This window comes from Musca autumnalis, unplaced genomic scaffold, assembly GCF_047663935.1.
Source record: "Musca autumnalis isolate F117 unplaced genomic scaffold, ASM4766393v1 scaffold_5, whole genome shotgun sequence".
NCBI lineage: Eukaryota > Metazoa > Arthropoda > Insecta > Diptera > Muscidae > Musca > Musca autumnalis.
Genome location: NW_027412088.1, coordinates 171,512,098 through 171,624,007, shown reverse-complemented (window position 1 = coordinate 171,624,007; position 111,910 = coordinate 171,512,098). Strand labels below are relative to the sequence as shown.

Sequence of the window (111,910 nt, the reverse complement as noted above, 5' to 3'; positions counted from 1 at the left end):
TTAAACATCAAATGAAATCCAATTGATTTTAGATGAGATTTGACGTATACACAAAGGAATTGACAGTTGAAATCGACTCGATTTCGTAAATGTACTATGAAACGCCTGTTAGACTATGAACATGTACTATAATTTAAACTGTCAATCCCATACAATATACGTCAAATAAAATCCAGTGGATTTAGAACTATGATTTATTTGACGTACATAATATGGAATTGACATTTGAAATCGAGTGGATTTATAAGTCTAAACGTACTATAAGGTAAGAGAAATACCCAGCTGATTGAACTGGGCTGTAACGTTAGTGTCAAATTCCGTACGATATTTTATATTTTTATACCCTCCACCATAGGATGGGGGTATATTAAGTTTGTCACTACGTTTGTAACTACTCGAAATAATCATATATTCTTGATCAGCGTGCAATTCTACATCGATATAGCCATGTCCGTCCGTCTATGGAAATCACTCTAGCATCAGAACGGATTGACGTAGGTTGATGAAATTTTGGGAAAATATGTTATATTTACGTAGGACTTTTGGTATTGAAAGCGGGCTATGTAGGTCCACGCTTTCGTATAGCCCCCATACAAAATGACGCGTGACGCGTCGTCGTTTTAAGGAATTTTTAAGATATTTGGCCCATTTTACCACCGAATTGGTTGTAATTTGGTACTTTGTGTCTCCAGAGGCCAAAAAATATTCCTACCAAAGTTGGGTTATATAGGTCCACGTTTTGGTATAGCCCCCATATAAGGCCCCATATAAAGTACGCGTCATTTTAATATATTTTGAATGTATTAGACCCATTTGACCACAGAATTGGTTGTAATTTGGTATTTTGTGTCTTCAGAGACCAGAAAACATTCCTACCAAAGTTGGGTTATATAGGTCCACGTTTTGGTATAGCCCCCACATAAGGCCCCTTAAAAAGTACGCGTCATTTTAATATATTTTGAAGGTATTAGACCCATTTGACCAAAGAATCGGTTGTAACTTTGTATTTTGTGTTTCCAGAGGCTAAAAAACATTTCTACCATAAAATGTTTATATAGGTCCACGTGTTGATATAGCCCCCATAATACAATATCTCCCAATTTTCGATATTTTGAAAGTTTTAGCCTCATTATCACACCGAGATGGCTGAAATTTGGTATTTAATCTTCTTTAGGTGTATAAAACTTTCCCCCAGAAATTTTGTAGGTATAGGTCCACGCCATCATATAGCCCCCATAGAACGGTACCTTCCGAATTTCGGTATTTTGAAGGTTGTGGCCACATTAATCTACCGCAATGGCTGAAATTTGTAGTGGAGGTTATAAAAAGTTCGGCCCGACCGAACTTAACGCTTTTCTTACTTTTTATTTCTATTTTCGATATATATTAGGGATATATATTTTTTGAGGAAAAATATTTCATTCAGAAAAAACTATTTCCCATAAAGACGTCTTCATATCAATGACGTGTAACCTCCTCCAAGTCTGAACAACGTGCCGCACACTAAAACGCCGCTTATGGAGGCGGGAAAACATTTGTTAATATGTGGGGTATTCTGTTAAATTTGAAAAAACTAAAGCCCTAAAAAAGATTGGCTTTTTCATTTCATAAGCAACAGATTCAAACACCTTCTCCTTTTTCAATGATTTTCCAGCAATCCCAAACATTTTTGCAATGATTCTACTTTCTGCGAGAAATTATCCATTTAGACGAATGATATGGAAACATGCAAAACGGAACGAATTATCATTCATATTTTTCAAAATATTCAAGCAAAAGTGAAAAAATATTAGTTTTTTACATATACCGATGACACTAACATTACAAACCAAAACAATTTTCTATGTGGTTGTCGTTGAGTTGTATTTGTTGTAGCATTTACTTTGCCTTGTTTGTTCTACCATGATATGAGGTAAACAAAATTTATTTGTCAGCACCCCAAAGGTAGAAACACAATGAAATACGCCGCTTTATTACGCTCATGCTGAAAACACATCCAACGTTTGAGTAAAGTTTTGTCTCAATTCTGGTAGAAGAATAAAGAAAAAATGTAAACTTGGCAACAATTTGTCTTTATTCATCTACCAGAAATGACACAAAACTTTACTCAAACGTTGGATGTGTTTTCAGCTTCAGTTTCATGTAAAAGACTAAAGGCAAAGTACTAGAAATGAATTAGGCACCATTTGAATTAGGTAGTACTTGGTCTTTAATCTTTTACATGAAACTGAGCGTGGAAAAAGCGGCGTATTTCATTCTGTTCACACCTCAAGTGCTGCGGAAAAGCGATTTGAAAATCTTGTTCCTATTTCTGATCTTAACACACATAGCTGGGGCTTGCGCGGACGATTTAAACCTGCTATTGAACCTTAAACACAACATCATGGGGTAGTTGGTGGTCGGAATCAGGACACCATCGACCATGTGTTCAGGGCGAGCGTTCTTTCTGCCGTCCATGTGGTGAACAGTGTGGCGGCGGATATGTTCCTCAGACTGAAGAAATGCATAAAACGGTATTTGATCTAACATGATTTATAAAACATGTGCCATTTAAGTTGTCAATTCCATAGAATAGCTGTCAAATAAATGACGTAAATTCTCAAAACACATGTTTTAAATGCAAGAGTAAAATGCGTTTAAGTCAGCTATGTAGGGATTTATCCATCTCGTATTTCATCGACTATAGGACCCGACACCAATATCGTACAGTCATCCCCATACAATACGATCTCTGTGCCGTTTGAAGGGCGTGGTATTACAGAAAGGTAAAGGTTAAACAGTTGCGGTAATATCACGCCGCCTTATTTCCTCTGTTTTACTCTAGGGATCTTGGACTTATTATTTCTGAATTCTACAAACGACTGGCGTCCAACACAAATACATAGTTGATTATCCAACGTTTCAACCACAGCTGGAGGAGAGAATACTTCTCTATATCCTCCAACAGTTTGGCATGATTGATATAGAAGGCCTACGATAAGTCAATAGCCACCATGACTGTTTGGTCGCACGGCCTGTTCTGGTTCAGTCCCCCGAGTGATATGTGTGGATATGGTTTGAAATACATGCTGATATTGGGCAACTGGGAAGCTGTTTCTCATCATGGGGTGGAATTATGCCGGCGACAAGAGGGAGATCAGCCTATACGATTCACCTCAGCTGGCATCCTTGCCTCCCAACTTTCCAGGTTTCTGTAACAATATGGGTAGCTAACGATAGATTGAGGACACTTGTTAAATACTCAACCGCGTTTTCATCCAGTTGCTTCAGCATTACCATTAAGATTCCCTATGGGCCCAATGATTTGGATGATTTTGCGTTACGGAATCTTCGAATCTGTCAAAGTCAAATACCCCGCTTACACTTAACCCAGTGGTTTTGGGTTTCAAATGTCAATTCCATAGCGCAAACGCCAAATAAATCCTCATGAGAGAAATCTCCCTTGCCCCTTCCGGGATGTTATGGGAACATATGTATGTATTCTTCATATTTCATTGCTTCAGGTAATCTATCCACTTTTTCCCCGTATATTCGCCTACTAGCATGTTGACTTCAAGAGTAAATTTCCCCAGCAAAATAAATTGGAAGTAGTGCAATGTAGACTAGTTCTTTCACGGCATGTTTTTATGCAGTTCAAACTGAGTCGTGAAAAAGGCACTCCATTCCTCACATTTTAACCGCATTTGGATGCAATCCAAAGAATCACATCCATTTGTCACATTTTAACATCCGGAGGCAGTTCAATGGAGTCGTATAAAAGGCACTCCAATTCAGATGAAGCAAAAGCACTTAAGCTTGGATTAAATGAAGAGCGGAGGAAACACACATGTTTGCGATTGAATTCAATAAAGAATTTTCATAATTTGTGTTAATTTAATAAAGTTATTAATATTTTTGTTTTACACAAATAATAAATGCATTTTATTTTTTATTCAAAACACGTGCTCTGGACTGCCTCCTATTCTACCCCCAATGCCAAAGGGTCAGTTAAAATGCAGTGCCAAAGGTTCAGTTAAAATGCAATGCCAAAGGGTCAGTTAAAATGCGGTGCAATGGAGTACCTCTTTCCGGAATCACTCCCTTGTAAAAATCATGAGTGAAAATGCACTTCCAAATCACTTGTACATATCATTTAACTGCCTCTTTGGAGGTAAACTTTTCGCTGGGTCCTAAAACATCCAACGTTTGAGTAAATATAATACGAGTGCAAAATAGTTCGAATTTTTTCTTTATTCTTTTATCAAAAATGACGCCCAACTTTACTCAAACGTTGGTTTCATATATTGAAGCTCTTCACGCTTATTTGCTAGTCGCGTTGCCTCTGCTGGGAAATTTGGTATGATTTTGGTTATGCGACAGGCATGTAGTAGCGAGCGGCTGCAGCTTTGATAATGCCCCGGAACATTCTCTCAGCGGATATTGGTAAATTCTCTGAACCTTTGTCAATCATAGTGGGTGGTCTGTTAACGTACACGATGATCGGAATGTTGTCTGAGGTATGGGAAGTAACGGGATGCTTAGACATGACATTTTTCAGACCTGGTGATAAAACAGAATCAACGTTTGAGTAAAGTTTTGCGTCGTTTTACACTGTTGGGCGTCGACGTTAAAATTTCAAATTCGTTTGAAATATATGCCGACAAACAGATGAACGTTGGACTTTGGTGTCGGCTTCGCCCTGTTGTTGTCTTTTTCATGGTATAAGTAAAGAGGTAGATCTAGTTGAAAACAAATTATAGAACCCTCGTTTTTCCTGAATTCCTAAAACGTCAAAATTACTAAACACAAAAGCAATATTTGGGTTTGTTTACAATACTTTTTTGAGCATTTTATAAAAAACGCGAAAAATTAATGAAGTGTCAAGGTGTCTCCACCTAATCGAGTTGTGAATATCATTAAATGTCTATTCCAATCCAAAACTGAAGAATTTCTTCCACAGAAATGTTCTAAAAACTATGTTAAAAATCATTGATTTTGATTGTTTTTAAAATTATTTGACATATTATTCAAACAGTACACACACATACACAGATTATATATATATTGTTTTGAAGTTTTAGGAACACTCGAAAGAAAAAATTTAATCTGACACAAAGCTTTAGCTAACCTTTCTTATTAAACCATGGTCTTTTTTATCAATGCAAAACTTTACTTAAACGTTCATTTATGATTTCAAATGTCAATTCCATGGTGTATACTTCAAGTAAATCCTCATAAAGAAGGTTAAACCGGCATAAATCTTTAATATAAACGGCATTTAAGGTTCAAAAAAGTTATGTACAAATTTGTTGTGTTGCCAAGTCACTTCAATAACCAATTTACCGGAAATTGGCATTTTCCTAAAGTTGCCTGGCAACAAATCAACACATGCGATCGCAAGTGGCCTGACGACAACACAATTTCATCAACAATCCGCCAGCTAAATACGAAAATAAGTACTTTATGTCCTGAATTAATGCATGTTATCTTTAGATTAATAAAACTAATTGATACCACATTAAATTTATCAACAATTTCGAACAATATAGGTCTCTTTTTTTTGCTTTATGGTTATAAGTTAATATTTTTCTGTGTGAAATATACTGTGCATTTACCATCATATCATGATGAAATAATAAGGTGGCGTAAAACGACCAGCTGATTGGTTTCAATCTGTCAATTTTTTTGTTATTGTGAATCATTTGTATGAAAACGTAAACAAACATTTTGACATATTGAAGAATTTTCGGCCAAAATAGAGTTGTTGTTGTGCTACTTACGTGACCTTATAAATAGATCTTGCATCATATTCACCACATTAATGATTATTGTGAGAACAGTAAAAAATGTACATCACTTATCAAAGATTTGCCAAATAGAAAGTAAATCCGGAACTTTAGTACTTTGTAGTGTATACTTTTAATGGAAATTGTAAACATCGACTATTCCTACATACACAGTCTTACATAAGTATACGTACGCCCCATAAATCTCGGGTTTTAGAAAAAGTAATGATATTTATGAAATTCCAAGTACACAGGTTTATTTCGTCTCACTAATCTATATATATAAAAGAGCTTAGTGAGTGACTGAGTGACTGAGTGACTGACATATCATCGCCCAGACGAAACCGCTGAAGCTAGAAAGCTGAAATTTTGACTGTGGGTTGCTGTCGGTGTGTAGGGGTGAGATAAGGCTGGGTTTTTTGAAATTCGACCTAGAAGGGTACGAAAAGTACTAAAAGGTACTAAATATGGTACCCTTTGTATTATGCAAACGGGAAGAGCTAGAATTCTGAAATTTGGAAGGAGGGTAACTGATGGAGATTTAGAAAGATGTACCAAAGGGTTTTTGGAAATTCGACTTATAAGTGTACGATAAGTTACTAAATTTGGTACCAATTGTATATTTTGAGCGGATATACCTACAATGTCCATATTTGGTATGGAAATCAAGGTTGGGAAGTGGTGTTGATATAAGGAAATTATTTTTGAAGTTCGTACTTATGTGTACGAGTAGTACTAAATGGTACTAAATTTGGTACAATTTGGATTTGGGTGAACGGATAGAGCTGAAAACCTGAAATTTGGAATTTTGATTACCGTTGAAGCGTACGATTGAGATATGGGTGTACTTTTGGAAATTCATACTTATGTGTACGAAAAGTACTAAATGGTACCAAATTTGGTACAATTTGGATTTAGATAGACATGGAAACCTGAAATTTGGAATTAAGATTACTGATGGAGTGAAGGATTGAGGTAGTTTTGGAAATTCTTACTTATGGGTACGAAAAGTAGTAAATGGTACTAAATTTGGTACAAATTGAATTTGGGTGCACGGATAGAGCTGGAATCCTGAAAATTGGAATTTAATTACTTTAGGAGTGTAGGATTGAGGTATTTTTGGAAATTCATACTTATGGGAACGGAAAGTACTAAATGTACTAAATTTGGTACAATTTATATTTGGGTGAACGGATAGAGTTGGAATCCTGAAATTTGGAAATAAGATTACTTATGGAGTGTAGGATTGAGGTAGTTTTGGAAATTCATACTTATGGGTACGAAACGTACTAAATTTGGTACAATTTGGATGTGAGTGAACGCATAGAGATGGAATACTGAAATTTGGAATTACAACTACTTTTAAAGTGTAGGATTGAGGTAATTCTGAAATTCGTACTTATAAGTACGGAAAATACTAAATTTGGTATAAATTGCATTTGTATGGAGAAATAACGCTGGAATCCGGAAATTATAATAAATAGTAAATAATAAATAATGAATAATAAATAATAAATAATAAATATTAAATAATAAATAATAAATAATAAATAATAAATAATAAATAATAAATAATAAATAATAAATAATAAATAATAAATAATAAACAATAAACAATAAACAATAAACAATAAATAATAAATAATAAATAATAAATAATAAATAATAAATAATAAATAATAAATAATAAATAATAAATAATAAATAATAAATAATAAATAATAAATAATAAATAATAAATAATAAATAATAAATAATAAATAATAAATAATAAATAATAAATAATAAATAATAAATAATAAATAATAAATAATAAATAATAAATAATAAATAATAAATAATAAATAATAAATAATAAATAATAAATAATAAATAATAAATAATAAATAATAAATAATAAATAATAAATAATAAATAATAAATAATAAATAATAAATAATAAATAATAAATAATAAATAATAAATAATAAATAATAAATAATAAATAATAAATAATAAATAATAAATAATAAATAATAAATAATAAATAATAAATAATAAATAATAAATAATAAATAATAAATAATAAATAATAAATAATAAATAATAAATAATAAATAATAAATAATAAATAATAAATAATAAATAATAAATAATAAATAATAAATAATAAATAATAAATAATAAATAATAAATAATAAATAATAAATAATAAATAATAAATAATAAATAATAAATAATAAATAATAAATAATAAATAATAAATAATAAATAATAAATAATAAATAATAAATAATAAATAATAAATAATAAATAATAAATAATAAATAATAAATAATAAATAATAAATAATAAATAATAAATAATAAATAATAAATAATAAATAATAAATAATAAATAATAAATAATAAATAATAAATAATAAATAATAAATAATAAATAATAAATAATAAATAATAAATAATAAATAATAAATAATAAATAATAAATAATAAATAATAAATAATAAATAATAAATAATAAATAATAAATAATAAATAATAAATAATAAATAATAAATAATAAATAATAAATAATAAATAATAAATAATAAATAATAAATAATAAATAATAAATAATAAATAATAAATAATAAATAATAAATAATAAATAATAAATAATAAATAATAAATAATAAATAATAAATAATAAATAATAAATAATAAATAATAAATAATAAATAATAAATAATAAATAATAAATAATAAATAATAAATAATAAATAATAAATAATAAATAATAAATAATAAATAATAAATAATAAATAATAAATAATAAATAATAAATAATAAATAATAAATAATAAATAATAAATAATAAATAATAAATAATAAATAATAAATAATAAATAATAAATAATAAATAATAAATAATAAATAATAAATAATAAATAATAAATAATAAATAATAAATAATAAATAATAAATAATAAATAATAAATAATAAATAATAAATAATAAATAATAAATAATAAATAATAAATAATAAATAATAAATAATAAATAATAAATAATAAATAATAAATAATAAATAATAAATAATAAATAATAAATAATAAATAATAAATAATAAATAATAAATAATAAATAATAAATAATAAATAATAAATAATAAATAATAAATAATAAATAATAAATAATAAATAATAAATAATAAATAATAAATAATAAATAATAAATAATAAATAATAAATAATAAATAATAAATAATAAATAATAAATAATAAATAATAAATAATAAATAATAAATAATAAATAATAAATAATAAATAATAAATAATAAATAATAAATAATAAATAATAAATAATAAATAATAAATAATAAATAATAAATAATAAATAATAAATAATAAATAATAAATAATAAATAATAAATAATAAATAATAAATAATAAATAATAAATAATAAATAATAAATAATAAATAATAAATAATAAATAATAAATAATAAATAATAAATAATAAATAATAAATAATAAATAATAAATAATAAATAATAAATAATAAATAATAAATAATAAATAATAAATAATAAATAATAAATAATAAATAATAAATAATAAATAATAAATAATAAATAATAAATAATAAATAATAAATAATAAATAATAAATAATAAATAATAAATAATAAATAATAAATAATAAATAATAAATAATAAATAATAAATAATAAATAATAAATAATAAATAATAAATAATAAATAATAAATAATAAATAATAAATAATAAATAATAAATAATAAATAATAAATAATAAATAATAAATAATAAATAATAAATAATAAATAATAAATAATAAATAATAAATAATAAATAATAAATAATAAATAATAAATAATAAATAATAAATAATAAATAATAAATAATAAATAATAAATAATAAATAATAAATAATAAATAATAAATAATAAATAATAAATAATAAATAATAAATAATAAATAATAAATAATAAATAATAAATAATAAATAATAAATAATAAATAATAAATAATAAATAATAAATAATAAATAATAAATAATAAATAATAAATAATAAATAATAAATAATAAATAATAAATAATAAATAATAAATAATAAATAATAAATAATAAATAATAAATAATAAATAATAAATAATAAATAATAAATAATAAATAATAAATAATAAATAATAAATAATAAATAATAAATAATAAATAATAAATAATAAATAATAAATAATAAATAATAAATAATAAATAATAAATAATAAATAATAAATAATAAATAATAAATAATAAATAATAAATAATAAATAATAAATAATAAATAATAAATAATAAATAATAAATAATAAATAATAAATAATAAATAATAAATAATAAATAATAAATAATAAATAATAAATAATAAATAATAAATAATAAATAATAAATAATAAATAATAAATAATAAATAATAAATAATAAATAATAAATAATAAATAATAAATAATAAATAATAAATAATAAATAATAAATAATAAATAATAAATAATAAATAATAAATAATAAATAATAAATAATAAATAATAAATAATAAATAATAAATAATAAATAATAAATAATAAATAATAAATAATAAATAATAAATAATAAATAATAAATAATAAATAATAAATAATAAATAATAAATAATAAATAATAAATAATAAATAATAAATAATAAATAATAAATAATAAATAATAAATAATAAATAATAAATAATAAATAATAAATAATAAATAATAAATAATAAATAATAAATAATAAATAATAAATAATAAATAATAAATAATAAATAATAAATAATAAATAATAAATAATAAATAATAAATAATAAATAATAAATAATAAATAATAAATAATAAATAATAAATAATAAATAATAAATAATAAATAATAAATAATAAATAATAAATAATAAATAATAAATAATAAATAATAAATAATAAATAATAAATAATAAATAATAAATAATAAATAATAAATAATAAATAATAAATAATAAATAATAAATAATAAATAATAAATAATAAATAATAAATAATAAATAATAAATAATAAATAATAAATAATAAATAATAAATAATAAATAATAAATAATAAATAATAAATAATAAATAATAAATAATAAATAATAAATAATAAATAATAAATAATAAATAATAAATAATAAATAATAAATAATAAATAATAAATAATAAATAATAAATAATAAATAATAAATAATAAATAATAAATAATAAATAATAAATAATAAATAATAAATAATAAATAATAAATAATAAATAATAAATAATAAATAATAAATAATAAATAATAAATAATAAATAATAAATAATAAATAATAAATAATAAATAATAAATAATAAATAATAAATAATAAATAATAAATAATAAATAATAAATAATAAATAATAAATAATAAATAATAAATAATAAATAATAAATAATAAATAATAAATAATAAATAATAAATAATAAATAATAAATAATAAATAATAAATAATAAATAATAAATAATAAATAATAAATAATAAATAATAAATAATAAATAATAAATAATAAATAATAAATAATAAATAATAAATAATAAATAATAAATAATAAATAATAAATAATAAATAATAAATAATAAATAATAAATAATAAATAATAAATAATAAATAATAAATAATAAATAATAAATAATAAATAATAAATAATAAATAATAAATAATAAATAATAAATAATAAATAATAAATAATAAATAATAAATAATAAATAATAAATAATAAATAATAAATAATAAATAATAAATAATAAATAATAAATAATAAATAATAAATAATAAATAATAAATAATAAATAATAAATAATAAATAATAAATAATAAATAATAAATAATAAATAATAAATAATAAATAATAAATAATAAATAATAAATAATAAATAATAAATAATAAATAATAAATAATAAATAATAAATAATAAATAATAAATAATAAATAATAAATAATAAATAATAAATAATAAATAATAAATAATAAATAATAAATAATAAATAATAAATAATAAATAATAAATAATAAATAATAAATAATAAATAATAAATAATAAATAATAAATAATAAATAATAAATAATAAATAATAAATAATAAATAATAAATAATAAATAATAAATAATAAATAATAAATAATAAATAATAAATAATAAATAATAAATAATAAATAATAAATAATAAATAATAAATAATAAATAATAAATAATAAATAATAAATAATAAATAATAAATAATAAATAATAAATAATAAATAATAAATAATAAATAATAAATAATAAATAATAAATAATAAATAATAAATAATAAATAATAAATAATAAATAATAAATAATAAATAATAAATAATAAATAATAAATAATAAATAATAAATAATAAATAATAAATAATAAATAATAAATAATAAATAATAAATAATAAATAATAAATAATAAATAATAAATAATAAATAATAAATAATAAATAATAAATAATAAATAATAAATAATAAATAATAAATAATAAATAATAAATAATAAATAATAAATAATAAATAATAAATAATAAATAATAAATAATAAATAATAAATAATAAATAATAAATAATAAATAATAAATAATAAATAATAAATAATAAATAATAAATAATAAATAATAAATAATAAATAATAAATAATAAATAATAAATAATAAATAATAAATAATAAATAATAAATAATAAATAATAAATAATAAATAATAAATAATAAATAATAAATAATAAATAATAAATAATAAATAATAAATAATAAATAATAAATAATAAATAATAAATAATAAATAATAAATAATAAATAATAAATAATAAATAATAAATAATAAATAATAAATAATAAATAATAAATAATAAATAATAAATAATAAATAATAAATAATAAATAATAAATAATAAATAATAAATAATAAATAATAAATAATAAATAATAAATAATAAATAATAAATAATAAATAATAAATAATAAATAATAAATAATAAATAATAAATAATAAATAATAAATAATAAATAATAAATAATAAATAATAAATAATAAATAATAAATAATAAATAATAAATAATAAATAATAAATAATAAATAATAAATAATAAATAATAAATAATAAATAATAAATAATAAATAATAAATAATAAATAATAAATAATAAATAATAAATAATAAATAATAAATAATAAATAATAAATAATAAATAATAAATAATAAATAATAAATAATAAATAATAAATAATAAATAATAAATAATAAATAATAAATAATAAATAATAAATAATAAATAATAAATAATAAATAATAAATAATAAATAATAAATAATAAATAATAAATAATAAATAATAAATAATAAATAATAAATAATAAATAATAAATAATAAATAATAAATAATAAATAATAAATAATAAATAATAAATAATAAATAATAAATAATAAATAATAAATAATAAATAATAAATAATAAATAATAAATAATAAATAATAAATAATAAATAATAAATAATAAATAATAAATAATAAATAATAAATAATAAATAATAAATAATAAATAATAAATAATAAATAATAAATAATAAATAATAAATAATAAATAATAAATAATAAATAATAAATAATAAATAATAAATAATAAATAATAAATAATAAATAATAAATAATAAATAATAAATAATAAATAATAAATAATAAATAATAAATAATAAATAATAAATAATAAATAATAAATAATAAATAATAAATAATAAATAATAAATAATAAATAATAAATAATAAATAATAAATAATAAATAATAAATAATAAATAATAAATAATAAATAATAAATAATAAATAATAAATAATAAATAATAAATAATAAATAATAAATAATAAATAATAAATAATAAATAATAAATAATAAATAATAAATAATAAATAATAAATAATAAATAATAAATAATAAATAATAAATAATAAATAATAAATAATAAATAATAAATAATAAATAATAAATAATAAATAATAAATAATAAATAATAAATAATAAATAATAAATAATAAATAATAAATAATAAATAATAAATAATAAATAATAAATAATAAATAATAAATAATAAATAATAAATAATAAATAATAAATAATAAATAATAAATAATAAATAATAAATAATAAATAATAAATAATAAATAATAAATAATAAATAATAAATAATAAATAATAAATAATAAATAATAAATAATAAATAATAAATAATAAATAATAAATAATAAATAATAAATAATAAATAATAAATAATAAATAATAAATAATAAATAATAAATAATAAATAATAAATAATAAATAATAAATAATAAATAATAAATAATAAATAATAAATAATAAATAATAAATAATAAATAATAAATAATAAATAATAAATAATAAATAATAAATAATAAATAATAAATAATAAATAATAAATAATAAATAATAAATAATAAATAATAAATAATAAATAATAAATAATAAATAATAAATAATAAATAATAAATAATAAATAATAAATAATAAATAATAAATAATAAATAATAAATAATAAATAATAAATAATAAATAATAAATAATAAATAATAAATAATAAATAATAAATAATAAATAATAAATAATAAATAATAAATAATAAATAATAAATAATAAATAATAAATAATAAATAATAAATAATAAATAATAAATAATAAATAATAAATAATAAATAATAAATAATAAATAATAAATAATAAATAATAAATAATAAATAATAAATAATAAATAATAAATAATAAATAATAAATAATAAATAATAAATAATAATACCAAATATGGTACCCTTTGTATTACGCGAACACGTAGAGCTAGAACACTGAAATTTGGAATGAAGGTCACTGATGGAGAGTTAGAAAGATGTACCGAAGCGTTTTTGGAAATTCGAACTACAAGGGTACGAAAGGTACTAAATGGCACTAAATTTAGTACAATTTGGATTTGTGTGAACGAATAGAGCTGGAATCCTGAAATTTGGAATGGGAGTCACTAATGGAGAGTAACAAAGAAAGGTTTTTGGAAATTCTACCAATTAGTACGAAAAGTACTAAATGGTACTAAATTTAGTACAATTTGCATTTGAGTGAACGGATAGAGCTGGAATCCTGAAATTTGGAATGAGGGTCACTGATGAAGAGTAACGATTAAAGGTTTTTGGAAATTCGAACTATAAGGGTACGAAAAGTACTAAGTGGTACTAAATTTAGTACAATTTGGACTTCGGTGAACTGATAGAGGTGGAATCCTGAAATTTAAAATGAGAGTCACTGATGAAGAGTAACGATGAAAGGTTTTTGGATATCCGAACTATAAGGATACGAAAAGTACTAAATGGTACTAAATTTAGTACAATTTGGAGTTGGGTGAACGGATAGAGTTGGAATCCTGAAATTTGGAATGGGAGTCACTGATGGAGAGTAACAAAGAAAGGTTTTAGAAAATTCTAACTATAAGCGCACAGAAAGTACCAAAAGTACCAAATGGTACTAAATTTAGTACAATTTCGATTTGGGTGAACGGATAGAGATGGAATCCTGAAATTTAAAATGAGAGTCACTGATGAAGAGTAACAATGAAAGGTTTTTGGAAATTCGAACTATAAGGGTACGAAAAGTACTAAATGGTACTAAATTTAGTACAATTTGGACTTCGGTGAACGGATAGAGATGGAATCCTGAAATTTAAAATGAGAGTCACTTATGAAGAGTAACGATGAAAGGTTTTTGGAAATTCTAACTATAAGGGTACGAAAAGTACTTAATGGTACTAAATTTAGTACAATTTGGATTTCGGTGAACAGATAGAGCCGGGATCCTAAAATTTGGAATGAGGATCACTGATGGAGAGTACCTAAGAAAGGTTTTAGAAAATTCGAACTATAAGCGCACAAAAAGTACCAAAAGTACCAAATGATACTAAATTTAGTACAATTTGGATTTGGGTGAACGGATGGAGATGGAATCCTGAAATTTGAAGTGAGAGTCACTGAATTAAAGGTTTTTGGAAATTCGAACTATAAGGGTACGAAAAGTACTAAATGGTACTAAATTTAGTACAATTTGGATTTGGGTGAACGGATTGAGCTGGAATCCTGAAATCTGGAATGAGGGTCACTGATGGAGAGTACAAAGAAAAGTTTATGGAAATTCGAACTGTAAGTGCACGAAAGTACTAAATTTAGAACAATTTGGATTTGGGTGAACGGATAGAGCTGGAATACTGAAATTTGGAATGAAGGTCACTGATGAAGTGTAACAATGAAAGGTTTTTGGAAAGTCGACCTATTAGTGTACGAAAAGTACTAAATGGTACTGAATTTAGTACAATTTGGATTTGGGTGAACGGACTGACCTGGAATCCTGAAATTTGGAATGAGGGTTACTGATGGAGATTAACAAAATTACTAAATGGTACTAAATTTAGTACAATTTGGATTCGGGTGAACGGATAGAGCTGGAATCCTGAAATTTGGAATGAGGGGTCACTGATGGAGAGTAAAAAAGAAAGGTTTTTGGAAATTCGAGCTATAAGTGTACGAATCGTACTAAATGGTGCTAAATTTAGTACAATTTGGATTTGGGTGAACGGATAGAGCAGGAATCTTGGAATTTGGAATAAGGGTCACTGATGGAGAGTAACAAAGAAAGGTTTTTGGAAATTCGAACTAAAAGTGTACGAAAAGTACTAAAAATAGTACAATTTGGATTTGAATTAACGAATAGAGCTGGAATTTGGAATGAGGGTCACTTATAAAGTGTAAGAAAGATGTACCAAAGGTCGAAAAGTCCTAAATGGTAGTGAGTTTAGTATGATTTGGATTTGGGTGAACGGATAGAACTGGAATCCTGAATTAAGATTACTGTTACTTGGAATTAAGATTACTGTTAGAATGTAGAATTGAGATATGGAGGTAACTTTGGAAAATTATACTAATGTGCACGAAGCAGTACTAAATGGCGCTAAATTCGATACAATTTGTATTTGTGTTAACAGATTACTGTTGGAGTGTAGGATTGCGGTTACTTTAGAAATTCGTACTTATGGAAAAGTGCTAAATGAAACTACAATGGCTATAATTTGGATTTAGGTGAACGGAAAGAACTGAGGTATGAAAGTAGTTTTTGGAAAGTCGTGTACGAAAAGTGGTAAATGGTACAAAATTTCGTACCTTTTGGTATTTGCTATATGGTACAGAATTTTGTACAATTTGTGACTTTGTAAAGGGGTAGAACTGGAATTTTCAAATTTGAAATTCGGTATTGGATTTGAAATTCGGTATTGGATTTGAAATTCGGTATTAGATTAGCAATTGTTGTTTAGTGTGGAGGTAGGGAGGAGGTTTTGAAAATTCGTACTTATTTATACAAAAAGTGCTAAATAGTACTATGATTGGTTTCAGGGGAACATATAAAGCTGGAAAAGTGAATAGAGGTTGGGATATATGTTAAATATAAGGAAGTAAGTTTTGAAACGTTTAATTATATGTACGAAAAGTTTGGTAACATGTTGGTACCCAAACCATTTTGGTATTGTGTAAACAGTTAAAGTGAGAAATACCTACTATAGGGGAACGAAAAGTACTAAATGGTACTAGATTTGGTGTTGGATGTAGGAACAAAGCTTGGATTATATAATTTGGACAAAAAATACGAAATGGAAAAATATTTGTTATCAAGATCACTCTGAAATTTGAGATAAAGTTCGGAATTTGAAAAACTGTACTGAATATTGTTCCATTGATTTTATGTTAACGCGAAGGCGTTTCTAAATAATGTAATGTATGTAGTCAAACGTGAAGTATCTTTTCAAAAAATATTTTTTGTTTTTTGTATGACAATTTGGAAACGTGGTCCAATGCGACAATTTTGTTGACTACAAGGTTTTCACCTGATAATAAGAAGGCCTAAATTGAAATGCACACACCCGCGCACTTTAAGTAAATTTTTTTTAAAGTAGTTTTTTTCTAACCTTTTATGTCACAAGTTCTGAATTTCGGTTGGAAAATGTGCATAAAATCTTCAAAATACTCCAAATCTTCAAAATATCTCTTCTAATAAAAGTGGATTGAAGTAGACATTTTTTAGGCTTTTATATCCTCTGAGTATTCAAGGTCCAAATGTAAAGAAAATTGGACAGTATAGATTTGTTCTATTTTTAAAACACACTATAAAGAGGTGTACCGTTATATGGGGGTATATTCCGAAAATTTTACGAACCTATTCTGGTTCTTGGCGAAACTGCTGAACCTACAACCGTGAATTGTGAATGTGCGCTATTGTTGTTGTGAAGGGGTGAGATAAAGTTTAGTGTTTGGAAATTCGTATTGGGAGGGAATGCTGTGTTAGTGAAGGAGTAAAACCAGAAGTCAAGTCTGAAATTTGCAATATGAGTCGCTGTTGGTGTATATCTGTGATATGAGGTCGTAGTTTTGGAAATCCGAAATAAAAAATATGGTAGCTGTGCGATACGGCAGATATGTTTTTTTTTTAATTAAAGGAATTAAATCAATTAAATGATGGTATTAAAAATGGGTTTTAGTACAACGTCAGTCAATCGTCAGTGTTCACCACTTCCATATTAAATATTGTTCATATATATTTTATGCCCTTTCCGCATACGAAGTAGCGGGCATTTGCTAGTAAACAATATTTAATACAACAAAAGTATATTCCATAATATAAATAACGATAAATTTTACAAAAACAAAAAAATGATACTTACAAAAGTATACATACGCCCCAAGAAAATATGAGTATAATCGTACAATTTATGGAATTAGCAGCAAAATTTATACATTTTATTGTTTTGGCGAATGTGTCTGGGTGTCCGAGATATATTTTAGAGAGAAAAAAAAAATAATTTTTGGGTGTTAAGTGCCGTTATTTAATGCCAAACTTCTTGTATAGCTCTTTAAACGGACCCTTGCTGATTTCTTTCCGTTTTCGGTATTTGAGTATACAAAAGCCACAATATTAGTGTCAGATTATAGATTTTGAGATCCTAGAAAGCTTTTTAGTTGACCTTGTGCATAACACACCTTCCTGGGTGTCGATAAATTCACATTTTTCCTAGGATATCTCAGGAAGTTAATAGTTTCCTCGGAATTCTTGGCTCAAATTACCTTGAATTGTGTTTTAATATGGTGTTATATAATCCTTGGACACCAATTGAATCAGAAATGTGAAATATTCTGTTAAAAACCTGCTCCCAAAGCATCAAAATATAATCACTACCAAAAAGCATGAAATTTACACTGTGAACAACGTATTTTTCGTATTGTAACCATTACCGTCAATATAGGGTCGGAAAGTATCGGATAATTGTACATTTCTGATTCAATTGGTGTCCAAGGATTATATAACGCCATATTAAAACACAATTTAAGGTCTTATGTATGTAATTTGCGCCAAGAATTCGGAGTAATCTATTAACTTCCTGAGATATCCCAGGAAAAATGTGAATTTATCGACACCCAGGAAGGTGTGTTATGCACAAGGTCAACTAAAAAGCTTTCTAGGATCTCAAAATCTATAATCTGACACTAATTTTGTGGCTTTTGTATACTCAAATACCTAAAACGGAAAGAAATCAGCAAGGGTCCGCTTTAACGAGCTATACAAGAAGTTTGGCATTAAATAACGGCACTTAACACCCAAAAATTATTTTTTTTTCTCTCTAAAATATATCTCGGACACCCAGACACATTCGCCAAAACAATAAAATGTATAAATTTTGCTGCTAATTCCATAAATTGTACGATTATACTCATATTTTCTTGGGGCGTATGTATACTTTTGTAAGTATCATTTTTTGTTTTTGTAAAATTTACCGTTATTTATATTATGGAATATACTTTTGTTGTACTAAATATTGTTTATTAGTGAGACGAAATAAACCTGTGTACTTGGAATTTCATAAATATCATTACTTTTTCTAAAACCCGAGATTTATGGGGCGTACGTATACTTATGTAAGACTGTGTAGACTACCGAGTAAGTAAATTATCTATTGAACGTAAATATTGTCTATTTTCTATCTATCGTGCTAATTCTCCACTTTAAATTTCTTTTAACATTAAACCACAGTAAGATAGGGTCATTTAGAAGATATTTGGTAGTGAAAAGAGAAAGATAATAAGGAGAATATAACAAAATCATAATAAAGGTGGTTATCATGATAGTAAAGGCCTGGGTACATAAGCTGCTTCGCCTGATTGACTCGCTTTCCTGTTTCATTTCTGACAATAAAAATAAAAGAATAAAGGAGGCCGAGGCAGCTTATGTACTCAGGGCTTATGATCTAGTGTAACTGACATTTAGGTATGCCAATTTTGGCCCATAGTGTGTTTATTTATCTTCGTATTGTGTCCCAAGAAAAAATCATTTGAATGAAATCTAAGATTTAACTAAAAACAATATATATCTATAAATGATATACATAATTACGTTTTAGTTAATCCCTTTTAAAGTTATTCAAAAGCCTTCTAGTTCATTCTGAAACATACTTTTCTTTCAAAGTTTTAGAATATAAGAAAAGATAATAGGATGGTAGCGAAGAAAAAAAAAACAATATGTTGTTAAGTGGACCCATTATAAAAGTTCTCCATATAAAAAAATAGCATTTTCTTAAAAAAAAAATAAAACATTTTAATATCTTCCTTACTCCCAGTGTATCATACAAAAAATAACCTGTTATATATTTAACGTTCAAAGAAATTCAAATATATATAGAAAAACAAACAGAATAAAACGAACACAATACACTAAACCCCTGTGAATCATCTCTACATACAAAAAACCCTACGGATAAGACAAAATCACAAAAAGACAATTAACGATGATCATATACTCAACAAAACACCACTTAAACATATACAAAATATTACATTTGTAATAAAACAAAAAATAATAACGAAAATAGTTAAGCACATTCTGTGAAACAACAACAACAAGAAAACGAAAGAAACCTTACCTGCATTTCATTGAATTCCTAAAAGAAAACAAAAAACCGAGGCACAACCTTAAAAATCTCTAAAAGAAACATAAACGAATTAACAAATAAACTCCCATTAGATGCAAACCAGCAACAACAATAACAATTCAATACATCTGTATTCTCTTCATTATTACATATTCACATTTAAATAAAAGAAGAAAAAAATAAACGACATCATTAATGAATGTAATCAACTTAAAATTTTGTTTTATTTTTGTGGATAGGATCCATGGAACATCTGTAACAAGGTAGTAGTACGTTTATACATGGTATAAGTAAAGAGGTAGATCTAGATGAAAACAAATTATAGAACCCTGGTTTTTCCCGAATTCCTAAAACGTCAAAATTTGGTCTGTTCCTTTACTTTTGAAAATGGTAAACCCGGCAAAAGTAGTAGAAGTTGTAAACTGCTCCCATATAAATGGTATGGTGTCCGAAGTAAAGGAACGCTTTTCTAGTAAAAAGTGGTACAACTTGAAGATTCTTGCACGTAAAGGAACAGAGCTATTACTAAACACAAAAGCAACAAGTGGGGTTTGTTTACAACACATTATTTTGAGCATTTTATAAAAAACGCAAAAAATTAATGAAGTGTCAAGGATTCTCCACATAATCGAGTTGTGGATATCATTAAATGTCTATTCCAATGCAAAACTGAAGAAAATTGTTTGACATATTATTTAAACAGTACACACAAGGCACATTTATATAAGGTAGAAGTGACAATCAGCTGTATTTTTACTTTTTTTCGTAAATTTTGGTTTTCAAAATATAATAGGGTCTACTCATGAAATTTATAGCTTCGAAATTTGCTACCATAAAATACTTCTTTTCATCGTAAACGTGTAATAACAATGACCTACGACTGTTCTGTATGCTTTATATTTACATTTTGATTCAAATTTGTTCTATTTTAGAGGATTTTCAGAATGTATTTATGTTTTTCCTGAGAAAATTTTTAGAAGGACCCATGACACAATTACACAGGTAGTGGCATGTTATGTCAAAATTTTCTTTATGTTGTTGGGGAAATTACAACAAAAAGAATTTTTTTATAAAGAAATTTGACATTGAATATTCAAACAGCTACCATTAATCAATATTTTCTTTGACATTAAATTTTTAATAACAACAATGTTATTTTTGTAAATTTGTTAATTGTTGTAACAAAAATTTGTTAGGCAGTTATTAATTAACACATTATAACAAAAATCATTAAAAAATGCACAATTTTTCTTTTAAATTGTTGTTTTTTAATTTTGTGTTTTTTATTACAGCAACTTTTTTGACAGCTCACAGTACATCAGCTGGGCTTATATAAATAATCCTACCCACACACATACACAGATTAGGTCTGTTCCATAACTTCACAAGTAAAAACTATTTGCAAGTTCTTGCAACTACTTCTCATGTCTAGTTTATTGAACAAGTTTGTTATCGAACAGCATTTTTTAAAAGTTTGTACACATTTGTATTTTTGTGTTACCGAACAGACCTATTGTGTATACTGTTTGAAGTTTTAGGACACTCGAAAGAAAAATTTAAACAGAAAGCTTTAAGCTGAAAGCACATCCAACGTTTAATTAAAGTTTTGTCATTTCTGGTAGAATTTAATAAACCCACTGTGTTTCAAATGTCATGTCCAATGGTTATATGTCAAATAAATCCTTACAAAGAAGATTAACCATGCAAAAAAAAATTCTAAAGGCATGGGTGCATAAGCAGCTTCACCAGCTTGCCTTGCTTTCCTGCTTCATTTCTGACATAATAAAAATAAAAGAATAAAGAAGGCCGAGCAAATTTCAAACTGGGTTGATCTTTTCTTTTTTATTCTTTTATCAGAAGCAAGCATGGGAGGCAGCTTATGTACCTAGGACTTAATGTATACGGCGTTTAGGTTAGAGGCGCGTTATTCGTCAAATATTGCATTTACACAACGGAATTGACATTTGAAATCCAGCTGGAACTCCTCGGCCAACTGAAAAGGCTTGTCCCGGATAAGCATAGTGGGGACATACTCCCGGAGGAATTGCTACATAATCTAAAGGGCTGAGTACATAAGCTGCCTTGCCTGCTTACTTCTGATAAAAGAATTAGTCCCAATTTACATTAGGCGAGTTTACTTGCGGCAATTGTCAGTTTGTGGGTGAGAGAGGGTATTGAGAGGCAAAGGGTTACCATATACCTCAACTCTCTCTCCATCAAACTGACAATTGCCGCAAGTAAACTCGCCTAATGTAAATTGGGACTAAAAAAGAAAAGGGCAACCCATACCCAGCATTTAAGGCCTGGGTACATAAGCTGCCTTGCCTGATTGCCTTGAACGGTATTGCCCTTTTCTTTTTTATTCTTTTATCATAAGCAAGCAAGGCAACCAGGCGAGGCAGCTTATGTACGTAGGCCTTAATACCCTAGACAGACGGCAGTGTTAAACTGGGTACACATAGTCAGTTTTGAATGACAGCTTTGTTGTTACTTGCTAGTGTGGCCGTTCATTTTTGTTATTCATCATGCAACCACAAAATATTTTGTGGTTGCTGGACGGTTGGACAGTTATCGATAATTGCAAAAAATCGTCATTCAAAACTGACAATTGTACTGTACTTTAATTTGCATTAACTGCTTTAATTCAAATTAATTCGTGCATTATTCACATTCTTAATGCACAAAATCAAAGGGAATTTCAACTGAATTTAGGTATTTCAATATGGCAATGCTGTAAAAGAGAGTCCATATTCATGTAGAAGAGAGAGCATATTCATGTTCTGAGATACAATTTACATTGCAAACAACAACAAACCAGTTGTTTTCCAGCAAACAGCTGTTTCGAAAATACAGAAACTGTCTGATGATGAGCTGCATACCACGGTGATTCTGGCCAAGTCTACTCAGGAAGATTGCTGTGGCTCTAACGAAGGGAGTATGGACCTTGATGCCCAACCGAAGGCAAGTCAGAATCCGACTGGTCCTGTGTCGGCACATGCCGACAAACCTTCTGATGAATCAGCTCGTCTCGAAAGAGAAACATAACAAAATTAAAACATATGATCATCATCGCCTTAACAGGTAAGCATAAAACAACTGAAGGTTCATTCATTTTTTAAGGAAAATTTGAATTTTTCGGTTGTAGATTGAAGGCACACGCGTACAGAAGGAGTTCATCGGTTGGACAAGCCAATTTGATAGGTATGGCACAAGAGTAATGTTTTATGAAAACGAACTGACAATGTTGCAAAATTTTACTGATCGCTACCAATATCATAATTTCATCCCGGCGAACGGTATATTCGTAATTATTGTAAATATAGCCTTTTTAACAAAATAGGGTATAGGAGAAGTATACCGCCCCTACCCAACTAAATATGTAGCCTATTCTCACAGGGGGGCATCGCTGTACATTCCCTGACAATTTCAGGAAAATTAGTTCAGTAGTTTTTGTAGAAAAGATAAAAATTGAAAATTTAAAAAAGTGGGCGTGGTCAAATCTTCTTTGCATAAAAACCTAAGTCGGGTTATAGCAAACATTTCAAAAAAATCCAAATCAAAAATCTAAATCGATCCAGCCGTTCTCAGCTGATGCCATTACCAACGAACGACATTTGATTATTTATATAGATTGTCAATATACAATTTCCAAAAACAAATAATAATGTTTGTGAAGGAACAAAGAAAAATTTGAAATTAAGGGGTCGATTATGGATGGCAACTCAACTGAAGTGGTCGTTGTGTGGAAGATTTAAGCGCTTTGCATGGTTGCCAATAGCCCAATGACTGGTTAACACTGCAACAAGTCTTGCCAGGTTCCGTCGATTTTGGCTGATTAGCAACATTGTGCGTTTGACGTTGTATTGAGGTCATGTAGGTTTTATTGGTAACTTTCTTAGGGTTGGTAATGTTACGGAATTAGATTTAACTAATCTCCGTGTAGACGTTGTTTTATTCCCCAGTACGATTTGTACCAAATAAAACAGGGTTCTTTTTAGATTACGTTTCTACAATGCTTTATTTACTTTATTACACTTATTTGGAACCGACTTTAATTACTTAGCACACAGCTAGTCTCTAGTTAGCACGCAGCTATTCTTTAACCGATCTGTTCAGTTCAACGCTTAAAACACAACTCACTCGTCATTGCCAGTTCCCCTGTATTTATATGCCAAAGTCTCCCTGTTAGAGAGTCCTCTAGAAAATGTCTGGCAACTCCTCGAATATGTACTACGAACACACAGACGCACATTCGCACTAAGCGAACAACCAGACTCACATACATGGGGGATGATCAATGACGTAATTACAACAACAAATAAATGCAAGAATAGAAGTAACAAACTAAACGATAATTACATGATTTTGGCAAAACAAACAAAAGAACATTAACAAAAGGTAATGTAACGACTAGAATGATGAAGAGAGTTCTACATGGTAGTTGTCGTTGCTTAAATAAAATAACTGCGTAATAAAACGTTACGTTACAATTCAAATTTTTAAATTAACGGAAATTAAACTAAATTAACTTAAACCTATCAGTTACATTCGTAACAGTAATTTGGTAACTTCGTTTTTGTTCTGGTAACTTTCTTAATAAACACTAAGAAAAAACATAAAACCACTGCATAAATGTGCACCAAATTGTTCAACAGCGTGATAATGTTATACCAAATGTAAGCTTTTTTTGCAGCCCGCCCCAAAAAATACCGGACTTTTTGCTCGCACCCTTTGAGTACTCCCAGTCGCAAGTACTTTTCACTCGGGAAGCTCTGTATCGAAGCTCTGTAGATTTTAGATATTACAAGCTGTATCTTCATTTCAACAGACAGCGATGTCGGTTATTTCGACTTACGAGAAAAACGCGTTTTAAGTTGGCGGTTGAAATTTGACTTTCCAACTTAAAAAGATTATTACATAAAAATAAAATAACTACTTGGATCATATTTTGCAAACAGCTAGCCAGATATCTGTGCAAGATCAAACATGATTTGAAGTGTTTTAGTGCTTCACAAGCTCAAAAACATTTTTGTTGAATTTTGCCAAACCCGTAGTAAACGAGTTGTAACTCGTTGAGTTTTAGAGATGTGAGCATGAAAGTAGAAGTCTTAGAAAAATATAAATTCCCAACTCAGAAAAGGCATTTTTTGAGTTATGCCACTCTTTGAGTAAATGAGCGATGTATACTTATAAGGTTTCGGATGAATATTTCGGTATGTTACAAACTATTGACAAATTTAATTACACTCTCCATATTATGGTGGTTAATTTGAGCTTTGTTCCTTTACTTTTTTAATGGTAAAAGTGGTAAAAGAGAAAAAAAGAGAAAAGTGTCAAAATTGCTCTCATGAACATTTTTACCAGAAAAGTAAGTCCCGGTCCACACTAGCGTGAATTTCATTAATAAATTTCATGAAATTAGGCGTTCTTAAATCGAGTTCCCCGCTACAGCAATTTTATGATTTTACTCTACTATGGAAGTCGATCTAGAGACGCATAATTTCATGCAATTTTTTCAATGAAATCACTGTAGTTTGGACCGAGACTAAAGGAACGGAAAAATTTTAGTTCTAGTAGCAAAGTCAAAAGGAAACATAAAAATCCTTTTTCTTCTTTTATTTCACAGTTTTTAATTTAGTTTTGTCAGCGTTCGACTTTTTCTTCTATTTTTCGTCCATTTTTTTTCCTTCATTGTGAAATAATCGTAAAACAAAAGTCGAAAAATCAGCCCTGCCATTTTTTACCTGCAGAAATTTGTCTGGTAGCCTGTGGTAGAAGAGAAAGGTATATGTGCTCTTCTCTCACTCTCTTAAAAATTGCTGCCAGTTTTACCACTTTTTGGGGTTAAGGAACGCTTTGCAGGTTAAAAATGGTAAACTCAGGTAAGTAAAGGAACACAGCTTTGGTATCGTTTTGGTAACATTTTCGGAAATTTTTGGTAGACATTTTTTTACTCGGTGGCAACCGTGGTTGCATTACGTTACGTTGGCTACTATTCGACTAACCAACTGCACACAGGCCCTTGATATAGTGTTGCCAGACAATGAACTGTTCACAAAGCATGTTTTTTGCTATATTTAAAGAAAATGCATTTAAATAAATACAATTTTTGACCAAAAAGATAGCATGATCCTGTGGTAGTAATCTATCCTCACATAAAATGACATATATGGTAATTTTTTTGTTGTAAATTTGAATATATGAGCTCTTCTAACGAGCCCCTGTGGCAACATCAACTTTCAGTATCATTTGTTTTGATTCAGGCATGTGTATGTGTTAGTTAGCGTATCTGTGAGATTAGGAATTTTTCATGTGAAGCGACGAAATAACAACAAATTTCTCCTAATAATGATGGTGTAAAAACATATCAAAATTTGTGTTGCGATAAGACGACAACTGGGAAACATAATCGCCAGCCAGCAATAATGCTGAATAAATTTGCGCTCATACGAAATGAGTGCCAACAAAATATGTATGTTGTATTGTTGTTGTCGACACTAGTGCTGACGGGAATCTCACTGTACAATGCCTTTTACAAATCGCATCGGCTACATGGCGAGGACAACTTTAATCGCATATCATTGGACTTAAATGATATTGGAGAGATACGTCTTACCGAGTCCATTGATCGTACAAGACCGCGTCGTGATAACTGTACAATATGGACATGTATGGATCCATATCGCTGTGGACATGATCACATAACTGTGTATGTGTACCCATTGCAGGAATATGTGGATGCAAATAGTGGTGTGGAGGCAGCACCATTGACACAAGAGTTTTATCAGATATTGGAGACGATTGTAAAGAGCCCATACTATACCACTAATCCCAATGAGGCTTGTCTCTTTGTGCCCAGCATAGATTTGATTAATCAAAATAACATTAATTTGGATTTGGTTAATCGGGCCTTGGCTTCGCTGAACTACTGGGATGATGGAAGAAATCATTTGCTGTTTAACATGTTGCCCGGAGTGTATCCCACCTTTAATACGGTGCTTGATGTTAATACCGACCATGCCATGATTGCTGGTGGTGGTTTTGATGCATGGTCTTATCGTCATGGTTTTGATATTTCCATACCGGTATGGAGTCCATTGCTGCGTAAACATCCCATGGTAACTTCATATAGTGGTGGTTCCGCAGATTATTTGTTGCTTGTGGCCCAATTGAATATATTACCCAAAATGATGTGGATATTACAGGGTTTGGCTGAGGAGAATCCCAAGGATATTTTGCTGCTGCAGCAATGTAATAGCAAGCCATCACGCAAGACAAGATGCCTAACTGGGGACAGTGGCCATGAAATTTCCTATCCCAGTGTTTTGTTAAAGGGAACATTTTGCCTTTTGGGGCCTAGTTTGCGTCTTGGCAATCCTGATCTCTTGGAAATATTGGCATTCAACTGTATACCCGTTATAGCTGTGGATAGTTATATATTACCATTTGAGGATGTTATTGACTGGTCACTGGCATCGGTGAGAATACGTGAAGCAGATATCCACTTGGTGGTAGACACCTTGAAAAGCATATCGGCAGAAAAAACGGAGGAAATGAAGCAGCAAGGCAGAAGATTGTATGAAAACTATTTCAATAGTGTGCGGACATTGACTTTAACTACCTTGGAATATATCCAGTGCCGCATGTTTCCTCATACCGAGCGTAATAAGAAACATTGGAACTTTGTGGATAGTTCAAATGGTGTGGCCTTGAATCCTTTGTTCTTGTCCAGGGTGGTTAGTCGTTCGGATGGTTTCACCGCTGTCATATTGACCTATGATCGTGTTGAAAGTTTGTTTTTGCTGATTGAAAAGTTATCGGTGGTGCCGTCGCTGCATGCCATATTGGTGGTGTGGAATAATCAACAAAAAGCTCCTCCTTTATGTAAGTAATAATTCAATGATTAAAAAGCGTTAAAGACCAAAACTCAGTCAGATCTTCGGTTTACGGAAACAAATAATAGAGAAGAGCGAAGGCGGAATTCCAAACATGCTCTGATATTCCATTATAATTTGACATTCGGAAAGCCCTTCGCTTTCTGGGTTTTGGCCTTTATTACGGGTAGCCTTTGTGGTCCCAATTCTCTTCAAAAAATGGGCACGAAGATTTTGAGAGTGCCTTGAACTAACCTCCTTCCAAAACACAAACGTTATTTTTTTCTTTCTTTACAGTATCAAGCTTCCCTGCCATATCACGACCCATTAAAGTAATACAAACAGCAAACAATCGCCTTTCAAATCGTTTCTATCCCTATAAGGATATAGAAACTGAGGCCATCCTGACCATTGATGATGATATTAACATGTTGACAGAGGACGAGGTGGAATTTGGGTAATTATAATACTTACACTTTCCCGTCTACACTGATGACAATTAATCTCCACGTATTTGTTTTTCTTTACAGCTACGAAGTGTGGCGTGAATTTCCCGATCGCATTGTTGGCTTTCCCAGTCGTTTACATGTTTGGGAAAACATGACCTCACATTGGCGTTATGAATCGGAATGGACAAATCAAATATCAATGGTCCTAACGGGAGCGGCATTCCATCACAAGTACTGGAGTCACATGTACACCTATCGTATGCCTGAAGTCATTAAAGACATCGTTGATGGCCGAATGAATTGCGAAGATATTGCAATGAATTTTTTGGTGGCAAATGTCACGAATAAACCTCCCATAAAAGTGACACCACGCAAGAAATTCAAATGTCCCGAATGTGCCAACAATGAAATGCTTTCGGCCGATTTAAATCATATGCGTGAACGTTCACGTTGTATCGATGAATTTACGCACATTTATGGTCGTATGCCATTGAGGACGGTAGAATTTAGGGCTGATCCCGTCTTGTTTAAAGATAATTTCCCTGAAAAGTTGAAACGTTTTAGTGACATGGGAACACTTTAAAGAGAAAAAGGGAGAGAGTAGAAATTCGAAATTCAAGAGATAGCCAAAGATGCGAATAATTTAGCAGCAGGAAAAGAAAATAGTTTTAAGCTTAATAAGTCAGTAGCATTTAGATGTTTTAGTTTTAAGTAGACGATAATCATGATTGCACAACATAATCGAATAAAATTCATTCCTTTGGACTTAATACTCAATAAAAATGTTACTTAGTTATCTTGGATTAACGTATGTTTACATTATACCCCGTTCGCACATAAACGAATTTAATAAACACACTGGGTTTCAAGTGTCAATTCCATACCGCAACCGTCAATAAAGCGTCAAAGAGGGTTAACCCGGCAAAATGCTTTAATGCATAGCATGTTTTCACTGGAACAGTACGGTTTACACTTTATTGTATTTAGCAAATCCAGTGGATTTAAGTAGTCAATTTCATACAATATACATATGTCAAATAAATCGAGATAATGCTCTTAATCGTAGTATAAATGTATAGTCTAAAAGGCGTTTTACAGATTTAGTTAATCCAGTGTGTTTCAATAGTCAAATTCGTTGCGGACCGTTGGTTTTTGGCCGGCCAAATAAATCTTTGGAAATCATGGGGATCTCAAGGCCTCCTATGTGGTCTTGTCATGAAAGACCTCAAGGTCTTTCTATGGAATACTTCAATGTCTTCTCATCGAAGATCGCAAAATTGTCTCATGAAAGACCTCAAGGCTTTTACATTGAAGACCTCAAGGTATTCTCATGGTAGACCTTAAAGTCTTCTTATTGAAGAACTTAGGAAGACATCGAAAAAATATCTTGGACATAAATAGAATACTCTACCAGCTGGCGGAAAAATCTGAAATTTTTACCACAGTTGATCTTTACATATCTCGGGAAGTCCATACTTCGGGAAGTATGGACTTCCCGAGATATGGGCCCTGAAGTTCCGAAAATTCCCTTGTTGAAGTAAGAAAAAAATTTAAATTAAAAAAAATGTTGTTTTCGTGCCCTAAATTGGCTCCTGTCCATAGGAGAAATACTTAAATTCCCTGCCGAAGGCCGGCTGCTTAGAAAAAACTTACAATTTAAAAACTAATTTCAGATTTTTTCCGTCAGCTGGTAGAGTATTCAATTTGTTCCATATCTTGGTGTCTTCCATGAAAAGACTTTGGAGACTCATGAGAAAATCTTAAGGACTTTAATGACCTTGAGATCTTCCATGAGAAGACCGTGATAACTTAGGGTCTTCCATGGCTCGGGGTCTTCAATTAAAAAGTTTCAATTCTATGGGAATAACGTGAGGTCCTCTATGTGAAAACCTTAAGGTCTTCTATGAGAAACCTTGAGATCTTCCTTGAGAAGAAGTTAGGTCTTTCTTGAGATGACCTCAAGGTTTTCCTTGAGAATGTCTGAGGTCTTTTTTAAGAAGGCCTTGAGGTCTTTTTTAAGAAAGCCTTGGGGTCTTTTATGAGAAGATCTTGAACACTTCTATGAGAACACCTTAAAGTCTTCTATGAGAAGACCTTGAGGTCTTCTTAAAAGCCATTGAAGCCTTCCACGAAGGAACTTGAGGTCAGCTTGGGATATCTCGAAGCATTGAATGAAAAGACCATGAAATCTTTTAAAGGAGATATTTAGGTCTTCTTGAAGACCTTCGTAAAAAATTCACATTTATACTTACCACCATTTTTTGTCAGCAACAAAAGACGATTTTCCAAATTTTGTTTCGCTGACCATTCATAAACATGTTTCTTGCATTGCGCATCACTATCGAATACGGTGCGATATTGACGTCCGCTATCAATGACATATAACAAATCATCAAAGCACATCAAAGCTTCAGCAATATCTGTACTCAGAATGATTTTAATTTGTATCGCACCACTTTCACGCATTGCATCCAAATGGGTCTTTTCCGTTTGATTGTGTAGCATATAGATGACAATTTGTTGAGGAAGGTTACCCAATAGTTTTTCTTTCAATATTGCATAGTTCAGTTGTATGAGATGTTGATAAGAGGGTAGAATGACAATAATTTTCCCACCAAAAACCTAGGCTCCTCTACCCACCCCTTATCCATATATCATTTTTCGTTGTCACCATATGTATTATATCCAAAATCAAATAATGATCAACATAATTTTCCTTGACTTGTGATGGCTTTTCAAAATAGGCAACCTTTATCTGTTCAACACATTCCAAATTACACATTGAGAATGCCACCTTCAAAGCATCCACATCGAGTTTATCCGCTACAAAGGGATCAGCGCCCAATTGTAATAAAATCCGAACATGTTCCACCTTACCCAACATTGAGGCAATGTTGAGAATTGTCCTACCCATTACACTATGACGATGATTTATGTCGGCACACTCCCCTTGTACCATATAGAGGAAAAATTCAAAACATTGATCATGGGCGGTGCGTTCATAGGTCTCCAAACATTTATCCAATTGTGTGAGATTAATTGGCATTTTATTTCCCACTAAGATTGGCAGCGCTCTAAATGCCTTCCTAATCATATTAGACGGCCCCGAATCCGGTAGCAATTTACGTATCTCTTCATAATAGACGACCTCATTTTTGGCCATTTCATGAGGTTGCATTTCAAGACTTATCTCCTCGCCCTCGCCAAAGTATTGGAGAAATTCATAATTACGACTATAGTTCGATAATAGGATGACCTTTAGGTAAGGATGATATTTAAGGGCCACTTTCAGTTCCCGCAATAATAAATCCGAAAAGGCTTCATGCAAATGGGCATCTACAACAACTAGATGCGAAATGTGACGAAAACTATCCATAATTGATTGACCCATAAGAACACGCAGTAAGAAACTCGATGTTGTATAGACAAGATTTGAAGAATCACTTATGCGACTTTGCAGCTGTACCTGATATGCAACTGTTTCACCCACTTTTTCGTGGACATGATCAGCCAACAATTTGCTATTATGTATTGCCACCAGTTGTTCCCTTTCCACACAGATTATTTTGCAATGCCTTTTTTCCTCGCTGCACTTCTCAATGATATACATTGGTATGGCCTTGGATTTGCCAAAAGTGGCACCACCATTCACCACCACAACACGGCTACGTGACAAGGCATTCAGAATTACTTCCTTGTAAGGTTGCATGGGACATTTCATTTGAAAACTCTTCTGACCCGTTTCATTACAACGGGCAATGGATTGCTTCAGGGGACCCAATGAAAAACGATGTGGTGGTACTGTAGGCGAGGTGGCTACATTGCCAGGACTAGTAAAATCACTAGACATTTCAAATTCTTGTTGGCTTCCACAAAAATCTGAACCACAATGGAACATATACATATCCTTCAGGGATTCCGTTGTCACCTTTAGTTGCATTATCTCTGCTGTGTTGTGTGAACATTTATCCTTAAACACAATAACTGATTCCTGGCCATTGTTGTCAATGTGCGGACGCATGCGTAAACGTAAATCTTTGACGATTTGTGAGAAAAATTGTGGATCAATGGAAAATAAATGACCCAAAAACTTCATACAGCATCTTTTCTCACGATTAAAGTTATTCAATTGTTCCGATATATAAAAATGCAAAATTTCACTTGTCACCGACATAATGGGGAATTGAGACGCAATATTTTCTTCAAAACAACAATATTTTAGCAAAATAAAAAAGGAATACACAATGAATGGAAGGCTACGAGAAAAATATACGACGAAATTCAAAGTTTGCAGAATGAGCCGTTATTTGAGCCTGCAAATGACGTAGATAATTTTGGGCGAAGAGTTGCCAGATTTAAGTGACTTAAAATGCAAGGATGAGTGAACACCCCAGCAAGAAATGCATGCAACTTTGTGAAAGACTGAATGAACGGAGGGAAAATGGAAAAATTGCTATTTTATAATAAATGATAGTTCCAGCTGTGGCATATAATTACATCGGGTAGTGAAACAACCTTCGAAAAAATAATAAAAAAAATAAAAAACTAAGTAAATAAATAAAACGTGAATCATTTAAATTGTCAATTCCGTGTGAATACGACTTATTTTTTCACATGTCGATGATCAGACTAGCAAGGTTTCTTGAAACCAATTTCGTTAAAGTTTCTTTTCAAGTTTCGTTATGGGTACTTTACACGACATGTTAGCTCTGTTCCAGAACTAAAAAGTTTTTACAATTTTTACACATTTTACCCGAAAACCCGTACCCGTACACAAAAAAGTTGTAAAATGTTCTCTTCTCATTAAACAAAAATGGCGCTGAATGACGCTCTCCTTTTTACTCGACAAATTTGAGCACGTAAAAAAAGTAACATGGATGCCGGCATCTGATGAAAGAGAATTAAACATTTTACAACTTTTTTGTGTACGAGAACGGGGTTTCGGGTAAAATGTGTAAAAGTCGTAAAAATTGTAAAAACTTTTTAGTTCCGGAACAGAGCTTAAGATTTTTTCGCGTCCTCTTTATTGAACTATTCGCGTTTGTTGTGTTTGTAATACCAATAAAAACAAAACAAACCTAAATAAAATAAAAAAACACAAAATAATTAAATTAAATTAATGTTAATAGTTACATGTTCACTATTTCATTAATGTTTTTATTAAATCTTTTTTAATGCCTGTTTTGTTGATAACATTTATGTCATGTTCACACGAGCGTTTGAAGTACGTTTTGTGGTTTATGGTTGGGCTATAAAAATTCTGTAAAAAATCCACGTTTTGTGGTTTATGGTTGGGCTATAAAAATTCTTTCAAAAGTCCACATTTTGTGGAGTATGTTAAAGTGGTGCCGACACGCCTTTCGGAAAATTTGACAAAACTTTCAGAAATCCGATTACCATTATGTGGGAGCTATAGCAAAACGTGCACTTATATGGCCTTCGAACCGCAATTTTTATTCATTTCAATAGATTTTACTTGAGAGATTTTTAATCCGATATTATCGATAGACAAAACTATCGATATTGCATTTTAAAACATAATCGATTCTGTCAAATTCATTGTTATGCTATGTTTACATTTACGAAATCTACTCGATTTCAACTGTCAATTCCATTGCTCAAACGTCAAATGAATCGATTTCAGATGAGTTTTCATTTGACGTATACACAATGGAATTGACGGATGAAATCGAGTGGATTTCGTAAATGTAAATATAGTCTTATAGTGAATTAATCGTATAAAAACCTAAACAAGAATAATGACAGGATGAAGTACAAAGACATAGAACTGTAAAGATTGGACATAGTGCGTAATGCAGTTCAATTTTACTATTAAACCTTAGATGGTGTTTGTGTATAACAGACAACTAACAGGACACGACGGCAACAAAAACAAGTATAACATAAATTCATGTCACCATATTGGAACATGACATTATGTTAGACCTCCAGCGCCATCTGCCGATGTAGAGTAGCAATGGAAAAGTCTCATCTTGTTATATTTTATGTCTTTGTTAAGTACTTTCAATCAAAATAGTCTTGTTTTTGTACTTTCCAGTTCACCTTTTTATTTCCCGGTCCACACTAAAGTAATTTCACTGAAATTTTGCGTTTTTTTTTTTTGGGAAAAACAGAATTTCAAGATACTAGTGTACACAATTTCATGTTTTCGTTATTTTTGCTTTGTAGCAACAGTCGTATCAAGATCTATTTAACAGGTCACGCATGGTACAATAATTCTTAGGTAGGCCACAGCTAACAGCTGATTACAATTTTTTTTGTTATGGCTTAATCTGTCAAAATCGTGTTGACATGCAGAGTTGATATTTATTATTGATCAAAAAATTCAACTCTGTTTTGTTTTCATTTCAACATTTCGTTCTTCTTCTTCTTTGTTTAGTCATCCGTTATCATTCATCAAAACAATTTTGACGTTTTACGCCATAGCGACAGGGTTGTACTTTTTTGGCGATTCTCATACCTGGCCTACCTATGAATTATTGTACCATGAGGTCACGTAAGTAGCACAACAACAACTCATTTTTGGCGGAAAATTCTTCAATATGTCAAAATATTTGTTTACGTTTTCATACAATTTATTCACAATAACAAAAAAATTGACAGATTGAAACCAATCAGCTGGGCGTTTTACGCCACCTTATTATTTCATCATGATTCGTATGAAACACACAGTTAGTTTTATTTTAGGTAATTATATGCCACAGCTGGAACTATCATTTATTTTAAAATAGCTATTTTTTTCATTTTCTCTCCGTCTTTCACAAAGTTGCATGCATTTCTTGCAGGGGTGTTTACTCATCCTTGCATTTTAAGTCACACAAATCTGGCAACTCTTCTCCCAAAATTACCTACGTCATTTGCAGGCTCAAATAACGGCTCATTCTGCAAACTTTGAATTTCGTCGTATATTTTTCTCGTAGCCTTCAATTCATTGTGTATTCCTTTTTTATTTTGCTAAAATATTATTTTGAAGAAAATATTGCGTCTCAATTCCCCATTATGTCGGTGACAAGTGAAATTTTGCATTTTTATATATCGGAACAATTGAACAGCTTTAATCGTGAGAAAAGATGTTGTATGAAGTTTTTGGGTCATTTATTTTCCATTGATCCACAATTTTTCTCACAAATCGTCAAAGATTTACGTTTACGCATGCGTCCACACATTGACAACAATGGCCAGGAATCAGTTATTGTGTTTAAGGATAAATGTTCACACAACACAGCAGAGATAATGCAACTAAAAGTGACAACGGAATCCCTGAAGGATATGTATATGTTCCATTGTGGTTCAGATTTTTGTGGAAGCCAACAAGAATTTGAAATGTCTAGTGATTTTACTAGTCCTGGTAATGTAACCACCTCGCCTACAGTACCGCCACATCGTTTTTCATTGGGTCCCCTGAAGCAATCCATTGCCCGTTGTAATGAAACAGGTCAGAAGAGTTTTCAAATGAAATGTCCCATGCAACCTTACAAGGAAGTAATTCTGAACGCCTTGTCACGTAGCCGTGTTGTGGTGGTGAATGGTGGTGCCACTTTTGGCAAGTCCAAGGCCATACCAATGTATATCATTGAGAAGTGCAGCGAGGAAAAAAGGCATTGCAAAATAATCTGTGTGGAAAGGGAACAACTGGTGGCAATACATAATAGCAAATTGTTGGCTGATCATGTCCACGAAAAAGTGGGTGAAACAGTGGCATATCAGGTACAGCTGCAAAGTCGCATAAGTGATTCTTCAAATCTTGTCTATACAACATCGAGTTTCTTACTGCGTGTTCTTATGGGTCAATCAATTATGGATAGTTTTCGTCACATTTCGCATCTAGTTGTTGTAGATGCCCATTTGCATGAAGCCTTTTCGGATTTATTATTGCGGGAACTGAAAGTGGCCCTTAAATATCATCCTTACCTAAAGGTCATCCTATTATCGAACTATAGTCGTAATTATGAATTTCTCCAATACTTTGGCGAGGGCGAGGAGATAAGTCTTGAAATGCAACCTCATGAAATGGCCAAAAATGAGGTCGTCTATTATGAAGAGATACGTAAATTGCTACCGGATTCGGGGCCGTCTAATATGATTAGGAAGGCATTTAGAGCGCTGCCAATCTTAGGTGGAAATAAAATGCCAATTAATCTCACACAATTGGATAAATGTTTGGAGACCTATGAACGCACTGCCCATGATCAATGTTTTGAATTTTTCCTCTATATGGTGCAAGGGGAGTGTGCCGACATAAATCATCGTCATAGTGTAACGGGTAGGACAATTCTCAACATTGCCTCAATGTTGGGTAAGATGGAACATGTTCGGATTTTATTACAATTGGGCGCCGATCCCTTTATAGCGGATAAACTCGATGTGGATGCTTTGAAGGTGGCAATCTCAATGAGTAATTTGGAATGTGTTGAACTGATAAAGGTGGCCTATTTTGAAAAGTCGTCACAAATCAAGGAAAATTATGTTGATCATTATTTGATTTTGGATATAATTCACATGGTGACAACGAAAAATGATATATGGATAAGGGGTGGGTGGAGAAGCCTAGGTTTTTGGTGGGAAAATGTGGTGATTTGTTTATTTTTTTTTCTTGCAGGCAACATTATTGTCATTCTACCCTCTTATCAACATCTCATACAACTGAACTATGCTATATTAAAGGAAAAACTATTGGGTAACCTTCCTCAACAAATTGTCATCTATATGCTACACAATCAAACGGAAAAGTCCCATTTGGATGCAATGCTTGAAAGTGATCCGAAACAAATTAAAATCATTTTGAGTACAGATATTGCTGAAGCTTTGATGTGCTTTGATGATTTGTTATATGTCATTGATAGCGGACGTCAATATCGCACCGTGTTCGATAGTGATGCTCAGTGCAAGAAACATGTCTATGAATGGTCAGCAAAACAAAATTTGGAAAATCGTCTTTTGTTGCTGACAAAAAATGGTGGTAAGTATAAATGTGAATTTTTTACGAAGGTCTGCCAGAAGACCTAAATGTCTCTTTTGAAAGATTTTATGGTCTTCTCATTCAAGGACTCGAGATATCCCAAGTTGACCTCAAGTTTTCTCGTAGAAGTCCTCAAGGTCTTTTAAGAAGACCTCAAAGTCTTCTTATAAAAAACTTTAAGGTGTTCTCATAGAAGAGTTTAAGGTCTTCTCAAAAAGATCCCAAGGCATTCTCAAAAAAAGACCCCAGACATTCTCAAGGAAAACCTTGAGGTCATCCCAAGAAAGACCTAACTGTCTTCTCAAGGAAGATGATCTCAAGGTTTCTCATAGAAGCCTTTAAGGTCTTCACATAGAGGACCTCACGTTCTTCCCACAGAATACCTCAAGGTTTTTCCATTGAAGACCACACGATCTTCTCATAGAAGACATCATGGTTTTTCATTGAAGACCCCGAGTTCTTCTCATGGACGACCCCAAGACCTCAAGGTCTCCCCATGGAAGATATAACGGTCTTCTCATGGAAGATTCAAGGTCATGAAAGTCCAGGGTATTTTCATGGAAAACCATAAGATCATTGTTCAAGGTCTTCCTAAGATCTTCAATGAAAAGACCTTAAAGTCTTCCATGAGAATACCATGAGTTCTTCAAAGAAAAGGCCTTGAAGTCTTTAATGAGACAATTTTGAGATCTTTCATGAGAATACCTTCAAGTCTTCCAAGAGATAACCTTGAAGTCTTCCATGATAAGACCTTGAATTCTTCCATGGAAAGACCTTTAAGTCTTCCATGAGAAGACCTTTGAAGTCTTCCATGGAAAGACCTTGTGGTCCTTAATGAGAAGACCTTAAGATAATCCATATACAAGACCTTGAGATCCCCAAGATTTCCCAATAGTTATTCAGAGAGAGGCATCCCCCCAAGATCAGAATACCGCAAAGTTTTCAAATAGAAGACCACAAGGTCTTCTTAGAGGAAACATAAAGATCTTCTTAAAAAACCTCAAGATGTTTTCATAGAAACCCTCAAAGTCTCAAGACCTCAAAGTCTTCTCGTAGAAAAAATCAAGGTCTTCTTATAGAATACCGGAAGGTCTTCACATTGCAGACCACAAGGTCTTCACATAGAAGACAAGGTCTTCTCATGGAAGACCATAATTTCTGCTTATAGAAGACCATAAGGCCTTCTCATAGAAGACCTCAAAGTTTTCTCATAGAAGACCTCAAAGTTTTCTCATAGAAGACCTCAGGGTTTTGTCATAGAAGACTTCAGGGTTTTCTCATAGAAGAACTCAGGATCTTTTCATATTTCATTTCAGGGTCTTCTCAGAGGAGACCTTTAGAAGACCTCAAGAAACTCTCTTCATATATATTTGTCCAATTTTCATTTCATGATTCTTTACAGGTGGTGTTTGCTTTCGTTTAATACCCGAAGAACTATATAACCAACTACCCGAAGTACAAACTCCGGATTTATTAACAAAACCCTTAGATCGTGTTTGTTTGGCAGTAAAGCTTTTATCCCAGCACACCATGGTATCGGAATATCTACAAGAGACCATTATACAACCGCCGTTTATCAAAGTCTATCAAGCCGTAGAACATCTCAAGAAAATCAGTGTTTTTACCGATCTGGAAGACATCACATGGCTTGGTTGTCGTCTTATTGATGTACCCGTAGAATGTCATTTGGGTAAATTATTGGTATTTGCCATACTTCTACAATGTCTGGATCCCATTTTAACCATAGTCAGTTTTATGACTACTCTGGATCCCTTCGAGATAACACATTATCTAGATGATTTATTGGAACCCTATAAGGATATTGTACGACAAAAGATCAAGGATGAACGTAAACGCTACTCTGAGGGATTGTTATCGGATCATTTGATGTTTTTACGTCTCTATCAAGAATGGCAAAATGAGCTGCGTGATGATTGTATGGATAGTATACCAAGTAAATATAATTTCACCATGAATGGCCTGCTCGAGCATGTGTGTAATGTTAGAACCCAACTTGTGGGTGCCTTGAGATCATCCCAGCTCATCCACAACAAAGGAAATTTGAGTATGCATTATATTAATCTGAAATCGAATTGTTGGCCCATTATAAAGGCAGCCTTGGTTGGTGGCCTCTATCCAAGTGTGTGTGTTTTGGATAATCAATTTAATCGCTTGAAATCTCCGCACAAAAATGAATTGGTTGTACACCCCGAGTCGGTGTTACGTGACTTGAATTTGGATTCAATGAAAAATATGAAATACAAATCACCATGGATTGTTTATGGCCAGACATCGAAAAGTTGGAATTGCAATAGCATTGGCAGCAATACCATTGTGGCTGGTATTAGTGTGGCTTTATTTGCAGGTAACTTTTAGATGGGTATTCCCATTATTGTGTGTTATATTGATATTTTTCTTTTGATTTTGGTTTCAGGTCCCACAAAACTCTCATCCTCCAGTAGCCAAATAATCACACCCTCAAATCCCTCGGAATCTTCTGAATGCCTGTTACATGTCGATGAATGGATTTCCTTTAAAATGTCATACAGTGAGGCCTCACTGTTGCTCAAGACACGTCAACACTTTTACAGCATGTATGTCAATTATCTACAACGTTGTGGTCAATTGGAAAAATTCAAACGTCCCAATATGCCATCTTCATCGTCATCATCATCTCAAAATTCCATGCTCTTTGATTGTATTGAAAAGATCCTTATCCAAGAAGATTTAGCCAATGGTTTTCTACAGCCGGATAGAATTGGTCTTCGACCAAAGGCAGTACCTAATAAGTTGATGATGACCCTTAGTGGTGGTATGTTAATGGCACCATGCCTTTATAGGTCTCAATTTCAATCGTCCGCGTCCACATCATCATCATCTTCGAATATGTTGTGTATTAATGGCCATGTCCCAACGCCGTCGCCTCTACGTATAAAACAATATTTTATCGTCTATCGAAAAGATTTTAATGATATTGGTGATATGCCAATGAATGCATCTTCACTACGCCACTGTGAATGGTTCCATACACTTAACACTCTCTTGGATGCCAAGACGGATTCTCACAAATTGACTTTTATAATATTCTACACTCGTCATCCTGACCTCTTAAGAAGTGTTTATATGTTGGAGTGGACTAATGGTTATATGGAGTTGTATCCCTGCTTCAAGTTTAACATTAGCTTGCATTGTATACTGTAAGTATTGCATTTGTGTTTTTTTATATTTGTTGTTGTATATAAAGTTGAGGTCTACTATATGAAGACCTTGAGGTCATCTACAGGATGAACTTGATGTCATCTATAGGGAGACCTTGAGGTCATCTACAGGATAAACTTGAGGTCGTCTACAGGAAGACCTTGAGATCATCCATAGGCGGTCTTCTATTGGAAGATCTTGAGATCATCTATAGGTGGAACTTTTGATCTTTTATAGGAAGACCACAAAGTCTTCGTACAGAATACCAGTAGGAAAACTTTGTGATATTCTGTAGAAACACCTTGGCCTTCTGTTGTATCCTTTATTATCTATATCGATATCCCTATCTGTTATACTTGTATTTACTGTCATCAATGTTTGTCATTATACACTCATTTATCAATGCCTTTTTTATTGTATACCGTATTCTTAGGCTTTACATAAATGCCGTTGTTCTATATTAACTTCCTTCTTGTTTCAACTGTCTTTCGAGTTACACGTATTTAATCCCTTTGTTAATTTGTAATGTTTTAGTAATAAAGTTTTTATGTTAGTAATTATCCAGTTCGCGTTTTATTAATTATTGACATGGGCAGACACAACAATTGGCGACGAGGATAAACAGTGCATCATAAATCAATTCAATTTACAAAAAGAAAAAAAAAATGGAGAACGATCAATTGCAAAAATTGCTGGAGGCCATAACCTCTATGACGGCCGCATTAGCACAACAGCAACCTACAACAAGTACAAGCGTCAATATAATTTCAAATTTTGAGCCATTCAATCCTAAAGTGGAAACGTTCCAGACATATAAAGAAAGACTGGAAATACATCTTCAGTTAAAAAACGTTTTTGGCGATAAAGAGCTATGTGCCAAGCTACTCTTACAATATATTGGCACGGAAAATTACTCTATAATTTCAACATTGGCCGCGCCAAAAACTGTATCTGAGCTTAAATACGAAGATATCATCGATCTGCTTGATCAACATTTTAGTCAAAAAAAGAATATTCTTGTAGAGCAACACAGGTTTTTATCTGAAGTGCAAAATGAAAACCAATCGATTGCCGAATTTGTGACAACATTACAAAAAAGAGCCGCTACGTGCGAGTTTGTGTGTGTGTGTAAGAAGTCAGTGTCTGATCTGTTTTCCAGAGCACAGTTCATTAGAGGTCTACGTGACAACAACATTCGTGAACAATTATTACAAAAGCCAGACGAATCATTTGGACAAATTGTGGAAAAGGCGAAAGTGCTTGAAGCGGCAAAAATAAACAACGATGAAATTGCAAATACTTCAACAGGTGATGTACATCATATTCGCCAAACGTCAACTGGTTATCAAAGGAATGGTAACCGATATCAAAATAATCGATTATCGATATCAAATAATTCTAAAGTCAATTATCGTGATCTGGGTATTGAAGGATTGTGTTTACGTTGTGGTAAGAGTAACCACATGTCAAAAGAATGCAACATAAACAAAAACAAATTGCGCTGTGTCATATGCAAAAAGGTAGGACATGTTAAAGATGTGTGTATAACGTCAAGAATAAAACAAAAACAACAAACATACCAAACATCTTACATAGAATCTTGCTCATCCGACGAAGAAGATGTAAACAAAATTATTGACATATACAGCAAAACAGTGGTAGCGTCTCCAGAAATTAAAAAATTTTATACAGTAGTGCAGATAAATGGACGCAAGCAATCCTTCGAGGTCGATTCTGGTGCCGGGTATACTCTAATTCCAGTCAACGAGTTTGAAAAATTACAATTAAAAACACCAATAGAAAAATCAACAATTGCTTTCCGTTCATATACTGGTGATATTTTTGTGCCAATTGGTGTGGTAAAAGTGCAAGTGTCATACAAAGGTAAACAATCAAATGAGGAAATGTATGTAGTACCAGAAAAGCACACACCATTATTGGGCAGAGTGTGGATAAGGCACTTAAAAATCGATTTAAACGAATTGGACCGAAATGGATGTGAGGTAAACAATTGCAGATCTATAAATACAAACCATTCTGTTTCGGAATTAATAAAAAAGTATGCAGACATATTCGAACAGAAAGTGGGGTGCATACCAAATCTGATTTGTTCTCTTAAATTACAGGAAGGTGCAAAACCAATTTTCATAAGGGAAAGACAAGTTCCTTTTGCTCTACGGGAGAAAGTTGAAAAAGAACTCGATTCTATGGAACGTGACGGTATAATTACAAAAGTTAATACAAGTAACTGGGGCTCCCCTCTCGTGGTAATTCCAAAGCCTGATGGTAATGTACGATTGTGTGTGGACTACAAGATCGCTGTTAACCCACAACTTGAACCGGCGCATTACCCTATCAAAAGGATTGATGAAATTTTTAATTCTTTAAAACATTCGAAATATTTTTGTAAACTGGATCTTTATAAAGCTTATCTTCATGTTGCAGTTGATGAAGAGAGCAAGGAGGTGCAAACCATATCAACCCACCGAGGTACATACAAAATGAATAGACTGTCGTTTGGCATCAAAACCGCCCCGAGCGAATTTAATCGAATTTTGGATCAACTATTACAAGGTCTTGAAGGTACAATTTCATATTTCGATGACATTATTGTGCATGCCTCAACTATAAGCGAATGTCAACAACGTCTTAACAAGTGCTTTGATAGACTTCAAAAATATCAACTTCACCTCAACAAATCAAAATGTGAGTACTTCAAAGAGCATATTCATTATTTGGGCTACAACATAAGCCACAATTCAATTTCAAAATGTCCAACAAAAACAGAAGCCGTTGTTAAACTTGAACGTCCCAAGAACGCGGACGATGTAAGAAGATTTCTTGGGATGATAACATATTATTCGCGATTTATACCAGACATGGCTACAAAAACGCATCCGCTGCGAAAATTGTTGCAAAAAGGAGAAACATTTAAATGGGATAAAAAGTGTGAAAAATCCTTTAAATTACTAAAAGATGAGATTGTAGCCGATCGTGTTTTAATACCATACGATGAAACAAAACCAGTTACATTAATATGTGATGCTAGTCCCACAGGGATAGCTGCAGTACTATCGCATACTATTGGCACTGAAGATCGACCGATTGCTTTTATTTCAAGAGCATTAACTGTTGCTGAGCAGAATTACAGCCAACTTGATAGAGAAGCACTTGCTATTGTTTTTGCGGTGGATAAATTTTTCATGTATTTACACGGTCGAGAATTCACTCTTATAACTGATAACAGACCAATTTCAAGAATTTTTCATCCGAAGTCGAAAACACCAGCTATGACTTCGGCACGTCTACTACGATATGCTTCATTCCTCCAAGGATTCAACTATAAAATAGAGCATAAAAAGGCTGATCAAATAGAGCATGTCGACTGCTTATCTAGAGCCCCCATTCAATACCCAATCGTCAAGAAGCACTACCTGGACAAAGAAACTGAATCAATTCAAAATCAAAAAATTAATGAAATTTCAACCTTTACAATTTCAGCATTATCTATCGCAGATGAAACAGAACGTGATAAGGAGCTGTGCCATATGAAGAAGTCTCTGATTAAAGGTGATATTTTAGATCCAGCATATTCACTACAAAAAGGTGTATTATTTCGAGACAACAGAGTTGTCATACCAGCTAGTCTACGTGACGAAATTTTACGAGAATTACATCGCACTCATATTGGAATTGTAAAAATGAAGCAATTGGCAAGGCGGTATTGTTTCTGGAAGGGGATTGATGAAGACATCGAACATATGGTAAAACAGTGCTCCAAATGTGCGATGGTTAAAAATAATCCAGCAAAGGTAGAACAGCATCATTGGGACGAACCATCTGAAAATTTCGAGCGAGTGCATATAGACTATGCCGGTCCATTTTTAAATCACAATTTTTTGGTCCTAGTAGATGCTAAATCCAAATGGCCTGAAATTCGAATTATCAAGGAAGCCCCAAATTCAGAAAACACCATAAGGTTATTAAATGATATTTTTGCCACACACGGATTTCCATCAATAATAGTGTCAGATAATGCTTCAATTTTCCAAAGTGCTACATTCAAGAAATATTGCAGCGAAAACGGAATTTTTCAAAAATTCATTGCTCCTGGGCACCCAGCAACCAATGGTTTGGCGGAACGATACGTTCGTATTCTAAAAACAAAATTAATTGCAATGGAAGACGAGCAAACTCCACTCCGGACAAAAGTTCAAGAAATTTTAATGCAATATCGTGCAACCCCTCTCTCATGCGGCCAGACTCCAGCAAAAAAGTATTTGGGACGCGACATAAGAATCAAATTAGATGCAATTCGGCCCATTGAACACAAGCAAACTCAAGAAGAACACAAACCAATAGTGCGTCAAATTAGCGTGGGAGAGAGGGTACAAATAAAGTGGTACACACAAAATAAGGAAAGATGGAAGTTCGGAGTTGTGCAGAAGAAATTAGGAAATTGTCATTATATCGTCAAATTGGATAATGGATATGTAATCAAACGCCACATCAATCAAATGTACAAAACTTTAGTGCCACAACAGATCATTCCTACTTCTAACACACACTATTCCAATGACAAACGCACACAAATGGAACAAATTTTAATACAGCGTCATCAAAATTCCACATCGACTCAAAACTCATCACATCTACAGCCACATATGCCCACATTGGCTCAAAGCAATTCCAGGTCGAATCATAACGAAACATTTACTGAAGATCAAGAACCATCTATGCCTACATTGGCTCAACCAACACAACTAGATCAAGAACAACAGTCAACAATACCTACACCGCTTAGAAGATCTGCCCGAAACAGAAGACCACCTCCACATTTAAGAGGCCACGTCCTTTATTAGCGTGGGAGATTGTTGTATCCTTTATTATCTATATCGATATCCCTATCTGTTATACTTGTATTTACTGTCATCAATGTTTGTCATTATACACTCATTTATCAATGCCTTTTTTATTGTATACCGTATTCTTAGGCTTTACATAAATGCCGTTGTTCTATATTAACTTCCTTCTTGTTTCAACTGTCTTTCGAGTTACACGTATTTAATCCCTTTGTTAATTTGTAATGTTTTAGTAATAAAGTTTTTATGTTAGTAATTATCCAGTTCGCGTTTTATTAATTATTGACATGGGCAGACACAACACCTTCTTCACATTCCTTATTAGCCGTTTTCCTAATAAAAAAATGCATTTGTCGCAAATATGTAATTTTTCATTTTGAGGTTATGATGAATTTCTTATTTTATTTCATTCACATTTGCCTTCCAGATAAATTGATAAAAAAAATCTTAATTTATCACAAAAATTTTATTTCTTTTTTTTTTGAGTTTATGACATTTCATTTATTAAATTATTATTATTATTATTATTTTTTTTTTTTGAGGTTATGTTAGATTTTTTAACAAATAGTTGCTCTGTTCCAGAACATGCAAGAAGCTACTACTTTTTACTACGATAACAATTTTTCCTTTATGTTATCGAAAATAATTGTAAAAATTAGTAGATTCTTGCAGTACTGGAACAGACCAATTGCCTGAAAATTTGTATTTACATACCGTGAATGAATTGAAAAGAAAATTTATCATTTCAATTACATTTACATTCCAAATAAATTGATTAACATTATAATTTATAAAAAATCGTTCTTTTGAGGTTATGACATTTCGTTAATTTATTTTTTAGGTTATGTTAAACTTTTTCAACAAAAAGTGCCTACAAATCGTATTAGATTCCATATGGATAAATGTCTCTAAAATTGGGCCATTCAAGTTTTCAGGTATTTGTATTACAATTTTCTGAAATATTAGCTGTGTTCCTTTACTTACCTGAGGTTGTCATTTTTACCATTACCATTTTACCTGCAAAGCGTTCCTTAACCCCAAAAAGTTGTAAAACTGGCAGCAATTTTTAAGAGAGTGCGAGAGGAGAGAGAGCACATATGCCTTTCTCTTCTACCACAGGCTACCCGACAAATTTCTGCAGGTAAAAAATGGTAGAACTGATTTTTCGACTTTTGTGTGACGATTATTTCACAATGAAGAAAAAAATGGACGAAAACACAAGAAAAAGTCAAACGCTGACAAAACTAAATTAAAAGCTGTGAAATAAAAGACGAAAATTGATTTTTATGTTTCGTTTTGACATTGCTACCAGATCTACCATTTTTTCCGTTCCCTTACTTTTCTGGTAAAAATGTTTATGAGAGAGCAAATTTGAGCAATTTTGAAACTTTTCTCTTTTACCATTAAAAAAGTAAAGGAACAAAGCTATTTTATTTTGGTGTTTTGTTGAAGTAAGTTGAAATTTCTTCGTTATGTCATCAATTTATAGCAATATACTTCCACTGTGTTATATTTTTATTCCCAATTAAGCATTTTCCCATTAAAAATAATGCATTTTTCGCGAAAGCGTAATTTTACATTTTGAGGTTATGTTGAATCAAAAGTGAAATTTCACAATTGCAATGAATTGAAAAGAAAATTTATCATTTCAATAACATTTACATTCAATTAAATTGATAAATAAGTTTAATTTATCACAAAAGTTTTACCGGAAGTCTTTTGAGCCTACGACACTTCGTTTACTTTTTGAGGTTATGTTAAATTTTTTTAACAAAAAATGCCTTAAAGTTTTATTACATTCCATATGCATGAATGACCTTAAAAGTGTGTCATTCATAGTAATTTTCTTCAAGTTTTTTAAGGATTTTTTTTATTAAAATTTTTTAACATTTTTGATTTTGAGATTGCGTTGAAATTTTTGCATAGATATTGTTACCCATGTCACGTTTTCACTCCTCTTTAGCCATTTTCCCATTTAAAATAATGCATTTGTCGCAAAAGTGTAATTTTACATTTTGAGGTTATGTTGACTTAAAAGTGAAAAAAAAAACAATTGCAATGAATTGAAAAGAAAATGTATCAATCATTTCAATCATTTTATATTCAAATCAATTGATAAATAATCTTAATTTGTCACAAAAGTTCTATTTCTGTCTTTTAAGTTTATGGGATTTCGTAAATCTATTTTTTTGAGGTTATGTTAAAACTTGTCAACAAAAAATTCCTAAAAATCTTGTTTACGTTCCGTATGGATAAGTGTCTTTAAAATTGTGCGACTCAAGTTTTCAATTATTTGTATTAAAATATTCTAAAATATTTTATTTTGAGGTTATGCTGAAGTAGAATTGTTTTTCCTTACATCATTTATTTACAGCAATATACTCCCACTATATCACATTTACATTCCCTTTTAGCCATGTTCCCATTAAAAATAATACATTCTTCGAAAATTTAATTTTCTATTTTGTGGTTATGTTGAATTAAAAGAAATTGAAAAGAATTTTTATCATTTTAATCACATTTATATTCCATATAAATTGATAAAAAAAAATCGTAATTTATCAAAAAAGTTAAATTTGGGACTTTTAAGGTTATGGTAGGTTAGGGGATGTGCAGCCACTAACTTGTGACTGCGTCACTCGAAGACCTTCCGGTCCATTGTGATCGTCCAGTAGAAAAAAGAACTGCAAGAAAAGAGGAGATGGAAAAAAGAGAGGCTAGGGGGAAGAAATAAAAAGTGGAAGTTGTTAGAAAAGTAAAGAACGAATAAATTACAAGAAAGTTTAAGAGGGTAAACTTCAGATTTTTGATGATGTTGTAGATCACAGCAGGTTCCACAGTTGAATAGAAAGTTAGACACGGTGGAAAACCTACTAACCTATGCCGTCTACGAGCCAGGGCTGGACAACGACACAGGATGTGCTCGATCGTCTCTAACTCCTCCTCATCCTCACAGAGTCTGCAGAGCTCCGAATTCCACTCGCGAGTGAAACTCCTCTCGAATTCGAGCAAGTTGAAGGTGGAAACTTGCTCCTCCCCAACACCAAACAAAAACTTATTCTACCCGAAAAAAAATTACCACCTCCCCCCAAATTTTCACTCGCGAGTTAATCGGATCTCTGGTAGTCAGTAACATCCTCATCCCATTTGATGATATGGGCCCTGATATAGCAGTGTCCAGTAATGACTTCCGTCGTTACTCTAACTTCAGCTTTACTCAGGTTCAACAGAGAGTTCGTTCTTTTGACTGACAGAGACGGCCATATGGATCTTGCCACAATGCACTTAGGTTCAATATGCCACAATTCACTGGCTCTTTCGTCAGAGAACGTTTTAATTTTTTGAAAGAAATGACAAATGTGTGGTTTGATAGTCAGCGATAGCTAGATCTGTAGACTGCGATCCTCGTCTAGCTAATTCGTCTGCTCTTTCATTACCCATATCATTACCCATATAGTCGCGGTGTCCTGGTACCCAGCATAGCCGGAAGCCGTTAGTTAGCGTTTCCAAGTCTGATCTACACTTAAGGATGACATCGGATTTGATGTCGCAGGATTTGATGGCTTTAAGAGCCGCTTGACTATCCACAAAGTCAGGGGTACAAAGATGTCTGCATCCAAACTTTTTATCAATTCCGCTGCCTTCCAAATCACGAAGATTTCAGCCTGGAAGACACTACAGTTGCTGTTTAGCCTGTAGGTGTACTCAAGAGATAGCCTTTCACAGTAGAGGCCAGCCCCGGTACCTTCCTCCATCTTGGAACCATCTGTATAAAAAGCCAGACCGTCCAGAGGGGGGTTACTGTGGTTCCAGTCGTCTCTACTAGGTATAACGACGTCTATATCGTCAAATCTCAGGACTGGTGATAGTCGCTCAGTTTTCCGCGTTGGTTCACATTTATGCCTGATTCGTTCAGGATACATCCATGCCCATAGGTACAACCGCGCCAGAGATCCTGTTCATGCAGCCGTAGGGCACTGCGAGTTGCCTGACACTTAATGCTGAGACTCAGTGGTTTTAAGTTCAGCATTGCGTTCATAGCAGCCTGTGGTGTGCTCCTGGTGGCTCCAGTTATGAGAATCGAGACTGCTCTTTGTAACCTGTCAAGCCTACCGGATGTCGATTTTTGGCGCAGTGAGTGCCACCAAACAAGAGAACCATAGGATAAGATGGGTCTAACCACGGTGTTATACAACCAGTGTATAATCGATGGGTTTAGACCCCAACTTTTCCCAATAGAATTCTTACAGGAATAAAGTGCAATCAATCCTCTCTTCGCCCTTTCCTCAGCATTCCTGTTTCATCGCAATTGACAGTCCAGGATTGTGCCAAGGTACTTTGCCTCGGGCGAGAGCTGAAGCTGCCTTCATCCAGTGTTGGTGGCACAAATACGCCGAGCTTACGCTTTCTCGTGAACATTACCAGTTCTGTCTTGGTTGGGTTTATTCCAAGGCCATTGGCTTTAGCCCAGCGCGACAGCGTCGATAATGCTCCTTGCATAAGCTCCGAAATGGTTGACAGAAACTTACCGGAAATCAGTAGTACAACGTCGTCCGCATAGGCAACAACTTTTATACCTTGATTGTCCAGGTCGGTCAAAATATTGTTTATAACAATTAGCCACAGTAACGGTGAGAGCACCCCTCCTTGGGGGGTGCCTCTATTTACTGTTTTTCTAATTTTTGTCTCCCCAATGCTGGAGTTTATAATTCTGCTTTCCAACATATTATTTATCCAGCAGGTTAGGGGTTCAGGTGTGTTAACTTTCTTAAGTGAGAGTTTTATGGACTCAAGTTCTACGTTGTTAAAGGCTCCTTCTATGTCCAGAAAGGCAGCCAAGGTAAAGTTTGAGTTTTCCATATTCCTCTCAATGAAGCCAACCACCTCATGCAAGGCAGACTCAACAGATTTGCCTTTAATATAGGCGTGTTGTGAGCTGCTTATAGAGGCGGTGTCTACATGGCTCCTTATCTCCAAATCGATCAGTCTTTCGAAAGTCTTAAGGAGAAAGGATGATAAACTAATGGGTCTGTAGTCCTTTGGTGCAGAGTGACTAGGTTTTCCCGCTTTGGGAATGTAAGTAACTTTTACCTCTCTCCACAGACCCGGTACATATGAGAGAGTCAAACACGCCCTATAGATCTCCTCCAGGATTTGATATAAACGTGGCGGTGCAAATTGAAGCATCGCCGGCGTTATAAAATCCGGTCCAGGTGACTTATATGGCTTGAAAGTGTTAAAAGCCCATTTAATCTTATTTCTGTTAAACACCTTATCAATGGTTATGATATTTCGTTATGTTAAATATTTGAACAAAAATAGCTAAAAAATCTTATTTATGTTACGTATAGACAAATGTCTTCCAAATTGTGCCATGCAATCAAGTATTTGTATTAAAATTTTCTATTTTGAGGTTATGTTGAAATTTCTGCATACATATTCATTTATGGCCTAATACTTCCACTACATAGTATTTAAATTCATTATTAGCCGTTTTCCCATTAAAAACAAGGCATTTGTCGATCAATTATAATGCTCCATTTTGAGGTTATGTTGAACTAACAGTGAAATTTCGCATTAAAAAAAGAATAGTATCCTTAAAATCACTTTCGTGACATTGATAAAGTACCTTAAAAATTCTTCATTTATCTCAAAAATTCAATTTCGATTTTTTAAGGTTATGTTGAAATATTTTTATACCCTCAGCATTTATGCTAACGAGGGTATATACACTTTCATACGGGCAAAATGTGCCTCATCGAAATAATGGTTTTAGACCCCAAGTATGTTTGGACGAAATGTGTTTCAGACAATTTGGAGTCGATTGAGCAATGTCCGTCTGTCTGTCTGGCTGGAGCGCACGATAACTCTCGAACGGATCAATCGATTCGGTTCAAATTTTGGGTATCGAAATATTTTGTCCAGATTCGATTTAAGTTCGAAGATGGGCCATATAGGTCCACTCCTTCAGGTACCTCCCCCACAAATGTTCAAAAATTGTCGCAAAACTTGTGCGCACGATAACTCTTGAAGGGAGTAACCGATTTGGTCCATACTTTGCCAATCGTGAAATGTCTACAGGACTTAGGCGAATTTCCAATATGGACTCAATCGGTCCACTCCTTCGGGTACCTCCCACACAAAATTTGGGATAAGTTCAGTTTAGGACATGTTCTTGAATCGCTTTGATTTTTCTTTCAGCAACTTGTATTCATTGCGCCCCATACGACAGTACAAGTTTCATCAGGGGCAAGTCCACACTTCCTGAAAAATAGCCTGAAAGTTGCAAAAAACCCCTATGACACCGTGTGAGGTGGTTGGAGCGCAAGATAACTCTCGAAAAGATCTGCCGATTCGGTTCAAAATTTGGCCTTCGTAATATTTTGTCCAAACTTAGTTTAAGTTCGAAGATAAACCATATCAGTCCACTCCTTCAGGTATCTCCCCCAAAGAATTCAAAAATGTTCGGAAAAATTGTGCGCATGATAACTCTTGATGGTAGTGACCGATTTGGTCCATACTTTACACATCCCAATATATCTACCAAATATATATCAGGTTCGAATATGGACTATATTTGTCAATTGCTTCGGGTACCTCCCACACAAAATTTTGGATAAGTTCATTTTAAGAACTGCTCTGGAATCACTTTGATTTTTGTTGAAGCAACTTTCATTCGCTGTCTCAATTACGACGGTAAAAGCTTTTTCAGGGGCAAGTGCATACTTCTTGATAAAACAGTCCGAACGGTGTAAAAACCCTCTATGGCACCCCCAAGTTCTATGTCGGTCCATTCCTTTAAAAATTTTTGAAGTTTAATCCTAATCAATATTTTTGTCGGTTCAAACGACCAAAATTTTGAAACCCCCTAAATACTCGTACATAAGTTTTTTGTGAAAAAAAGTGTTTCAATTTACACAGGCTGAGGGTATATCTCTGTCGGCAAAGCCGACTGATACTTTTTTACTTGTTATAATTATACGGGACTCTTTTCGTGCTGCAAGTAATCCTTTTTTTCTACTTCTCAATTTCTCTAACATAAATTGTTTATGCATTTGTCCAAAATTAAGTTTTCCATTTATAGGTTATGTTGAATTAAAAGCGACATTTCTCAATTGCAATGAATTAAAAACGAAATGTATCCTTAAAATCACATTTACGTTTCATGACATTGATAAAGTACCTTAAAAATTCGTCATTTATCGCAAAAATTCTATTTCGGTTTTTTAAGGTTATGTTGAAATATTTTTTTATTTTTATTTATTTCAAAGAATTTTCATGGATATTAGACGGTTTATTCATCATAATTACTAGGGGACACGTCTCACGAAATGTGGTATTTCTTTCTCTTTGGATTTTAATGAAAAAATATTAATTTTTATAGGTTATTCTTTAGTATAAATTTACCGGACACTTTTCGTCTTGCAAGGAAGTCCATATGGGCCTACCACAAGAAGCCATGTTTTCTCTTTAAATTTTCTCTAATATAATTTTTTCATTTAAAACCACCCTTTTCCCTTTCTATTTATTAATTCAGAAACAATGCCAACAATGCTGCCCTATCCGTTGCCGTTAGCCAAAGAAGAAACGTTTTTGCCTTGGATCAAAATACTGGTTTATTTATATTGAATATGTTTGCTTATCGTAACAATTGGCTACACCAAAGCACCAGCACCATCAACAGCAACAATTGAGGTAATAATTATGAATTAAGAATTTATTAAGTTTTTTTTTTATTTTAAGTTTATATTAATTATTTGTTTTATTTTTATTTAAATAATGTGCCTGTGGAAAAGAGTATTTATTTTATTTTAGTTTTAAGCTTAACACAACAACAGAAAAAAGAAAGAACGCATTTTGATATTGAATTTTTTCCATTAGTTTTTTTTAATGTATTTTTGTTTTTTTTCGCTTTTGTATTTTTTTGTTTATTATTATTTTTGGGCCATTAGTGCATACTTCAATAAATATGTTAAAAATTCTAATCATTATTTTATGAGAAATTGTTGGATAGTCATAGTGAGAAAGAAGGAAGAGGAGGGGGAAGATAATTCTATATTTTTATTGCTGCACTATATATAATTAGAGTGCAGCGCGCTAAATATTTAGTAATGGGGGGAAATACAATAATGGTAGGGAATTATAGAGGGAAACTTGGGTTAGAAAGTTATTGGAAATTACTTGACTACATACAAGACGACACACACGCAGACAATCGCTAGATTTAGGTTAGGGGAATCTTATAAACTAATTTTTTGTTTGTTTATATTATTTTATTTTGTTTTAGTTAGTGTTAGTATCTTCAATAATTTTTAAAGGATTTTGATGTTGTTGTAGTTGGTGTTCGTTTAGAAAACTTGATGTTGTCGACGACGATGACATTCCAAAGTCGGCGACATTAAAACTGGAGTTTCTCCTTGTTGTTATAAGAATATCATCAGCATTATGGACTAGATTTTGATTAACTACAATATTGTGAGCATCCTAGAAGTATATGAAATAACGGTTAAGGGGGCACGTTACAATTTATTATACACATCAAGGCAAATTTATATAAGGTAAATGAATGAATTACAAAACTAACAAATCTACAAAAACAACATTGTTGTTATAGAAAATTTAATGTCAAAGAAAATATTGAATAATGGGGTCGTTCTAAAAAATTTTCTCAGAAAAAACATAAATACATTTTGAAAACCCTCTAAAATAGACAAATTTGAATCAAAATGTATATAAAGCATTCAGAAATGTCGTAGGTCATTGTTATTACACGTTTACGATGGAAAGAACTATTTTATGGTAGCAAATTTCTAAGTTTCAATTTTCATTAGTAGGTCCTATTACATTTTGCAAATCAAATTTACAAAAAAAAGTAAAAATACAGCTGATTGTCACTTCTACCTTATATAAATGTGCCCTGATTCATATTTTTTTCTTATTTTGTGTGTTGTTGTACTCACAGTACTATTTGAGTAAAATGGTTCCATTGTGTGATTTTGCATTATTTGATAACCATCTTCATTTAATATTTCACCACCACCACCAACCAATGGTGATGATGATGAGTTGGTATTAATATTGCCGCTTGCCGTTGTTGTCATTTTATTACCGCTATTACTACTACTGCCACCACTGCACCCTACCAATGATGACTGTTGTTCCTAAGGAATATAGTCAATTGTTAAATTTGTGTTTGATTTAAAAAAAAAAAAGTTTTGAAACTTGTACTTACATTTTGTTCGAAATATTCTATAAACAGCGATTCGTAACGCTGTCTTATATTATCTACAACATCCAATAGATTTTTGGCATCCATGGCTAAAACATGGGCAGCCGATAACATGCCTCTGTAAGTGAAATAATAGTAAATATAATGTAATGGGGTTTTAAATAAAAAAAATTGTGAATATTTCGCAAAGTTATTATAAATAAGCTCTTATTTACATGGCATATGGATAAATGTCCTTAAAATTGTGTCACTGATAGTAAGGGGAACAATTTTTTTTTTGAGGTTATATTGAATTTTCTTCAATTTTAATAAATTCCTAAATTTTCTCATGCAGCAGTACATTTTTGCAGAAAATAAGAATTTCTCCTTTGAATGAACAAAATTAAAGTAATTTAAAGAAAAATGCCTTCGAACATATTTTTATAAATTACTATTATCTCATGCAACACTAATTATTTTGTCTTCAAATTTTATTAAGTTGTCTACAAATTTTAAAGTAATTTTTGGGGTTATGAAAAAATGTTTGAATAAAAAAGCCGTAAAAATCTGATTTATGTTGCATATTGACAAATAAATCTCCTTAAAATTGCGTCATTTATAGTAAGGTTATGTTGAGGTTATGTTGAATTTTTGTGGTTATGTTAATTTTTTCCCTAATAATGTCCCTAAAAGACATTATTTTGATCATATTTTTATAAATTACTAAATTATCTCATGCACCACTTATTTTTTATAGACAAATCGAATTTCTAATTTGAACAAAAAAAATTTAAAAAATGTAGGTTATATCAAAATATTTGAAGAAAAAATGCATTCAAAATCATATTTACATTGCATGTGGATAACATTTCTTAAAACTGTGTCATTAATAGGTATGGGAACAAAATATTTATTGAGGTTATGTTGATTATTTTTATACCCTCCACCATATGGAGGGTATAATTAAATTTGTCATTCCGTTTGTAACACATCGAAATATTCGTCGGAGACCCTATAAAGTATATATATTATTGATCAGCATAAATCTATGTCGATTTGACCATGTCCGTCTGTCTATCTGTCTGTTGAAATCAAGACACAGCTCGCAATTTTAAAGATAGAGAGTCAAAATTTGGTACAGAAGTTTTTATTACTTGCAGGATGTTTGGTATTGAAAATGGGATATATCGGTTCACGTTTTGATATAGCCCCCATAGAACGATACCTCCCGATTTTCGGTGTTTTTAAGGTTTTAGCTTCATTATCCTACCAAAATGGCTGAAATTTGCTACGTAGTATTCTTTAGGGGTATAAAACTATCCCCCAGAATTTTGTCGGTATCGGTCCACACCTTCATATAGCCCCCCATAGAACGATACCTCCCGATTTTCGGTGTTTTTAAGGTTTTAGCTTCATTATCCTACCAAAATGGCTGAAATTTGCTACGTAGTATTCTTTAGGGGTATAAAACTATCCCCCAGAATTTTGTCGGTATCGGTCCACACCTTCATATAGCCCCCATAGAACGGTACCTACCGATTTTCGGTATTTTGGTATTTTTTTAGCTTCATTATCACACCGAAATGACTGAAAGTTGGTACTTAGTCTACGTCGGTGGTATAAAACTTTCCCACAGAACTTTGTCGGTATCGGTCCACGCCTTCATATAGCCCCCATGGAAAAGTACCACCCGATTTTTCGTATTTTGAAGGTTGTGTCTTCAATATTCCACCAAAATGGCTGAAATTTGGTATTTAGTCTTCAATGTGATATAAAACTGTTCGCCAGAAATATGTCTGTACAAGTCCACGCTTTCATATTGCCCCATTTCTGACTAAAATTCGTCGGTATAGGTCCACGTTTCGATATAGCCCCCATAGAACGGTACCTCCGGATTTCCGTAATACTGAAGATTGTGACGTCAATATCCAACCGAAATGGCTGAAATTCGTTATTTCGTCTTCCAAGAGTTATAAAATATTCCAGAAGAGTATTATCAGTAGACATCGGATTTTGCATATTTGCATATTTTTTATTAATAAAGATACGAAAATTCTGATTGGACCAAAATTCGTTTTGAAGAAAACTGAATGCAATGACTGGCTCATATTTTTTATTTTTTTGCATATTTGCATATTTTGCATATGCACAAAATATGCAAAAAATATGCAAAATATGCAAAAGATATGCAAAATATGCAAAAAATATGCAAAATATTCAAGTATTTTTTTTGACAAAAATCATCAAATTAAATTTGGAAACATATCAAAAAGTGTTTTAAATTAAGTTTATTGCCGTTAAACGTCGATTTCTTAGCAGATTATCATGTTATTAATTATTATTCCGCCACAGCAATAAATCTGGACTAAAAGACTTAGAAAATTTCCTATAACCCAGCCTTCTTATTACAACATAAGTTGCTTTCTAATACAACTTTGTTCAAAAACTCAATCAGAAATGTCAAAATGTACGTATCCAAATATGTTGATAGTTTCTGCTCGGCCAAAATTGTCTGACAGAATAACAAATGAGCTAGAAATTAAGACTAAGAAAATATTGAATATTACATAAAATCTTTCATATTTTATTAAAAACATATAAAAAATATATACGGTGCCATCATGAATATTTCCTTCTGAATTTTCCACACGGAAAATAATTTTAAAAAGTGAAATTCTTTTAAAATCATTATTTGTTAAAAGTTGAAAACTACTAGATTCGCTTCATTTTGGCGTATTCTAGTCGAATCGACAAAAATATTCCCTTTTTGGGCATAAATACGGATGGCCTTAGCTGCTAATGCTATAATTGTTTTCCATATTTATTATATATTCAATATATGATAAATTCAATAAATAAATAAATAATAATAAATAAAATTGTGAAATTGGGGAAAGGAAACAAATTCTGCACGGAATTTTTATTCATGATTGCACTGATAACTATATTTTAATACCCTAAGGGCCATTATTACATGTGTTCTTTTACTATCTGATGGATTTGAAAACGCAAAATAGACCAATTTGGTGGCATTAAAAATATCATTTTTACATTGAAAGTTAATGCTAAGAAGCTCCTCCTTGAAATTCAATCATCACTTTTAACTTTAAGTTAAACGGAACGCTATAAATCTGTTCGGTAAATCCAAACTATAACAAAAGAATACTTGTAATAATGGGGGTATGGGTATTATGTCTTAGTTAATCAATTTGCAACATGCAAAATGAAACGAAATAGACCCACCGTTCCTTCTGATGATCTGCATAGATTCGCACTTATCCATCTCGCCATGTCTTTTTGAAAACAAAGCACAAGTCACATTTATAGACTAATTCGCATAAAAATTGGGGATATTTTGGGCCTAGGGCGATCCCTATTTTGGTAAGAATCGATTCAGATTTGGATATTGCTCCCATATATACAGTACATTCGCGATAATCCCTGCACCACAGGTTTCGGTGGTGTCCGAATTATCAAATTGTTCGGATTAACGAATTGTAAGGGAAATAAATTATTTTATATGATTAAATCACTCGTAAATTGTAATTGCTAAGGTTTACATCTGGAAGTAAGCAAACCTAGAGACAGATGTGGAATTTCATCGTTTTGTAAATTAATATTCCTTGAAATCTTTGCCTTTTAGGTGTATAGTGCATTTGGCTACTTTAATGACAATATTGCGGCGAATATTTATACCCTATACCACAATGTGGAAAAGGGTATAATAAGTTTGTTTTCCCAAAAATTCATGTAACGCCGCGAAATATTCGTCGTAGACCCCTCATGTGGTATACCAAACTTCATATCTCGACGAGATAAAGCGATTTAGCGATGTGTGTCCGTCCGTCCGTCCGTCTGTCCGTCCATTAAAAATTGTAATCAAGCTAGAGGCCGCAATTATGGACCGATTGTCACGAAATTTAGTATGGAGGTCGGGTTTGGACCAGAATAGAACTGATTAGTTTTTGGCGATGATCGTGAAATGTTAAAGGGATGAAATGGACCAAAAACAAAATTTTTGCTCGATTTTGTAGCCGCTCTGTAGGTCGCAATAATAGTCCGATCGGCGCGAAATTTTAAACGTAGTTTTGGTTTGAGATGAAGAAGTAGCGTGCAAGTCAACGGTATGATCGGATAATATTTAGCGGGTTAAATTGATCAAAACTTTTGTGTGAAAATTGGTAAAATTTCTAATGCACATCTTATAACAGCTAGCCCGGAAAGCTATTGCACAGGGATAGTGGTATAGGGTATCACATGGTCGGCCCCGTCCGACTATAGTCTGTTCTTACTTGTTTTCTTAATATATTTATGTATATCCTATACAACAAGACTAATGTGTCATGAAAGGTTTGTCCTTGTACTCGATAATTTTTACTAAATGTTGGTGAAACAATTTTTTCACCAACTTCTCCATTAAACAACTGTCAAAATTCGAAGCATTTGTAATAATTATTACAAATTATCGAGTATACGGACAGGTATAAATTAATTATTGTGTATACAAAAGGGTTATGACATTTCGACTGTGTTATCAAGATTGAACTATATTTTTTTTAGCATTCTAAATACTTTTCTAGCAGAAATATGTGAGTGGTTTTGCCATTTTAAAGACAATTCCAAGGTTTTTGACTTATTTTACGACTACCACTCTATTGTGTGGTTTTTCTAAGTGATGTTATTTTGCACTAATCATTGGGCGTTCTTCATTTTGCTTATTACCCATCGTGGATGGGTATAACAATAATGCATTACTTTTCACCGAGGAGTGAACATTTTCCAATTCTGCATTATGCGGTTGTATGCGTACAATCAGCCCTATTCTGAACATTCCCATGGAACTGTTTCCCATGGGAGCGAAATTTCCCATTCCCACGTTTTCCATATTCTAAACGACGTGGGAAGAGCAAACCATGGGAGCTGAAATTTCGAAATTCGAAATTAGTTACACCAAATTATTATAGCATACTTTTGGGAGCTGTAAATTTTGTTTTGTAATACAAAATGCCTATTTGCATTGAATTCGCGGTTTTTGAATTAGATTAGCAAAAGCACAACTCACTTAATTCAACAACCGTGCATTGATTTATGGATTTTTAAGTGAATGGAGTCAGCGATGTGGGTGCCACCGTGGTGCAATGGTATGCACGCCCGCCTTGCACGCAGAAGGTCGGGGGTTCGATTCCCCGGCCAGGCAACATCAAACATTTTTCAACGGTGGCAAAATACCCCTCAGTAATGTTGGCGGCATTTCCTGAGTATTTCAGCCTTGAAAAACTTCTCTACAAGTGGTGTCTTAAGACACGCCGTTCGGACTCGGCGGTAAACAGTAGGTCCCATATCATTGAGCTAATATGAATCGGGGTACATTCATTGATATGAGAGAAGTCTCCCTTGTCCCGTATGGGATGTTGTGGAACAATGTTTTTTTTGTTTTTTTTTTTGGAGTCAGCGATGTGTGATGTTGTTCTAATAAGCACATTTTCTTCAGAATGTGCGAATTTGTGTAAGCATTTTTTTAATTAGTAGGCAAAAATAATTTTTGTGTATAAAGTAATCGGAACTTTTAAGTTTGTAACGAATTTAAAAATTTAACGAGTATATCGCTAGTTTTACTTATTCCTAATGATCACTAGAAATCGTATTTTGCATATTTAAAAAAAAAAAATTCAAAAAGATAAATTCGGACATTTTTCTCAATTATTACATATTTTTGCGTGTTAACATATCGTCACCATAAATTTCCGAAGAGGTATCTAAAAAAAAATAAATAAATAAAACACGTTTTTGATTGAATCTAAAACTAACTAAAACACGTGCCCTTGAAACATTTCAAGCTTCTACGTTCAAAAATAACGATCCTATTCAAGAAAAGGCATTTCGGAAAATGGGATAGCATTGCAATAATTTGGCATATATGTATGTACGTTTGTGTGATCGTTGTCGTGTCGTTGAGGAGACTAACACGTTTTCAATAGAACGTTAGTCATCTGATTTAAAAAACCCGAAGGTTATATTACGAAAATGAATAAAAGTTGTAAAGATTGTATATATTATGGCTATTTTCCAATATATTTTAATAATTATTGCCAAAAATTCTTTTGAAATTGATTTGTTTTTACTTGCTTTGCTGCGTTAACAGAATCAGCAATGACTCTTTTTCTCGTATTTCAATACATATGGTCTGTTCCAGAACTGCAAAAATCTACTAATTTTTACTACTTTTTCTTGTTTTGTTCGATAACATAAAGGAAAATTTTTTATCGGTGTAAAACAGTTAGATTCTTGCAGGTTTTTGTATCATATAAGAATATGCAAAATCCGAAGTCTACTAATGACATATTTTACAGTACATTTTGTACGCTTTTATTAAGCAAACACATGGCGATTATAAATATTTGCAATAATTTTGTCGTGTAGATGTCTTAAAATATGAAGTTTCATAAAAATATGAAATTTCTAGAAATTTTTTTTCAAACTCCCACACTGTTTGCTGGGGAGATTTTTCCCACAAAAAGACACAAAATTCTCCCACAATTCAAGATAGAGAATGTATACTTTTTTCCCATGGGAACAAATTCCCAATTCGAACTTCATTCAGAATGAGGGGAGATGGGAAATGGGAAAAAAACTCCCACAACATTTTGTTCAGAATACGAAAATGTGGGAATGGGAAAAAATTCCCAATTCCCATGCGTTCAGAATAGGGCTGAATATAGATCGATATTATAAAATTATGTATTTTTAGTGCATTAAACTAAAACCCTGTCATCAATATTAAAGCGGCAGTGAGAACAAAAATCGTCAATTTATGTCTGTATATACTGAATAAAGGACTAAACACTATACAATATATTCAAATCCAATATGTGGATATTCAAAACGTATACTTCTAATAATAGTTATATTCCAGAACCTGGAATCGTAAATGGTGTTCTAGTACTTTTTCCCATTCTGCGCTAAAAAACGAACCCTTTTTCAAAAAACTAGAAAAAATGCGCTTTTATCTAAACAAAAATAGCGATGACTAACTCTAGCTCCTTTGTTCTTTGCTAGACAATTTTGGCCGATTAGAAACTATCACCATATTTGGACACGTTGATTTCACATTTCTGATTGAGTTTTTGAAATTTTTCCATTATCTATCTACATTTGTAAAGGAAGCAAATTATGTTGTAATAGGAATGCTGAGTTATTTGACATTTTCTCACCTTGTGAAAACTGATTTAAGTCTTGTTAGTCTAGATTTATTGCTGTGGCGGAATATCTGGAGGGTCTCAATAACATAATCTGCAAAAAACTATGTTAAACGGCAAAAAAACTTAATTTGGAATGCTTTTCTGATGATTTTCCAAATTTAGTTGACGATTTTTGTCAAAAAACACTTGCATATTTAGCATATTTTTTGCATATATTTTGCATATTTTTTGCATTTTTTTTGCATATTTTTGATATGACCCCAAATATCGAAAAATTGACCCTCAAAACGCCCAGATCCAAAATTTGAGTCCAATCGGATAAGAAATAAAAAACATGCTAAAATCCGATGTCTAATTATCAGTATAGGTCCACGTCTTCCTATATCCCCATAGAAGCTTACTTCTTGATTTTCGGTATTTTTTTAGTTTAAAGCTAGGGTCACATTAAGCAAATATTTGCTCTAGCGACCTGCAGTGTGCGCTTACTGAGAACAAATGAGCGTTAATAATGCATTGAAATTTATGCTCACTTGCTCTCAGTAAACGCACACTCCCTGTCGGTGGAGCAAATATTTGCCTAGTGTGACCCTAGCTTTAGTCACATTCTCTACCGAAATATAGGAAATTTGGTATTTTGTCTTCTTTGAGCCTAAACACTTTCCGTCAGAAATTTGTCGGTATAGATCGACGTTTTGAAATAGCCCCCATAGAATGGTGGCTCACATTGTTTTACCGAAATTGCTGAAATTTAGTATTAAGTCGAAAGTAAACTAATTATTCCATTTTACTTCAATACAACTTGTGGTGGAGGGTATAACAAGTTCGGCCCGGCCGAACTTAACGCCGTTCTTACTTGTTTCACTTTTCAAGTTAAAAAAAACCTTATTTCGAACATATTTTAATAAATTACTGAATTTGACTCATGCAAATACTTATAATTATGTATTATTTTATTTTTCTTATTATTATTATTATTATTATTATTATTTTTTGATAAAATCGAATTTCACATTTGAATGAAAAAAAAATTCTAACATTTTTAAATTAATTTTTTGAATACTTCAACAAAGAAATGCCGTAAAAATCTTATTTACGTTGCACATGGATAAATTTCCTTAAAATTGGGCCATTTATAACAAGGTGAAAATGTTTTCCATTGAATTTTTTATTAAAATAATAATTTTAAAAATTTTTTGAGGTTATGTTAAAATATTTGAAGAAAAAATGCCTTGAAAAATCTTATTCATGTTTCATATGGATAAATGTTCTTAAAATTCCTCGGTTTATGGCCAGAGGAATATTTTTTATTTTGAGGTTATGTAGACATTTTTTTAAATTTTTCAAAAAAATCTCATTTGAATCTATTGGATTATTAAAAATACTATTGACATTAGGAATTGGACAAATTTCATTAAAATTGCACCATTTATAAAGGAGAATATTTTTTCTTTTCTTTCTTTTTGAGGTTATGTTGATTTCTTTTATCAATTTTCAAGTTTTTGGTTTATATTAAATTTGAATCATTTATAGCAAGGGAAGTAATTTTTCATTTTGAGGGAACGAAGCTATAATTATTATTTTATTTTATTTAATTATTTATTTTTTTTATATACCCTCAGCCTTTAGGCTAAGGATACGATGAAAATGTGCCTCATCGAAATAATGGTTTTAGACCCCAAGTATGTTTGTACGATATCCGTTTCAGACAATTTTGAGTAGATCTAGCAATGTCCGTCCGTCTGTCTGTCTGGCAGGCTGGTGCGCACGATAACTCTCGAACGGATCAATCGATTCGGTTCAAATTTTGGTTATGGAAATATTTTGTCCAGATTCGATTTAAGTTCGAAGATGGGCCATATAGGTCCACTCCTTCAGGTACCTCCCCCACAAATGTTCAAAAATTGTCGCAAAACTTGTGCGCACGATAACTCTTGTTGGGAATAACCGATTTGGTCCATACTTTGCACATCGTGTAATTTCTACCAAACTTAGATGAGGTTCCAATATGGTCTCAATCGGTCCACCCCTTCATGTACCTCCCACACAAAATTTCGGAAAAGTTCAGTTTAGGACCTGGTCTCGAATCGGTTTGATTTTTGTTTACGCAAGTTGTATTCGCTGTCCTCTATACGACGCTGTAAGTTTCATTAGAGGCAAGTCCATACTTCCTGAGAAAATAGCCTGAAAGTTACAAAAAACCCTATGACACAGTGTGTAGTGGTTGGAGCGCAAGATAACTCTCGAACGGATCTGCCGATTCGGTCCAAAATTTGGCTTTCGTAATATTTTGTCCAAACGTAGTCCAAGTTCAAAGATAAATTCTATCGGTCCACTCCTTCCGGTACCTCCCCCACAAAAGTTCGAAAATGTTCGGAAAATTTGTGCGTACGATAACTCGAACGGATTTGTCCATTCGGTCCAAAATTTGGCCTTCGTAATATTTCATCAAAACATAGTTTAAATTCGAAGATGGGCTATATCGGTCCACTCCATCAGTTACCTCCCCCACAAAACTTCAAAAATGTTCGGAAAAATTTTGCGCACGATAACTCTTGAAGGGAGTGACCGATGTAATCTATACTTTGCACATCCTAATATATCTACCAGATATAATTCAGGTTCGAATATGGACTATATTTGTCTACTCCTTCTGGTACATCCCACACAAAATTTCGGATAAGTTCACTATAAGACCTGTTCTCGAATCACTTTGATTTTTGTTGAAACGATTTGCATTCGCTACCTCCATTACGACGGTAAAAGTTTTTTCAGGTGCAAGTCCACATGTCTTGGGAAAACAGCCCGAAAGGTGTAAAAAACCCCTATATCACCATACATATGTGACGGTCGGAGAACACGATAGCTCTCGAACTGTTTAACCGATTTGGTCCAACATTTGGTCTCCGTCATATTATATCCAAACTTAGTTTCATGGGGCAATACCGGTCCACAACTTTCGGTACTTCTCCCCAATATTTAAAAAAAATGCCACTAAAATGCTATGACGATATCACTGGAATGGGGCAACCAATTTGGTCCAAAGTTTGGATCTCCTTATAATTTTTTTAACATTTAGTTTAACTTCTAAAATGGCCCATATCAGTCCTCCCTAAGGGTACCTCACCCACAAAAGTTCAACATTTGTGTCTTAGTGCAGTTAATTCCTAATACAGATTTTTGTAGGCAAATTCAAATGTACAAAAAGGGCCACAAAATTGGATCTGTCCGTAGGTGAAAGTTTCACTTCACATGGCTGAGGGTATATATCTGTCGGTAAACACTAATTTTACGGCCATTAACACGATTTTCTCATTTGAGTTTATGTTTCCCTTTTGAGGTTATGTTTACTTAAGTTTTAGTGTTATGCATTTTCAAAACTTGTACTTACTTTTTGTATTCTACATCTAATGTAGTATCACTGTATTGTTGAGCCAACTTCATGGCTGCTATCAGTTCTTGCATGTCCTTAGGCAATACTTTGTGTGCCATATCCACTTCTCTGTTAGAAAAAAAAAAGAAATAGAAAAAAAGTTTATCAATATTATAATATATAGAAGACCATTTTTGCAGAGGACCATAAAGGTCTTGGATAATATAGAAAACTTTTATGTAGACATAAAATAGATTTGAAGATATTTTATGAAACGGAAATCTTGGGGTGCTCTATAAACTAACAGGCGGTTAAAATAACATGTGCACCTTTTCGAATCTGTCACTGATGCGCCGTTAAAAGTAACAACTTTTTCTATTTCTAACATTTTTTTCTTTTGAATAGAAGAGGTATACAAATATAATTCTTCCTATAGTATATCTCTATAAAGATTTATGTGCTTCTATAGAACAAAAATATCTCCTTTAAGCTATTCTAAACTGGAAACTTCTATAAAAATAACTCTGTATATAAAATAAAATCAACTGTAACTTACTTATAGGCTTCGCCTGGTATTATGGGTGATAAATGATCCACCGATTGCAATAGTTTACGTAATTCAAAACCTATATTCTTGACCAATTCCAAGAAATTATTACTCTTGTGTTCACCAACCGCTTGGGAGAGGGTTATAATTGCCTTTACCACATTTGTTGTGGCTATATAGACAGCATCTTTATTACGATTAAGGCTAGGCCTTCCACTATTACTTTTTTGCTGTTGCAGTTGATGCTGCTGTTCTGTTGCGGACAACAGCTGCCGATCATTCATTGCCATTGTACTTAAACGATGTGATAAGTTGTTGGCTTTGATTTGGGTATTCGATGTTGCTGGTGGATAACAATTGCTGCTTTCACTTAAACTGGAAGAACTATTGTTAATGTTGTTGTCATTTAACGACGATGAACACAATAACGAGGAGGGAGGATGCTGGTGGTGTAGATGATGATTTGGTGTTTCCACATCACGACTTAGGGATGTTTTGCGGGGTTTCTAGAGGGGAGGAGAATGGGTAAAATGTTATTTGATTCTTTGACAAAGAGGCCAAGTCTTAATCTTCACTTGTGGGGTATTTCTCAATTTCGCTATCTCACTCAACAAACCAAGAATTGCCTATTTTGGCTTCATCCATACTGAGTTACGTGAGATATTCTCCACAAGTGAATATTTGGAATTCCGTATTAACTCCAATGTCAGATAGTTAAGGGACATTTTCCGAGTTTTTTGGCTGAGAAAGCGGTGTATTTCTCTACCATCTTAGCCATAAAACTTAGAAATTCCTTATAAACTATTTCCTTAATCTGGCTCCAGAGTAGGGAAGTTAAATAAAACTACAACAACTTGTATATTATACTACCAAAATACAAAAACAAAAATATCAAAAATCTAAAAAAAAATCTTAAAAAATCAAAATTCTTAAAAAAGTAAAAAAAAAACAACAACAACTCAAGCATCAACACAACTCAAAAGTTATAACGAAAACAAAATCTCCATCTAAAGAAGTTGGTTTTGGGGTATACAACTATTTTCAAACCTCCGTCAATTGCAACATTGAATTGCTGTTTTTCATCTCAGATTCCATGGTTGTCGATGATGATGGCATCATGCCCAGACTAGAGTCTCTTTCCAAACTCAATGGTGGTTGGTGCAGTTGCTGCTGGTGCTGTTGTTGTTGTTGACACATTTGTTGGCCACCACCAACCATCATCATGGGTGCAGCTAATGCTTGTTGCATTTGTTGTTGATGCTGCTGCTGGGCAATAGTTGTATTACTCAAACTTTGGGCCATTTGGTGTTGCTGCTGCTGTTGATTCATTCTCTGTGGATCATAACCATAAATGAAACCATTACCTGGTGCCATGGGGGTATACAATTGTCCTGGCACCACCCCTGCTGTGCTATTGTTTGCTTGCTGGTGGTTGTTTGTTGCTTGTTGTCCACCAGGTGGTGGTGGCCTATTTGCTGGACAAACATCATAAATCTCTTCCTCAAATGCCTTATATTCGGGTGAGTTTTTCATGTGATTCTTAAAGGCTAAAAATGAAGAGTAGGCCTCTAAACTACCTGAACGTGAATATGATTTGGGAAAATCACCACGACTATTGTGAGCAGAACGTTCTAAACTAGCACTGCGGGGTACACATTTGCGTGGACCAACAGCAGCATTTAGGGGGCTTATTAAAGATTTATTCCGCTCCAAAGAACCGCCAATGGAACGAGTACAATTGTTATTTTGAAAATGTGGTGGCATGATGTTACGTTCCAAACTACCACAATGGGCAGCAGTGGGAATGCAATGACGATTAATTGGTGGATTACGGCCAAAATCATAAATCATTTGGGTACGCTCTTCTTGGCCCAAGGAGGCGGACTTGCCGCCAGTTATGGTCGAGTGGGGCATGTGAATCATGCCCTCGGGTACCATGACAAATTGTGGTACCATTTGGGAAAAACCGGGGGGCAAATGTCCACCTCCACCATCTGAGTGATGAGGATGAGTTATAAATTGTTGCCTTATGCCACCACCACAGCCAAGGGGATAGGGCATTTGCTGCATTTTAACTGTTTGTTGGCAATCCGCTGCTCCCATGAATTTTGTTTGTTGCTGCATTATGGGATTAGTTGTCGCCGACGCCGCTGTTGCAGTCTTTGTTTGTTGTGCTTGAATTGTTGCCTCATTATTTGTCTTTTGTTGCAAAATTTGCTGTTTATCCTGTTGTAGCCTATGCAAAACTGTGGCCTTCTCTTCCCTGGTTATTGTATTGTCTAATTTTAGAAATTCCGAAACCGGAAGTTTACTTGTCTTTAAAGCTATATCATTATTGGTGGTCTTGGTAGTATCTACTTCTACAGCTAATGTATTAAATACCGAGGCAGGTGTTGTATATGCTGCAGGATTAATGCCACGATTTTCATTTTCCTTCATAAGACGGGCCAAGATTTCGGGATTTTGTGCTATGATATAAGTCTGGGGGCTGCCAAGGGCACTGGAATTTTTATCCGCTGAATTTGAGGAAAATTTCGAGTTGTCTACAAGAAACAAACAAAATTTAAAATTTATTCAAAATCTTATAGAGGGAAAATATCTTACCTCCCACCAACTGTGGTGTCTTGGATGGTTTTGAGGGTGGCATATCCAAATCACTGTTGCTATTGACCATGGAAAAGAATCCCGAATTCTCTTTGTTCATGGAATCAAAACCAGCCGCCCTTTCCTCAATGAGAATTTCACTAGAAATATTAAAAAAAATGATATTGACGCCTTAAAAAGTTGTTGGGCATAAAACTTACTATAGTGTCTCCTTGATCCGCTTGAAATTTGGTCTTTTCGATGGTTCATAGGTCCAACATTGTGACAGCAAAGAATATAACCGTGGGGGACAGTTGTTGGGAAAAGGCAAACGTTCACCATTTTCCAATTTGGCAATAATGTCACTGTTTTTAATACCCTGGAATGGCTTTACGCCCAACATTAAGATCTCCCAGGCACATACACCTATGGAATGATATATAAATGGTTAGAAAAGAAAAAAGCTAATTTACATATTTGCCCCGTTCTTACCAAACATCCAAACATCACTGGCAATGGTAAATCTACGGAAATTTATAGATTCCGGTGCCATCCACTTTATTGGCAGCATACAAGTACTGGAATGATAATACGATTGCTCCGATACCCAGCGGGATAAACCGAAATCAGCCAACTAAAAACAAAATGTGAAGAAAAGAATAAAAAACTGTGAATTGATATAAACAATGCAGTATAATTTTTTCGATAGGACATCCATACTTCGTGGATAGTGCCACGAAAGTTAAAAAACGACAATTCAAGAACGATTTTTTATGATATTGGTGCACACGCCGTGACATCTGTGGGTAAAAATTAGATGTATCAACAAAGCCTAAACATTTGCTCTTAAATTCAGTATCAGACCTTTGGGAAAGTGTGTTCCGGCTTTAGTCACTTTTTTCATAAAATCTTTTTTCGGCTTAATTTGTTAATACATTTTTCGTTGTGTTATTTATAAAAGCCCTGTTTGAGCCGAACAATGAAAATATTGCTTTTCTTTTTCAACAAATTTGACAAGAATTTGCATTATGAGTAACGGATAACGGATCTGTATATGGGACATCTAGACAAGCAACTACTGGTAATTGTTTTTTGGGCAGTAATAAGCCAACAAGTTCAACAAAAAAACGCACCAAATTTGTCTGAATCTGTTACCGCACTTTGGAATTTAATAAAAAACAAACATTAGTAAAATATTTTAAAAACATTTCATTGACAAACTATCTCTCAAATCAAGAAATTTCATTCATTACAATTCTCTTGCGCTTTTTTTCATCTGGCAATGCCATTCATTTGTTGCCATACCACAAAACACACACCCTTGTGTCATTAAAATAATGTTTGCCGGCGTCATCAATTACGCGTAACTTTGATATCTGTCACAATTTGGCGTCATTTCACACAATTTTTTAGTTTGTTATCAATTTATTGCAAAATCCGGGCGTAAAATTGTGAAGCAAAAATGAAACTTGTGCGATTTTTAATGAAATTAAGCCATGAAACAACAACTATGGAGTTGAAAAATGGTACACAAATCCACGGAACTATAACGGGTGTGGATGTTGCCATGAATACACATTTGAAGTCTGTAAAGATGACCATTAAAGGCAGAGATCCAGTACAATTGGAAACCCTTAGCGTACGAGGCAATAACATTAGATATTTTATTTTGCCGGATAGCTTGCCGCTTGAGACGCTCCTAATAGACGACACCACCAAGACAAAGGCTAAGAAAAAGGAAAATAATCGCGCTGGAAATCGAGGCCGTGGTAGAGGAACACGTGGCCGAGGCGGCGGCCCCAGAGGCAGGGGCAGAGGAAGAGCTTCGGCTAGACGATAAACGTTTTCCAAAACCAATATAATTTAACAATAATTTAGTGTGCGAAATATTTATAATTTAAATATTTGAATAATACATTTAAATACATAGCTCTCAACAATTTTCGAAATGAAGTGTGAATTTTCATAAAAGTATAATAAAAATAAACAAAAAAAAGGTTAAAACAGACCTTTGTGAAAACCTCCAAATTACAGTAATTCAGTGACAAAACACATGGGAAGAAGAAGAATATAATAGAAGTTCTGATGCTAGATAATAACCCCAATCAACCCAATTGCGACAATTATGTTTTGTGTATAAATGATAATCCCCGAAATTGGACTTAAAATCCCAGGAGAGATGATTGAGGTGATGAGCTTTGCCGTACTAACCCTATTGGCACCAGAGTAATAGAAATGACATTGGAAAAGTGGGTGGACACTAGAGAAAAATGTACTTAAAGTGCCGTAACGTTGGAAACGAATCACGCAAACTGTGAGAAACAGTAAAGACATTATTGAACCCTGGGAAAGAAGGTGATCGCGGACGTTTTTGATCCCGTCCAGCCGAGCAGGTATAACCACAGTTTGCGATGGTTGGATGATAATACAGATGTTACCTGAGGTCAAAACCAGCCGTAATAAATCTCGAATTCTGGAAAAAGGGCCCCCTTAGAGAATGCAGAGAAAAGTATGATTCTTAAGACCATTTCCAAATAAAAGGGTGTTTCTTAAGATCATTTCCATAGGAAAGGGGTTAATCTGAAGACCATTTCCAGAGGAAAACGATCTTCTTACGACCATTTAAAGAGGAAAGAGTGCTTAATTTCCCGAGGAAAGAGTGCTTCATATGATCCTCTCCATAGGAAAGGGTGCTTTTTCAGACCATCTCCATAGAAAATATTGTTTCTTAAGATCCTTCCCAGAGTAAAGGGTGCTTCTTAAGATGCTTTTTACAGGAAAGGGTGCTTCTTAAGACCCTTTCTACAGGAAAGGGTGCTGCTTAAGACCCTTTCTACAGGAAAGGGTGCTGCTTAAGACCCTTTCTACAGGAAAGGGCGCTGCTTAAGACCCTTTCCAGGGGACAGAGTGCTTCCTAAGGCCCTTAACAGATGAAAGGATGCTTCCCAAGACCCTTCCCAGACGATAGAGTGCTTCATAAGGCCCATCTTAACGCCCTTTTCAATGGAAAGGGTGCTTCCTAAAACCATTTTTAGATAAAATGGTGCTTCCTAAAACCCTTTACAGAGAAAATGGTCCTTCCTAAGACCCTTTCCAGGGGAAAGCGTGAATTCTAAGAACGTTTCAGAGGAAGGGTTCTTCCTAAGACCATTTTCACAGGGAAGGATACTTCTTAAGACTCTTTCCCAAGGAAGGGTGCTTCTTAAGACTCTTTCCCAAGGAAAGGGTGCTTCTTAAGACTCTTTCCCAAGAAAAGGGTGCTTCTTAAGACCCTTTCCAGAGAAAATGTGGTTTCTTAAGAGCCTTTCCAGTGGAAAGAGTTCTTCTTAAGGCCCATTCCAGAGGAAAGGGTGGTTCTTAAGACCCATTCCAGAGGAAAGGGTGCTTGTTAAGGCCCACTCCAGAGGAAAGGGTGCTTCTTAAGAACCATTCCAGAGGAAAGGGTGCTTCTTAAGACCCATTCCAGAGGAAAGGATGCTTCTTAAGACCCATTCCAGAGGGAAGGGTGCTTCTTAAGATCCATTCCAAAAGATAGGGTTCTTCTTAAAACCCATTCCAGAGGAAAGGTTGCTTCTTAAGACCCATTCCAGAGGAAAGGTTGCTTCTTAAGACCCATTCCAGAGGAAAGTGTGCTTCTTAAGACCCATTCCAGAGGAAAGTGTGCTTCTTAAGACCCATTCCAGAGGAAATGGTGCTTCTTAAGACCTATTCCAGAGGAAAGGGTGCTCTTTAAGACCCATTCCAGAGGAAATGGTGCTCTTTAAGACCCATTCCAGAGGAAATGGTGCTCTTTAAGACCCATTCCAGAGGAAAGTGTGCTTCTTAAGACCCATTCCAGAGGAAAGGGCGCTTCTTAAGACCCATTCCAGAGGAAAGGGCGCTTTTTAAGACCCATTCCAGAGGAAATGGTGCTCTTTAAGACCCTTTGTAGGGAAAATGTGGCTTCTTAAGAGCCTTTCCAGAGGAAAGGGTTGCTTCTTAAGATACATTCCAAAGGATAGGGTTCTTCTTAAGACCCACTCCAGAGCGAAGGGTGCTTCTTAAGATCCATTCCAGAGCGAAGGGTGCTTCTTAAGACCCATTCCAGAGGAAAGGGTGCTTCTTAAGACCCATTCCAGAGGAAAGGCTGCTTCTTAAGACCCATTCCGGAGGAAAGGGTGCTTCTTAAGACCGATTCCAGAGGAAATGGTGCTCCTTAAGACCCATTCCAGAGGAAAGGTTGCTCTTTAAGAACCATTCCAGAGGAAAGGTTGCTCTTTAAGAAACATTCCAGAGTGCTATTTTAGACCCATTTCAGAGAAAAGGGTGCTTCTTTAAAACCCTTACAAGAGGAAAGTGTGCTTTTTAAAACCCTTTTCAGAGGAAAGGATGCTTCTGATGCTTTCCCGAGGAAAGGTGGACTCTTTCCAGAGAAAAAAAAGGTGACTTCTTAAGGGTCTTTCCGCAGAAAGTGGGCTAAAGCCCTTTTTAAGGGGAATGGTGGCTTCTTAAGCCCTTTCAACTTGTCGCAGATGGCTGTGGCTGGGCGATTTCAACACGTTGTCAAATATTACCTTGAGAATTTTATGGTAGTTCTATGTAGAAATTATTTTCCCATCAACCTGTGCATCTTCAGAGGCTTTTACATTTCCGCTATCCATTTGTATACAATGAGGTCGTAAAATAAGTGTGCATTTCATATCTCGAGAAGTACGAACTTCACCCAGGAGAGCTATATATCATTGTAATCAGCACTACCTGTGGTAAAAATTTTAACCCGATCGAAGAGGTGCCCCTAAGCAACATAATGGTGTTAAAGCGAGACATTTCCGAAAAGTCAAGACCCATATATTTAACTTTCTCCAAAATGTCTCCAAAAGTGATGTCATACCATTATCGAGACGACGATAAGAATAAGTTCCCATTTATTTTTAGTAGTATTTTTAATTTGAAGAGCAGCATTCTTTCTCCTTATTCAGGTGTACGTGGGGAAGCAGTCATTTGGTCCAGCGCTTATGTGATGCGATATTAAATTGTTTATATATAAATATGTATGGATCTCCCAATTCTTCCATACCATTCTTATCTACCCTTTTTTAGTAAGGATGCTATGTTTGTTTCATATTGCAACAACAAAAGCAAACATATTTAAACAGCATCCCTCCCATATCTGCTGATAGGAGGCAGTCGATAACAAACATATATGTAAATATTATAATCTAAGATTGTGTGTGCTCTTCTACATACCTTTATGCAAGTAGGTGAACTAACTAAGACATTACGTGCCGCAATATCTCGATGCACAAACTTCTTAGATTCCAAATAGCTAAGGGCAGTAGATAGCTGATAACAATACATCAGCAAAGTTTCACGTCTTAATCTACAACAAAAACAAACAAGAAGCAAAGAAAACAATTAGAAATGTCATTAAAAAACTTATTCACACAATGTTATCTTACTTCTCAGCATTTGATTTAAGATATGCTCGCAGTTCACCATATTCGGCTAATTCCATGACAATCCATACTGGAGATTCACTACATATACCAATTAAACGTATAATGTGGGGATGATCGAACTTTTGCATGACATCTAAAAAAAGAAATAAAGAAAAAAATGCAATTATTAAATAAGATTTTCTTGGGTAGGAGGAGGTGTATTTTAATTTGCATATATCACACTGTTGCTACTTACATGCTTCCTCAAGAAATCTTTCCATTTTCTCTGGGTCATCATTTGTTTTACATGTCTTAACTGCCACCTGGATAACAGCAGAATTACCATCATTTTTATCTCCTTTACCGGAACACTTGACTTTTGTGTGATAAGTGCCAATATAGACATCACCAAACTGACCCACACCAATGGTATTATTTAGGGTTATTTCCGAACGATCCAGTTCATAGTTTCTTACTACGAATATAAGATAAAAAAAATTAATTAAATTACTTTATTTTATTGCTTTTTTTCCACTCACCAGCTGGTGTAGAATAATCTCCTTCCTCATCGGCCAAACCCAGTTCAGCATAATCTTCACTTAATTTTGGTTTAGAATTTTCGCTAGAATTCGTGTCGTTTGTGTGATCACCACCACCGCCATTGTTTAGTGAATTTGTGGTGTCATTTTTTGCATTACCAATGGGATTCCATAGGGTACATACTTGATTATTGCTAATCAAAAGGCAATAACCCTCAATAAGATCTGCAATACTTGTAGCAGTCTAAAAACAAACAAAACAAATATTATAAATATTTGTTGTATGTATGTGCGCGGAGAGGGACTTACATTATAACCATTACATGTTATCACCAAATCTTCATCATTACTCGTGGTAGTTATCTTAACTTGTGTTTTCATTTCACGACATCGACATGGTTTACCCTGCTGACCGCCACCCATCATATTATCATCAATACTGGGTGTTAATGATTTCAATAAACTCTTTTCATTGTTGGAATGTGTATCTTCTTTGGGTAGAAATAAAGTGGTAATACGATTTATATCTTTAAATGTGGCCACTTGTGTCATATTGGCCTGGGGATGGGTTTGATATGAAATGCCTGAAAAAATACATAGAAGAAATTAAAAACAAAACATTTAAAAAATAATTATTCTGCTTTATAAAGCATCTCTTCCCTTTCTATAGGAAAGGGTATTTTATAAGGCGAAAATGTACTTTATAAGACACTTTCCAGAGGAAAGGGTGCTTTATAAGACCATTTCCAGAGGAAAGGGTGCTTCTTAAGACCATTAAGAGGAAAGTTTGCTTCTTAAGGCACTCTGCAGAGGAAAGGGTGCTTTATAAGACACTTTCCCGAGGAAAGGGTGCTTTATAAGACACTTTCCCGAGGAAAGGGTGCTTTATAAGACACTTTCCCGAGGAAATTGTGCTTTATGAAACCCTTTCCCGAGGAAAGGGTGCTTTATGATACCCTTTCCCGAGGAAAGGGTGCTTTATAAGACCCTTTCCCGAGGAAAGTGTTCTTTATAAGACCTTTTCCCGAGGAAAGGGTGCTTTATAAGACCCTTTTCCGAGGAAAGGGTGCTTTATAAGACCCTTTCCCGAGGAAAGAGTGCTTTATAAGACACTTTCCCTAGCAAAAGGTTCTTTATAAGACACTTTCCAGAGGAAGGGGTGCTTTAGAAGACCATTTCCAGAGGAAAGGGAGCTTCTTAAGACCATTTCCAGAAGAAAGTTTGCTTCTTAAGACTCTCTCCAGAGGAAAGGGTGCTTTATAAGACACTTTCCCGAGGAAAGGGTGCTTTATAAGTCCGTTTCCTGAGGAAAGAGTGCTTTATAAGTCCGTTTCCCGAGGAAAGAGTGCTTTATAAGATCCTTTCCCGAGGAAAGAGTGCTTTATAAGATCCTTTCCCGAGAAAATGGTGCTTTATGAAACCCTTTCCCGAGGAAAGGGTGCTTTATAAGACACTTTCCCTAGCAAAAGGTTCTTTATAATACCCTTTCCCGAGGAAAGGGTTCTTTATAAGAAACTTTCCCTAGCAAAAGGTTCATTATAATACCCTTTCCCGAGGAAAGGGTTCTTTATAAGACACTTTCCCTAGCAAAAGGTTCTTTATAATACCCTTTCCCGAGGAAAGGGTGCTTTATAAAACTCTTTCCCGAGGAAAGAGTGCTTTGCAGGACCTTTTCCCGAGGAAAGGATGCTTTATAACACCCTTCCCCAAGGAAAGGGTTCTTTATAAGACCCTTTCCCGAGGAAAAGTGTACTGTTGTTGACACTGACATGTTTGCTTCATGCTTACCTATTTTTGGGCCAACATAAAGATACCCCGATATGTTCCAAGACGAGCTTAGCGTTACGGAAAACTTTTCATATTCTGTTTCGTAGAAATTTTTCAAAATATCGAAATACCTAAAACGACGAAATAAAAAAGAAATTACATATTTTAATCAGAAAATATTTTGGAATATTTTCAGTCATATCCTACACTTACTTGCTTATGTATTCGATATCGGTTAAATGGTACAATTTTTTATATGTTGCGAGTATCACTTTTTTCAGATTCTTTGGCTTTGTTGAAGATATCACAGTTTTTGGTAGAAATTGATTAAATCCCACTTCTTTGTCTATATGTTCCACATGTTGGGTCTTTTTATCTGGTATCGGTGTGGTCATATTTCGAAAATAATGCAGCATACTGAGGCAACACAATTGTATTGCACTATCAAAGTCGATACTCGTCGAATTCGATTGAATAAAATCTTGTTTAACCTAGAGAAAAGAAAAATAAATATGAGTAAATGGATAAAAATCCTAAAGGCTAGTAAACGTATGGACGTTTGTTGACATACCTGATCAAAATAGAAATAACATGTGATTTTATCTTCATTGAATAGTTCCCGGAGACTGTATGGCAAATATCTTATACGCAACTCTGGCCTCCAAACGCTAAGCTTATCGTTAACATTTACAGTTGGCGGTATATGTTGAGACTTTTGTTGGGGACACTCCGTGTTGGGGCATGTTGAGTTCCAAATGTGTTCGAGTAATTTTTGTATTTTCGTTGTTTTATTCATCCACAGAGTTTCTTTGGTGACCATATTTTGCAAACGCAAAGCATAATAACGTGGATTGGGCTTCTTGGCATAGGGTACCATGGACACAGTTTTCTCAATGACATCTTGGACTGTGTCCTTCTGTTCATCGACACTGACCGCATGATGAAGATTATTGGGCCAGTAGACATTCAAATTAAAGACATTCAGTGATGTATGGTGATTACCTTCAATAAAAAGAAACAAAAATTAATTAAAATTTGTGGTAATATTTTGGACCCCAGTGCTACTTACTTTGGTTAGAATTTTGAGACATGCTTTATTTAGTATTCTATTCTCTTCTTTGTGTGTGTCTCAGATTAATATCTTCAAGATAGTTTGTAGCTTTTGAACGGATACATTAAATCATGGATACATTTGGGTAATTCAACTTTTACTTTTTAGTTGGTTTAGTTCCCACCGTTGATGCTGGAAAGAAGAATGGACCAATGAAATGTATTCAATAACAATTAGAACATGAAATACTTTGTTGTTTGTTTTGGGAAAGTTCAATAATTGCGTGAGCCAATTATTTCTCAGACAAAAACAAAACTCATGTGAAATCTATTTACGAATGAATATGCATATGTGGACATATGTGATGTGTGTTTGGTGTTTTTGTTTTCGGACATATGTATGGGAAAAATTAGAAACCACACGTTCATAATGACGACCTCACCATCATAATCATCATCAGCGCAACATCATCTAATCAGAATCAGACAGACAGCGGTAAAGTTTTGTATCTCACCCAAGTGTATAGTAGTAGTATGTATGTTCTTCATACACTAAATATGTATGTAAACAAAAAGCCATATTATTTATATATTTAGCACAATGTGGTTGTTTTGTAATTAAATACAATAAACAAATGGTTTATCATAGAAAAACTATAGTAATAAATAAAAGATTAATATTAAATATTATACCAAACACACAATCAAAAGAAAAAGTTGCGTTGGCCGCAATCATACCATTATGAAGAAAAAATGGGCTCGACAGCAGTTTCTATTAAAAAAAGGGAGAGACTTTCAGACAGGCAAACAGACGGACGAACGTACGAGAAACGGACAGATACACCATCAATTTGTTATCACTAGCACTTGGAGTATCATACCTCAATTCCAATATCCTTTCACATCCAGCTATATAGAGCCAGCCAGTGGTTTTTCGTAGTTCTTTGCTCTGCGCTTCTGCAATGGGTGTTCGTTCTTCTATTATGCGGTTCACAAATAAAATACAAATATTTTCTTCATTGCAGCGGAAGAGAGAGTAAAAACATTATAATAATTTTCTATAAATTTACTTATATTTCCACTTGTTATATTCGATTTAATGTTTAGCGTTTGCCAAGGCATGAACCTTTAGTTTTTCATCTTGGATTTTTTATTGTTTTTCCAAGTTTTAATTCGTTTTATATTTCGTAAAAAAATATTATTTTGCAATCAAAAACAACACCTCCGCAAAATAAATATATATCAATCAATTTACACCAGAGAGCAGAGAGAAAGAGAGAGCCACACTGAATTCCTACGGCCCACTACAATGGGGAATAACGGCGTTAGCATGTCATTCAATGCCATTATTTACAAAGAATAATATGATGAAAATGTTTTTAGAAGAAAAAATTAACATTTATGTACATTTCACGTTTAGTTATGTTGAACTTTATTTATAAAATTAAATTTTATTTGAAAACTTCTTGAACATAAAGAGCAGCGCCGCCCTCTATGAAATGCAGTTCAACGCAGTCAATAACATAAACAAGTGCAAAGAGAGAATGAGAGAGCTGAGCTCACACCTCTTTCGCAGTGATGCCAGCTGATTCAGTTTTGCACAATAACATCTACACTCAAGAAAGGCGTTCCTATATGATAAGGTTTTTTGCAAAACCATTAATAACTTATACCATGTTTGCATCAAATGAAAAACTCTCCTGGGTATCAGTTCTTGTTCTATGAATATGTGAAATGAAAAATATTATGAACAAATGTTAAATGAAAAAAGTATAAAGAAAATATTTTTCATTTCAAATTTTCATAGAACAAGAATGCAGCCCCTGGTCTGTTCCACAACTGCAAGAATCTACTAATTTTCCCTATATTTCAATATCATAAAGGAAAAATTGTTATAGAAGTAAAAATTAGTAAATTCTTGAAGGAACAGACATTAAATTTATAGAGGAAAAGATAGTCGATAGCAACCATTTCTATAGAAAACGTGGTCGATAACAACCTTTTCTTTAGAAAAGGTGGTAGGTAACAACCTTTTCTATAGAAAAGGTGGTCAATAACAACCTTTTCTATAGAAAAGGTGCTCGACAACATCCTTTTCTATAGAAAAGGTGGTCGATAACAACCTTTTTCTATGGAAAAGGTGGTCGATAACAACCTTTTTCTATGGAAAAGGTGGTCGATAACAACCTTTTTCTATGGAAAAGGTGGTCGACAACAACCTTTTCTATAGAAAAGGTGGTCGACAACAAACTTTTCTACAGAAAAGGTGGCTGACAACAAACTTTTGTCCAGAAATTGTGGACGACAACAACTTTTGCTATAGAAAAGGTGGTCGATAACAATTTTTGCTATTGAAAAGGCGGTCGACAACGACGAAAAGGTGGTCGATAACAACATTTTCTATAGAAAATGTGGTCGACAGCAACCTTTTCTATAGAAAAGGTGGTCGATAACACTTTCCATAAATAGGGTGGTTGATAACAACCATTTCTATAGAAAACGTGGTCGATAACAACCTTTTCTTTAGAAAAGGTGGTCGATAACAATCTTTTCGATAGAAAAGGTGGTCGATAACAACGTTTCGATAGAAAAGGTGGTCGACAACAACCTTTTCTATAGAAATTGTGGTCGATAACAACTTTTGCTATAGAAAAGGTGGTCGATAACAATTTTTGCTATTGAAAAGGTGGTCTATAACAACCTTTTCTTTTCAACCTTTTCGATTGGATTTCATTTGACGTTTAAGCAATGTAAAACCAGTTCTCACATGGTTTAATAAGAAAGGTTAGCTAAAGCTTTCTGTCAGTTTAATTTTTTTTCGAGTGTACCTAAAACTTCAATACAATACATGATGAAATAATAAGGTGGCGTAAAACGACTAGCTGATTGGTTTCAAACCGTCAAATTTTTTGTTATTGTGAATGAATTGTATGAAAACGTAAACAAACATTTTGACATATTGAAGAATTTTCAGCCAAAAAGAAGTTGTTGTTGTGCTACTTACGTGACCTGTTAAATAGATCTTGAATACAATATACTTAAACTGTGTATGTGTGTGTGCTGTTTGAATAATATGCCAAACAATTTTAAAAACAATCGAATTCAATGATTTTTAAAATTGTTTTTAGAACATTTTTAATGTAAGAAATTCGTCAGCTTTGCATTGAAATAATCATTTTATCATATCCACTATTCGATTATGTGGAGAAACTTTTACACTTCATTCATTTTCCGCGATTTTTAATAAAATGCTCAAAAAAGGTATTGCAAACAAACCCACTTGTTGCTTTTGTGTTTACTAATGGGTACTTTACACGATATGTTTTTTACATATGAGTTGTCACTTTGCATATACATTTTGTATGGGAGAAGTGACAACTCATATGCAAAAAACATATCGTGTAACAATCTATAGATTGTTTTCATTTAAATCTACCTCTTTACTTATGCCATGAGTTCTCAATTCTGTTTCTATGAAAATATGACATGATAACTTTTATAAAAAAAAACTGTCAAATGAAAAAAAATATGAAGAAAATATTCTTCATTCCAAATTTTCATAGAACCAGAATCCAGCCCCTGTAATGTCAAAAATGTTTTCCAAAAATAAAGCAATTCACACAATTTGTTTATAAAAATTTCATAAGGAAGGTATAAGTAAACAAAATTGGTCTGTTCCTTTACTGTTGAAAATAGTAAAACCGGTAAAAGTAGTAAAAGTTGTAAACTGCTCCCATATGAATTGCATTGTGTCTGAAGTAAAGGAACGCTTTTCGGGTAAAAAATGGTAAAACTTGAAGATTCTTGCACGTAAAGGAACAGACCTAATATTACAAAAACTCATCAAAAATTCGCAACTTTTCGTTTAAAGTTTTTTTTTTTGTAGTTTTGTGTTTTCAATTAATTAACTTTGATGCGGCTACCTGTATTAATGTGCCATGACACTAGAGCGGTTTCGTAAAGGGTTGTTTACACCATCTATCAATGTCGTATGAGATGCCAAATTTTCTACCTGCGAATATTGTACACATATGGTCTGTTCCTTTACTTCTGAAAATGGTAAAACCGGCAAGAGTAGTAAAAGTTGAAAACTGCTCCCATATGAATTGTATTGTGTCTGAAGTAAAGGAACGCTTTTCGAGTAAAAAGTTGTAAAACTTGAAGATTCTTGAACGTAAAGGAACAGGGCTATAGTGTAACCACTATGAAAATTTTCATCTATCAAAATGATTTGGCAACTCATATGTAAATTTTTCATTTAGGGAGCGCTCTATTTGATACGGCATTCTCGTATGTAAACATAAATTTATGAGCTGTTTTCTGACATTCTCAAACAAAAAATGAAAAACAAAATCGTTTAAAAAGAAAATGGAAAGGTATGTATATTTAAATATTCAGTAAAGTAAATAAATGGCGTTTATAATGTTATTTTCAGATCGATTGGTTGAAAGAAGCAGACTTTGAAATGATTGTTTGGTGGCAAAAACATGAATGCCTCTATAACTCCAAACACCAATTCAGTTTCCTTCAACCAAAATTAAAATTTGCGCAAAATTGCAACTCAACAATAAATGTAAATAATGACAAAAACAGCTGTTTTTATATTTTTAGGTTATGTCATACGAAAATAACACTTGCAGGTATGAACACACAAATTGAAAGTTGTATGGATGACGTCAATTTTGACAAACATAGAGAATGTCGAATGGGTGAAAGAAATGGCAGCTCATATGACATTGATAGATGGTGTAAACAACCCTTAACCATGCGTTTACACATGACAAGACAGTTGAGTTCACGTATTGATTGTCAAAAACCCAAAACTTCCTGTGTGACTTATGGCCCCGGCACATACAGTACGTTGTGCGTCGCGTTACAACAACCACATGAAAACTTCAAGAACAAACTTGGCATCACTTACATTTTTTTCATGTGGTTGTTGTTTCCAACGCGTGACGCAACGCACAACGTACCGTATGTGCCGGGGCCATTAGGGATCCCGACAACTGCAAAAACAGTTGTAATGCTTGGTTTACATTCGGCGTCGTTTCGTGATTTCGCGCGGAATCAAGCAAATTTTATCATGATTTCGCATACAAAAATAAAATCATCTAATTTCGTGATTTCAGCGAAATCAACATCGAAATCACAGTACACATGATATACAACCTTGCTTTTGCCTAAAAAAGTACCAAAAGTTGCAACACTTTTCACGTATCACAATAAACAAGGTAGATGTGCGAATTGCTGGAACAAAAAATGTTAATATCAAAATTTGTAAACAATGTGAAAAAATATTAAATTACATTGTTACAATGATATTTTTCATTGTGTTCCCGTACTTTTTTAATGGTAATGTTAGAAAATAGACCGAATTGTCAAAAATTGCTTCCCCATACAAATTTCGTAAAAAATACGGGAACGGAAAAATGATGGAAATTGCAAAAACTCCAGCAGAAATGTCAAAATCAACGTATCAGCTATAATATTAGATACCAATGAACATATGAACATGCTTGCTGCTAGTTTCTACTAGGCCAAAATTTTATGGCAGAAAACAGGAGAAGAGGGTGTTATTCGGCGCTACTTTTGTTTAAAGAGAAGTGCAAGTCTTGCTAGATTTCGGAGTAAGGGAACGCATTTTTAGCACTAAATGGAAAAACTCCTGCAAGTACTAATATTTTGCAGATTCTGAGCAAAACTTTTATCTATCAAAATTTATTATTATGATGTCTCAACCATAAAATCCCAGGAAAATGTTCGATGTCAAAGATGCTATTCAAGAATGGGTGCGAGTGAAATGGAATGTCATTTTTTCAGCATCTTCACTCATTCTTTTTACAAGAGCGTGACCCGCAAAAGATGCAATTCATTTTCAGATCCTAAGCATGTCATCTTTACTTACTCGACGGAATGGCGTCTTCAACAATTCTTTGGCATGGCATCTATACCAATCCTTTGGCATGACATCTTAACAAATTCCCAAGAATAGCATTTTCACTAAACTTTGGCATGCCATTTTCACCAACCCTTTGGCATGTAATTTTCACGTCTTGTTCGGAGAATGGAAAATGCTGTATTGAAAAATGATTTTTTTTATTTTATTAATTCAAAGGAATTAATGAAATATCTATAATTTATTTATCATCATAAAGTTTACATCCATAATGGCAGTTTGTTCTCGTTGTTGTAACAGTAGTTAATATGTTTGTATTCTCATTTTTCTGCTTAATCTGACTCTGGGTCTATCAGTCGTAAGAATGTGGCTATTTCGCTATTTATATGGTTTGTAACCACAAAGCTGCAAACGTAAGTTTCTTAGCAGGATTGGTAGGGCAATTGAAAAGGAGCAGTGTGTCGTGGGGGCCTGTGCTGTATGCTGGGCAGATGTTTTCCACGGTGTCATCAGTACTTGCCCTATAGGAATTTTGACGGCTGCACCATCCCGAGCGTATTGACCCAAAACTACTCTGGTTTGTCCTGACAAGCTGGTACTTCTCAGCTGCGATAGATGGTGGATGTTCTCCAAGGACCGCATTCACACGATAACCGTTTACTGCATCTGCGACTGCATTCGTGTGAACGCTACTTAAACCTGGTTGAAAGGCTTGTTGATCTAGAGGTTCTCTCTTGTAACGTTAGACTTCTCTTTCTAGATTATGAGCACGGCTTGCTCTGAGTGAGTCCTCTGCTAATATGGAGATGGCCTTCAGCGCAGTTGTTGTGCGGATCCTATGCTAATGATCGGCAACTGGAAAGTTATTTCTGATGCTGGAAGAACTATAGCCACAAGGGTCCTTGCTACGGGCTACAAAAGCGAAATCGGTTTGTAAGATTCACCTTTGCTGGCATCCTTTTCGGGTTTCAGTAGCTGGCCTATTTTCCAGACTTCGGAAACGATGTGTTTGGCAAGCGACTGGTTGTAAATTTAAGTGAGAAACTTGACTTCCGGCCGTCCCAGCTGTTGCAGTCTAAACACGCTGCACGCAACAGAGTTTACTTCATCCGCAACAGGTTTTTATTCATCTTCCAAAAGGATTTTACTCCAACTGCAGATTACTATTTCGTGAATTTTATTTTACAACGTTTAGGGACCTACAAATCGACTTGTTGAGCAGGGTTCTCTAGAGGAGGCAAGGAAACTTTTATAATTGATCTGTTCCATTACTTTTAAAAATTGTAGTTGTTGCAAAAATGGTAAAAGTGGTGAACTGCTCTCATATAAATTGTATGCTTTTAAAAGTAAGGAAACACTTTGCGGGTAAAAACTGGTAACCTCAGGCACGTAAAGGAACACGACTAATACCAAAGAGTGCAGTCCGACTCTACTTTTAGCTCAATGATTGGGACGGACTTCCTAGCATAATAAATCTTACATTGCTTTAAATGTACATATTTATATAAATAAAAGAATATATACATGTGTAAAATAAAAACACAAAATTCATCTCTATTGCATCGATGGAATGGGTTCAAATGCTAAGGAAAAGATCGGATCTATCACGACTTCCTTTGAATTGATTCAAATGCTGATGAAACGATCGGATCTTTCACGACTTCCTTCGAATGGGTTCAAATGCTGATGAAAAGATCGGATCTTTCACGACTTCATTTGAACCAATGCAAAAGATCCAGTGAAATCATGGCATCTCATGGAACCACTTCCATAAAATTTTGCTGGGATAATTTTTTATTTTTTCATTTGTTAGTACTATACACAATTAATACGATATATAGATAATTTTACGATAATTTTCCAAATAAAGTTGTAAAGTTCTATATTGTCGTATATATTTTAGACGATTAAATCAATTTACAATAAATTGTTTTGAAAATTCATGTTCGATCAGCTGCGCATATGCATCTACCTTTATCATTGTGATATGTTTGAAATCAACAAAAAATAAGTGTAAACACCGGGGTGTTTTTCAGGATTTCGTGAAATCCAGTGGATTTTGGAGCGCAAGTGTAAACTTGGCATAAAATTATGAATGAAAATCATCGATTTATTTTTGTTTTCCGTTCACATAAGCTCTGTTCCTTTACGTGCAAGAATCTTTATGTTTTACCACTTTTTACTCGAAAAGCGTTCCTTTACTTCAGACACCATACAATTCATATGAAAGCAGTTTACAACTTTTACTATTTTTGCCGGTTTTACCATTTTCAACTGTAAAGGAACAGACCGATATTATAGCTCTGTTTCAGAACTAAAAAGGTTTTACAATTTTTACCACTTTTACACATTTTGCGTTCCCGTACACAAAATTTATATGAAAATCGTTTACGACTTATACAACTTTTACTTTACTTACTTTAAAGTACGGGAACAGGCCATATGTTTTTGTTCATCTTCTTTTGATTTCCACAGATTTCAATTATTACCACACCTTATTTTACAAAAATGTCAAAAATTTGTTAACCAGACTGTCTGCGAAAAAATGATGAACAGCTGGGAGACAGCCGACAAATACAACTCTGATTTACTAACACATGTAAATCAGAGTTGTATTTGAAGACAATTTATCTGGTGCAAACGCCTCGTAAAAGAAATTGCGTTGTATTAGGCGTTCTTAATAATAGAAAAAATCGATGGCACTATCGATAATATCGTTTATTTCTCAAAAATTCAATATTGACAGATATGGCCTGTTCCAGAACTGCAAGAATCCACTAATTTTTAACTATTTTTTCCGATAACATAATGGGAAAAATGCTATCGTTGTAAAAAATAGTAGTTTCTTGCAGGTTCTGGAAGAGAGCAATAGCTTTGCGTATCGATATTATCGGATTAAAAACCCCTAATATAAAATTCAATGATAATATCGATAGCAATCGATTTTTATACCCTCAGCCTTTAGTCTAAAGAGGGTATTTACACTTTGATACGACCAAAAATGTGCCTCATCGAAATAATGGTTTTAGACCCCAAGTATGTTTGTACGATATCCGTTTCAGACAATTTTGAGTAGATCTAGCAATGTCCGTCCGTCTGTCTGTCTGGCAGGCTGGTGCGCACGATAACTCTCGAACGGATCAATCGATTTGGTTCAAATTTTGGGTATCGAAATATTTTGTCTAGATTCGATTTAAGTTCGAAGATGGGCCATATAGGTCCACTCCTTCAGATACCTCCCCCACAAATGTTCAAAAATTGTCGCAAAACTTGTGCGCACGATAACGCTTGTAGGGAATAACCGATTTGGTCCATACTTTGCACATCGTGTAATTTCTACCAATCCTAGATGAGGTTCCAATATGGAAAAGTTCAGTTTAGGACCTGGTCTCGCATCGCTTTGATTTTTGTTTAGGCAAGTTGTATTCGCTGTCCTCTATACGACGCTGTAAGTTTCATTAGGGGCAAGTCCATACTTCCTGAGAAAATAGCCTGAAAGTAACAAAAAACCCTATGACACCGTGTGTAGTGGTTGGAGCGCAAGATAACCCTCGAACGGATCTGCGATTCGGTCCAAAATTTGGCTTTCGTAATATTTTGTCCAAACTTAGTTCAAGTTCAAAGATGGATTATATCGGTCCACTCCTTCGGGTACCTCCCCCACAAAAGTTCGAAAATGTTCGGAAAATTTGTGCGTACGATAACTCTTGAAGAAAGTAACCGATTTGGTCCATACTTTGCTCATTATGAAATTTCTACCAGACTTAGATGAGGTTCCAATATGGACTCAATCGGTAAACTCCCTCGAGTACCTCCCACACAACATTTCGGAAAAGTTCAGTTTAGGACCTGCTCTCGAATCGCCTTGGTTTTTGTTGTAACATCTTGTATTCACTGTCCCCACTTAATGTTGGTTCAGTTGTCTTATGCTTGGTTTACATTTACGAAATCCACTCGATTTCAACTGTCAAATCCATAGGTTAAACGTCAAATGAAATCCAGATGAGATTTCATTTGACGTTTGAGCTATGGAATTGGCAGTTGAAATCGAGTGGATTTCGTAAATGTAAACTTAGCATTAAAATTCGACTTTTCCTTAACCGCAGAAAATCGATTATAATCCACTATTCGTTGATTTTCGAGTTTTCTTTTGAAATTAGGTTCGATAACCCAAAAGTTTGTACAAACTTTTACAAAACGCTGTTCGATAAAAAACTTTTCAGTTAAAAGGTCTGTACGATAACTTCGCAAGTGAAAAGTACTTGCAAGTACTCAGCAAGTTCTCAGTAACGTCTCTTTACCAATTTTACCTCTCTCGAAGCTAAAAATTTGCAGATTGTTATCGAACAGCAATTTGCAATAACTTGCAAGAAGTCAGGTGATTTGAAGAAGAATTTGGCGGAAAATATTAAATAAATAAAATAAAAAAGTAGTCACCACAAACTACAAAATAAGTTATTTTATTTATTGTTGGCGTTTTTTATTGTTGGTCTGCAGAATTTTACATCTTTGTGTTTATTTCAGCTTGAGTCCATATTTTGTTGTAATTCAATTGTTTGAATAACAACAAAATATTTTAAAGTGGATATGAAATTGATTAGTTGCGGGCAAGATCTATTTAACAACAACTCTATTTTGGCCGAAAATTCTTCAATATGTCAAAATGTTTGTTTACGTTTTCATACAATTTATTCACAATAACAAAATATTTGACAGATTGAAACCAATCAGCTGGCCGTTTTACGCCACCTTATAATTTCATCATGGTTGCGGGCTAAGGGTAGGGAATACTATAGTTTCAGTTGTCACCAAACAACTTCATCAGTTCCCTTTTTCGCCGACTCTGTATCGATAAACAGGTCAATAAAGCCATCTAGCAAATTAAATAAAATGAGAAATATGCTGTATGGGAACTGATGAAGTTGTTTGGTGACAACTGAAACTATAGTATTCCCTACCCTTCGCCCGCAACTAATCAATTTCATATCCACTTTAAAATATTTTGTTGTTATTCAAACAATTGAATTACAACAAAATATGGACTCAAGCTGAAATAAACACAAAGATGTTATTTTATTTACGTTATCGTTTTCCATAATTTATTTAATAATTTTTCCCTTTTTTATTTCTATTTATTGTAATAACCAAACGTTTGTTTTTTTGTTTTTGCCAAGAAGTCCGCCACAAAACATTCGAATTTAAATCAGCTGATCAAACTTGCAAGTTCTTACAAGAAAAATTTTCCTTGCAAAAAAAAACAAAACAAAATTCTCCCACTATTGTCTCCAAATTCGCTCTCTTTTGCTTTACAAGTTTGTTATCGAACAGCATTTTGTAAAAGTTTGTGCAAATTTGTACAAACTTTTGGGTTATCGTACAGACCTATAGACTTTAGACTGTGAGAAGTGGATTAATCGAAAGTCGACTTACCTATCCCTAGTGTGAACAGAGACTAATAGTATGTTTAGACTTATAAATCCACTCGATTTCAAATGTCAGTAATGTAAATCTACTTGATTTTATTTGACGTATATTGTATGGGATTGACAGGTCCCGGTCCCGGTGATTTCATTGAAAAAATTGCATGAAATAATGCGTCTCTAGATCGCCTTCCATAGTAGAGTAAAATCATAAAATTGCTGTAGTGGGGAATTCGATTTAAGAACGCCTAATTTCATGAAATTTTTTAATGAAATTCACGCTAGTGTGGACCGTGACCAGGTTATATCATATGGTCTGTTCCAGTACTGCACATTTCTACACATTTTTACTATATTTTTCGATAACATAAAGGAAAAATCGGTTATCGGAGTAAAAATGTGTAGAAATGTGTAGTACTGGAACAGACCAATAGTTTAAGTTCATAGTCTAATACTATGTTTACATTTACGAAATCCACTCGATTTCAACTGTCAATTCCATTACTCAAACGTCAAATGAAATCCAATCGATTTCAGATGAGTTTTCATTTGACGTATACACAAAGGAATTGACAGATGAAATCGAGTGGATTTCGTCAATGTAAACCAAGCATAACAGACGTTTAAGTACGCCTAAATTCACATACGAAACCACTCTAGTGTGACCATTTACATCATTAATGACGTGTTTAAATAAAACCCGCATAAAAACGCATCATTTATGTTGTCAATTTCTTCAAAACTCTGTCACATAAACAACGTATTTGCTCAAGTAGGGATGGGATTCAAATGCTTCAACGCAATTTTCATTTAGCATGTTTTACAAAACATGCATCGTTTAAGTTGTCAATTTCATACAAGATCTGTCAAATAAATGACGTAAACTCTCAAAACACCTGTTTTAAGTGCAAATGTAAAATGCATTTTAGATATGAATGCAAAAGAGGGATCAAAATATTAGCCCAAAATATTAAAAAAGTAAAAGATTTTCATAGCATTTGCATCTTACTTTACTTTTGTAAATGATTTTTAATTAAATATATAATTTGTTTTTTTTTTATATAAATTTAATTTGTTTTTAAAGAAAAATACTAAAGCATTTTGGTTTTTTGGTATATATAATTAATAAATATGTACGTTTCTTTTACAGAGATTGTTTTGTTAATATGCAAAGAGGATAAAAATTAGCTCGATTTTCTAAGAAGACATGCAAAATACTACAGGGGATTTATCATTTCATTTAAATAGCATTGTTTTAATACATTTTTACTTTTTTCTCATGGGGATTTAGGTTTTGAATTAAGTTTGAGAGTAATTAATTGAGAAAAAGAGATAATAATACCATTATGTACGTAGGTTGATAGTTAGTGGGGGGATGATGTTAAATAATGACAAAAGCGAATGAAATTGTTTTGTTTTTTTTTTCTTCGTTTTGGGGAACAAAATAAGAGGCTAGGCTTAGTTTTTGGTAGATAATCTTATAGCTATGCACCTTTCGTTTGGGGTTTTAGTTTTTTGTTTGCTTTTAATGAGTTTTGAATATAACCGTCTATTTCTCTCTTATATATTTTTTCATTTTTTAATACATACGTACTTGTGTTGTTGTTAATGTTTATGATTAGCATTAGCAATACATTTTACATGTAGTTGTAATAATAACTATTGGTAATTTGTTTATAACTTAATTAAATGTATATACTCTATAATATAATTTATTTATTTTTTTCTTGTTGTACTCAGGACTACAATTATAAACAACCATTGAGGTAATATTTGTTAAGCTCTACGTTCCACAAAATATTCTGTTTTTTTTTATATTTTAAATGTAAATAATAATACAAATTATGTTGTTTGTAATTATAAGAAATGTATGTATGAATGTATATATTTTATATATATGGTGTATAGGATAGTTAGATTTGTTATATACTTGATTTGAGTTAGAGATTAAAAGAGTTACTGGGTGGATGTTGTTGTTGAATACTGTTGATATTTTTGGTTTTTTGTTAATGTTTATACACACACATGAAAATGTCTCTCTATATAATGTGATCAAAATTCCACAAAGAATAAAAAATGTTCAAAACATGTTTTACACAACAATTCAATAACATTCATTACATTGTTTTTTCTTTAATATATAGTATATTTCTTTGACAAAGAAGATAAACATACACATCGAACACCAAATCTCCAGTTTCCTATTGTTGTTGTTAAGAAAATTTTTAAATAATAAAATTGTAAGAGAAATTGTATAATTTGAAAAATCGTATAAAATGGAAAAATGACCATATAAATATTGAAATACTGTTGTTGTGGCTGCTGCTGCTGAAAGCCGTGATAGCATTGACCAGTGAATAATAATCAAAAAAGTAAAAAGGAGACTCGCGTTCTCCTTGTATCTCCTTTGGCTCTGCGGGCCATACCGTAATGTCACCCAGTTATGTCGCTGCTATTGCTTGTACCCTTTGAATCCATGGCACCGGCAGCTGTAATTTTAAGCGAAAAATATATATTTTATTTGAAAACACTACTATATGTATGTTGTTATATCATACCTAAGTCATCACCATGCATTGAGGATGTAAGACCCCCAGTAATACTATTAAAGTCCAGATTGTACTAGAAAGGAAAAAAATATTTATTTAGTATTTCTTATGATTAATATTAAATTGGCAATGATACTATGTTGTCATCTAAACTGTCTGTAATAAAATACGTAATTTGTTCGATTTAAATTATTGGTCTGTTCCAGAACTGCAAGAATCTGCTAATATTTACTATTTTTTCCGATAACATATCGTAGTAGAAAATTGCTATGTTCCAGAACCTGCAAGAAGCTGCTATTTTTTACTACGATAACATTTTTTCCTTTATGTTATCGGAAAAATAGTAAAAATGATTAGATTCTTGCAGTACTGGAACAGACCAAATAGTAGCTTCTTGCAGGTTCTGGACAGACAATATATGAAATTGAACACTTTACTAGGCGTTTAAGGTCTGGGTACATAAGCTGCCTCGCCTGGTTGCCTTGCTTTCCTACTTCATTTCTGACATAATAAAAATAAAAGAATAAAGAAGGTGGAGCAAATTTCGGACTGGGTTGCCCTTTACTTTTTTTATTCTTTTATCAGAAGCAAGCAAGGTAAGCAGGCGAGGCAGCTTATGTACCCAGGCCTTTACACCAGACAATTTGTCTTCAAATACAACTCTGATTTACATACATTTGTCAGCTGTTTCCCAGCTGTCCATAATTTTTCACAGACAGTCGGATCAACAAATCTTTGACATTTTTTGTAAAAATAAGTGAAATAGTAATTGAAATGTGTTGAAAACAAAAGAACATGAACAAAAAAAATTTGTTAAAGGAAAACATAAAGAAATCGACGATTTTCATTCATAATTTTAGTTTTTGCAGTTTTCTGGACGTCTACTACTATGTTTACATTTACGAAATCCACTCGATTTCAACTGTCAATTCCATTGCTCAAACGTCAAATGAAATCGAATCGATTTCAGATGAGTTTTCATTTGACGTATACGCAAAGGAATTGACAATTGAAATCGAGTGGATTTCGTAAATGTAAACCAAGCATACGTCACACAGGCAATTTTTTGGGTTACAATCAATCGATACATGTAATCAAATGTCCTGTCATGGGTAAACGCAGGGTTAACAGGTTTCATCTGAAATCGATTCGATTTCATTTGACGTTTGAGCAATGGAATTGACAGTTGAAATCGAGTGGATTTCGTAAATGTAAACATATTAAAAATCTCGATTTGTATATCCCTATGTTATGCCATATTCACATTGTACAATTTTCAGTGATAAAGGCCAAATCAATGGATTTTTCTTGCATGCGTCGCTTCATTTCTGGCAAAAAAATTAAAGAGAAGTGAACATTTTTAAATTTTTGTAGCACGACATTCACACTGTACCTTTGTACTGCCTGCGCAACTTTTCCTATAGAAAAGTTTGCCAATAACAACCTTTTTTATACAAAAGTTGGTCGCTAACAACTTTTATATAGAAAAGTTTATCGATAACAACCTTTTTTATAGAAAAGTTGGTCGACAACAACCTTTTCTATAGAAAAGTTGCTCGATAACAAACCTTTTCTATAGAAAAGATTGGTCGATAACAACTTTTTCCATAGAAAAGTTGGTCGATTACAACTTTTTCTATAGAAAAGTTGGTCGATAACAACTTTTTCTATAGAAAAGTTGGTCGATAACAACTTTTTCTATAGAAAAGTTGGTCGATAACAACTTTTTCTATAGAAAAGTTGGTAGATAAAAAATTTTTCTGTACAAAAGTTGGCTGATAACAAACTTTTCTATAGAAAAGTTGGTCGATAACAATTTTTTTATACAAAAGTTGGCTGATAACAAACTTTTCTATAGAAAAGTTGGTCGATAGCCACTTTTTCTATAGAAAATTTAGTCGATAACAACTTGTTCTGTGGAAAAGTTAGTCGATAACAACTGTTTTCTATAGAAAAGTTAGTCGATAACAATCTTCTCTGCAGAAAAGGTGGTCGATAGCATTTTTTCTATAGAAAAACTTGTTCTGTGGAAAACATGGTCGATAACAATTTTTTTATGGAAAAGTTGGTCGATAACAACTTTTTTTGTAGAAAGGTTGGTCGATAGCAACATTTTCTATAGAACAATTGGTAGATAACAACTTTTCTCTAGAGAAAATGGTCGATAGCAACTTTTTCTATAGAAATGTTGGTCGATAACAACCTTTTCTATACAAAAGTTGGTCGCTAACAACTTTTCTATAGAAAAGTTGGTCGATAACAACATTTTTCTGTTAAAAATTTGGTCGAAAACAATCTTCTCTGTAGAAAACGTGGTCGATAACAACCTTTTTTATAGAAAAGTTGGTTGATAACAACCTTTTTATAAAAAAGTTGGTTGATAATAACCTTTTTATAGAAAAGTGGGTCGATAATAACCTTTTTTATAGAAAAGTTGGTCGATAACAACCTTTTTTTATAGAAAAGTTGGTCGATAACAACATTTTTCTGTAAAAAAGTTGGTCGAAAACAATCTTCTCTGTAGAAAACGTGGTCGATAGCAACTTGTTATGTGGAAAACAAGTTGGCTGATAACAAACTTTTCTATAGAAAAGTTGGTCGATAACAATTTTTTTATACAAAAGTTGGCTAATAACAAACTTTTCTATAGAAAAGTTGGTCGATAGCCACTTTTTCTATAGAAAAGTTAGTCGATAACAACTTGTTCTGTGGAAAAGTTAGTCGATAACAATCTTCTCTGCAGAAAAGGTGGTCGATAGCATTTTTTTCTATAGAAAAGTTGTTCGATAACAACTTGTTCTGTGGAAAACATGGTCGATAACAATTTTTTTATAGAAAAGTTGGTCGATAACAACTATTTCTGCAGAAAGGTTGGTCGATAGCAACATTTTCTATAGAACAAATGGTAGATAAGAACTTTTCTCTAGAGAAAATGGTCGATAACAACTTTTTCTATAAAAGTTGGTCGCTAACAACTTTTCTATAGAAAAGTTGGTCGATAACAATCTTTTTTTTAGAAAAGTTGGTCGATAACAACTTTTCTATAGAAACGTTTGGGCGATAACAACCTTTTTTATAGAAAAGTTGGTTGATAACAACCTTTTTATAAAAAAGTTTGGCGATAATAACCTTTTTATAGAAAAGTGGGTTGATAATAACCTTTTTTATAGAAAAGTTGGTCGATAACAACCTTTTTTTATAGAAAAGTTGGTCGATAACAACATTTTTCTGTAAAAAAGTTGGTCGATAACAATCTTCTCTGTAGAAAACGTGGTCGATAGCATTTTTTTCTATAGAAAAATTAGTAATTAAAAATTTGTTATAGAAAAGTTGGTCGATAACAACTTTTTCTATAGAACAAATGGTAGATAACAACTTTTTCTCTAGAGAAAATGGTCGATAACAACTTTTTTATAGAAATGTTGGTCGAAAACAAACTTTTCTATAGAAAAGTTGGTCGATAACAAGCTTTTTTATAGAAAAGTTGGTCGATAACAACTTTTTTCATAGAAAAGTTGGTCGCTAACAACTTTTCTAAAGAAAAGTTGGTCGATAACAACCTTTTTTATAGAAAAGTTGGTCGATAACAACCTTTTCTATAGAAAAGTTGGTAGATAAAAATTTTTTTCTATACAAAAGTTGGCTGATAACTTGTTCTGTGGAAAAGTTAGTCTATAACAACTGTTTTCTATAGAAAAGTTAGTCGATAACAACTTTTTCTGTGGAAAAGTTAGTCGATAACAACTGTTTTCTAAAGAAAAGTTAGTCGATAACAATCTTCTCTGTAGAAAAGGTGGTCGATAGCATTTTTTTCTATAGAAAAGTTGGTCGATAACAACTTGTTCTGTGGATAGCATGGTCGGTAACAATTTTTTATAGAAAAGTTGGTCGATAGCAACTTTTTCTATAGAACAAATGGTAGATAACAACTTTTTTTTAGATAAAATGGTCGATAAAATTTTTTTCTATAGAAATGTTGGTCGATAACAACTTTTTCTATAGAAATGTTGGTCGATAACAACTTTTTCTATAGAAAAGTTTGTGGATAATCACCTTTTCTATAGAAAAATTGGTCGATTACAATCTTCTCTATACAAAAGTTGGTCGCTAACAACTTTTCTATGGAAAAGTTGGTCGATAATAACCTTTTTTATAGAAAAGTTGGACGATATCAACCTTTTCTATAGAAAAGTTGGTCGATAACAAAATTGTCTATATAAATGTTGGTCGATAACAACCTTTTCTATAGAAACGGTGGTCGATAACAACCTTTTTATAGAAAAGTTGGTCGATAACAAAATTTTTCTATAGAAAAGGTAGAAACACAATCACCTTGTTTGCTTCAGTAAAAGAATAAATAAAAAAGCAACCTAATTCAAATTCTTCTGGGCCATTCTTTATTCTTTTACCCGAAATGAAGCCACTCAAGAAAAATCCATTGTGTTTCTACCCTTAAGGTGAGAACACAATGAGAAATTCATGCTTATCCAAGCCTGAATTTGTGTAGAAGAATAAAGAAATGCAAAATCGCATTTGAATTAGGTAGTACCTAACCTTTATTCCTCTAGCAAGCAACAAAGTACAATGTATTTTATCCTTTAGGGTTATGACTATTTGACTTTTTTTTCTCAAAAATGATTTCCTGTAGCGAGAGTGAATGTACTTTTGCCTAGTTATGCTAAAAAATAACGTTCATTCCATTTAATTATAAAAAAGGTCACACACAAACTTCTTAAAAATTTTTTTTGTGGAAAAATACTGTTACGGAATTAGATTTAACTAATTTCCGTGTAGACGTTGTTTTATTCCCCGATACGATTTGTACCAAATAAAACAGGGTTCGTTTTAGATTACGTTTCTACAATGCTTTATTTACTTTATTACACTTATTCGGAACTGACTGTTATAGCTAAATACACAGCTTTACTTTTACTTCTTTACTAGTCGATGTTTACACTTCGGTATAAAATTCACAACTGCTCACTGTTTGGCCGGAATCTCATATTTATACCCAAAATCTCCTTGGTCTAGAATTATCTAGAAATCTGGCAACATCTCGAATCTGTGCAACGAACACACAGACGCACATTCGCAATAAGCGAACAACCACATTCACATACATACATGGGTGAAATACGAGTGACGTAATTACAACAACAAATTTAAGAAATAAGGAAGTAACAAACTAACAATAATTACATGATTGTTGCAAAACAAAACAAACGCACATTAATAAAAGGTAAAGTAACATCCAGAATAATGAAGAGAGTTCTACATGGTAGTTGTTGTTGCTTAAATAAAGTAACTGCGTAATAAAACTTTACGTTACAATTCAAATTTTTAAATTAACGGAAATTAAACTAAACTAACTTAAACCTATCAGTTACATTCGTAACAATACTATGAGACGAAAAAAAACTTCTCAAAAAAATATCTCCTGTTGCACGAATGAATAACCTTTTGCCTATTTATAACTAAAATAACTATTATCCCATTTAAATATTGAAAATGGTCACGCACGAACCACTTTCAATTGATCTGATATCTGGAATAAATTTATATATGATATAAATTGATATATACGTAATAATATGACGATAAATTTGGTGAGAAACAAAAATTTATGCCATTATGGTTATGGTGTGGTTTTAAAGCTTATTTTGAGTTATATATGTGGTTAAAGTGACTCCAAAACTCCAGAAAAGCTCATTATAAAAACTTTAGAAGATTTTTGTGTGTGAGCTTTTTTGATCGAATCACTTTATAATTAAGATTTTATATAATCTTAGGTAAAAGCTCATCCAAATGTGATACAGGGATATAATTCCTTTTCGTCATGACCTACTAGGAACAATTTTTTAACAAAAAAGTATAACCACGCAGATTCTGAAACATACCTAGTGACAACCCTCTTTCTATTGAATGAATGGCCAAAGTACAATTGACATTTTTCTGAATGCGTCGTGTGATCATACCTTGTCTCCGTTTCGTTATGCCCTGTTCACATGAACATTCAGTTTGGTTATTTTGTTCTTATTTGTTCTCGTATGAAGTTAACCAAATATTTGTAACTTTTATTGTAATTTTGTATACATCACTCCACCAATTATCTATCTTCATCTTCTTCTACCCCCTTTTCGACGCGCATCATAAGTTCCTGTTAAAAGAGAACCAGGACATGTTGTAGTCAATAGAAAATCACATAAGTAACTACGAAGTTATTACTGTATGACAGCCAAATTGATGGACATATTTTGTGTACCGAAGAAAACCGAAGCTACAGCAACTCTTTAGGTTCAAGCCACATGAAGAAATTTAAGGTGAATTCACATATGAAGTGTACAAACCATTATTATGGAACTAATTAAAGTTTAAGTCGAAATATAAAAACTAGATTTACACTAGCATTTCTTATAATCTCGTAATCATCATTATTTTGATTTGGTCGAAGTAAAAATGTATGAAAATATATGTATGTCTAATTAATCAGGATAGTGTGATTATCTTAGTTATGAGCGTTGATGTAAACATACTCTAATACTTCATAAGAAGAATGTACAGTTTGTCTAGAAGTGTTTTTACAAAGCATTTTTTGAAGTTTTAAGGAATTTTTGGGTAGATTAATTTCACCCAAAAATCTTCTCCAAAAGTATGAAGCAAATGACATTGTCAAAATACAGATCGTGATAGTTTGTATAGCTGAAAATATCATTTATTTTTTTACTTACCTTTGTAGCACATTCTAGGCACTTTGTCACAACACTATTGATAACACACATGAGGTTTTTCGTTTCCCTGATAACGTGATCCACCTTAACATATGTTGCCGATGGGCCCACAGTATGATCCTTAACCGTGAATTGTAACGTTTGTACAAATGTGGGTACCCGATCGAGGACATTAAGTAAATCTTTTTTGTGTGGACTTGCGGGGACCTGTAACATAAAATTTGTTTAATTACAATAGAAACATCTAATTAAGTCGAAGGTCATAGTAGAGTGGTTTCGTGAAATAAATTTCGTTAAAGTAGGTATTCTTAGATCGACTTTCACACTATAGTATAATCATGAAATTGCTGTGTTAAAGAACTCGATCTAAGTACGCCCAAATTAACGCGATTTGTTTCACGAAACCACAATGCTGTGACTTTCTGTTAACTGACACTCTTACCTGATAGGAAAATTGTCTTAATATCTTATATAGACGATTGGCTTCTTCAGCAAAATATTCAGCTTGTGTGAAAAGATCTTGGGTGGTTTTCAACGAACCATTCCCTTTGGTAAATTGATACATAAGAAATGCCATGGCCGACAGGTTTTTGGCCCGCTTTATAATATCATTGTCACACAGCTCTTCATTCCAGCGAGGTTGTAAATCGCGTTTCACGGCATCTGCTTCCAGATCTAGTTCTTTACTGGGTTCGGGCAAATCTTTCGGGAAATTAACACTTTTTATGGGTTTTGTAACATCCGCTACAGATGCAGTGCTCTAGGTCGGGGGTGAAGGGAAAGATATATAAAATATAGCTTAAGAATGCAGTTTATCCAGAAAGTATTTTGACGAAAGCAATTATTAAGGCGAAGGTACGAGAAACCATGTTTAAAATGGCGGCTTAAATAAGTTTTATTTGACAATATTCAGTGGATTTGACAAATTGAATTACGGATTTTTATTTGGTTTGGTGTAAATGCTAATCAATGTCAATTCCTTTGAGTATACTTCAAATGAAAACTCGTCTGAAATCCATTAACATTTAAGCAATGGAATTGACAGTTGAAATCGAGTGGATTTCATAAATGTAAACGAACTATCAATCAAAGGTCACATTAGAGTATTTTCGTGAAACACATGTCATGAAATCAGACGTTCTTATAGTAGGTTTACATTTACGAAATCCACTCGATTTGAAATGTCAATTCCCATACGTATACGTCACGTTTATTTGACGTATACGTATGGGAATTGATATTTGAAATCGAGTAGATTTAGTAAATCTGAACGTACTTTTAGATCGAGTTCCCCACTACAGTAATTTTATCATATTATTCTAGTGTGAAACTCGATCTAAGAACGCATAATTTCACGACATTTGTTTCTTGAAACCACTCTAGTGTGACCATCGATTTAGGTAAACTTTCTAACTTTCAGCTAAAGCCACATTTACATCTAATAGGTTTATAAAATGCTTCTATTAAGAGGTCAATTCCATAGAAAAACTGTGAAATAAATGATGTATTTGGCTTAAAGACATTTTACACTTGCATTTAAAACAGGTGTTTTGGGAATTTACGTAAATTATATGACATATCTGTCTATGGAAGTGACAACTTAAATGACGCATGTTTTATAAAATACGTTAGATGTTGTTAGATGTAAAAGCCGCCTTTTAGACACAAGTGTTAATTCGAAAACTCTAAAGCCACATGTTGCACAGGAGCTGCTTCACCTCCGCTCTCTCCCAAAAGCTGTGAATGCTTGGTATGCAAGTTTCAACGTGTGGCTTTAGAGAAAGATGAGGCTTTTATAGTACATTTACATTCACGCAATCGCAATCAAATCCATTGTATATACGTCAAATAAAATTCACTGGATTTGTAATGAAGATTTATTTGACGTATACGCAATAAATTTGACATTTGTAAACGTACAATTATTCCTCATAATTTTGTCAAAACACTTTCTTGGTAAACTGTTTCACCATGGCCCAATAAACAAGGTCGCCCAGCAATTGCAGGGGCCAAATACATACGGTCCGTTGTGAGTCGCGTCATGCGTTAAAAACCACATGAAAAATGTGTAAGTGAACCCAAGTTTGTTCTTGAAGTTTTCATGTGGTTGTTGCAACGCGGCACTCAACGGACCATATGTGCAGAACCCTTAACTGTCAAAATTCACTACAGTTATTGAATCACATTGCAATAAGCAAACAAATAGGTACAAATAATTGACATTTAAATTTATTTGCTGAAGAACCTTGTTTAATGGACCATGTGTCAGATATTAATGTCTCATTGTGTCTGCACTTACACTTCCAAATGTCAGGTACTTTAAATCTTGTTCACTTATCACGGCCATCGATTCCAATATCTTTTTGGCCACAATATTCACTTCGGATACCAACCAAGTCCACATTTCCACAAAGGCGTCAAAATTCTCACTAGCCACATTGCTCAGAGGAAACTTGGTTAAGATTTTGGCAGCTAGAATAACTTGAGGTCCATATATTCGCAGATTTATTGAAACATGACTGGCCTGCTCTTTAAGAGCATCCGCCACGGCTATGTGCCTGAGCAGCTTACACACATCCAAGATGTGATCACAATGCTCATGGAACTCATTTACTTTTTGCGTAAATTGTGGTAGATTTTGTTGTGATATTATGGCATTAAGCGAATTCACCAATTCCGTGGACATTTTCAAAGCATGAAACATATCACGTGATTGTTCCGCAGCCGAGGTGACCAATTGCTCCGACAGAGTCTTTACGGCCGATAGCACGGTATCTATATACTCATCCTGATACGGATCTTTGGCATAGGGCTGGTCACCTTGCTTCACCACAATCCTTAGATATTTATTAAGTTCACGGGTACAGTGGTCACAGTAGATTAAAATATTTTCACGCATTTCATGACTGGTATAGGGTGAGTCGGTAAAATCATGGATATTTTCCAAAATTCTATCGAATGAGATCAGAAGTTTTTCAATGAGATCTTCACAAACACAGGATTGATTGATTGTCGTCTTGTATTTGGGACTACCCGATGTCGAGGAGGGAGCGGAGTACTCATCCAAGCCGTAACATTCGTTTAGCAACCGCTCTCCCTCGGGCAGTCCTGTGGCATCGTATAGCTTCGTTTTGGTTTTATTGTCATGTGATGCTGATGATACCCATCGTCGTTCCAATGCCTTTTTGCGATAGGAGGAGTTGTGATTGAATTTCGAGTTGAGATAGGGATCACTACCCCCAACACAACCCCCACCGCCTCCATGTTTGTTCGTTTTATAGCGGCAACACTGCATTAAATAGGTAAAGTGTTGTATGGTGGCATGTATAGTGGCACGATCATCGTTGTTGTAATAGGAATACTGTTGTTGTTTCGTAGAATGCCATTCGGATTCGATAATGGTGTCCTTGATAATGAAGTGGATGTGATCCATGCCACGGCGTATTTGACAGAAAACTGTATTGCGATTCTCGCGCGCAATGACACAATTATAATGGACCATACACACTTTAGAGGAGGTTATTAGAACCTTGACTGAATGCTCGAGGACCTGGCGAGCTGATAGTATTTCTGAACGTCTACGTTCTTCTTTGGCACAATTGGCATTGCTACCCGTTAGATAAGTCATTTCCACCATCTCCGTACCAAAGGCGGAAAATGCTTGGACAAACTTCGTGAAATTCATAACACATTCCAGATTCTGGGGACATTTGCTATCCTTGTATTTGAAGCTAAATAATTGCTTTACCACAATGATATCCACCAGTAAGAGGACACGTGTTATGGATGTTAATAGCGATCTTGAAGCCAAAACAATTGCAGTATGATCCACATAGGGTTTGGGTACACCAGCACTATCGTGTATTAAATCACCAGATATACAAAGTTGTTCAATTGATTTCCCTGTCAATAAGGAGAGTGAGAAGAAATTTATATGATCTCTTATTTCTATAGGATCATCATACTTACCCGTATCACGAGCATCTTTACAGCACTCAAACATATCACCCTTGATGTCTTGAAATCCCTCAGCAATTATTTCACCAATTGTAACCAGACGATCAACAGACATATTCACCGCCTGCCCAACACGCTTGTAAGCCATTAATTTCTGTTCACCACTCATTTCCAAATGTCTTGGAGCTGCTAACTGTGAATTTTTAAGGGAGACAATTTTTGAGGTTATGTATCAATTTATGTATCTCAATGAAGATGTACATAGTACTTACCGGCTCTAAATTATTTGCAGAAATCATAATGTTTTCCTTTTATGATTGTTGTCCGTTTTTGAGTTATTCTGTTGTTCTTCCTTTTAGAGCATGCTCTCCATGCTTTTACCTTAACTCGGGGGTTATACTACACTTGGCATGTAAACAAACCTTGTGCTGTGTAATGAAATTGTCTGAAATTTAAAGGGAAAATGTACTTTATGAAATGGAATTTGAATCTACTGGATTTATCCAGTACAATGTAAACGTAAAAACCACAATTTACACTGACATCTAATATCGCATTTGGTATGTTCCTTTACTTTTGAAAATGGTAAAACCGGCAAAAGTAGTAAAAGTTGTAAACTGGTCCCATATAAATTGTATGGTGTCTGAAGTAAAGGAACGTTTTTCGAGTAAAAAGTGGTAAAACTTGAAGATCCTTGAACGTAAAGGAACAGAGCTATTTACATCAAACGGTTTTTAATAAAACGCGTGCTCCAAATTTGACATGTGGAAATAATATGGCAGCGTAATGCTTGGTTTACATTACGAAATCCACTTGATTTCAACAAAACTAGGAAATGTCTATAAATTATTGGAATTTATAAAACTCTAATATGTTTTCACATTTGATTGAATATTTTGAAAAAACATGAATGAAAAATCGTTACATTTTCAATTTGAAAGTATCCATATCATTCCACTAAATGGATAATTTCCCGCAGAAAGTAGAATTCTTGCAAAATGTTTGGAGTCGCTAAAAATGCATTAAAAAAGTAGAAGTTGTTTCAAACTTTTGTTTTTGAAATCAAAGAAACACATGTTTATTATAGTAAGTTTACATTTACGAAATCCACTCGATTTCAATTGTCAATTCCATTGCTTAAACGTCAAATGAAATCCAATGGATTTCAGATGAGTTTTCATTTGACGTATACTCAAAGGAATTGACAGATGAAATCAAGTGGATTTCGTAAATGTAAACCAAGCATTAGGGCTTTAATATTTCAAATATTACAAAATAGCACTAATAGCCCATTTAGATATGACTTCATTAGCCGGATTTAGCACATTATCAGGTTTTATTTGCTAAATCCATCCAAAATCTACCAGATTTCCCATACAAAAATAAATCCTCGTATTGAGTGGATTTGTTTTAAATCTGGCATAAATCCTCGTATACAACTCTGTTTTTTGCAACATGTTGCTAGAAAATACAAAAAGTTGCAAGCTGGCACAAGAAACAAGGTAGATGCATCGGTGAATTGCTACACTAAAAATAATTTAAAATGTACAAATTTGTAAACAAGGCGGAAAAATTAAAATTGTTTTGACGTACAAAGTTTATTTTAATCACCCAAGACTAATATTTACGATATCTAAACGATAAAACAATTCGTTTATTTATTTTAGATGGGCAAACTGCGATAAAATAATTTTTTATTTGCTCTTTAGTTAGCATTAGTAGCATAATGTGCTAACATTTTCAGTATTAAACAATAGATTTGTGATTTGACGTATAACGCAGTCGGATTTTCAAAGAGGCTCTGACATTCCTTTATAATTTGACGTTTGGGGAAGCAAGCAAGGGACGATTGATTCTGTTCTGCCGGGTTAACCCACTTCATGAGGATTTATTTGACGTTTGCGCTATGGAATTGACATTTGAAACCCAAATCCACTGGGTTATTCCGGTTAGCCACCTTAATACCCCGGTTACACTTAACCGGATTAGCCAGTGCATTTTGGTTTCAAATGTCAATTCTATAGCGCAAACGCCAAATAAATCCTCATAAAGTGGGTTAACCCGTTGTATATTAACCCAGCAAAATAAATTGGAAGTAGTGCAATGTAGACTAGTTCTTTCACGGCATGTTTTTATGCAGTTCAAACGGAGTCGTGAAAAGGGCACTCCATTCTTCACATTTTGACCGCATTTGGATGCAATCCAAAGAATCACATTCATTTGTCACATTTTAACAACATCCGGAAGCAGTTCAACGGAGTCGTGAAAAAGGCACTCCAATTCCTCACAATTTAACAGCATCCGGATACAGTGCAAACGGAGTCGTGAAAAAGGCACTCCGTTCACTACATTTTATTAGCAGTTTTTAGAGATCCATTAATGTCCATAAATCAGTTTGTACATCTCTACAGGCAGCGGAATACATTTCCAAAAAGAGATAATCGTGTTAACATTTCCAAACATTTGTTAATACAAACTAAATAATATTTAATTTGTGAAAAATTTTCCGGTAACTCACGAGAAGAAAATTTCCCAATGGAGTGCTGTTGGAGTACTTGTCGAAATCTTAATTGGTGATGGGAAGACAATATCAAACCCATTTAGCAGATGAAGCAAAAGCACTTAAGCTTGGATTAAATGAAGAGCGGAGGAAACACACATGTTTGCGATTGAATTCAATAGAGAATATTCATAATTTGTGTTAATTTAATAAAGTTATTAATATTTTTGTTTTACACAAATAATAAATGCATTTTATTTTGTTATTCAAAACCCGTGCTCTGGACTGCCTCCTATTCTACCCCAAAGGGTCTGTTAAAATGCAATGCCAAAGGGTCAGTTAAAATGCAATGCCAAAGGTTCAGTTAAAATGCGGTGCAATGGAGTGCCTCTTTCCGGGGTCACTCCCTTGTAAAAATCATGAGTGAAAATGCATAATTTGATGCACTTCCAAATCACTTGTACATATCATTTAACTGCCTCTTTGGAGGCAAACTTTTCGCTGGGAAGTTGAATTTACACCAAAGGGTCTTGATAAAACACAACATTTAAGTTGTCGATCACTGTAAATATATGTCAAATAATGATGTCTCTTATTTTAGGCGTTAAGCCCTAAACACAGCAATGTTTCAGCAAAGTTGGACGTCATTTCTGATAGAATAATAAAAGTGCAAGAGCAACATAGATTGAATTTTTCTTTATTGTTTTATCAGAAATGACGCCCAACTTTACTCAAAAGTTGGATGTGTTTAGGGCTTCGGTGTAAATAAGTTTTTTTATTTTTATAAGAACTATGCTATGTTTACACCATGGCACAATCATACAGGTACCCGCATCAGCCCAGCTGATGTACTGTGAGCTGTCAAAAAAGTTGTTGTAATTGAAACACACAAAATTAAAAAACAACAATTTAAAAGAAAAATTGAGAATTTTTGATGGATTTTTGTAATAATGTGTTTATTAATAACTGCCTAACAAAATTTTGTTGAAAAAATTGTGTGAATCGCTTTATTTTTGGAAATCATTTTTAACATTTAACAGTACTGGGTCTGGATTCTTGTTCTATGAAAATTTGAAATGAAAAATATTTCCTTTATAATTTTTTTCATTTGACAGTTTTCTCCTTTATAAAAGTTTTCACTTCACATTTTCATAGAAACAGAATTGAGTCCCAGAACTGGTTTTTGTTGTAGTTGTTGGCTGATGCATCTACCTGGTAATTTTGCCATGGTTTACACTATGTTGTGTTTAGGGATTCAGTGTAAATAAGGTTTTTTATTTTTATAACAATTATGCTATGTTTACACTGTGACTATAAAGGAGGCTTCCGATAAAACAAAGGAAAGTTTCAGTATAAAACACCTTATAGAAAAAAGCGTTCCACTACTTCCAAAAACTTACAATAGTTATGAGATCAGTTCACAGTATTTACTACTATCGCCACTTTTACAAGGAACGAACAATTTGTCATATATCACTATGCAACACTGAAAATGCAAACAACTTCTAGTATGCATTTTTTGAAAGTACATATTTAGACTATAAAAACCCTAGTAGGGTTTTGTCCGGGCTAAATCTACACTTTTTTGCATTTATCAGGCCTTTATCTCAGAAACGAATAGGAATTTGGTCTTGCTGTCTTTAGAATATTATAGCCCTAAACTAGAAGAACTTATCTTTTGAAGAAACCACATAAGAAAAACTCCATCTAGGGCATCAAAATCTATAAAATATAGAAAATTTTACATAATTGCTGAAATTCTGGTCAGTGTCGGCTAAACTATTGGGAGTTGAACCAAGTAACCTTTTGCAAAAATCTTCCAAATTAAGTCCTCAACAATTCTTTAGAACATTCTGAAACTCTAAAATGCACACCAACAGTTTATTCTCGCATTTCGGATTTCACTACATTATTGACATTTTTATTAAATCGTCGTTGAAAAATTTACTGAAAACAACGGGATAGAGGCATTTTACAACAATGAGGCATTTACAACAAGGGTTGTGTATTACATTCCAGGGTATATTTTTCCAAAAGAAAAATTTCAGAAAAAATTAACGGTTTTGGAGATACAGTGCGAAATGTATAAAAATTGTGGCATTTTTGCATATATTTTGAAATTTGAGACAATAAATGTAGTTCTTCGAGTTCATTATTTCTCCAAATATTTTATTCTTGTCCTTACCTACAAATTTTCTTCACAGGTCAGAAGAAGATTCGCATTGGTTTCAGAGATATAGCCGCGAATTTCTTTAAAAACTCAATATTTAACCATGTATAGATGGGCCGAGCTGGATCTGACACAACAAAACCCAACTAGGGTTTCTTGTCGTTTCGGTCTGTACTTTCAAAAAATTCTCAGTTCGGATTGTTTGCACAAGATTACCTTAAAAATGTTGCACAGTGTATTATGCGACATTTATTTTTACACTGAATAGTTCTTTTTCTATAAATTAAAGATTTCCAAAAAGGCGTTCCAAATCACTTAATCAATCCTTAAAATGGACACCAACAGACTGTTAAACAGTTTTAGTTAGTCCTTTTCCTTTAAGTGCAAGAATCTTCAGGTTTTATGACTTATACTCCAAAAAGCGTTCCCCCTGCTCCCAAAAGCATGCAATTGATATGCCAATCTTACATTTTCTTTAAAACAATTACCCCACATTCAAACTGAATTGTACATTTTCTTTCTAATAGCGACTTTCAGTTGTTGTTGTTGTTGCTGATGTTTTCATAACCCATCACAAGAGGTCAACTACTAATAATAAATACGCAAATAATAAATATTTCATAGGCTAACTAACAATATTTTTATGACAAACAACATTGAACTATATACAAGGTTAGTTGTTGTACACTTGTGTCTTGTTTATTCTTGGCACTTATTAATGTATAAATTATTGGAAAAGAAGAAGCTTACCACCCTGACCAGCACCAGTAACAAAGTAATTTTCTTTTTCTTTGGAAAAAATAAAACCCCCTAACGAAAGAAACAAAAGAAGAAGGAACATAAACATCTATTGTTTTAAGGATTGCAGGCAGACAAGCAGCAGCAACCAGAAGACAAGAAAACACTTTAAACAAGAACAATCTTGAGCACAACAAAAAAGGCCAACAACAAAGTTCAACAACGGGTACGGGTATACTTATATGTAGCACTATTGGCAAAATGTAATATCACATTAAAAATTCCAATGCTTGCTCTTGAATTGATGGATTTATTATGATTGTAATATAGACAAAGCAAGGTGTCACCATCGCCACCACCACCACCACCATCATCAGGAGCACACAAATCACACTTTGGCACACTTCACCTCTACCTTTACTTTCGTTTTTGTTACGTTTCTGTGACACTTGCCCGCGCCCTTTTGCCCCTAAACAACATCCCCTTTTATTGGACTGCTGGCTGACTGACTGCAGCTGATGTTCTTCAGTTTCACAGTGGGGTTTTTTACCTTAACTGTTGTTAGAGAGGAGTACACAACCAACCACTACAAACCCTACCACAAAACACAGTTTGTCAATTTCAATTTAATTGCTCGCTGGCAGATAAGGCACCAGTAAGTCTTTGCAACACACACCACACAACAAATCCACACAGAGCGTATGAGAAAAAAAACAATAGAAAAGTGTCTACAAGTGTATGCAGTCTGCCTACCAGCCACCTATACTTGTTAGTTAACTGCTGCTTCATGGGGAAAATCGTTGTTTGTATTGTTCACTTTTTTTTCGTTTTTAGAGAAAATTAAAACTAGGGAAATTTGCAGTAATCATTTTTTTGCTTTTGTTGGATTTTTAAATCATTTTTATGTTTAATTTGTTAATACCTGACTCCCAATAGGCCAGTAATTACGTTTTTTCGTTTCGTTTTCACAAACACAGCACCACACAACAAACAAATCAAGCGAGCGAGTTTTGCAAATAAAAATTTTATTTTCACTTTTCCTTTCCTTTCTTATCGTCGTCGTCGTTCGGGGTAAAGCGTATAAACAATTTGAAGGAATTTTTCACAACTTATGTAGTAGAATAGATGCTCCCCAGGTAAGTGTTTATAGATTAACTGGTCATGCGCAATGTAAACGCCAGCTTAGTTATCGATAACTGGATGATAGTCGGCTGTTATGGAGTGTGGTTTGTTATACAATTCAATTTGAATTTTAAAAATATTTAAAAAAATTAATTGTATCTGAATTTGTTATAATTTTCAACAAAGAAAAATGTCAGTGTAAACCTAATATTGCTAACATAACCTTCAATTAAGAAATGAATTAATTATAAGTGTGTAAACATGATATAATAAACTTAAATCGTTCATATTTGAATGCCTAAAAATATGCTACAAAATTTGTAAACTATAGAATTTAGAAATATATGGTCTGTTCCTTTAATTTTGAAAACAGTTAAACAGGCAAAAGTAGTAAAAGTTGTAAACTGCTCCCATATGAATTGTATGGTGTCTAAAGTAAAGGAACGCTTTTCGAGTAAAAAGTGGTAAAACTAGAAGATTCTTGCACGTAAAGGAACAGAGCTAGAACGATCTTCAAATTTAACACTTTTTACTCGAAAAGCGTTCCCTTATTTCAGAAAGCGTACAACTTATATGTAATACGAAGATTTATTTTTGTATGGGAAATCTGGTAGATTTTGGCTGGATTTAGCAAATAAAACCTGATAATGTGCTAAATCCGTCCAAAATCTACCAGATTTCCCATACAAAAATAAATCCTCGTATTGAGTTGATTTGTTTTAAATCCGGCATAAAACCTCGTATACAACTCTGCTTTTTGCAATATGTTGCTAGAAAATACAAAATGTTGCAAGCTGGCACAAGAAACAAGGTAGATGCAGCGGTGAAATGCTACAACAAAAATTATTTAAAATGTCAAAATTTGTAAAAAAGGCGAAAAAATTAAATTTGCTTCGATATACAAAGTTGATTTTAATCAACCAAGGCCCGTTCTTACGTCATGGCTTTAAAGTCCATTTTTGTTATACCTTACTTTAAGAAAAGTAGGGAATAAAGTTAGCATTTCCAGAGATTTATTATTATATCTGCCATTTAAAATAAATGTTACATTTTGTAAAAATATGGCAATATCAAGCAAAAAAGACTGTACACATCAAATTTAATCAAATCTGATTGGTTGATTTGGATTTGCTCTCAAATTTTTCTTGTTTTTGGTAAAGCATACTCTCGGGCGCACTTTAATTTTTAAAAAGAACACAGACCTCCTTTTAATTTACCTGACACTTCCCAGCAAAAAATTTTGGAAGTTGTGCAATTGGAGTTATGATTTCACAACATCTTTCGATGTAGTCCAACAGAGTTATGAAAAATGCACTCCGTTCGATACATTTTATAAGCAGTTGCTGTAGAGATCCCTACAGAAAAAAACCAGTTGGTTGATCCCTACACATTTCTTCAAAAGACAAACAAGAGTGTATACATTTCGGAGAATTTGTTATAAAATAAACAAATAAAAACTTATGTTGCGAACATTTTTGAGGTAATTCACGAGACGGAAATTTTTAATGGAGCGGAGTTGGAGATCATGTCGAAAGCTGAACTAGTTATGGGAAGGCAGCATAAATTTTTTTTGTTAATTTTCTCGTTTAGAGTTAAGCTTGATGATCTGAAATTATTTGCAAGTGAAAAAGGAAAGCCAAGGACTCGAACCCACATAGTCACCAAATTACGTTACCTGGTTTCATTGGTGGTAAAGCAAATCTTCGGACGTATCGACTATGTAATGGCTTCTCTGTCCTAGAACTTATCGTTTTTCAATTTTTTTTTGGATGATGAAGCAATATCATATGCGCTTGGATTAAATTGCGGACGGAGGAAGTATTCTCAAATGTGATTAAATTTAATGGAAACGTTTTTAAATTTGTGTTTATATAATAAATTTGTGTTTATATAATAAATATAATACAGTTCTTTGAGTTCTTGTTTTACACAAATAATAAATGCCTTTTATTTATTTTGGGATATTTCGCAATGGCTTGCATTTTTATTGTATCTTTAGACTGATTAAAAATGCAGTCCGAGGAAAGAATATAAATTCAATCCAAAAGTCTGCATCTTAAGCCGTGATTTGGATCGAAAATGGAGTGCATCCTAGCTGTGTGTTGTGGAAGCAAAATTGAGTGCATCCTAGCTGCGCGCTCTCTTGTAAAATTCATAAGTGAATTCATAGGATAATATGTACTCCAACGGCAATTGTACTGTACACTTGTACTGATTAAACTGCATCCACGGATGCAAACTTTTTGCTGGGAAATGTTACATTTTGTAGAAATATGGCAATATCAAGCAAAAAAGACTGTACACATCAAATTTACTCAAATCTGATTGGTTGATTTGGATTTGCTCTCAAATTTTTCTTGGTTTTTGTAAAGCGTACTATTCTTTTTAAAAGGAACACAGACCTCCTTTTAATTTATCTGACACTTATTATTAAGCGAAACATGTAAGAACAAAAAATGTGTTATCTCTCCGATACCGTCAACAATTTACCTACAGATAGGATGAAATAATGGGCCTAAGACTAACTAGGCGTTTACACCAGATAGTTTGTCTTCAAATACAACTCTGATTTACTAACACATACATACATTTATCGGCTGTCTTCCAGCTGCCCATTATTTTTTTCACAGACAGTAGGGTTAACAAATGTTTGACATTTTTGTAAAAATAGGCGATATAATAATTGAAATGTGTTGAAAACAAAAGAATATGAACAAAAACAAAACATATGAAAACGGAAAACAAAAAGAAATCGACAATTTTCATTCATAATTTTACAACTGTTTTTGCGGTTGGCTGGACGCCTACGTCACACAGGCATGTCCTGTCATGTGTAAACGCAGGGTAACATTTACAATTTCTGAACCATGGCAGAACTACCCAGGTAGTGGCATCGTAAAATTTTGAATATGTTATGTCAAAAATTTCTTTATTTTGTTGGGGAAATTACAACT

General features: G+C 32.6%; 6 protein-coding genes across 9 annotated transcripts; 3 read left to right on the top strand and 3 right to left on the bottom strand.

Moving 5' to 3' along the window:
- Window positions 1-27,081: 27,081 nt before the first annotated feature.
- On the top strand, window positions 27,082-29,939 carry sotv (exostosin glycosyltransferase sotv). Its single transcript, XM_073957313.1, has 3 exons — window positions 27,082-28,717; window positions 29,005-29,164; window positions 29,238-29,939. Exons 1-3 carry the CDS (start codon window positions 27,259-27,261, stop codon window positions 29,737-29,739), a joined length of 2,121 nt encoding a protein of 706 aa, XP_073813414.1. The 5' UTR covers window positions 27,082-27,258; the 3' UTR covers window positions 29,740-29,939.
- A 1,422-nt stretch (window positions 29,940-31,361) lies between these two features.
- Window positions 31,362-33,391, bottom strand: LOC141386837 (benign gonial cell neoplasm protein-like). Its single transcript, XM_073955745.1, has 2 exons — window positions 31,812-33,391; window positions 31,362-31,780 (listed from the first exon to the last, which is right to left on the bottom strand). The coding sequence occupies exons 1-2, from the start codon at window positions 33,328-33,330 to the stop codon at window positions 31,362-31,364; spliced, it is 1,938 nt and encodes a 645-aa protein (XP_073811846.1). The 5' UTR covers window positions 33,331-33,391.
- A 2,671-nt stretch (window positions 33,392-36,062) lies between these two features.
- Window positions 36,063-54,179, top strand: bgcn (benign gonial cell neoplasm). The gene is made up of 5 exons (XM_073992040.1): window positions 36,063-37,710; window positions 37,777-38,136; window positions 39,539-40,501; window positions 40,571-41,333; window positions 53,734-54,179. The coding sequence occupies exons 1-5, from the start codon at window positions 36,177-36,179 to the stop codon at window positions 53,888-53,890; spliced, it is 3,777 nt and encodes a 1,258-aa protein (XP_073848141.1). The 5' UTR covers window positions 36,063-36,176; the 3' UTR covers window positions 53,891-54,179.
- Window positions 54,052-79,148, bottom strand: Fak (protein tyrosine kinase 2 Fak). Of its 3 annotated transcripts, none has more exons than XM_073992037.1 (19): window positions 78,758-79,148; window positions 77,896-78,069; window positions 77,398-77,828; window positions 77,040-77,317; window positions 76,848-76,957; window positions 75,369-75,643; window positions 75,060-75,303; window positions 74,777-74,995; window positions 74,542-74,674; window positions 74,330-74,462; window positions 69,596-69,737; window positions 69,325-69,529; window positions 69,125-69,264; window positions 67,568-69,063; window positions 66,530-67,026; window positions 65,992-66,102; window positions 55,429-55,543; window positions 55,157-55,357; window positions 54,052-54,680 (listed from the first exon to the last, which is right to left on the bottom strand). In XM_073992037.1, exons 2-19 carry the CDS (start codon window positions 77,915-77,917, stop codon window positions 54,480-54,482), a joined length of 4,953 nt encoding a protein of 1,650 aa, XP_073848138.1. In that variant the 5' UTR covers window positions 77,918-78,069; window positions 78,758-79,148; the 3' UTR covers window positions 54,052-54,479. The 3 variants fall into 3 exon arrangements, with proteins under 3 accessions (XP_073848138.1, XP_073848140.1, XP_073848139.1); XM_073992039.1 differs by having other exon boundaries at window positions 68,903-69,063; XM_073992038.1 differs by having other exon boundaries at window positions 55,157-55,353; window positions 55,428-55,543; window positions 78,758-79,128.
- On the top strand, window positions 70,477-71,052 carry SmD1 (small ribonucleoprotein particle protein SmD1). The gene has a single exon (XM_073992136.1). The coding sequence runs from the start codon at window positions 70,566-70,568 to the stop codon at window positions 70,941-70,943; it is 378 nt and encodes a 125-aa protein (XP_073848237.1). The 5' UTR covers window positions 70,477-70,565; the 3' UTR covers window positions 70,944-71,052.
- An 11,307-nt stretch (window positions 79,149-90,455) lies between the features above and the next one.
- On the bottom strand, window positions 90,456-108,982 carry alpha-Catr (alpha-catenin related). 2 transcript variants are annotated; one of them, XR_012413410.1, is made up of 9 exons: window positions 108,757-108,958; window positions 102,699-102,871; window positions 102,439-102,619; window positions 100,769-102,372; window positions 98,912-99,229; window positions 98,470-98,676; window positions 97,717-97,898; window positions 91,751-91,814; window positions 90,456-91,681 (listed from the first exon to the last, which is right to left on the bottom strand). XR_012413410.1 is itself a non-coding variant. In XM_073992102.1 (8 exons), exons 2-8 carry the CDS (start codon window positions 102,723-102,725, stop codon window positions 91,626-91,628), a joined length of 2,457 nt encoding a protein of 818 aa, XP_073848203.1. In that variant the 5' UTR covers window positions 102,726-102,871; window positions 108,757-108,982; the 3' UTR covers window positions 90,456-91,625. The 2 variants fall into 2 exon arrangements, 1 of the variants encoding a protein (XP_073848203.1); XM_073992102.1 differs by lacking the exon at window positions 97,717-97,898 and having other exon boundaries at window positions 108,757-108,982.
- Between the last annotated feature and the right edge of the window lie 2,928 nt (window positions 108,983-111,910).

Coding starts and splice junctions, on each gene's coding strand:
- sotv (XM_073957313.1), top strand. CDS start 27,259: ATGCTGAATAAATTTGCGCTCATACGAAATGAGTGCCAACAAAATATG. Junction 28,718..29,004: donor ACAAAAAGCTCCTCCTTTAT/GTAAGTAATAAT, acceptor CTTTCTTTACAG/TATCAAGCTTCCCTGCCATA. Junction 29,165..29,237: donor GAGGACGAGGTGGAATTTGG/GTAATTATAATA, acceptor TTTTCTTTACAG/CTACGAAGTGTGGCGTGAAT.
- alpha-Catr (XM_073992102.1), bottom strand. CDS start 102,725: ATGATTTCTGCAAATAATTTAGAGCCG. Junction 98,677..98,911: donor TAAGACAATTTTCCTATCAG/GTAAGAGTGTCA, acceptor TTTATGTTACAG/GTCCCCGCAAGTCCACACAA. Junction 91,815..98,469: donor GCCTAGAATGTGCTACAAAG/GTAAGTAAAAAA, acceptor TTTCCTTTCTAG/TACAATCTGGACTTTAATAG.
- bgcn (XM_073992040.1), top strand. CDS start 36,177: ATGTCGGTGACAAGTGAAATTTTGCATTTTTATATATCGGAACAATTG. Junction 38,137..39,538: donor GTTGCTGACAAAAAATGGTG/GTAAGTATAAAT, acceptor GATTCTTTACAG/GTGGTGTTTGCTTTCGTTTA. Junction 41,334..53,733: donor ATTAGCTTGCATTGTATACT/GTAAGTATTGCA, acceptor TTATTAATTCAG/AAACAATGCCAACAATGCTG.
- LOC141386837 (XM_073955745.1), bottom strand. CDS start 33,330: ATGTCGGTGACAAGTGAAATTTTGCATTTTTATATATCGGAACAATTG. Junction 31,781..31,811: donor TATGGTGACAACGAAAAATG/ATATATGGATAA, acceptor GTAGAGGAGCCT/AGGTTTTTGGTGGGAAAATT.
- SmD1 (XM_073992136.1), top strand. CDS start 70,566: ATGAAACTTGTGCGATTTTTAATGAAATTAAGCCATGAAACAACAACT.
- Fak (XM_073992037.1), bottom strand. CDS start 77,917: ATGTCTCAAAATTCTAACCAAA. Junction 77,318..77,397: donor GTTATTTCTATTTTGATCAG/GTATGTCAACAA, acceptor TCTTTTCTCTAG/GTTAAACAAGATTTTATTCA. Junction 55,544..65,991: donor TTAGATGTAGAATACAAAAA/GTAAGTACAAGT, acceptor TTTCACTTACAG/AGGCATGTTATCGGCTGCCC.